The sequence below is a fragment of the Notolepis coatsorum genome (assembly GCF_963971535.1).
Source record: "Notolepis coatsorum genome assembly, chromosome: 9".
NCBI lineage: Eukaryota > Metazoa > Chordata > Actinopteri > Aulopiformes > Paralepididae > Notolepis > Notolepis coatsorum.
In genome coordinates this window covers 84,224,535-84,368,713 of record NC_140173.1, presented here as the reverse complement: position 1 = coordinate 84,368,713, position 144,179 = coordinate 84,224,535, and the positions used below count along the sequence as shown (strand labels likewise).

Sequence of the window (144,179 nt, the reverse complement as noted above, 5' to 3'; positions counted from 1 at the left end):
AGCGGATCGAGGGACATCGCGCGACGGTTAGCAGTCGAAACATCGCGCAAGGTTTTGAGGTTATTAGCTTTTGACCTAGCCGCAAGCTGTAACCGCAGGGAGGGCTAGGATGCTGTCAACGCTTGTTTACAGACATCTTTGGTTGGATCAGTCTCCCTTTGAGGAGGAGAAAAGGTTTTTTCCTCCTCAGGGCTCCCCTCTCCGCAGAGGGACTTTTGGTCTTTCCGCAGGAGCGCGGGCAGTATTTGACCTAGGCCCCACACTGCCTCACACCGCGCAGCCAGAGGTGAGGGCGCGGCCTCGCCAGCTCCTGTGGCGAGGCCCCCAACCAGCGGCCATGTTTCCCCCGCCTGAGGTACCCTGGACACAAAGACAACAGGTTATCACAAGGCCGACAACCTTGGCGGCCGAGGGATCGGCTACATTAGATGAGCATGCCCTAAAAAAACGTTGCCATCTAGCTGTGTCTAGCTCGCTCTCCGGTCACTCCCCCCCCCAACACCACAAGCGGCCCCACATTTCGCCTTTCATGGGGACAGGGGCTGACACCCAGTTGCTGGCTAGGCCTCGGTCTGTCCGTGAGAATGCTGTGCTGTCAAGCGGCTCCCACGCCACACGTTCTGCGTCTGTGTTTGGTGAGCCTGGTGTTGTGTCTGTCAACGACGAAGGTTGTCAGCGGGGGAACTCGAGGCCCAGGGGGTCACAGCGTGTGTTCCCCCAGCCCCGCCCTCGCCACGCCGGGTATCACGTTAGTGCCTCCCACGGCCGGAAGACCGGCGGTGGTCAGTCAGGCGCGTGTGATTTGGGTGGTAGTAATATCACTGCAGGGCTACGGTGTGTAGGAACCCACCCTATCGGGCAGTGTGGGGACCTCACGCCTTGCATGTCCAGCTGTGGAACAGTTCCTCAGCAATCCATGCCGGGTAGGTGTTCAGTGGGGGAGTTTGTCACCCAGTGTGATGTCAGCTTCCCCTGTATCAAACCGGCCCTTTCTGTCGGGGTCCCCCCTTGGGTGCGATTGCTTCATTGGTAGTGTCAGGGTGCAATATCCCAGCTCCACGAGATGCCCTGCTTGCGCGGTTGGCGAGTCCAGGGTTGGCAACGCACAGCGGGTGGGACCAGCGCCAAGTGGTGGCGGGTGCGCTTGGGATTATCATCACATATGGCTACAGCAGTGCCATATGTCGAGGTGGATGGAGAGAACGCTGAGGCGGGGACTTTTGCAGTTTGCACAACCCCACCCTCCGTTTTCAGGTTTGGTACAGACCCTATTGTCAGGGTCAACAGCAGTGACAGCTCTGGCCGACGAGATCCAATCTCTGTTGGCGAAGCAAGCCATCGTCGTGGTCCCAAAGGAGGATGCGACGCGTGGCGTTTCCTCCCGGTATTCTCTGGTGCCCGAGAAATCGGGGGGGGGGGGGGGGGGGGGGGGGGTGTCAGACCCATACTGGACCTGTCCCATGGAAGGTTCAGAATGTTGACCGTCTCCCACCTGTTAGACGCTGTCAGGTGGGCGACTGGTTAACCTCCATAGACCTGTAGGATGCGTATTCGCATCCCGATCTTCCATCCTAGGGCTTACCTACACTTCCTTTGCAGGGCTTAGCGTACGGGTACCAGAGGCTGCCGTTCGGCTACTCTCTGGCTCCCCGCATCTTCACCAAGTGCGTGGAGACCGCACTGGGGCCTCTGCGTCGTCGGGGGTTACGAATTGTATTCTGCCCTGGACGACGTTCTGGTCCTTGGCCGGTCAGGGTAGATCACCAGGTCTCATACCAGGCAGGTGGTGTCTCACCAGCCTGGGTTTTGCTGTAGACTGGAAGTAGAGTTCTCCTCTTCCCAGTCAACAGGTGGAGTACTTGGGCTTTTTCTAAGCTCAATGTCTATATGGGCATCCCTCTCGGAGCGGCGGCGAGTGGTTGGTTCTCGGCGCGCTCGGGAGGTTCCGTCCTAGGACGGTTACGGCGCTGTCCATGATGCGCCTGCTGCTGGGGTCCCTCTTGGCCTCCTCTTCATGAGGAGGATACAGAGGTGGTTTTTTCCAGTATGGAAATGGACCCGGTGTGAGACATGTGGAAGCGGCTGAAGGTTCCCATGTCAGTACTGGGGGACCTCGTCTTCTGGGGAGGGTCTGGTGCCCTCACCTGCGGGGTCCCCGTGGGCAGCAGGCTGTCACACGTCACGGTCTTCACCGACGCCTCCCTCATGAGATGGGGGGGGACGTGTCGGGCCAACGCAGTAGGGGGCAGCTGGCAAGACTGTTACGATGGCACCAGGTAAGAGTGTAGAGTTCCAATAGTTGTTGGCAATAAGGAGACGGAGTGTAGGTTCGTTCTTCGCAATTCGGGTATCCTCTTTATTAGGAACAACCGTAGAGCAGTTTAGGTAAATGAGTACTGATCAACAGAGAACAAAAGGATAGAATGCTAGTTACTGCAGCACTTGTCTCTTGGTACCGCCGCGTACTGGTTCTGGAGATTGTGTGAAGAGCCGACGAGGAACAGAGAAGACAGGAGTTATTTGAGGGCAACATACCAGACATTCCACACGTTCCACAGAGTGACAGTCAATACCAGGTGACAACCAATAATACAATCAAGGGAAAGGAAAGTGACAGGTGACAGGATGGTAGCCGGGATCTCAGGTCCACCAGACCCGAGAACCCAGAACGTTACACAAGACCATGCTGCCCGGTCTGCGCTACATTCAATGTGTTGGAATTGAAGGCAGTCCTTCTGGTCCTCAAACGGCTCGACCACCTTGTGGTGGGCAAGCATGTTTTGGTCAGGACGGACAACACGACGTCAGCGTCGTATATTGTCAGACAGGGAGGAGTGCGCTTTCCCCGTCTGCACCGGGCGGCGGTCGGGCTCTGGCTATGGTTCTCCATCTGCTCTGCCTGAGGGCTCTCCACATCCCCGGCAGGGAGAATGTGGGTACAGGTGGATGTCGTGGGGCGGTCCTCACCCTGACGAGTGGGGACTACGTCCAGACATAGTCGGGCAGGTCTGGGACCGATTCCGTGGCCGTCCGGGATTCTGTACGCATTCCCCCCCTTACACCTGATAGCTCAGCTGTTGGGGCAGGTACGTTGGGAGCGCGGGACTTGGTCCTGGTCGCACCGGGCCGGGGCTCAGCTGTGTGGTTCCCGGCCCTGATTCAGCTCTTGGTGGCCCCGCCGTGGCCTGTTCCGCGGTCACCGCGGGCCCTCTCTGTTCTGCCTCCTGTTCTGGGGCAGCCTCTAGGCTTGGCTGCTGACAGTGTGAATCTGGTGGGGATGCGTCTTGACTATTCTGTGGTTAACGCTATCCGGTACGCGCGCGCTCCGTCCTCTACCTCGGCTTACACTGGGGAGTGGCGTATGGTCGAGTGTGGGGGCGGAACATTGTTCATTCCTGCTTGGCGCTCGGCGTCTCAAGCCTGTGGAACGTTCTTTGTCTCCGAGTGGGACCTCCAACTGGTCCTGGGCTGGTTGTCGGAGACCCCGTTTGAGCCTCTTGACCAGGCGCCATTGGATCTGCCGTGGGTGAGATGTGGTGCGACTCTGAGGCCTAATCCAGTCTTCGTGCCGAAGATTTTCTGGAGCTCTTTCGCTCCAGGGATATTGTGGTTCAGGCGTTCACCCGCCTCCTCACGCTAGTGAGTTGGAGGAGGGCCTTCACCTGTCGTGTCCTGTCCGTGCACTGGGGGTTTACCTCAGGACTCTGGCTCTCAGGGCTTCCGTTCAACTGTTTGTTTGTTACGGTGGCCCTTGCACGGGTGAGGCGCTGTCCAAGCAGCACCTGTCACATTGGTTGTGCGGGGCCGTTGCCTTTTGCTGCATGTTGGCTGGACGTCCCTCGGGCTGCTGCCCTGTTAGGGGGGGCCTCGGTGGAGGACATCTGTGCTGCGGCCTCCTGGTCCTCCCCGGGTCCCTTCGTTAAGTTTTACCTCGTGGATATGACTGGGGGTTCTGTCTCCCAGGCGGTTCTGAGGTCTGGGACCTCTCCTGCGTCCCGCCATTTGGTGGGGTGATGTGTCACACGTGGTCCCGCCTGTGCTGTGCATTTTTCAGGGGTCTCTGGTTCCCCCTTTTTCGCACTTTGGTGGAGTTGACTGCCTCCCCCCCTTCGTTAGGACGGGCGGGTGGATGGGACTCCCCTCCTCCCTGGTTTTGGGCTTACGGGCCCTCAGGGGGTACACTTGTCGGGCCACGCGTCTGCTCTGCCCCATATCTCATAATGGCAGGAGCGAGACGCGATTGGCCAGTATGATAATATAACGAAAGGTTATCCTATAACCTAGTTATATGAATACTGGCTGAGCGTCTCGCTCTTAGCGCCCTGAGGTCCCTTGGTTGGGTTTTCAGTGTTGGAAACTTTTTTCTGAGGAAGGTAGAGTGTGACCATGTCCGGCGTCATATAGTAGACCGCGGGGCGTGGCCTGGTCACGTGCATGTGAGTGCAATTGTTTGTTCGTGAGCACAGTAGGTGCTAGAAGATAAGAGATATCTCATAATGATTGATTGATTGATTGATTGATTGATTGATTGATTGAAAACTTTATTAACAGATTGCAGAATGGGTACAATACAGTACAGCTCAATACACACAATTGTTAAGGGGATGCAGACCAGAGAAAGACTTTCGTCTTGTTTACATCAGGGTCCCCCATTTTCAATTCATCAGGACATATATGACATACATGACATACATACATAATGGCGAAAAGCGAGACGCTCAGCCAGTATTCATATAACTAGGTTATAGGATAACCTTTCGTTCTTTTTTTACGACAAATTAAAGACCTTATAACTACCTTTATTTCAACAAAAAATGCTTGAACAATAATGTTCGTGGTCGAAGGGAACTCATTTTGTGCAAAGAAGCTTGTTAATTTCCATGCAGCAGAATTGTTACAATAGCCGATAATCCATTTTGACTAGCTAACGTTAATTCCAGCTTGATTGTCCATTTCTATCATTGCAATCCATCTGATCAACGTATGCAGTTGTACTAATGAATGCCGTTATTGACAATCAATTAATCATAAACAACCCCCCCCCCCCCCCCCCGCCCCATTTCATGCATGCATGATGGAACATAATATACACCGATGATATGCATTCGAATTTTTTATTGTAGCGTGTATAGGGACGGAATGCCAACCGATTAAGTATAATATGCATCGCTGCCCATAACTAGCGTTCCAGGAATTACTTTCCCACATCTTGAACAATAGATACCCGATGTCAAATGGGCCATAGTATTGCAGATATAGCTATAATATTTAAATAGTTATAGCCCTGCAAACAAGGTGAGCGACTCCCACCGTTTTCAGCGTTGGCGGTAGAGCTATAAGATGCTGATAATTGCGTGGCAGATATTGTGTTAAGTGGTTAATACATCATATAAAATACATAATATTTACAGTCATTAATTCATCTTTAAAACATACTGCTCAGCTATGTGTGTGTGCATGTTTGGTTTGTTAACCAGCCATTCCATTAGTTGTGTTTTAAAGGTGCTGAGCGTATCTGTAGGGGATCACGCAGTCTCCGCCAGCAGAGGCCCTGGGGTTGTAACACTGCTGCTATAGCTGCTGCATATACCTTACTTAACCCAACATATCTACTGAATATCATGAGGATTATTTTGCATACTGATGACTTATGGACAATTTTGTGCTGAGAGACGCGCTTTGTCGAAGTTCCAAGAAGTTTGCCATTTGACAGCAGCCATACCGTTCATTAATATACATTTTCCTTGTTTCAGTTTGTCTGCCTCAAGCTCCGTATGCTGTCTGACAACGTATGTGTTGACGGGAGAACAATTGAAAAGGTGAAACGTTTTCTTTTTGCATAAAACGCAATATGGCTGTAATTCAGTATGGCAGACATGAGTGGTCCCAGTGGCAAAGTTGTAGAGCACTTAAGTAAGTACATGTTATCATAATATACAGACTACAGAATACTAATGGCAGAGGCCAGTAGAAACCCCCAGGAATAAACTGTTACCATCCCAGAGTCTTGTACTACAGCATTTTTTATTATTATTATAAGAAAAATAAATATAGCGTGATATATACCGCCATCGTACTAAATTCTCTATATACTGTGATATACATACCGCCCCTAGCACATATTATTGATCTGTAGTACATTTTTAAAGATTTTAACTTTTGTCTGATTGTTACTGTCCAGCTCTCTCTCTCGGTCTCTCTCCCTCTCTTTCTTTCTCTCTCTCTGGTCTCTCTCAATATTTCTCTCTTGCTCTCTCTCTTTGTCTCTCTCTCTTTCTTTCTCTCTCTGTCTCTCTCTCTTTCTTTCTCTCTCTCTCTCTGTCTCTTTTTCTTTCTTTCTCTTTCTCTCATGTTCAGCTGAATATGTGTGTTAGGTTTCATGTCAGTGGGATGAAAGGTGTGGGAGTTATGGCCTTTAAAGTGTGATTTGTTGATTATAGCGCCACCATCTGGTCGACATGGGTGCATGGCATTGCCTGAGTAGTTACAATAGGAACCCATCTGCCAACAGCGGTCGCTCTGGGACTTTTTAGGATGGTTTATAGACAGGTGTCTGGTCCACATCAGACTCAGTGTGTGTGCGCATCAATGAGGCAAAACGGAATGTAATCCTGGTCAGAACAATGGGGCAGACTAAAATATATTTGTGTTTGTTTGCCATGCTAGTGACCTAAACAATGAATCCATGCCAAAGCTAGATATGGCTAAATTACATTCAGCCGTTTTTGTTTGAAACAACTTTTAGTCAGAGGAGTGTCATGGTTTCTCCATAGAGCCCTGTTATACTTTTAGTCAGGGGAGTGCCATGGTTTCTCCACAGTGCTCCATTATACTTTTAGTCAGGAGAGTGTCATTGTTTCTCCATAGAGCTCCATTATACGTTTCGTCAGGGGAGTGCCATGGTTTCTAAACAGAGCTCCATTATACTTTTAGTCAGGGGAGTGCCAAGAACACATTTGTGTTTACAAACCAGAAACCTGTCTATGAGCTGCACGCACCTTTAGCGAGGGGAGAAAAATAATAATCCTCAATACAAATATAATAGGGTTCCAGCAGCTTTGCCGCTTGGACCCCTGATAGATAAAAGAAAATACCTGAGAAGACTCTGTAGAGAAGTGAGCACAGTCACCGACAGGAAAGGTTGAGAGAGAAATGCACTTCCTCCTCTGAAGTAAAAGATATTCCTCATTAAAAACGTTTACCGGAGGCACCCTATAGGCGCTCGGAAGCAATCCTACGACATCTTCATCTTTAACAATGAAGAGAAGTGAAAATGTTAATAATTGGAGGACGAGGAATGACAGCTCCTATCGCACCCAGGTATGTCTCCAACAGACACAATTATGGAGATACCGAGGACTATAGGGATGGCAAGTCTAACGTCATTTTGTTCCCGCCATTGATTTCCGTGTCCATCTGCTTCGAGACGGGATATCAAAAGGCATTAAAATGGTGCAGTGCTGTGCTGTGTTCCGTGTTGGCTTTTTACGGAACCATGTCAACAAAACAGTATAGTATTATCGCTTTCCTCCCGACGACAAAGAGAAGAGAAGGTGGCTGAAGTTGGTAGGCTAAATAGGTAGGCTAAATCATTTTAAATCACCGGGCTGTAGTAATTTTTTTACCCAGCGTTAGAGGAGCCTGACTGGGCATCCAGCATTTGCTCTGCCACCCACCCACGCTAATGAAGGCTAATGCTGGTGTCGGGTTCAGTTAATTTGACCTTGGAGAGACGGTAAGGAGAAGGTTTTAGGTTCAAAGATTTATTACAGAGTGAATAAAACAATATTACAGAGAATACACATCACAGCTGTGGAGTGGACACAAAATCAGTACTTAGCTCAAAGCTTCGCAGAGACGTGTGTCCAAATGCTTCCTCCCTTGTCAATTTATACTCCATGCAACACGTCTAAACAAGGAGACAGACTGTAAACCGAGAACATCACTATTTTAGCTTTGTCACAGGTGGTTCATTTGTGAAGGACATACTGTGGGTCGAATTAGTGCATTTCTATATGACCATGGCCTGCTTTAATACAGTAAACAGCACATTTTGTAATAGTATACATATTTGTAGATGGTTGTCTATACATTCTTACAATGGATAACTGGAACAGTAGATTGATTCTTATATCATATATTTATGCATACTGTAACTAGTTTATCTTAGTAGGCCAAATCCTGCCTTCTCTGTCTGTGCTTCCTACCAACAGCTGCATGGCCTGGTCAGAAATAGCTGTTGGTATTGCCACTGACTAGAGGAGATTACAACACATAAGAATGATAGAAGAATAATTGTATTAATGTTGACAATCCCTCCTTTCACACCAATTTTATGGTGTGAACAACTGAAAACCACAAACCTACCATAATAATTACCAAACCATAACAGAAGTTAATATGATATGCCAAATCCTCCAACCCTATTGTGTGAGAGCGAAAACCCCTGCGGGACAGTACGATTTGGTCAAGGGGAAACTCTACTCACCATCTCTCTGTCCAGACGAAGGTATTTTTTAATACACAATGGGTGAGACCGCATAGGCAGTAAAATATAAGGCATAAGCTTCTGACGTTGGCGTATGGTTGGCAATTATACATGGTGTAATAACTAATGAAAACATCCATATAACAACCGTATATTACATCTGCAGTATAAAGAAATAAATATGTGGTGTTCCACACAGAAAACACATCTGCAGCATGCCAACAATGCATTAGTCACATCTAGTAATACCACCAAAAACCGCGGAAAAATGTGAAGAAGGGATGTCATGCCTGGAAGGTCACACTCCATCCCTCCTTTGCGTAGGGCGCAAAAATATAGCAATAAACGTACGAAAAAATCTTCTTATCGCTGGACCCATCTTCTTCACGTGAGTGATCTCGGAATTATTCTGATAATAATTAGATTATTTGCATTTTATCATTATCACCTTCCATCCATTCCATGTCATTCACTCAACTCGTCTTTCATTTTACCAGTAGGGCAAGCTTGATTTGGAAACAATGGCCCCGATTTATTCACTTCCCATCTGGTGTTCTTTCATACTGGTGTTCTTTCATACTGTTTCAACAGGTTCTAGTCATGTTATTAATAATAATAATACATTTGATTTATAAAGCACTTTTCAAGAACCCAAAAACGCTGACCGCGAGTAAAAACAAATAAACAAAGAAACAGAGAATCACAGGGAATGAGCAACAGTATGAGGACAGAGGACCTTTAACCACGGGTAAACAAGTAACAGATGCAGAGTCCAGTAGGGGAACAGTCAGGGAAGTAAGGAAGCCGAGGGGAAGGGGCAGGTGAGGGAGAGGAAGTAGGGAAGGGGAAAGGGAGGTGGTAGGTTGGAGGAGGGTGGTTATGGGTAGGGAAGGTTCTATGCGAACCGGTAGGTTTTGAGTCTGGCTTTAAAGGTGGAGAGTGAGGGAGAGTCACGGACAGTCTGAGGGAGGGTGGTCCACAGTCTGGGTGCAGCTCATGAAAAAGACTGGTCACCAAAACCTTTAAGTTTGGATGATGGGAAAGAGTGGAAGAGGACCGGAGGGAAACGGGTGGGGCGGTAGGGGAGAAGGAGATCACATTATCAGTCAGGTAGGGGGCCAGGCTATGGAGGGCTATGTTACGTGAACATGCTGATAAACAGGGGTCTTTCCTGGTGATACATGAATACTTTCCTGAATACGGAATGAACGGTGGAGGTTGCTGAGCCCTTTTGACAGGCGGAAATAACAAACTGAGTGAGGTATAATTGTTGGTCGTGTTTTGTTTGGGGAGGGGTGAGAATTGTGGATTGAGTTATGTCTAAGGTATCTACAGACTCAATATCGTCCGTTTGCGCCGTTTCTGTTAGTTCTTGATCAAGTAGCCAAATTGTCATTACTTTGATTGTTCCAGCGCAGCCAAATCGGTTCTAATCTCTCCGACTGTTCGAGAGGGTGCCTGTGCAGGTACACAATGTGTGAGGTGGTGCCAATGAGCTCCTGTTTTTCCTCTAACTTTCAGGGCGTGGGATGTGTGTTCAACCACTTCCCAAGGCCCTGTCCACCTGGGTTCAGTCCACTTTCTTTTGTGAACTTTAACCCGTACCCAATCTCCAGGCTTAACAGGAGTCTTATCTGCTTCCTCCTGATCCTCCTCGGATCTCTGAACCTGTGTAGACAAGACTTGAGTGATGTTAGTGAGGGCCTTTAGGTAATCTTCCACCTCTATCTCCCATATGTTCAAAGTGGGTTCACACACTCCCTCTCTAGGTGGGCCTGGCATTGGTCTCCCTGTCATTAACTCATGAGGGGAGAGATGAGTTTTCTCATTTTGAGAGGATCTCATAGACATCAATGCAAGAGGCAGGGCATCCACCCACTTCAGCTTTGTCCCATGACAAGCTTTTGCTATCTTCCTTTTCAAGGTCTGATTTGCTCGCTCGACCAAACCTTGCGAGGCAGGATGGTAAACGCTGCCATATTTGTGTTCTATTCCTAAGTATTTTTCCACCTCACCTAGCTTTTGGCTGGTGAAATGAGTCCCATTGTCGGACCTTATGAGCCGGGGGACACCGTGCCGTGGAATTAGTTCATTTTTTAGCCACTTAATGACCGATCCAGCATCCTCTTTTTTACAGGGGATTGCTTCAACCCACCTGGTGAATCTATCCACCATCACCAGTATGTATATGTAGCCCCTTACAACGTTTTCAGCCCCCATGTCAGTGTAGTCAATACAAATTTCCTTAAATGGTGCATCAGGGACAGGGAACCTTCCCATGGGGAGCTTGTATGTTCTTTTGTTGTTGTATGCATTACAAGTGTCGCAATCTGTAATGTAGTTTTCTATCATGTCCTTCATGTAAGGGTGCCACCATTGTAGTTCTACTTCCTTGGTGGTTCTCCGTCTGCTGACGTGGGTGGGGCCATGGGCCTGTTTTATGAGTAGCTGGCATAGTTTTGCGGGAGCTACTAGGCGGCCGTCATGTGCCCTCCAGATTCCTTTTTCACATTGGGCTCCTTTCCTTGCCCATTGATTTTGTTCATAAGGTCCTGCTTCTTTTTGCATTTCTCTAATGCTGTCTTCAGTTAGCTCTGGTCTGTTTTCTTCCTGGAGGCTCACCATCTGTCCTGTGTAACCTCCTGCTTTTTTGGCCGCTTTGTCTGCTGCATCGTTTCCCCGGGCTATGGGTGAGGTCGAATTCTGATGTCCTTTGCACTTTATAACGGCTACCTCCCGGGGGAGCAGTACAGCCGCTAACAGTTTTCTGAGTGCTTCTGCATGTTTGACAGGTGCTTTCTGGGAGGTGATGAAACCTCTTCTTATCCACTGGGGTCCATTGACATGAACGGCTCCATGGCCATACGCTGAGTCTGTGTAGATGTTTACTCTGGCACCTTCACTTAATTCCAGTGCTCTGGTTAAGGCTTTGATCTCCGCCAGTTGTGCTGAGGCTGGTTGTGGTATGATGGCTGCTTCCAGAGTTATTGTTTGGGAACCTTTTTGTTGTACCACTGCGTAGGAGGCAACGTTTCCTGTTTCACCCTTGTAGCAGCATCCATCACTGTACATGACCTTTTCTGGGTTTGGTAGTGGTTCCTCTTGTAGATCTGTTCTGATTCTCAGATCTTTCTGGGCGATGTAACTACAGTCATGTGGTTCCAGGTCTTTTGATGTTAGTCCGGTGGCTATGTTCACTCTTCCTGATTCATAGCTGATGTGTGGTTGTGTGAGGGTCTCAGAAACCTTGATTCTTCTGATTGGCGAGAAGGTGAAGGCTTTGGAGCTCAGGAATGCGACTACTCCATGAGTTGTGTTTATTTTGAGGGGGTGGCACATGACCACGTGAGCTGTCTTCTCAATGGCTCTGGCGAGTGCCGCCAGGTGTCTTGTACATCCTGCTTGACCTTTTTCGATGTTGTCGAGTTTTGAACTATGATATGTTAGTATCCTTCGTTCCCCCTCCTTTTTCTGAAACAGAACTCCGTTTACCACCCCTTCTGTTTCAGAAACATCCAAGTAGAATGGTTGTGAGTAGTCTGGAGTGCACAGGTGAGCAGCCTGTGCCAGGGATTGTTTGGTCTGGGTGAATGCTTCTTCTCCTTCCAGTGTCCAATCCAGTACCGCTGTGAGGTTCCTGTTGCCAGCTTCTGTAATCATGTCCCTCAAGGCCTGAGTTAGGGACACATAGTCAGGTATATGGGATCTGCTGTAACCGGTCAAGCCCAAGAAAGCCAACATCTGTTGCACTGTTCTTGGTTTCCCATGGGTGAGGATGGAGGTTCGTTGAGATGAGGACAGCGTCAGGCTGTTTGCTGAGATGAGCCTTCCAAGGAAAGTAACGGTTCGTCTTGCTATCTGGGTTTTCTCCTTTTTAACCTTGTAGCCAATTTTGGCTAGGAATATCAACAGATCGGAGGTGGCTTTTAGACAGGTCTCACCAGAGGGGGCAGCCAAGAGCAGATCATCCACATACATAATCAGAATGACTCCTTCCGGCAGTGCCAGGGTGTCTAGGTCCTTCTTCAGTGCTTGGTTGAATAGTCCAGGGCTACCCTTGTAGCCTTGCGGCATCCTATTGTAGGTGAGTTGAAGTCCTTTATAGGTAAAGGCAAACATATCTTGAACTTCTGGATCGAGGGGCAGGCAGAAGAATGCATTTGCCAAGTCGATGACGGAGAAGTGGGTATGTGACGGATCAATGTTCTGCAGCGCCACATAGGGGTCAGGCACAGGAAGGTTTTCTGTTACTGTTGCATTGTTGACTTCTCGCAGGTCATGGACCATTCTCCATCCATTGTTTCCTGCTTTGGGTACTGGCAGTATGGGGGTGTTCCAGGGAGATGTGGTGTGTCTTAAGACTCCAACTTCTAGGAGTCCTCGGATGGTGTCATCAATTCCATTGATCTGTTCTGGTTTGAGTTTGTACTGGGGCCTCCAACAGGGGGTTTGGTCTGGCTTGAGGGTGACTGAAACTTCTCTATAGGCCACTAGTCCCACATCATAGGGGCCGGTGGTCCATAACGTATGTGGGACGTTCTGCAGCCATTCTTCCGTGTCTGGATGGTTAGTATGTTCTCTTCCATGGTCCCGTTCTAATTCCTGTTTTTCCAACTGGCCTTGATCAGTGCCGTTGTGAAGGATTCTCCACATGGTGCCTTCAGGATTGACGAAGAGCTTGGGTGACCTGGTGGGTAACCATGTGCTGGCCAGGGCTTTTCTCATAATATGGCCCAGTGACCTTGCTTCTTGTCCCACTGCTACCGCTAGGGTGATGTGTGGGGTGGCTTCTTCATCCAGGACATACCACTGTTGTTGTTCTGGGGTGAGTAGGCATTGTGCAGCGACTCCTTGTTGTCCCACATAGAGGTCTGATATCTGTATCTTCTCAGTATTATTTTCTTTGTCCTCTTCCCAGGCTTGTTGATACTCCTCATCAGGTCGTCTGAGGTAGTTGTAGGTAAGATGAAGGGGGTCTATCGGGGGCCCAAATGCTCCCAGGGTGTTTATCCAAGGTTTCCATAACATGTAACATCTTTGTATTTCTGGGGTGTCAATACCAGTAGTGAGTAGCCTACTCCAGTAGACTTGAGTGGTTTCTTGTGGGGTGTCTGGAGTTCCCAACATTAATATCCTTTCTCCACTGCTGTATGTGGTAAGGTTTTCAGCACTTCCAGGGAGGCGCAGGATAAGGCCATCTGGAGAGCAGAGGATTACAGCTCCTATTTTGACCAAAAGGTCTCTTCCTAATAGGTTGACGGGGCATTTGGGTGCGTGGAGGAAGGAATGGAGGAGAGTTTGACAGCCTACTGTGGTGACCAATGGCGTGGTATATTTCTGCATTTCAGATTTTCCCGAGTATCCAACTGTGTTGAGAGTCTTTGTGGAAAGTGGTGGGGACTTTCCCTTGAGGCTGGTGATAACCGATACTGCGGCTCCGGTGTCCACCATGAGCTGTATTATTTCACCCTCAATTTCACAGGTAACCATTGGTTCTTGGTGGGCCGGTACCGCTATACCTGTGGTTGGATCCTTTGGGCATCTTCATTGTGGTCCCCACTCTTCAGTCTCCCATGCTGACATAGGCAATTGGGAGGCATTCGGCGGGTAACCTCTGGATCCTTCCTGTTGCGGAGGTCCTCCTCTTCCTCTGGGGCTGTATCCTCCTCTAGGGTTGCCCCTCTGTCCGCCTCTGTTCTGTATGTTCTGATAACAGTCGCGGGCCCAGTGGCCACCATGTCTACAGATGTAGCATCCAGTTGGTTGTGGCGGTGGATTGAACCTCCCCTTTCCTCTTCCTCCTGGTGGCCCTCTGTTCATTGGAGGCCTGTATGCCTGGTATTGGTATGGGGGTGGGTACGCATAGGGAGCCATGGGAGTGGGGTAAGCGGGCCACTGTTGCTGTGGTGGTGGCATGGGTGAGGGTACAGTGGCTGGAGCTTCCACAGCTTCTTGTTGCATGGGTGGCCCCATGTGACCCATCAACATTTGTTTTTTCCCTCTCTTTGCCCTGTTGGCCTCATCGTCTTTCTCACTCACTTGCATTTTCAACAGTCTCTTTCCCAATGTCTTTATCTCTTCATCATTGTCGTTTTGAATTTTCTTGTGCTTGTTGTCATAATGGATGAGGTGGGCTTTCCATTCCTCGTCGTCTTTCGTATCCAGACCCACAATGTCCTCCAATCGGTCTTGCACTGCCTGGGGAAGGGCATGTACCACTGCGTTTCTCCACAACATGGTGGTGGCATTGGAGCTATCATGTCTTTCTCCTGTGCTTTCCAACCACACCTCTTCACACTTTTTCAGGAAGGCATGTATCTCCTCACCCTGTTCCTTCTTCAGACTGGCTAGGGAGGAGAGAGTCCTTGTAGTGGGGTATACATCTCGGACCCCAGCCCAATATAACTGTCTGTGTTGATTGAAATTATCTTCATCTGGGGAGTTAGTGCAATTTGCCTGGGTATCTATGGTTCTTGCCTTTAGTCTTCCTTCCAATCTTCCCATCAGGGCCCTGAGATCTCCCAGACATAGAGTATCTCCGGCGGTAAATTTCTCAACCTCCATTATCCATCGCTGCCCTCCTTTGGCCAGCGGGGGTAGCTTCGCCACTAAGGCCTCCAGGTCCCTGTGGCACCAGGCCTGGTATATAGTAAGTCCATGATGAGTGGCCACCAGAGGGCACATGTTGTGACCGGCTGCTCCCTGTCCATGATGAGAGGTCACGAGGGGGCACATGTTGTGACCGGCTGCTCCTTCCTCCCTCTCTCTGGCTCTTTCTCTTGCTCTTGTGTGGTGTCCCACTGGAGTGTGTTGTAATAGCATTTCTCCACCGGCTATCTCCAGGGATTTTCCTCTGGGGCTCTTCTCATCACCTCGTAGTTTCAGTCGTCCTTCTAGCACTATGACTTTGTCCACCCCCTCTACTTCTTTGACGTCATTGTTTCTGTCCCATGGCTCTGCATCGGCCGCGTATCCATTCTCTTCTCCCCCACTTTCTCCAGATGAGAGCTCCTTTGAAGCTTGACTAGTACCTGCGCTGGTCCTGTATGTGTCGCTGCTCGGACTGTAGCATGTCCTAGCTTCCACCTTTTTCCTCCTCCTTGCATCTACATTCTTTGGTGTCATGTTTCCTTTTGGGCCTGACAGTCCCTCCTTATCGCTGGAGCTTGCTTGCCCTTCCCTGCAGGCCTCTATTATTTCAGTGGTGTTATGTTTGAGGGCTCGGATATCATGGATCAGCTGTGTCAGCTCCCTGTCTTTACTGGTCTCGTCTACTTCCAGGATCCCGTTTGTAATATGGATTATGGGGGCCTGTGTTTGTTGAGGGAAAAGGCATGCATTGGTGGGGGGTGTATACTCTGGGGGTGTTGTGTCTAATAGGTTGGCTGGGTTAGGGTATAGTGGAGGGGCAGAGGAATTTGAGCTTGGAGTGGAGCAAAATTGAGGCTGTAACGGGGTGAAAATGTCTGACCTGTCTTCTATAGAGACTGGACAGACAGAGACTGCTGATATTGGGGTCACATTTTTAATGTGCATTAGGAGACAGGTCACTTTTGCCATCTGCTTCAGGGATTTGTCCAATGCTGTTTTGGTTGGTCCCATTCTGTGCCTTCCCCCTTTCTCCCATGCAATAGTCCTCAAGGAAAGCTCCCCTTGCTCATGGTTAAACACATTTAGTCTGTCTGCCCCTGAAGGAGCCGGCGCTTCGTTCTGGGGGAAGAGGTTCCTCATCTGCCAATTCTTTATCAATTTCTCCATAGTCTTCCTTGTCTTACTTCTGTCTTGGGGCTCTGTGGTCACATCGAGCCGTAGATACACTTTCTGTAGTACAGATTGGGTGGTTTCTTCAACATCCGCCATCTTGGTTTGATTGAGACTAATGTTGTATACTGCAAATGAGCGTGTGTGGGATATATTATAAGTAAGACTGTGTGTGTGTGTGTGTGTGTGTGTGTGTGTGTGTGTGTGTGTGTGTGTGTGTGTGTGTGTGTGTGTGTGTGTGTGTGTGCGGGGGTGTGTGTGTGTGGGTGTGTGTGTGTGTGTCCTAAATAGCACGTTGTGTGTGTGTGTGTGTGTCCTAAATAGCACGTGCTAGACAGCAGGGGGTCTCCTCCTACGTGTGTGTGTGTGTTTTATAAATAGGATTTGTGAGACTACAGATGCCTGTTATGTTTAGATAAAAGTTCTCTGTGTATGTTTTTGTAAAAAAGAAAACTTGTTGAATATCATAAGTAGTAGGGTGTAGTTTGTCAAATATATAGGTCTCAATTAGTTAGTTAGAAATACTATTTATACACAGCCTATGACCGTTGTAGGTCAAATACTTTTTTCCTTGCCAACCCTCTCTGTTTATTCAATTTTAAACTTCCGCGCCAGTCAGCTAATTCTAAAGATTCCCACCCCGTCCACAGTGTAATCTTAAAATTCTTGGATGCTTTTGACTTCTTCCATTAATATTTGAATAGATCAAATAGATCAGGAATGTCTCATTTCATCCAAGTATTTTGTTAAGATCAGCCCAGTTTAAGCCACCCACTTTTCCCCCAGATCACTACCTAAAACGGCCAGCCAGATTGTATTGAAATTGTATTCAGTCAATCAGCCTTTTTTTGAAAAACCTTTTTTGTTAGCACCGCAAGGTTTCCATAAGGTTCTCAAAAACATGGACACCGTTTAGGTTTAAAACACACTGCTTTGAGCTATTGCTCACACAATCCAAACATAAATGAAATATAACATCACCTACCCAGTACTTTTTCCTTTATTCCCTAGTCATGCCGTTTAAATAGGTTTACAACAGTCTAAGCTTATTTTGCAGACTTGAATTGCAGTGGTCCTGAGACAATATAGGAGACTAGTACCAGGACAAGACAAAGGTAATATTAATCCATATGTCCGTAAACTGCCCGCACCTCCAAACGTAATCAGTCCTGCATTCAATGTTTGTCTGCCCAATATCTCTGTCTTTACAGGCAGGCCTATATCCTTTTAGGTCTTTGTTTACACTATGTCATATATCTGTCTTTTCAGGCAGGCCTATCTTTTGTAGGACTTTGGTTTACACTATGGCATTTAACATATAATACTATTCAGGTATAATCCCCGGCCTTACGAAAGGTCTTCTGGTACTGTCCCACGAAAATACATCTCAGCACATCACAGGGTTATACAGTATCAGAATATAATATTGGTTATTCACTCTTTTAGGAAAATGTCAATCTGACTTTAACCAAATTGTTATCCAATTGTTTTGTAAATATAATGGAGAGAACACTCACGGTTTCAGGCACTGGGAGACACTCATACTATTGTTAACCTATGCAGATTTCGATATAACAGGCTATGCTTACCTTTTCTGACGGATCCGTTTAATGAGTGCCGCCCAGTCCTGTCCACGAGTGCCGTCTCGTTCCAGAAGCCAAATACCCGTAGTGGCCACCAATTTGTCGGGTTCAGTTAATTTGACCTTGGAGAGACGGTAAGGAGAAGGTTTTAGGTTCAAAGATTTATTACAGAGTGAATAAAACAATATTACAGAGAATACACATCACAGCTGTGGAGTGGACACAAAATCAGTACTTAGCTCAAAGCTTCGCAGAGACGTGTGTCCAAATGCTTCCTCCCTTGTCAATTTATACTCCATGCAACACGTCTAAACAAGGAGACAGACTGTAAACCGAGAACATCACTATTTTAGCTTTGTCACAGGTGGTTCATTTGTGAAGGACATACTGTGGGTCGAATTAGTGCATTTCTATATGACCATGGCCTGCTTTAATACAGTAAACAGCACATTTTGTAATAGTATACATATTTGTAGATGGTTGTCTATACATTCTTACAATGGATAACTGGAACAGTAGATTGATTCTTATATCATATATTTATGCATACTGTAACTAGTTTATCTTAGTAGGCCAAATCCTGCCTTCTCTGTCTGTGCTTCCTACCAACAGCTGCATGGCCTGGTCAGAAATAGCTGTTGGTATTGCCACTGACTAGAGGAGATTACAACACATAAGAATGATAGAAGAATAATTGTATTAATGTTGACACTGGCTAACAGAAGCGAGCGCAAGAAGCGACGCCGCAAAGTATTGTTTATAGTGCATTTCTTGCCACCTTATAGCATTTGCACATTTGTATGACAGTCTATAATGCTCCCGTGAGGTTTTTCCGGACGTTTTGGTAATGATTTTCACTATAAAAACATATTTCTAAAAGACCGGAAGTCGATGAAAACGGGCCGGATTAGCTTTGAGCTAATGATCTTTGCCGACGCATACTTGATGTATTCATTCCATTCTAAACGTAACGTTAGTTTACAAAACATTACCTGTCTATATATAACGTTGAGGAACAAATTATAAAGTGTGTGAGTGTGTGTTTGTGAACATTGGAGCGCAAAGCAGAAAATGCATTGCAGTTACAGACAGTAGCTAAATAGTAATAGAAGACAATAGGTTGGTTATTGTTATCCTACCTTTAAAATGGATATGGTGATCCTTATTATTTTTTTCTCTCTATATACTCCTGAACTGGTTTTCTCAAGCAGCTCTTGCCCAAATGTATCTAGCTGTGAGACTAACCCTGATTCTGAATATTATGACATTTATAGAAATTAGATTATGTTTTGCCAACAAGTTGATAATGATTTTTTTTTTGTGAAGCGCATATTATGACTTGTTTAGGACTCGAAACTCAAAGGTTAGGACTTGGGACTCGACTTGGGACTTGTCAGTCTTGACTTGGGACTTGACTCGGGACTTGCCTGTCTTGACTTGGGACTTGACTCGGGACTTGAGTACCAAGACTTGAGACTGACTTGAGACTTGCAAAACAATGACTTGGTCCCACCTCTGGTAATAAGATACCGTTTTGTTGACATGGTAAAAAGCCAACACAGCACAGCACTGCACCATTTTAATGCCTTTTGCCAATGCCGTCTGGAAGCAACCGGACACGGAAATCAGTGGCGGGAAAAAAATTACGTACACACCCTTACCATCCCATATAGTCGTGGAGAAAGACAGACAATTAGGTGGAGTGAAATGTAGCAGCATAATGCAACCGGAGGCAAGAACCCGGTGTCACACAGTCGCATGTGATATTATGCCCATTAGGCAAACGAGCCGTTGTGTGGCTTCCCCCCCCCCCCCGTTGAAGCGACATTACTAAAGCATTTAAAGTAAGCAGGCATACAATGTAAAAGCAAGCATTTCCAATTGGTTGTCCAAACGTGCGCACGTGTGAGAGTGCGAGTGTGTGAGTGTGTGTGTCCCTCCTAGTTAACACCTCTGCATCTTCTCTCTCCATGCTGATCATTAAAGTGTTCCCTGCTCAGCACAGTGACACCGGCCAACAAGGGAAGGCTGTGTACAGGCTGTGTGTGTGTGTGTGTGTGTGTGTGTGTGTGTGTGTGTGTGTGTGCGCACGCACGTGTGTCTGTGCATGTGTGTGTGTGTGTGTATATGTATGCAAGATGGAAAGACACACACACCACTTGAGTAACCTGCGTTGACTTTAGACAATTTCATGTGCGTTATGATCAATCTCTCTCTCTCTCACTCACACCAACCGATTGCTGGAGAGCTGGTGAACTTGACTGTAACGACTATCTTGTAGTGCCGGAGGAAAAAGGAATAATCGTAGGCAACATAATGCTTGTTTAATATACAAAGCAACGTCAGTCAATACAGAACAAGAGCACATGTAATTGCCAGAACAGTAATGATCACAACAGCGAGTGTAACCGCAATAAACGTCCCCTCTGGCCGCGGTGTCAGATCAGTAGTTCCCTCCCACTACACAACACAGTAAGAGGAGAACACAAACCAATACTGTAGTCACTACAATCTGACACTTAATAAAAAAAAACACTGCATGGACTCTGTTTGAACCATGTGTATACCATCGTCGCTATTACTACTGTCTGATTGAATCCTGCCACTGTGCACTACTGTTATCACCATTATCACTATTATCATTATTACTTTGTACTTTGTTCTATGTTCTATACGCTCTAATAATTATTATTAGATTCGATTACAATACAAGGAAAAGACGTTTGGCATGCAACCAGAGTGCAAATGTAACAGTAAAGTGCAATAGTAATATGCAATGTACAGGTGATTAAACTGGGTATTAAATATATACATTTGTACTACTGAGTGTAGTGCTAATGAGATGTACTGTATGTACACAGGGCCAGAAAATTAGAGCCGGGAAGATTTTACATTTGGCGAGTGACACTGAGAGGTCTGTCCGCCACGTGGCGGCGGGTAACAGCCATGTAAAATTATTAAAACTGCCGTGTGTTTTGGTCTTATGACAGTCGCGCTTTTGCAGCGCCCAGTCTCTCCTTGCACGTGTCGTATATTTCTAAATGAAAACATGAACATAGCAACTGAAATGTACAAGGTAATGATTAGAAAGACAAAATGCTGATTGATAGAAAGGCCATTTAGATATCCCCATGTGAGTTATTTCTGTGACCCTAGGCTTGAGAGGGAGATAGGGCAAAAGACTGTTTATGACGTTAATGCACATTCCACTGGTTGGTTAGCAGCTGTGGTTTAGGCCACCTCCAACTGACAAGAGAGCAGATCATTATCTTTGAAGGAAGGAACTAAAACAAACGGAAATAACAGTTGAGATACACGGCAGCTGCTCAGAAAACCTAAGGCCCAGAGGTCAGAAAGGAAACACCAGACGGTTGGAATCTCCCCTTACACATCAGATTTGATTGACTTAAGACATACCACACAGGCTCCAGGATATTGGAATTTAAGTAGAATGCCACCAGTTACACATTAACTCTAATAGTTAGACTAGACGGTTTTTAGACCTTAAGGATATAGAGAAAACTAATGGCTTTGTCAGAGAGATTAGTTAGATGGCCTTAGAAAACATTGCAACACATATGTAAAGCAAGGACCATTATGTTAAAAGTGAGCTGTCATACCAAATCACCTTAGATAAATAGGTTTGGCAGGCATGAAAAGTTGACAATAAGTGAACCAAATACAAAGACATTGTTTGTAAATTAATGTTAATACTGAACAAAATACTTAGTGATCAAATAGAGCTACAAACTAGATTACAGATTACTTTAGAATAGGAAATACAAACAGTAGGATGTAACATTAAATAGTTCAATCAAATAAAGTAAAATGTGGACAGAACTGAAGAAAAGACTGTTAGTCACTGTTTAGACAATAAACTAATAAAGAATAAAAACTCTTAATGCTAAAAAGATAAACAACTATACAATATTGGTAATATGATTTAATCAGGAAACAAAGTATTCTATTAAAGGTTCCTAGTTACACTATGTAAACATTTTGTCACAAGCATGAGGATGTGTTACTCAGTGAAAAACTAATCCTCTCATCAAGTAATGATTAAACAGGCCGACAGCCACATGGTGAACGTTTGTGTCAGCAGACAACAGACAAGCCGGCTACAAGGAATATGGCCAAATAAGGAAGGCAGATTATGGACGTGAATAGGCAGGCAGGGACGCTCTCTCTCTCCCCCTCCCCCTCTCTCTCTCTCTCTCTCGCTCTGATAAAAAGGGCTGATGGCGACACACAAAAAGACAGACACACCAGAAAGGACCTGGAGAGACACACAGACCCGGGGACACACCCGGAGAGAGGACAGAACTCGAGAGCCGAGCCTGAGACACAGCGAGAAGGATCCTGAGAGCATGGAGACACAGAGCCATGGACACAGACGATGACAGAGATCGAGGCTCATAGCAGACTCCGCCGATACGAAAGCAAGCGCTCCCTGCCTGATCGGCGAGGAGACGACCAGCAAACCACTAAGAGAGGACTCGTTGTTGCCATGGACAACCTGAGACAGCGAACAGCACCGAGAAGAAAACTCTGATCACCCTAGCTGATCCGAGCATGGACCCAACAAGCCACATGAAAGAGACGATTAGATTGAACCCAAGAGACGATTAGATTGAACCAAAGAGACGATGTACTTGTTTTAATTCCTAAGCTGTGGTATTAATAAACACCGCAGTTGTTTTTGACCACGTTGTCAGCTCCTCTCTTTACTTGAACCGAACATCTAAAATACCTAACCAATGCAGAGGCAAGGGTAATAGAAAACTATACGATCAATGAACTTAGATATAGGTAAATGAAGAACAGAGAGATACTTCAATTGGTGCGGTGACCCGTGCTGCATTCGACCGGAACCGGTTGGAGACGACTGAAAGCTACTTCTGGAAGATGGACCTCGTCGACGCCTCTACGACTGAATAATCGTCACCGTTTCGACCGAGGCCAGCGGGACTAGGTAAGTAGTAATGGCGTTTAAGATTGGTAATGGTCGAAGCTGTCTCGCATTTTGGGGTTGCTAGTTGCTTTAGGTAGAAATAAGATGGAACAGGTTATGTTGGTGTTGGAGGAGTACCGGGGTCCAGGGTTCACGACCTGGCTCTGGTCTCAGCCATACACCGGCGCTGCACTTAGGAAGCGTAGGGGATAGGGGATGTCTATAGTTGGTACAATGCCAAGTGAGGAGAAGCGATAGATGTCTGTATTTAGTTAGCTTAGGAGGATAGGCTAGGGATAGGTAAAATATTTGAGGGGACCGGCGTGGAAGCGGTAGAACGGGGATTAGTCACAGATAGCGGGACGAGGGACTGTGAGTGACGGAATGGTTCATTAAAGGATAATGCGGGGTAGTCAGATCTTAGAGGGGAGATTATAGGGTAAGGTAAAGTGTTAAATGAGAGAACCGTGGTGTAGTACAGGGATAGCCTGGTTCCACGAAGAGAACAGAGAACGGAGTGTAGAGTACTGAGAACCGTGGTGTAGTACAGGGATAGCCTGGTTCCACGAAGAGAACAGAGAACGGAGTGTAGAGTACTGTGAACAGAGTACAGGGTACGGATAGCATAGAAACAGAGAACAGAGTGATGAGAAGAGGATAGGGTTCGGGCTAGGGTTGCTTAACGAGATAGAAGCCACACTTAGAATCGGTACGACGGAGTAATGGACTTTGGAAGACGTTCCATAAGCGAATTACCAATTCTAATCCGAGGTCATTTAGGCTCAGATTGGCTAAGGTCGATATCTGAAGAACATCAGCCGCGTGGAGGAATGAGGGAATGTAGAAGAAATCAAGCCGACAAGGGGCGCTACTAAAACTCTTCACGGGCTACTATACATGAATGGAGTGGGTTTCTCAGGGGTATAGCAACGCGGACTCAGTAGATATATGAAGCACTTTGGAAGTAGATACTGGACAGGTGATTAGAACATAGGAGGATATTGTGTGAAAGAAGCGAGGAAATGCGTTTGGAATGAATGTGTACAAATGAATGGTATGCTTATGAATGGGACATTGTTTTGCTAAGTATATGTGTTTGAATGGATGAATGTTAGGAGCTCTGAGTGACTGCCAAGGTATTTTTTGTGTTATTATGGAACAGGGGTGGTCAAAACGGCAGCGGGTGAAACCATGACACTGTCCAGGGATTAGGTTAGCTGCCGGCGTTGGCTGAGGGCATCGAGACTAACGTGTGGACGCTGTGTTGCGTTGTCGAGTGAATTGAATGTATGGCAAGTGTGATGGAACCTAGATGATGTGTAATGTTCGTTGAAATTTTTCGAAACGATGCTGTGGGGGTCTAGAAATAATCTAGTAACGGTCAACAGAAACGGAGATTTTGGAGCTGATGACGTCACTGGGAGCGTCGGAGCTTGGGGAGCGTTGGGTATAAAATACTGTGTATTTCGGTCAGGCGGGGCCAATCGGGCGAGCATACTAGAATAAGGATGATGATATATGTTCTGTGAACGGGGGCTAAATAGGATTAAAGTTGTGTTACGGGGTATAGCTGGGGTTGTGTAAACGTCGCGATGTGTTGTGCCGCTCGAATCAACAGGATACTGGGCCGTTTAGGAGGAGTGATGTTGGATGCTGAGCTAAGCTAATAGGAGCTAGCGGCACTGAGCTAACGAAGCTGAGATGCTAAGCTACCTGTGCTAACAATATAGCATGATTGAACTCTCGGAGAATATCGCGTGTTGCTACTCTTTGGTGGCTGGCGCGGGATCTTGGAGAGGCGGAGGACAGGGACTTCCGGTGTAAGGGGATTCTGGGAATTGTAGTTTTGTGGTTGAGATGGGACGTCAAGTTGACGTCTTGGTGTGGTACGGCGTGAATGACGCACTTGCGGGGGAGGCGTGGGCGCCTCCTGCAGGTCGTGGTGAGAACTGTGGTGCAATAAGGGTGATGAGCGAACGTTCCAGTGGAGGGCAGTGTTGCCTCTTTGATAGTTACACCTCTCCTTTACAGGTGAATCGAGGTGCAGTAGGCAATGGCAGAACGTTTGTGATTATAATAGGTTTTGAGTAGCGACCATCTGTGGGGATTTGTAAATTCTTTATATTCGGTTTTTTCAGTTGTTGATGATGGATGTGTATACTTGTTTGATTATAAATCTGTATTTGTTATGGGCCGAGTATGATGGCGTTTTGTGATGGGATTTTGCGTGAACCCCCCCCCCTTTTTCCTCTGTCTCTTCCTCCCTCGTTCACACTCCCTCCCTCCCTCCCTCCCTCCCTCCCTCCCTCCCTCCCTCCCTCTCTCCCTCCTTCCCTCCCTCCCTCTCTCCCTCCCCCCCCCCCCCCCCCCCGCCCCCCTCCGCTCCATCCCTATCTCCCAGCTTGACTTTGTGAGATGACGGGTGCGCAAAGGGAGTTTTGTTGTTGCCTTTATGGTGGGTTTGGAGTATTGGTTATATTAAAATAGTGTTACTTGCTAAATTGGGATTACATAAGGATAAATAGAATATTCATGGTCGTTTTGGAGCCCTCCCCCCCTCCCTATATGTCTCTCCTCCCTATATATAAGGGGCTCCATGCGGACTCTTTTAGTCTGATTAAATTATTAAGGTTGATTTAAGTTAAAGTTGGCAGCAGATGATGGTGATAGTGTTTGGAGTCCTGTGGGTAAACGGGACCAGGCGATACGGGGTAATCTGCTGATTGAGTGTAGACGGTTTTGGTAATAGTTAATGTTGCATTGTGTGCACCCCCCCCCCTTCCTCCCCTCCGTCCCTGGATCCCTGTATCCCTCCCTCCTTTTTCTTTTCCCTCCGCCCCCCTCTGTCTCTCCTTGTATTTCTCCCTGTGGTTCTCCATCCCTAGATTTGCGGCGTATTGTGGGTTATGGGGTTGTAGGTTTATTTGAACTGCGTTGTTATTGTGTATGTGAAGTAGGTACCGGATGGGCGCTGGCCTGTCTAGGTGCGGGTGATGGTAGGTTGAGTTTGTGATATTCCTTGGTGGGAAGCTTGGGGTGTTTTCGTTCGGATTCGCGACTGGAGGAAAACGCTTTGGGCTGAGGACGGACGGTTCTTTGTGTATTCAGGGAACTGGGTGAATATTGCGGTGGCATGGTGCGGGTGTCCATGAATTTATTAACATGGCCAGCTGTACTATGTGTCGGTCAGGGTTTTAGTGATCTAAGTTGCTAAAAGTTTATTGTTTTCCCTGATTGGTGGTTGGTAGCAGTAACAACACTAATTGATTTTTAGTGTTGTGAGGGGGTAATGGTTGTGTGTAAGGATGAATGAAATTGATGTTGTATGAGGAGTGTGAAGCGAAAGCGAATAATACATTTAGTCGATACGCTAATCGGGCATTTAAAGTAAGAAATAAGGTTAGGATGAACAGATTCATCAAGCAAAGAGAGATTGGAACGGATGAAGGGCCAGGTTTACAAAGGATTATTAGACAATTGATAGGCATGGGACTAATGATTATATTTCCCAGAAAATCAGGTGGAGAGAACACACAGGGGATTGGAAAACCTCCAGTGTTCCTGTTGGAGGAAACGGACAAACACAAGATAAGCTGTATCGTTATTATTCAAACAGATCACACTGTGTCTCTCTAAATATTTTAGTATAGTGTTGCCCGACATTTCCAATGCATAACGAATAGTGGAAATAATAGGGAAATGCCACTGTATTAAGTCTGGATGTTTTTGCTTTCTTTCTGTACAGGTGCTCGGCTGGACAGGAGCTCTGAACGATTTCCATAACCATCTAGGGAAACGGCTGTAATGAGCCTTGGTATAAGTATGAATGATAAGCCAATTATCAATCCTTGTCTGCACAGTAAAATTTGACAGTGTGAGTGTTTTAACTCAAGTAAGTAGAAATAGTGAAAGACAGAGAAACTTGTTTTTTCAAACGGTGATTACAGGAGTGTTTGAAAGTGGAATGAATGACAGTAACATAGGAAGTTCATCTTAGTGGAATATTGATAGGAACAACTGAAGCGTTAGATGCAATAACAAGGGTAAACAATCAGTCTGTTTCAGTAAACTCTATATTTTTGTAGGAACTGGCTGGCTGGGAGGGATCTCTCGCCGGTCAGGGATAGCAGGTGGTGGTGACACAGCGAGACTGGTAGGAGGTCTGAGATAATGGGCTGGAAACTGAGAATGGACGGGAGCTGGTTCATGGGTTGTTTTCCGCTCATTTAAGAGTCCAGATGTAGAATCTGGGGGGTTGTGTCACTTTTTGGGTTATGGTAAGGGTTGGGGAAACATATTTCTCTGTCTATAGAAAGCTCTGTAGGTTTTTGGTCGCAAATTGGCCGAAATAGTGTTCATGTAGGGTGCAGACATGTGAATTTGATGATTGACTTATGGAAGACTCTGTACCGGCTTGTTGAAAGCTGGCGGAGTGTGTGTGATGTGTGTTTAAAGGGACTGTGGTTTGTTGACCATGCACATAGGTTCTGTTGGTGATTGGCCTCGTCTAGAGCTGACTGTCCGGACCGAGGAGCTGTCGGGAAACAAGGTATTTGATAGTGAAATAATGGATATTCCACTTTCAAGGGTGGAAGTGGTAGTTGTGTTGATCTTGAGATATTTGATCTAGTAAAACAGTACAGCACAAAAAGAAATGAGACAAAGGTGATTTGATTGAATAAATAACTTAAGAAGCTGTGAAATACATAGATAATTAATTTGGAGAAAAATGTATTGTCAAAATGCAGAACAGTAAAGATCTGCGAAAATAAAAGTTTCCAATCTATTGTGTGTTTTGTAAATAATAATCCAAAATGCAAAAAGGACAGAGGGAAAATCGTTTCCTTCTGTGGAGAATCGGAGCAGTACCGAGACCTGCATACAACGAAGAAGAGGCGGTGATTAGCACAAAATACAACAAGAAGAAAACGGTCAAAAACGAGTTAGCAGTAAAGGCCTCAGGAGGTTGAAATAGGGATAACTGACAGGGAGGTAATTGAGGCCTCAGTGGTCTTTTTAAGGAGAAAAAATGATTTATGTCGCTTGTTTGAATTTCCCTCAAATGTTTAGAACTGTTAGTCTTATATTGGTGTGAGGTAAATCTTTTCTTGCAGAGTCCATTACACAAATAGACACAGGTGGTAATTACATGGATAAATATAGTCTTAAACGAAAAGAAGCTGAGAATGGTACGATCATCTCTTTGCATAGAGAGACGGACCTAGACTGGATGTCATAATAATAACTGATAAATGTGTATAACTGTGCAAGAAGAAGAGGTAGGTGAAATGATGGTTTTGTAACTGTACAGATGGAAAGGGGTTTTGTAGTTCGATTTGTGTAAATTTTGGATTTTTTTGAAAATTTTCGAAAATATTAGCAAAAATTATGAAATGATTTTAACATGTTTAATTTAGAATATTGATGCTGTATAGGAGGTTATTAAACCCCCTAAGGGTGGATTGTCGTATATTTCTAAATGAAAACATGAACATAGCAACTGAAATGTACAAGGTAATGATTAGAAAGACAAAATGCTGATTGATAGAAAGGCCATTTAGATATCCCCATGTGAGTTATTTCTGTGACCCTAGGCTTGAGAGGGAGATAGGGCAAAAGACTGTTTATGACGTTAATGCACATTCCACTGGTTGGTTAGCAGCTGTGGTTTAGGCCACCTCCAACTGACAAGAGAGGAGATCATTATCTTTGAAGGAAGGAACTAAAACAAACGGAAATAACAGTTGAGATACACGGCAGCTGCTCAGAAAACCTAAGGCCCAGAGGTCAGAAAGGAAACACCAGACGGTTGGAATCTCCCCTTACACATCAGATTTGATTGACTTAAGACATACCACACAGGCTCCAGGATATTGGAATTTAAGTAGAATGCCACCAGTTACACATTAACTCTAATAGTTAGACTAGACGGTTTTTAGACCTTAAGGATATAGAGAAAACTAATGGCTTTGTCAGAGAGATTAGTTAGATGGCCTTAGAAAACATTGCAACACATATGTAAAGCAAGGACCATTATGTTAAAAGTGAGCTGTCATACCAAATCACCTTAGATAAATAGGTTTGGCAGGCATGAAAAGTTGACAATAAGTGAACCAAATACAAAGACATTGTTTGTAAATTAATGTTAATACTGAACAAAATACTTAGTGATCAAATAGAGCTACAAACTAGATTACAGATTACTTTAGAATAGGAAATACAAACAGTAGGATGTAACATTAAATAGTTCAATCAAATAAAGTAAAATGTGGACAGAACTGAAGAAAAGACTGTTAGTCACTGTTTAGACAATAAAGAATAAAAACTCTTAATGCTAAAAAGATAAACAACTATACAATATTGGTAATATGATTTAATCAGGAAACAAAGTATTCTATTAAAGGTTCCTAGTTACACTATGTAAACATTTTGTCACAAGCATGAGGATGTGTTACTCAGTGAAAAACGAATCCTCTCATCAAGTAATGATTAAACAGGCCGACAGCCACATGGTGAACGTTTGTGTCAGCAGAATAAATTGTGTAACTTGTCACAAGAGACAACAGACAAGCCGGCTACAAGGAATATGGCCAAATAAGGAAGGCAGATTATGGACGTGAATAGGCAGGCAGGGACGCTCTCTCTCTCCCCCTCCCCCTCTCTCTCTCTCTCTCTCGCTCTGATAAAAAGGGCTGATGGCGACACACAAAAAGACAGACACACCAGAAAGGACCTGGAGAGACACACAGACCCGGGGACACACCCGGAGAGAGGACAGAACTCGAGAGCCGAGCCTGAGACACAGCGAGAAGGATCCTGAGAGCATGGAGACACAGAGCCATGGACACAGACGATGACAGAGATCGAGGCTCATAGCAGACTCCGCCGATACGAAAGCAAGCGCTCCCTGCCTGATCGGCGAGGAGACGACCAGCAAACCACTAAGAGAGGACTCGTTGTTGCCATGGACAACCTGAGACAGCGAACAGCACCGAGAAGAAAACTCTGATCACCCTAGCTGATCCGAGCATGGACCCAACAAGCCACATGAAAGAGACGATTAGATTGAACCCAAGAGACGATTAGATTGAACCAAAGAGACGATGTACTTGTTTTAATTCCTAAGCTGTGGTATTAATAAACACCGCAGTTGTTTTTGACCACGTTGTCAGCTCCTCTCTTTACTTGAACCGAACATCTAAAATACCTAACCAATGCAGAGGCAAGGGTAATAGAAAACTATACGATCAATGAACTTAGATATAGGTAAATGAAGAACAGAGAGATACTTCACACGTCATCTCGTTGGCTTGTTTACCAACATCACATCCACGACTCTTCTTGCACTGTAGGGAGCTAACGTTACATCCGCCTAGCTAACGAATCCCACAACCACAGAACTAGAGCAAGCATAGCAAACCTGAAGCCTGCTTCTTTCCGATTCAAACTGGGCCAGTGCTCCCTTACTTTCTCTGGAGCCCAGGGTTGGAACAAGCTGCCTCTCCCCATCAAGCAGAGCTCGAGCCTCCACAGCTTCAAGAGAAGCGACAGGAAGTGGCTCATGGACAAAATAGAGGAATAGTTTGAATGGGTTTCCAATCAGTTTTTAGTTATTGTGGGGTATACAATTTTAACTATAGGTTAGTCTTCTAATGTTTTAAATGTATGTGTTTTGTGTTATTGTCGTGTTTTTGTTGTGGCCTAACAGCCCTGGGACCATGACGGAAATAAGGGTTTTACTCTTTCTCATGTTATCCTTTGGATCCTTGTTGTGTGTTTTTAATCCATCAATAAAATAAAATCAAACGCCGATTAGCTAACGTTAGCGTAATAACGTTAAATGGGATACAAATAATATGTGGAACCATATGGAAGGAGTAAGCCGGCCAGTAAAAAATAAACAGCCAATTTGTCACATTGGCTGCATGTCTGTGTCCCAGATTCAATCGGAGCCTCTGCTCTCAAGACCCTCTGTGGCTAACAGCCATGTCAGAACAGACCAGCACGAAAAGTTTAAGTTAGGTTCACATTTTATTATGTTCTGTTCAATCCTGTAAAGAGAGAGAGTGAGGAGTCTGATGATGTTTAACATTAGCTTACAATTTAAGCTTAAGATTGACTTGACATGTATTGATTAATCAATCATCATCATCATTAGGTGGCTTCTTCGTTCCGAAGGTTGCCTATCACTCTCCAACCCATTCTGTCCCCACTTCTTCTCTCCAACTCCGTGACTCCGCCTCTCACTCTGCTCCAATCACAGACGTCGTCTACCCAGCCTCTTCTTGGTCTTCCACTTCCTCTCCTTCCATCCACCTTCCCCATCACCACCTTCTTGAACATCTCCCCGCTGGATCCTCTCAGAACGTGCCTGCACAACTCCATCTTTCTCTTTTTCAACCTCTCCAGCAGCTGTCCTCCTTGCATATCCGCTCTTCTCAGTACTTCTAAAAAAAAAAGCGACATACTATTATTTTGTGTCATGTTTCCAAATAAGATTGGCCACAACGAAATGCTTTCTACTTCAATTTGTTGGTTAGAATAGATTACCTAGTCGCTCCGTTGAAACTTCACTGAGACACTAACAGTAAAAGACAGTATTTTTTTTTGCACCGAGTGAATCCACAGTCACTTGCTCCTCAATGGGAAACCAACCTAGATTTACCCTGAAGGACTGGTTCTGGCCGAACCGTTCGTTATACAAGAATCACAGAGACGTTTCAAAGGTACTCACAGTTGCACGAGGGTTTCGGACACAAATACGGGATGGTTTGAAAGCTCGGCGTTGCTAATAAACATTTTAAATATTTTTTATAAACTGGTCAACACTGCATTATTTCCGGCGTTGGGTGCATGATGCGCATGCGCTGTGATCACAACCAGGCAGCCAATGCCGAAAATAATGCCGTTTTGAGCAGTTTATACAAAATATTTAAATGTTTATTAGCAACGCCGAGCTTTCAAACCATCCCGTATCTGTTCGAAACCCTTGTGCAACTCTGAGTACCTTTGAAATGTCTCTGTGATACTTGTATAACGAACGGTTCGGTTAGAACCAGTCCTTCAGGGTAAATCTAGGTTGGTTTCCTATTGAGGAGCAAGTGACTGTGGATTCACTCCGTGTATCACAGTCACGAAACGGGCAAGGGATTCAAGTTCGCGTTTTTATTGATCACATAGGCAGGCTATACATGGCGTATAGGCTACATCATACATGGCAGTGAGATTCATTGTTCTTGTATATGCTCTCGTATTATTGTTTATATAGGCTACCCAATACTGACATCTAGAAATCATATGCAGCAGGTAGAAAAAATACGGGAAATCCGTCGCGATTTGGAATAAAATTGAGGAGAACTTTAATCCCTGGGTATTAATCGAACAAAACGGGAAAAGGCAGTCATATTCCAGCACCGTCTTTATTAGTGTTTGCGCTACCCAGGCAGCAAAGTTTAATAGATATCATATCCGACATCACTGTACGTGTACATATCTGTCAACCTGTCTCGTATTTCTCCATAACACCCTTCCCTCGGGTCACTTTTCCACATTTCATGGGGGTGTTCCATTACCGTATATGGTTAATCGGGGCGGTTCTGGTATGCAAATACGTGAAAGTGTGCACGAGCCTCAGCGTATGAGCAAGGTGATATTTATCATGACAGGTGTGCGTAGGACCTGTGTACGCACGTGTGATAAATCCAGTTTTTTTTTTGGAAATAAAAAATGTTCTAAGAAAACTTGATAAATGAGGGCCCTGGTCTTCGTTTTCCAACTTATGTTTCTTCTCAATAATTCTTTATGGTTCCAGAATGCGCCCTTTGCAATTCCGGTTCTTCTCTTAATGTCCATGTTAGCTCTTCCACCTTCACTGATCCAGCTTCCAAGGTACATGTACTCCTTCACTTGTTCAAGTTTTTCTCCATCCACCTGTATTTTACAAACAGTTCCTGGTGTTTTTTCAATGATCATTACTTTAGTTTTCTTTGTGTTTAGCGACATTCCATAGTTTTTGCATTCGACATTCAGCTTATTCATCATGTCCTGTAGATCTTCTTGACAGTTACAGATTATAGCAGTCAATATAGCATCAATCAATATATTAAAATCATTTGCTTAAAATTGTACCCCTGACCTCTTATTTAAGTGTGTATTCTTCAACGTAATACCATATCTACTTGAAATGTACTGAAGAAATTTTATATATATGTGACACAAAAATGCTTTTCTTTTTTGGCCGGTAATAAATATGCTTGGCAGGTAGATGTTTCCCACTGGCCGGTGAGTCAAAAAGTTAATTTCGGGCCCTGTATGTACAGAGTTGTAGTATAATATGTACAGTGATACAGGAATAAGGACAGTATGGTAGTAGTCATACTGACCAGCAGCGTAACTAGTAAGAGTAGGATATGCACAGATATAGATAATAATGTGCAGTTAAGTACAGACAGGTGTGGATAGATATGCAGTGATTATATATATATATATATATGGTATATACAGCATTATTGTACATGCTACCATACAGAGCTATGGTTTATATGGTTGTATGGTTTATTATTATTACCTGTACCTATGCTGCTATGACACCTGAATAATAATAAAAGGAACACTTGACTTACAGTTTTTCTCAATTGCTTTGGTGCATTTCTCTGATCAGAATGAAAGTTCTTATAACTGTTAGTGCATTTCTCAAAACAATTAGTACAAACTGCAAAACCTAGTTGATAACCTGCAGAAGCGTGTCACTTGCTTAAAATGGATAGTTCCTTCTTCAAAAGCAAGTATTCATGTCAATGAAAGTGTCACTCTCATCAAAATGAAAAGTCCTGACACCATTGTTTATGAACAAGATAGTCAAATGGCTTTGTCATGTTTTCATTATGACAGATCACTCTGTAAGTGTTTTCCAATGCAAAAAAGTCAGATATTGGTGACACTACCTGAAAATGCTCAAGACAGCACTATACACTATTTGCACAGCCATTCAAAATCTACAGTTACACATTACTGTACACATTGTAATATTCCCTCCTTGTTGGTCTGGAACATCAATGGTTGCTCTCTGTCCAATGTGATTTCTTCCACGCCGTCTACCTTTTGCCAGATTGAAACCCGCCTCATCAACGTATAATGTGTGCAGCGGTTCCCTGGTACGCGCTTTATCCCAGAAGAGAGAGAGATCAAAACTATAAACTTTTCCTGTGTAACATAATGCATTTTGGACAACATATTGTACAGTATGAACTGTCATTTAAGTGTACTGCATGCCACTACACAAATTAACCAGTTTACAGCACTGAACATTAGAGTATGCATAGAACACATAAATGTTTTACTTGTGCATACTGGTGGCGGATCTCCTTCACTCTGTTCCAGTCAAATGGCTACTCATTTGTCAATTGTACTACAATTGTTTCATGCACATTTAATTTCCACTGAGCACTCTGTCAATTGTAGCGATTGAAACGGATTCAATATTCCCAAAGATATTGTCATCCTCTATAACAGCGCTTTGTATCTCTCTCAACCTTATGGCATTGTTTTCAATCACCATTGCACAAATGGCTTCCTCTTGTTGCGGAGTAAAAAGGGGCCCTCTTCCACCTCTGCGAGGTTGTCTTGCAATCCTATGTGGTGCAGAGTAAAATTACAGTATTGTACAGCAAACATGAGATATACTGCTTTACAGTAACCCATATTACTGTAGTGTACAATAACAGTGCTTCCCACTTGTAAAATAATGCAGTACAGTACCATACTGTAAATATGGCAAATATTTACTGTAACACTACTGTACACTACAATACAGTAAATCTGTGCTGCAGTAAAGCTGTCTAAATGTAAAATGTAAAAAGTGACAAGTTCTTGTCCCACTGCAAGCTTCATGTATGACACAATGGCAGTAGTGCAGTGCAGATTGTTTAGTGCTGAATTACTGTCCAATATACACACCTGCTCTCCCGACGAAATGTTTGAATACAGTAATATAATTTACAGTGGTTCTCTCAACATTTGGCTCTACCCTTCGACCAGTCTCAGCCATTGTGAGGCCGTGATTGATAGATTTTGACAACTAGTTCAACATTTTTGTATGTAATGACTCAATCAATGAAATGAGGACTATTAGTTTTATAGGGAATGACTATTCAGCAGTCATAGGTATAGTTAATTTTGACTGACATGACATAAGCAAATGATAATGTTATAAAACAGCAGAGAATTGTATGAAAGCAATTGATGCATGTCCAAAAGCATTTGCAATTTGTTCGGAGGAATGAGAAACTGCTACTATGATGTGCACAAATGACTAAATGTTGTGGAGGTTGAACTAACAGTTATATTTCGTATTGCATCGCGTCCCGCTCTGAGCCTTACGAGATACTCCTATCTCCTGTGATACCTAATGTATCTCCCACGAACAAAAACACATGCACCCCACCTGTATGGGGCCCCGCCCCTTATGGTGGCACCGCCCATATAACCATGACCCTGGTCATGAAACACCCTTCCTCTATTTTCGTCCCAGCGTATTGGATGCGTGCACCATACGAGCTAGCGGAATGAAAAGATTAAGGAAGATTAATAATGTTGGAAGCTTACCGGAGGTTGCTGGCCCCTGGCATCTTCGACGCATGTTTTCGGCGACACGACGGGCCTGTGATGTTCCTCGTTTGATGACTGCACATCGAGGTTCAGCTGTACAAGGCTGGCTGTCGGGCCAGCTTGTACTCAGGTAGGCCCTGTGTCTTCAGGCATGGGTATTAGTGTTAGTAATGCTGGTTTGTTTTGTTAACACAACCATGTTGTGTGTTGGCGCCGGGGGCAGGATGGTTTGGTGAACGTTCTCTGCAGGGAACGGTTTCCAAGCTGTCTTGGGCGTGCTGCTAAAACATCTAAAGCTATGCTAACATGCTATCGCTACTGCCGCATGCTATTACTACTGCTAATTGCTATGCTGTTTTAATGTCTCCGCCGTGAGATGTTGTCACTCTCCCGCCTCTTGCCCGGTTCATCAATGAAGGTCAGTCGGTAGCTGTTGTGGGGTTTTTGAGTTCTATTTACCTTTTTCGGGTAAATGGGTTGACAACGGGGTAGGTCGTGGCTAGGTTCCTAGCCAGGTATTTTACCTTGTGTTCCGGCGGGGTTTGTTGAACGGTGTTCCCATCTGGGTTGGCGTCGGGTAGTGGGGCTATGGGTCCAGCCGACATGATAGACATTTTGCTTGTCTGTACACAGGCAATTGTTGTCTTGGGTCCCACATTGCCTGGCGTTAGGCTGCAGTAGTATAAGGGCAGGGCCGCCTGGGAGAAATGTGAGGCCCTGTGCGTTTTTAGACGCGAGGCCCCCCATCTCCTGGGGCGGCCCTGTGTAGGGGGCTATTGTTTCGTTTTGTCACTCTGCTATGAGAAGGTCTGTCTTGCTACAGCTTTCTCTCCTCTCAAACCATTCATACTGACGGTCAATCGGTATACTGGGGGAGTAGTGCGGGGGGGGGCTTTGTTTACCTTTTTTGGTAAATGGGCTAAACTAGGGCTGGTGTTCTGTTGTGAATATTTTGAATGAAGACGGGTCTGGTCCGTCTCCCCTTAACTTTGTGTGTATGGGTTTGCTCATTCTACAGTTTTTGTGGTTTAGCTCTTTTATTCATTTAACCTTTTCATGGTGCACACCACAGTGGAGGGTGCTGTTTGCAATCACCACTGGTGCTCCATGTTAACGTCAGTCCTTTGTTTTTGATATATTGAAACAATGCCCCGCCCGGCCGACACCTTGGGTGGGTCGGCCTGGCGAGTGGCTGGTGGGCTGTTAAGGCTTGTACCGCCACGGTATGGAATTGGCAACGATTAGAACTGTGTTCGAATTGGTGTTTTTTCTATTAAAAGAAAATGGTGTCTGGTGGAGGGGCCTTGGGGCCAGCCGACGTCGACACATCGCGCGAGGTTGTTGACGTTATTAGCTTTGACCCAGCCGCAAGCTATAACCGCTCAGGGTTCCCCTCTCCGCAGGGGATTTTGGTCTTCTGCTGGAGCGCGGGCGGTATTGTCCTAGGCCCTACACCGCCTCACACCGCGCAGCCAGAAGAAGAGAGAGCACGGCCTCGTCAGCGGCGATGACGGGGCCCTCGACAGGCGGCCATGTTTTTCCCCCGCCAGAGGTATCCTGGGCGTTGATTCGACAGGTGTCCACAAGGCCGACAGCCTTGGTGGCCGAGGGATCGGCCATGTAGGATGGGTTCGGCTTGAACAAACAAGCCGTCACCGTCCTGCCGCGAGCAGCCCGCTCTCCGATCACTCCCTTCCCCAACACCAGCGGAAGAAGTGGGCTCTAAAAAAGTGTGATTGTTTCCTTTGGCTGCGGGCCGCGTGCCTTCGTTGATGCGCGGGCGGCCCCCCCTTTTCGCTTCTCATGGGGACAGGGGCTGACACCCAGTTGATGGCTGAGACTGGGTCTGTCCGTGAGAATGTTGTGCTGTCAAGCGGCTCCCACACCTTGAACTGTGTTGTTTGAGCCTGGTGTTACGTCTGTCAACTTAAGTGTTGTCAGCAGGGGGGCTCGAAACCTTTTGAGGCACACAGTGCAGGCTTCCCCGGCCTTGCCTTCGCCAGGCCAGGTATCATGTTGGTGCCTCCCACTCCTGAAATATTGGCAAGTGGTCGCAGCTCACATGGTTTGGGGTGGTAGTAATATCACTGCAGGGCTACGGTGTGTAGGAACCCATGGGGGCCTTACACCTTGCATGTCCGGCTGCAGAACAACTCCTTCAGCATGTTCTGGAGGGGTGTTCAGTGGGGGGGCTTTTTTGATCGGAAGCCCCCCGTATCAGACAGGCCCTTTCTGTCGGGGTTCCCCCTTGGGTGCGATTGCCTCGTGGGTGGTGTCAGGGCAGGTGTTCCGACACGGAACGCGCTCCTCGCACGGTTCCAGGGTTGTCTTCGCACAGCGGGGGGACCGGGCCAACTATCTACAGTTCCTGGCGGACCTGCGCCACGTGACGGCGGGTGCGTTGGGAGTGTCGTCACATATGACTACGGCAGTACCATATGTCGAGGTAGATGGAGAGAATGGTGAGGCGGGGACTTGTGTTTACACAACCCCACCCGTTTTCAGGTTTGGTACAGACCCTGTTGTCGGGGTCTCCAGCAGGGACAGCTCTGGTCGACGAGATCCAATCTCTGTGGACGAAGCAAGCCATCGTCGTGGCGTTCTCCTCCCGGTGTTCTCTGCCCGAGAAGTCGGGAGGGAGGGGTGTAAGACCCAGGCTGGACCTGTCCCATGGGAAGGTTCAGCATTTTTTGGATCGTCTCCTACCTGTTGAACACTGTCAGGTGGGGGTCTGGTTCTCCTCCATAGACCTGTAGGATGCGTATGCGCATCCCCGATCTTCCATCCTAGGGCTTACCTACGCTTCCTTTGCAGGGTTAGCGTATGAGTACCAGAGGCTGCCGTTCGGTTTTCTCTGGCTCCCCGCATCTTCACCAAGTGCGTGGAGGCCGCACTGGGGCCTCTGCGTCATCCGGGGTTACGGAGTGTTCTGCCCTGATGACGTTCTGGTCCTTCGCGGTCAAGGTGGATCGTCAGGTCTCGTACCAGGCAGGTCTCTACCAGCCTGGGGTTGCTGTAGACTGGATGTAGAGTATTCCTCTTCCCAGTCAACGGTTGGAGGGCTATGGGCATCCATCTCAGAGCGTGTTGTCAACACGCTCGGGAGGTTCCGTCCTAGGACGGTTACGGCGCTGTCTCACGTCGCGTTTTCACCGACGCCTCCCTCGCTGGTGATGCGTCGGGCCAACGCAGTAGGGGGCAGCTGGCAAACCATGCTGCCCGGTCTGCGCTACGTTCAATGTGTTGGTGTTGAAAGCGGTCCTTCTGGTCCACAAATGGTGTTGATCAGGACGGACGATACGACGTCAGTGTCGTGTATCGACAGACAGGGAGGAGTACGCTCCCCCTGTCTGCACCAGGCGGCGGGCGGCTGGCTATGGGCGTCCTCCATCTGCGCGGCCTAAGGGCTCCCCACATCCCCGGCAGGGAGAATGTGGGTGCAGGTGTACTGTCGCGGGGCGGCCCTCATCTTGACGGGTGAGGATTGCGTCTGGACATGGCCAGGCAGGTCTGGGACCGATGCCGTGCCGCCAGGGATTCTTCCCCATACATCTGTTAGGTCAGTTGTTGGGACGGGTACGTTGAGGGGCGCAGGTTCTTGATCCTGATGGTGTTACCATCTGGAATGCGCATGCTCCCTCCACTGTCGCGCTTACGCGGGCAGATGACGTATGTTCCAAGTGTGGTGTAAGGCGGGGGGCCAGGACTCAGTCTCCTGCCCCCTGGATGCTGTCCTTAGTTACCTCCAGTCTCTCCTTGATAGACTGTCGGCTTCGACGGTGAGGGTATATGCAGCAGCTATATCCTCCTATCATGAGGGGTTTGAGGGGATGTCTTGTTCAGCCACCCTCTTGTGAAGCGTTTCCTGCTTGGCGCTCGACGCGTTAAGCCGGTGCAACGCTCCTTGGCTCCGACTTGGGATCTTCAATTGGTCCTCGGTCGGTTGTCCTTGGCCCCGTTTGAGCCGCTCGAGCGGGCGCCGTTGGGACAGCTGTCCTTCAGGACCGCGTTCCTTCTGGCTGTCACTTCCGCTAAACGCGTAGGTGAGCTCTGTGCTCTCTCGGTACGTCCAGAGTGCCTGTCTTTTCGGACCGATTGCGGTGTCACTCTGCGACCTAATCCTGCTTTCGTGCCTAAGAATATCCGGAGTTTCTTCCGCTCCCGGGATATTGTGGTTCAGGCGTTTCGTCCTCCTCCTCACACTGGTGAGTTAGATGCGGGCCTTCACCTGTCATGTCCAGTCCGTGCTTGGGGATTTACCTCAGCCGTACTCAGGATTTCAGGGTTACCGACCAGCTTTTTGTCTGTTACGGTGGGGCTTGTGCTGGTAAGGCACTGTCGGAGCAGCGCCTGTCCCATTGGTTGTGCGAGGGTGTTACCCTCTGCTACACGCTGGCTGGGCAGGATCCCCCTGGGGGCGTCAGGGCGCACTCCACTCGTGGGGTGGCTGCCTCTGCCGCTCTCCTGGGTGGGGCCTCGGTGGAGGCCATCTGTGCTGCAGCTTCATGGTCCTCCCCGGGCTCCTTTGTAAGGTTTTTCCTCATGGACATGACCGGGGGTTCTGTCTCCCAGGCGGTTCTGGGGTCTGTGGCCTTTCCTGCTTCCCGTCCTTTGGTCGGGTAGCAGGAGTGTATGGGTATGGGCCGCAGTGTGTTGAGTCACACGTGGTTCCGCCTGTACGGTGTGTTCAAGGGGTTCTGGCTCCCTCTTGTTCGCATTCAGGTGGAGTTGACTGCGCCCCCCCCTTCGTTAGGAAGGATGGGGCGACAGGGCTCCCCGCACCCCTTGATGTGGGCTTACGGGTCCTCAGGGGGTACATCTGTCGGGTCTCGCGCCCGCTCTTCCCCATTATCTCGTAAGGCTCAGAGCGGGACGCGATGCAATACGAAATATAACGATAGGTTATGTAGATAACCTAGTTATATTAGTATTGGCTAAGCGTCCCGCTCTGCGCGCCCTGAGTTCCCTCTTGAGGGATCTTTTCCTGGGACGGGTTTTGGCGAGGAAGGGTGTTTCATGACCAGGGTCATGGTTATATGGGCGGTGCCACCATAAGGGGCGGGGCCCCATACAGGTGGGGTGCATGTGTTTTTGTTCGTGGGAGATACATTAGGTATCACAGGAGATAGGAGTATCTCGTAAGGCTCAGAGCGGGACGCTTAGCCAATACTAATATAACTAGGTTATCTACATAACCTATCGTTATGAGAACTTTAATTCTGATCAGAGAAATGCACCAAAGCAATTGAGAAAAACTGTAAAATACACACATACTCATGTATATGCACACACCAACACATACCAGTAGATAGATAGATAGATAGATAGATAGATAGATAGATAGATAGATAGATAGATAGATAGATAGATAGATAGATAGATAGATAGATAGATAGATAGATCATTTGTTCATCCCCTTGGGGAAATTCAGGTAGCCAGTGGCTCAGTGCAGTTGACAGACAATAAAAAGCGATAAAAAGGACAACTAATACAACAAACAAACAATGAAGGTCAGCGCTGAAGTTTAAAAGGTTCCAATGAATAAATTAATAAACGGTGAGCACTATTGCACAGTGTTAAGTAAAAAACAACAAATGAGAGAGAGATAAAGAGAGAGAGACAGAGAGAGAGAGAGGGGGGGGTCATATGGTGTTGAACAGTCTGATGGCTGGGGACAAAGGACACCCTGAACGGCTCAGTCCACGAGCGCAACAATATGAGCCGTCCACTGCGACTGCTCCTCTGTCCTGCCAGGGTGTGGTGGACTGTCAGTGTTCATGATGGCCTGCAGCCTCTCCACCACGACCCCCAGTGGGTCCACACTCCTGCCAAGAACTGAACCAGCCTTCTTTACCAGCCTGTCCAGCCGCCCGGTGTTCTTGGCTGACATGTTGCCTCCCCAGCAGACTGCAGCATAAAAGACAAATGCCACCACTGATTGATAGAACATGTACAGCATGTCACTGCACACATCAAATTACCTGAGCCTTCTCAGAAAAAACAACCGGCTCTGTCTCTTCCTGTAGAGGACATCCGTATTCAGAGACCAGTCTAGTTTGTTATCCAGGTGCACACCCAGGTATTTATAGGACTCCACCATCCCCATGTCTTTCCCTCCGATGTTGACTGGATGAAGGGGGGGCTTGGAGGTGTTCAGAAGGAGGCCATTTTCCTCACTCCAGGCACCGAAGGCTCCCGCCAGGTCCCTTTACTCCCTCTCCTGCCCACTCCTCACCAGTGATGGGAATAACGGCACTATAAGTAACTTCGTTACTAACGGCGTTAGTTTTTTCAGTAACGGATTACTCTTCCAATCTTAATAACGTCGTTACCGTTACTACAAAAAAATGCGGCGCGTTACTATGAATGAACCTGTTTCTTTCATCAGACATATCTCTGCGCCGAGAGGCAATAATATGTTCTTCCTTGTTTAGTGGACAGTGCGCGAGCCAAGCATACATGCTGACGATTGGCTGAGGTTGAATACAATGTCATGGTAAGCCAATCAGAGGTGGAGGTGGGCGGGTGTCTAAACATCCAGAGTCTGACACACAGCGCGACAAGACAAGCGATCACTGATCAGTCAGCATGAGACCGCGGTCCGTCAGTGGAGGTTTCTCTATGACAACACGTGAAACACAAATTCACTCATAATTCATAATTATTATTAATTTACATATATATATACATTTATTTTATTTATATATATATAAAAAAAAAATTTGTTAATTATTATTATTTTATATTTTTTTATTAGAAAAGTTTTCCTCTGTAAAAAAAATGTCAGTGAATTTTTTCTTTTTAAAAAATTGCCAAAATTGCCAGCTCTGAGCAGGCCTGCACTGCAGTAATGACTGCAGTAATTATTCATGAAGAAAACTTCACAGGTGTGACCCAATGTTATATAAATAATAAATAACAGCCAATCGAAATAGGCTATTAACTTCGTCTAAGCACGGTCTGTGCAGTTAAACTCTTGCCATTGAATGGAGGATTGAATGATTGACAGCCCTTGCCATCCAATACATGGAGGTTGAATATGATTGGCAGCCTTGCAAATCCAATCAGAGATTCCTGCATTGCAAAGTCAAAACGGGTCCATCTGCAGGGTAGGTTTAGCTCTGGCCAATCTCAAGTTTCTCAAGTTTCTTTATTAGTTGTCATACAGAAGTACAGAATACTTTTATACAAAATGTAACTGAAATAAGCATTTTGTATAAAAGTATTCTGTACTTCTGTATGACAACTAATAAAGAAACTTGAGAAACTTGAGATTGGCCAGAGCTAAACCTAACCTCCGACCCTGCAGATGGACCCATTTTGACTGTTTGAAAGAGCAAGGAAGTAGTTTAGTTGTTGTTTAGTAGAAGTAAGCTGTACAGCTATAACAAGTAAAGTCAGGCTAAATTAAACTTTGCGCCAACATTAGGACCGAAGTATAAACCAGCAACTGAGCAACATGAAGAAGTGGATCAGAAAAAACGTTGTGGATGAAAAAGTAAGTAGGCTAGTGTTTGTAAAAGCTTGTATGCTAACAGTAGCTAGCCATCTTCTTAGCCTACATCACAATGATAATCACCAAGCTAACTTACTGTACACACTGTAGGGCTGGGCAATTAATCAAAACAGAATCGCGATATCGATTCATAGACCTATGCAATCTCATTTCTAAGTTATGACTATTTTTTTTTAATTAAAAAAAACGTTTTTTTTTTTTTTTTTTTACTTTTTAAATTATTTTATCTGGGTTGAACATGATTTGTGGAACTCCCTCTGGTGTTGTGGTCGTGGTATTCACTGACCTTTGGGAAGTATTCCGACATGCACATGGGTATCTTAGTGGTGTAGTGTATCTTGTAGACCAGGCCCATTGCAAGTTGCTGTACTCTGTCGTCTACTCTCTAAGCCATCCTAGGTTGTCAAAGTGGGCAGGGGTGAGGTGGGTTCTAGGAGTAAGGTCAAGCAGTAGTCTGACCAGTTTGTTTTGTGATGTTTGTAATCTTGTTTTTAGTGCCTTTGAGGTGCTTTGGTACCATGAGGTGCAAGCATAGTCGTAGTACCCTTGAATGAGTGCTCCTGTTAGAGTCTTCAAGGTATTCTTGTTTACCAGAGAGGAGATCCGGTACAGGAATCTAGTTCGTTGGTTGACTTAGTTTTATTACATTGGATCCCATTTTGTCACAGGAATGATTTGCCTCTATAGGATGGAACCCAGGTAGAGAATTTCATCTTTCCTTTTAAGATAAGATAAGATATTCCTTTATTGATCCCCTTGGGGAAATTCAGGCATCATAGCAGCATGGGGGAAGGGGGGGGGGGTACAGGTAGTGAAAACAACACAAGCAGTGTAAACAAATAGGTCAATATAATTTACTATCTAACTAACTGAAATATATTTTCACAGTGTCACATAAGGTGCAGTATGCATAAGGTAGTGTTATAATTTACTATCTAACTAACTGAAATATACATTATTCATTATTCACAGTATCACAGTATCCACATAAGGTGCAGTATGCCTAAGGTAGTGTAAGTTGTCCTCCTTGGGTTCCTATAAGTCCCAGGTCGATGTCTGGCAGCAGTTGCTGCCCACTGTTGTGGAGCCTGATGGCCACTGGTATGAAGGACTGTCCGAGGCGGTTAGTTGAGTGTCGGGGGGGTATGAGTCTGTGGCTTCCTTGTCACCTTCACCTAATATGTTTTGATCTGGTCAGGTGCGCTGTCACCTAAAATGTTTTGATCTGATCAGGTGCGCTGTCACCTAAAATGTTTTGATCTGATCAGGTGCGCTGTCACTTAATATGTTTTGATCTGGTCAGGTGGGCTGTCACCTAATATGATTTCATCTGGTCAGGTGCGCTGTCGCCTAATATGATTTCATCTGGTCAGGTGCGCTGTCACCTAATGTTAATATGTTTTCATCTGTGTCCACTGACCACTGACACACAGTGGGGGATGTTTTAAAAATATAATTTAATATATAATATAATATAATAATTTGTGCTTCACCTAAAAATTTGGTCAGCAGCACCCACTGCGGTCCGTGTAGTGTACGTTTTGAGCTCAAAAACGAATCCAACGAACAACACAATGTCAACATGAGACCGCGGGTCCATGAGCGTTTTGTGTTCACTCTTTGCAGCGCAGGGCACTGAGTGGCTCTACTGCAGTGCTGACAGCCTTATCAACAGTGCTGCACTTCCTGGTTTAATAGCACAGGCTTCAGCTGCTCAGAGATATATCTCTGTATGTCATGCATGTCTTAAATGTAATGATTAGATTAGTTTAGATGATTCGATTAGATTCTTATATCTGTATGTTGTGTATGTCATTGATTGATTGATTGAAAAGTGTATTAACAGATTGCAGAATGGGTACAGTACAGTACAGCTCAATACATACAATTGTTAAGGGGATGCAGACCAGAGAAAGACTTTCGTCATAAATGTCATGAATTGAAAATGGGGGACCCTGATGTAAACAAGACGAAACTCTTTCTCTGGTCTGCAGTCCCTTAACAATTGTATGTATTGAGCCGTACTGTATTGTACCCATTCTGAAATCTGTTAATTAAAATGTTCAATCAATCAGTATATATTTGTTATTTATTTTTGGTATAGTGCTTAACAAGCATAATTTAATGTTGCCCAGTTGTGGCCTGTTGAGGGGCAATACATATCAAAAGTTCCAAAACATCTATTCTGTTTGTATTTGTATGATCCACTATATAAACATAGTAATTATAATATCTACATAGCCTACATGGCATTTGATTGGAGGCTAGTCTCACTTTGTCCCACAGCAACATTCAAATAGTTTAGATTTGTGTATGTTGTTTATGTAAAAAAAAATCTTGAAAGTAACGCAATAGTTACTTTCTGAAGTAACTAGTTACTTTTATAATTTGTAACTGAGTAAGTAATTTAGTTACTTTTTGGAAGAAGTAACTAGTAACTGTAACTAGTTACTTTTTTAAAGTAACTTGCCCAACACTGCTCCTCACACACGCCACAATAGCTGTGTCATCTGAGTACTTCTGGGTGTGGCAGGACTCACTGTTGTAGCTAATGTCCAATGTGTAAAGAGTGAACAGGAAAGGAGCCAAGACGGTCCCCTGCGGAGCCCCGGTGCTGCTCACCACTGTCCCAGAGACGCCTTTCCCCAGCCTGACGAACTGTGGCCGTCCTGTCAGGTGGTCCGTGATCCAGGAAGTGAAGGCAGGATCCACCCCCACATTTCTGAGCTTGTCTTCCAGTATGGGAGGTTGGCTGGTGTTAAAAGCGCTTGGAAAGTCGAAGAACATAATCCTCACATATCCACCCGGCTCATCCAGGTGAGAGTAAGCGCGGTAGAGCATGTACAGGGTAGCGGCATCCACACCCACATGCTCCTGGTACCCGAACTGTAGGGACAGTGTGGTCTCAATAGGCGGAGAAGCAGCAGCCGCTCCAGGGTCTTCACGATGTGTGATGTAAAGGCCACCGGTCTGTAGTCGTTGAGCTCGGCCGGGCGCCCAGCTTTCGGTACCGGAACACAAGACGGGATGTTTTCCACAGAACCGCATGACCACCCGCATTTCACTGTATGCTTGTATGCCGTGACAAATAAAACTCTTGACTTGACTTGACTTGACTTGACTCCCTGTCTGCAGGCTCAGATTGAAGATCCTCTGGAGTGGCTCAGCCAGTTGGGCTGCACAGACCTTAAGCAGCCTCGGGCACACACTGTCCGGGCCAGCTGCTGTTCCTGGACGCAGCCTCACAAGCTCCGCCCTCACCTCATCTACTGTAAGGCAGGGGTTCCCAAACTTTTCAGGCCGGGACCCAGAAAATAAGGCGTCAGAGAGCCGCGGCCCAATGCACATCGTCAGGCTTTATTTAAAAAGAATGTGGGAGAGGAGGTGCAGCCGCAGTGACAGAAGGGAGGAGATGGCGGTGGAGGGGAAACTGACGCCGAAGTGATGGAAGAGGGGATGGGTGAGGAGATGTGCCGGCAGTTGGGCAGACACAGGCCGCCGTGTCAAACCTGTTGTAGAACCGGTTGAGCTCATTGGCCCTGTCCACATCGCCCGCATCACACACACACACACCTGTTGCTGCATGGTCCGATATCACCATGGCAATGGGAGCTCTCTCTCTCTCTGCTTTCCATGCACATGCATCTTGTCAAAGCGCTGAAGACGAGAGGAATCTGTGCATCAGAGTCTATTTGTGAACCATCATGTGAGGAATATGGATAATGAGCTGAAGCAGAGCGATAATGAGAAAAGAAGTCGTTCAAGTGTTTCAACTCTGATCTCCTGAGAGGATCATTAATTCATTTAAGAGAGAGAGAGAGGGGGAGAGAGAGAGAGAGAGAGAGAGAGAGAGAGAGAGAGAGAGAGAGAGAGAGAGAGAGAGAAAGAGAGAGTGAGAGAGAGAGAGAGAGAGAGAGTTATTTTAGTTAGTTACAGTTATTTTCTATTATGGAAACTGATCCGCCATTTTGAATCGGTTTGCAACGCGGATTCTTGCTAAACATTCACAGAAGGTAGACAAACTAGCGCTCCAATCTATGCCAATAACGTTCAGTTTTGTGGCAGATAATCCCCAAAAATAACATAAATAAAAAAGGTTATTCCACAAGTAATTTGATTGACAGAAGCTGGCATGAGCTGGGTAATGTCGTTTTTCGAAATTCCGATGCTCATTGAAAGTCCTATCTTAACACATTGGGCGCCATGGGTTATATCCATCAATATAGCCAGTCTGCCACCGTTGAAAGCCTATGGAGATGTTTACCTTCTTTGCAGGGCTATAACTTTTTAAATTGTATTGCTATATTGACATTACTATGGCCCATTCAACATCGATTATCTATCGTTCAGGATGTGGGAACGTTATATTTTTTCATTCATACATTGTTGTGTTACTAGCGTCGAGAATATAAGTATGTTTTTAATCTTTTCTGCTGTAATTCCAAAAACAGTAGTATGCCCTGAAGCATATATAGATTATAGTACTATACACGCTATATTAATAAATTCAAATGTATATGATCGGTATACATTATGCTTCATCATGCGTGAAGGAAAGGGGGGGGGGGTCATTTATAATTCCGTGATCGTCAGTAACGGCTTTATTTAGTATGGGTTGATATATTGAGTAGATGGTTTGCAGTGAAATGAATAAACAATCGGGCTGAAAATAACGTTAGTGTCCTCTTACCGTTCGCCGATGAGACTGGAGGAGAAAGATCCCAATTATTTGACGCCGATCTCCTAGATCCATTTCCGGTTTGTATGGCGCAATAAACGCCGAAATCATATCGATTATTAAGTTTAGAAAGCGATCCAAATGCACTATAGTGTTTGTCTGGATCCACGTAACAAGATATCACTGCCGGAGGGATTTCTTCGACGCACCGATCGGCACTTCCGGTTTTGGCGAGAGTGTAACTCGCCCGACCATCCACCAGGCGGCGGTATTGAGGCGTTGCAATATCATACAGGGTCCCACTGCAGTCCGGAGGTTGGCTGGATGAATTATGAATGCCATGGCGAATTTTTTTTATATTGATCCCAAAAACGATTTACGCCGTTGTTGGCGTTCAACGCATGGCGGGCAATAACGACTTACGCCGTTTTGGCGACCAATGTGTTAATCATAATGACTACAACAAGATGGCCGCTCGCATTTATTTCCGGTCGAAATTCGCTAGCATAACAATACCTAAACTGAAAAACGTACCTCTTCACCATAGCCTTCTAATGCTGTTGATTGTACTGTAGCACTATTTTACTCTGTCCATTCTATTGCATACTTTTACTGTCTATTCTATTCTACTATTTTATTGCACTGTATTATTTTACTCTGTCTATTACTTTTTATTACAGGTTCAAAACTGTCAGGTATTAAACCCTTACTCGATCATTGATAAGGTTAGCGATCAATTTATCAATGAATTGTGAATTTTACAATTCACTTGTAAATGCGGCCAGAATGATAAAGAAAATGGCAAGTTTCATCAATGCTCGTGTTTGTATCACGAAATTTGACTGTGATGACATCTATCGACAACGATACACGATTGCCGCAATGACAGAACCGAATAAAGAAATGTTTATAATGGCCCAGCTTTACGCTGTAGGGAGATTCGCAGAGATAACATCTGGGAACAAACATTTGACAAAGAAGAGACAACGCTCATGGACGTAATACTTTATTGGCGGTGTAAGTATGCCGTCCAACCTTTCTCTTCATCCATGGGTAAGTTATTGTGTTATGATCACTGTATGAGTCAATGAATGAATCACGTTAGAAATATAAATAACACCTACATGCTGGCTGTGTGTGACTGTGTATCTATCACCGTATGAGTCAATGAAATAATAACGTTAGAAATATAAATAACACCTACATGCTGGCTGTGTGTGACTGTGTATCTATCACCGTATGAGTCAATGAAAGAATCATGTTAGAAATATAAATGTCAGTAGAAAGCTATCTGGCTGCACGTTAGCCTAGCTAACCGGCACTGTCCGCGTCCATTCATTGTGCTAAGCTAGGCTAACATGCAGCCAACTTTCTACTGAACGCACAGAGAGGAAACTGCAGCTTTGATTACACGGAACCTGGTGTGGTTGTGGCAAAGATGTCTATTGATGGCGAGTGCGTCAGACCCGGGTTCGAAACTCCCCCGGGGCATCCAAGTTTAACACAACGCAAAAAGGTGACGATATCAGCTCTGTTACATAATGTTTACTATGTAAAACCAATTATTTTATTGTATCACTATGTAGGCTACATATTGTAAAACAAATTAAAAAAATTATGCAATTATGAAAATGAGAGTGACCTCAATTGTCCTTTTCGAGAATAAATAAAGGTTTGTATTGAATATACAAATTAGTACTGCTGAGTGTATGTATGTACAGAGTTGTAAGTGGTACAGGTGTAAAGACAGTATGGTAGTAGTCACACTGGCCAGCAGTGTAACTAGTAAGAGTAGGATATGTACAGATATATAGATATAGTATCTACAGATATGTAAAAGGACTATGTGCAGGTTTATTTTTATTATGATTTGTTTGTTGCTTTGTAAAGCATCCTTGGGTTTAGGAATAACATGTTCCTCGGGTATAAAGACAAACGGTCTGTTGATACAGATCCAGCTCTTAAAGGGTGCATGTGGTGTGAACAGAAATTACCAACGTACTGTCGCATGAAGAATAGCTACAGTGCAGAAACGTACTGTATGTGAAGTATAATTTAAACAAAAGACAAAGATCCCCATGTGCACAGACTCAGTCAGGGATCATCAGGGACCATCACCACTAGCCCAGAGACTGTAGATGTAATGCCACCTCAGAGGAGGACAGACTTTGTTTATATGTGAGAATGAGGTAATTGAGAATGAGGTTAATTTGTTGTGTTACTGTCCTGTTTACGAGGACGTAAGGGAAGTACTACTACTACTACTAATCCTACTTTAGTAAAATGTCCTCCATTTGCGTAGATTTTCTTGAGCTGGATGAATATAAAAAACTTGAGTTGTGCTTCAGGAAGGGAACCTTTTTTGTAGTAGATTTATTTGTCAAGCTTGGGCCAATCCAGCCTTCTCCAACCCAATCACCACCCAGCAGAACCAGCCTTCTCCAACCAAGCCACCACCCAGCAGAACCAGCCTTCTCCAACCCAATCACCACCCAGCAGAACCAGCCTTCTCCAACCCAATCACCACCCAGCAGAACCAGCCTTCTCCAACCCAATCACCACCCAGCAGAACCAGCCTTCTCCAACCCAATCACCACCCAGCAGAACCAGCCTTCTCCAACCCAACCACCACCCAGCAGAACCAGCCTTCTCCAACCCAGCCACCACCCAGCAGAACCAGCCTTCTCCAACCCAACCACCACCCAGCAGAACCAGCCTTCTCCAACCCAGCCACCACCCAGCAGAACCAGCCTTCTCCAACCCAGCCACCACCCAGCAGAACCAGCCTTCTCCAACCCAGCCACCACCCAGCAGAACCAGCCTTCTCCAACCCAACCACCACCCAGCAGAACCAGCCTTCTCCAACCCAGCCACCACCCAGCAGAACCAGCCTTCTCCAACCCAGCCACCACCCAGCAGAACCAGACCTTCTCCAACCCAATCACCACCCAGCAGAACCAGCCTTATCCAACCCAGCCACCACCCAGCAGAACCAGCCTTCTCCAACCCAGCCACCAACCAGCAGAACCAGCCTTCTCCAACCCAGCCACCACCCAGCAGAACCAACCTTCTCCAACCCAATCACCACCACCCAGCAGAACCAGCCTTCTCCAACCAAACCGCCACCCAGCAGAACCAGCCTTCTCCAACCCAGCCACCAACCAGCAGAACCAGCCTTCTCCAACCAAACCGCCACCCAGCAGAACCAGCCTTCTCCAACCCAACCACCACCACCCAGCAGAACCAGCCTTCTCCAACCCAGCCACCACCCAGCAGAACCAGCAGAACCAGCCTTCTCCAACCCAGCCACCACCCAGCAGAATCAGCCTTCTCCAACCCAGCCACCACCCAGCAGAACCAGCCGTCTCCAACCCAGCCACCACCCAGCAGAATCAGCCTTCTCCAACCCAATCACCACCCAGCAGAACCAGCCTTCTCCAACCCAGCCACCACCCAGCAGAACCAGCCTTCTCCAACCCAACCACCACCCAGCAGAATCAGCCTTCTCCAACCCAATCACCACCCAGCAGAACCAGCCTTCTCCAACCCAGCCACCACCCAGCAGAACCAGCCTTCTCCAACCCAATCACCACCAGCAGAACCAGCCTTCTCCAACCCAATCACCACCAGCAGAACCAGCCTTCTCCAACCCAATCACCACCCAGCAGAACCAGCCTTCTCCAACCCAACCACCACCCAGCAGAACCAGCCTTCTCCAACCCAGCCACCACCCAGCAGAACCAGCCTTCTCCAACCCAACCACCACCACCCAGCAGAACCAGCCTTCTCCAACCCAGCCACCACCACCCAGCAGAACCAGCCTTCTCCAACCCAACCACCACCCAGCAGAACCAGCCTTCTCCAACCCAACCACCACCCAGCAGAACCAGCCTTCTCCAACCCAGCCACCACCCAGCAGAACCAGCCTTCTCCAACCCAGCCACCACCCAGCAGAACCAGCCTTCTCCAACCCAATCACCACCCAGCAGAACCAGCCTTCTCCAACCCAGCCACCACCCAGCAGAACCAGCCTTCTCCAACCCAACCACCACCCAACAGAACCAGCCTTCTCCAACCCAGCCACCAACCAGCAGAACCAGCCTTCTCCAACCCACCCAGCAGAACCAGCCTTCTCCAACCCAGCCACCACCCAGCAGAACCAGCCTTCTCCAACCCAGCCACCACCCAGCAGAACCAGCCTTCTCCAACCCACCCAGCAGAACCAGCCATCTCCAACCCAGCCACCACCCAGCAGAACCAGCCTTCTCCAACCCAGCCACCACCAGCAGAACCAGCCTTCTCCAACCCAACCACCACCCAGCAGAACCAGCCTTCTCCAACCCAGCCACCACCCAGCAGAACCAGCCTTCTCCAACCCAGCCACCACCCAGCAGAATCAGCCTTCTCCAACCCAGCCACCACCCAGCAGAACCAGCCTTCTCCAACCCAACCACCACCCAGCAGAACCAGCCTTCTCCAACCCAGCCACCACCCAGCAGAACCAGCCTTCTCCAACCAAACCACCACCCAGCAGAACCAGCCTTCTCCAACCCAATCACCACCAGCAGAACCAGCCTTCTCCAACCCAATCACCACCAGCAGAACCAGCCTTCTCCAACCCAATCACCACCCAGCAGAACCAGCCTTCTCCAACCCAACCACCACCCAGCAGAACCAGCCTTCTCCAACCCAGCCACCACCCAGCAGAACCAGCCTTATCCAACCCAGCCACCACCAGCAGAACCAGCCTTCTCCAACCCAACCACCACCCAGCAGAACCAGCCTTCTCCAACCCAGCCACCACCCAGCAGAACCAGCCTTCTCCAACCCAATCACCACCCAGCAGAACCAGCCTTCTCCAACCCAGCCACCACCCAGCAGAACCAGCCTTCTCCAACCAAACCACCACCCAGCAGAACCAGCCGTCTCCAACCAAACCGCCACCCAGCAGAACCAGCCTTCTCCAACCCAGCCACCACCCAGCAGAACCAGCCTTCTCCAACCCAATCACCACCAGCAGAACCAGCCTTCTCCAACCCAATCACCACCAGCAGAACCAGCCTTCTCCAACCCAATCACCACCCAGCAGAACCAGCCTTCTCCAACCCAATCACCACCCAGCAGAACCAGCCTTCTCCAACCCAATCACCACCCAGCAGAACCAGCCTTCTCCAACCCAATCACCACCCAGCAGAACCAGCCTTCTCCAACCCAACCACCACCCAGCAGAACCAGCCTTCTCCAACCCAATCACCACCCAGCAGAACCAGCCTTCTCCAACCCAGCAGAACCAGCCTTCTCCAACCCAGCCACCACCCAGCAGAACCAGCTAAAGGACTTAACTTGGGGACCTTTCCACTTCAAGAATTGGATGTTGGTGGCGGCTGGGTAGCGGAGCGGACTAAGCACCTGCCTACCACCGCAGAGACACTGGTATCGAATCCAGCTGTCAGCGGTACCTCCGGCTTGGTCGGTCGTCCATACTAACACAATTGGCAGTGTTAGAGGGTGGGAAGCCGGCGGGGTGTGTATCCTGGTCGTTGTAAACAGCGACTCCTACAGGTCGGTCGGGGCGCCTGCTCAACAAGGAAGGGAACTGGGGAAAGTAGTGTGATCCTCCCACACGTTACCCTCCCTAGACCGACAAGTGGGGGGCAAATGCGCACAACGACCAGGAAGGGGGGGGGGGGGGGGGGATTGGCATAACGACTACATTGGGATGGGAGAAAAATACAGAAAAAAGGAGGAGAAAAGGTAGATAAAAAAAAGAATTGTATGTTGGATATTGAACTGATACACCTGGTCTTGACAGGTGGACTGAATTTTGACTACAACCAAAGTATTGTGTGTTATATACCCTGCTCCCATTAGTCCTGTCTCCCCCCTGTCTGTATATGTCCTTCCTTTAGTGATAGGGTAAGCGTACTGACAGGCAGGTGTTTTTAGCTTTCCAACTTGTGTTTCCCCTTGTTCCCCCTGTTGGTAGAGTGAGCAGCCAAGGCCATCTGCTAGCGTGGGTGAAGGGATCATCCTTGTTGTGGTGGTGGTGACCAGATGCAAAAAGTCCAAAAGCAGGACAACAGTAAGATTTTGGTGGGACAAAGTGGGACAGATAGATAATGTAAATTTTTGTATTAGAATAACTCGTCTTCACCGAATAGATAAAGGTTAAATCAAAATAAATACAAATTAAATACAGAATTATATATCTCCACATTCATCTTGGCACTGGCAGCCGGCGTGTTACCACCTAACATCTGTTTTAAATATTCAAACTTTATCACTTGACAGGAATGTCTTGTGTTCGATATATCTTTTTTTGCTTCGAAAAGAGGGACATCCTCTCAATATGTGGGATGCGGTCTCAAATGGTGGGACAGTACAACCAAAAGGGGGACACCTGGTCACCCTAGCACACACATAGACTGTATGTGGTCACAGTGTTTTTATTAGTGTTTTTATTTGTTTTCGTGACAGATGTCTGTAGATGAGGAAAATGTGGATGCTGGCTAGCAGTCACCTAGCTAGCTGCTAACAGTGGAACACGTCAGTCACCTAGCTAGCTGCTAACAGTGGAACACGTCAGTCACCTAGCTAGCTGCTAACAGTGGAACACGTCAGTCACCTAGCTAGCTGCTAACAGTGGAACACGTCAGTCACCTAGCTAGCTGCTAACAGTGGAACACGTCAGTCACCTAGCTAGCTGCTAACAGTGGAACACGTCAGTCACCTAGCTAGCTGCTAACAGTGGAACACGTCAGTCGCCTAGCTAGCTGCTAACAGTGGAACACGTCAGTCACCTAGCTAGCTGCTAACAGTGGAACACGTCAGTCACCTAGCTAGCTGCTAACAGTGGAACCTGTCAGTCACCTAGCTAGCTGCTAACAGTGGAACACGTCAGTCACCTAGCTAGCTGCTAACAGTGGAACACGTCAGTCACCTAGCTAGCTGCTAACAGTGGAACACGTCAGTCGCCTAGCTAGCTGCTAACAGTGGAACATGTCAGTCACCTAGCTAGCTGCTAACAGTGGAACACGTCAGTCACCTAGCTAGCTGCTAACAGTGGAACACGTCAGTCACCTAGCTAGCTGCTAACAGTGGAACACATCAGTCACCTAGCTAGCTGCTAACAGTGGAACACGTCAGTCGCCTAGCTAGCTGCTAACAGTGGAACACGTCAGTCGCCTAGCTAGCTGCTAACAGTGGAACACGTCAGTCACCTAGCTAGCTGCTAACAGTGGAACACGTCAGTTGGTTATTGTGCACGCAGGACAGGTGTAAACGAACGTCATAGCTGCTCGTTTTGTACAGTTAGAGGAATATTATTTTCTATACTGTTTATTCATTTGCCTCATTCATTTACAATGAGTTATATGATTATATATATGTTATATATATTTACTGTTTCTTCATTTGCCTCATTCATTTACAATGAGTTATAAGGTTAAATATATATATGTTATATATATTTACAAATGATTATTGGGGTATAATTACCTGATGCCTCTATTGTTTGCTATACTGTTTCTTCATTTAATTGAGATATATATACCAAAAGAGTTGGATTCAGATGTATTTTAATAAATGCATTCTGTGACAGGAAGCCATTGGGAAACAATAACAATCTTCTGTCTCCTTATTTTGTCTGTTTACAAACAGAATCCTATCTGTTCTTATTCCCCGTACCTGGCTAACTGAGTTAGCCGGATAATTTTCAGCATAGCTTGACTTAAGCCAGACATTTCCGTTCCCCGACGTCGGATTGTCTAAATCGCCATGGTAACAGATCAGAAAGTTTGAACCTGCTCCAGAGCAGGGTTTAGTTCAGTTAGCTGGATAACCTGCATGGCCACACCCTCGCAAAGAAATGCCAGCTCCCTTCCTGAAATATTTCTCACAGTCTAGATCCCATTATGTCATTCTGAATTATGTTTTTGTGCTTCGTTTGAAATGTAAAATAATAGGTCTACCTAAAATGCTGATAATAAATCATATTCAGCCTATGAATTTACTTTGTCCTATATAATGCACGTCATATTTATACGGATACGGCGCTCGCGACACACACAGTTATTTTAATAACGGACTAAACAGATAATTGCAAATGTGAATCCCGCAGGGATATTTTTAATGAATGAAACCTATCGGGTGTTTGGCTCTGATTAGTTTAATATTCTTTGCTGTGTATTTGCTTAACGGAGCGCCCGGATTGTGTTTCATTCAAGCTGAAGCGTCTATGCGCGGATTGTGGATATGAATTATGAGGAATCTGAATCTGTGGAGTATTTAATTGTATCACTGTCACTGTGACAGTGTCACATGTTATTGTGATATTGTAACTGGGATTAAAATATATGAGGAGATGCGCTGTTTGATGGATTTGATGACGTGACGTGACGTGACTTGATAAATTGAATGAGCCTTTGACGTTTTTGATGAATGAATTTGAGAAAATGCATTTATCTTTTCAAGCACTGTTATCTGATGATGAACATGAGGTGTCACTGGTATAAACCAAAGGGTAATTCAATGCATGTATGGATTAGGTCCGAAACAGATTAAAACCTGATTAATAGTGTAACTGCAAGCCTCCCTCCAAGCCTCTCTTTGGAAACCATGTATTTATATAGTACATAATACCTAAGCACATACAGTACAGATATCCTCATAATATAATTCGTATCAATTAGATATACTATTTGGGCTTGTTTTTATCCTTATTCTGAAAGAGTTGAACTAATTATTTTCGCTAGCAAGATCTCATTTGATTATTCATTCCATAAGCCTACTGCCAGCAGGCACGTTTAAAGAAATATAATCTGATTGATTGGGGTAATGAGGGACTTAAAATTTGCCTATAGATTATGCATTTAACTTGTCGGCGAGGCTATTGAGCCGTACTGCATTGTACCCATTCTGTGATCTGTTAATAAAGTTTTAAATCAATCAATCAATCAATGCCGTTAGAAAATCAGGATTTCTGCGATCGACACCTGCTGTCTTTTCAGCTGAGGCGGCCGCGCGCAATTATCCTGAGTCTCAAGTCTGGTTCAAATGAACGAGACTGAATCCACCTTCGAGGAACAGGAAAATCCCGGATTCAAACATCGGGTTAATTGAATCTGGATAATGGGACTTTTGATCGACTTAGTTGAACCAGGTACGGGGAATAGGGCCCTAGGTCTCACACCTGAGACCTGTAACATAGGCGTTATAGGCCATTGATTGTTTACATTTTGGGAGTTAAATTATGGAATAGCCTTAGTGACGGGTTGAAGTTGTGTACTTCTCAGGGGAGATTTAAAAAAAGCCTTAAAGGATAAAATAATTCATAATAATTCAGTTTTGAGTAAAACATCAAACATTTGTTTTTTTCTTTCAAAAAAGTATATCTTGCAGCATATTTAAAGTTTTTCTTTCTTATATTAAAATATATTTAGTTTTTAAGAATTTGTAAGGGATAGGCAAAAATAAGCATGTACTTCAGCCTATTCCTTTTTTTAAGTTTTTCTAGTTTTCTCCAAAAATAGGATAAGAGGTTTGTATCTGACACATAACGGCATGTTGGAAGGTTGTTCAGAGTCTCCCCAGTCTCATTCTTAATGCAGGGACCATCAGTCGCCAAGGACATTGGACAAAAATGGAACCTAAAATAATATTTCCAGAACACATGATATACCGTGGTCAGGGACCAGAGTGGACCGGCCTGCGCCGTCGATCCCAAGTCAGAATGAGAAGCCATGGCGATTTTAGAGGCCCAATTTTAACACGGTACTTGGCACACTGCGGTTTTGCATTCGGTAATTGAAAACAATAGAGGTGCTCGTAAAGCTCACACATAGATGCTTTTTACTGTGTTTCTCGTGTTGGCTTGTGAAGTTTCCATTAGGTGGTAATTGCTATGTTACGGCCCGTAAAAAATGACAGGCCAGAAGGAGGGGGGGGGGGGGGGGGGGGGGTGAGTGACAGAGTACTCATCGTTTATAGGCTCGGGGTCTATAGGCGGACTCTGCCTCTTGAAATAACACTCAGACACTCATCACTGGGATGACGACGGAGCGAGAGAAGAACGGCGGCAGTTAATCTTCAGCTGACAGATGATACAGACCAGAACAACATCTCCCTCCCTATAAACCTGCAGGTGAAGCACAGCTGAGCGAACGTGAGAAAGGCACGTTGGTTATAGCGCTCCGTCTCCCCGTCAATTACGGTCCGGGGTGTTATTTTCACTCCTGAGCCTGATTTGCATTTTGGGGAAAACAACGTCGCTTTTCACAAAGGAACGTTTTACTTCAATTATACAGTTTGACTGTTCCTCGTCAAACGGATACGCCAGGAACTTTTGCGCATTGAAGGTGGAAAATTAAGTGAGACTGGATCTCACAAAGCCTGACACAAAGGTGTCAAAAAGCATCTTTGTTTGAAAGGACGTGACTAACATTCGACATATGTTTACTGCCCTGGCAGGCACCCAGACTTTGGAACAATCTCCCCCTGTCCATTAGATCTGCTGAGTCCGTAGAATGTTTTAAACAACATATCTACTGCTGTATGCCGTCTGTGTGCAATGCATTATGTCTCTTTGTTTGTGGATTCAGTCTGTGTACATACCTTAGTTTGTGGATTCTGTCTGTGCGCATTATGCCTCTTTGTTCGTGGTTATTTTTGTTGTTGTTGTTATGCCGGTGTGGATGTAAAGCACTTCGTGACCTGTGGTGCTATACAAATAAAGTTGTACTTACTTATTTACTTACTAATATCCCTGACAGTACAGTATAAGCACAATTCTCAGAGTGCCATTCACTCTACCCATTGAGCTACACATGACCACTGTCATGTCAGCGGACTGAGAGCAGGGGACACAAACAGGCTGGATAAGCTGGTCAAGAAGGCCAGTAGCGTGGTTGGGGTGGAGCTGGACTCCCTAGCGAGGGTGGCGGAGAGGAGGAACCTTCCTAAGCTCCAGACCATCAGGGAAAACCCCTCCCACCCACTATACACAGACTTGGCTGACAGGAGGAGCATGTTCAGTGCTAGGCTCACACTACCTAAATGCAGCACTCAACGGCACAGGAAGTCCTTCATTCCGACAGCCATCAGACTATACAATGCATCACTGTGCCTCACTGCATCACTGAGCACAGAGTGGCAGTTACCGTCTTCCTGGACTCTTACTTTTGAAACAGCACTGTGCAATATTACACCTACTGTAGACTTCAGTATATTTTTACTGTATTTATTTACTGTATATTTTATTTCATTTTTATTCTATTTTATTCTATTCTTAACCTAGGCTATTCGTGACCTGTTCTGTCTAAATGAATAATGTTGAGCGATTTGCACTGTCAAATTTCCCTCGGGATAATACAAGTATATATATACGGTTGGCACGGTGGCTCAGTGGTTAGCACTGTTTCCTCACAGCAGGAAGGTCCTGGGTACACAGCAGGGGGCCTTTCTGTGTGGAGTTGGCATGTTCTCCCCGTGTTTGCGTAGGTTTCCTCCCACACCATGGGACCAACCAAGACATGCACACTAGATTTCCTGCCATCGTCTTCTGTCTTTTCCCTTGTCTGTCTGTGTGTGTATTTGGGCATCTCTCGGCGGAAGAAGCAGCTTCCATATTTGGGCGTCTTCCAGCCTCCTTCAACTTGGCTTCGACAGCCGGTCTTGGCTCATGCAACTCACATGCTCATTCTGCACAGCTGCCTTCCCTCTTCTCATCAGCCAATAGTAGATCAACCCTGGCTTCCCATCTCCTGCTCTGCCAGCAGCAACTACCTGGGATGTATACAAATAAAAAATAAAATATTTCTTGTAAGATCAAAAACAGAATTTTAAGCAACCAACGTTGTAATCACTGATTGGTGTTAGGATGAAGATCTGTGGGTATATGTTACAATGAAGCTCTCATTCGCTTAAATCGCTTCCATTCATTCTGAGGACCAAGTCTAGATATACTGCTTCTGAATTATAAACATACAGGATTATAAACGTTACATGCAAGACAAAGATACACGGCACATTCAAACCTACAACAAGATGACGAGACCTGCTTTTACTTTTCAAAGGTAACGAATCTGTAAAGACGCATCAAATGCCAAAACAAACACGTATACCATTGACTCAAGAGTTGTCTGCTTGATTGAAATCATTACAGCAGTAGTCTGTTTATACTTCAGAAGTATGATATGTAGACTATAGGTCCTCAATATATCATAACGGCATAACAGAGATGTGTGCGCAGCCGGCTCTATTACAGCTGTGCAAACTGTTCGGGCTGAGTGAGTCAGAGTGAGAGGGAGTGATTCAGGTTGAGTCACATTCAGTTTATTCTGTAGAGATGAGCCACAGTTTCTGTCCTCCCGATGATTCAGTAGCTCCCAACTCAACTGAACCGCTAACTCTCCCTCCTGCTCGCTCGCTCGCTCGTTCACCTGCAGAAATAACCTGGCAGGCTATCAGGCTGCTCAGTGTGGACTCACTGTAACATTAACCCTTTCACTACCCCACTACAGAAGGTTAACCGTCTGTAGTGCGGTAGTGAAAGGGTTAACCGTCTGTATTGTTGCAGTGAAAGTGAAAGATGAGGGCGCAGCGGTCTAAGTGTCTGCCCACCACCACAGAGACAGTGGGATCGAATCCAGCTGTGGTGCTTCCGGGGTTGGCCGACCGTCCATACTGACACAATTGGCAGTGTTAGAGGGTGGGAAACCCGGCGAGGGTGGGTCCTGGTTGTTGTAAAACAGCGACTCCTACAGTTCGGTCGGGGCGCCTGCACAGCGAGGTCGGATCCTGGGGGAGGTAGTGTCCTCCACACGTTACACTCCCCCAGTGAGAGTCCGCACTGCCAGGTGAAAAGAAGCGGTGGGCTGGCTACACATGTGTCGGAGGAAGCATGTGATTGTCGCCGCCCTCCCAGACCGACGGTAGGGGGCAGAGCACGCAGCAACCAGGTAGGGGATTGGGAATTGGCATAACGACTAACATTGGGATGGGAGAAAAACGGAAAAAGAAAGGGGGAAAAAGAGAAAGTAAAAAAATAAAAAGTGAAAGATGAAAGTGAAAATTTGGGAGACACAAAATGGCTGCCGTGACAGCTGTGTGAAATGACAGCTCTTGAAATGTTTGTTGGATTTTATTGGATTTTAATGGATTTTTAGCATCACATTCTCCTGTCTGACAAGGAATTTTACTACCAGTTGTAAAGGTCTGTAGTATCTAACCTGTTAAGCTGTAGCCCTATTTTCAGAAATTTCGCCTAAGAAATTTCGCCTTCTACAAGGTCAATTTGCATGTTCTTGGTATCTAGGAACATCTAGGGACCTGGGGGTATGAATTCCCAGTGTCAGAAATATAGTCTCTGTTACTAGGCTTGAGTAAATTGTAATGAAAAAAAGGAGAATATAAATGATGATATTTTTTTGCATCTGTGCCGGTGAATAACACTATGTTACAATTGTGCGCAAACCGAGCTTGCTCACTGAGCTCCTTATTGAGATCAAGTGTACAAAAAAAATCTAAGCAAATGAATAAAGGGAAGATGATTAAACAGAAGGATTTGTAGATACAGTAATAAATGATAATCGATTTTAATTATAAATTCATATTTGACCTTGAAAGGACCTTATTATAGCCAAATCATACATCTATGGATAGGGGAAAGGCTCCTCTTTCCAATGGCAGGGTTAAATCTGGATTTAGTCATTTCCTCCTGGTTTTACGATAAAATAGATATAATTAGCATTTTTTTGATAAATTCTTATTTTCGGTAAATCTTACAAAACACATAATACATATGTGGGCCCTCATGAGGACGATTCGCGATGCGCCACTTTGCTGACCTCTAGCGGCTCGGGTGTGTATTTCTTTTAATACAATATATAGATAGAATTATAGCCCTATTTGTTACCTGTCAATTGCCCTTTCACGTGAGAAAATCCGCTCAGCGGTTCTCGAGTTACATGCCGATATGTGAGGCGTGCGCCAAAGTACACATTACCACCCCCAACCTCCGGGGGCTCTAGCTCCGTCAATCATTTGGTGATCTTGAAAATGTTTGGACAGGGTTGTAGCCAATGAGTGTGGCTCTCCAATGATACCCATGATATGATAATTGGGGATCTAATACGGTCTCTATTGATCGATCTATGATAAAGACTAATCTGCTTTAAAAACAGTGGACTACTTATCCTGTTTTGGGAACTTTTCTAAATGTATGCTCTGCTTTGTTAGCAGTAACCTAGCCTAGCTGGCTCTGTTAGCAATTAGCCAAGAGCTGGAAGACCTGCAGTAGCCTAGCTGGCTCTGTTAGCAATTAGCCAAGAGCTGGAAGACCTGCAGTAGCCTAGCTGGCTCTGTTAGCAATTAGCCAAGAGCTGGAAGACCTGCTGTAGCCTAGCTGACTCTGCTAGCCCTGCTATCAATCCAGTCCAGAGTTGGAAGACTAATCGCCTGCTTACCTGCCCATCACAACCATCTTACTGCTGCAGTGTGGCTCGTCTATAGCCTAGATCTGCAGCAGGGCTTATTGCCCTGTGGACTGAGAGAGATATGTTTTACTTTGGCCTGACTTGGGCCTCCAGCCTGCTACACCTGGGCCTCCAGCTCTACTGGACCTCCAGCTCTACTGGGCCTCCAGCTTTACTGGGCCACTAGCTGCACCTGGGCCTCCAGCTCTACTGGGCCACTAGCTGCACCTGGGCCTCCAGCTCTACTGGACCTCCATCTCTACTGGGCCACTAGCTGCACCTGGGCCTCCAGCTCTACTGGGCCACTAGCTACACCTGGGCCTCCAGCTCTACTGGGCCTCCAGCTCTACTGGGCCACTAGCTGCACCTGGACCTCCAGCTCTACTGGGCCACTAGCTACACCTGGGCCTCCAGCTCTACTGGGCCTCCAGCTCTACTGGGCCACTAGCTGCACCTGGACCTCCAGCTCTACTGGGCCTCCAGCTCTACTGGGCCTCCAGCTCTACTGGGCCACTAGCTACACCTGGGCCTCCAGCTCTACTGGGCCTCCAGCTCTACTGGGCCACTAGCTACACCTGGACCTCCAGCTCTACTGGGCCTCCAGCTCTACTGGGCCACTAGCTGCACCTGGGCCTTCAAGCTCTACTGGACCTCCATCTCTACTGGGCCTCCAGCTCTACTGGACCTCCAGCTCTACTGGACCTCCAGCTCTACTGGGCCACTAGCTGCACCTGGGCCTTCAAGCTCTACTGAACCTCCATCTCTACTGGGCCTCCAGCTCTACTGGACCTCCAGCTCTACTGGACCTCCAGCTCTACTGGACCTCCAGCTCTACTGGGCCTCCAGCTCTACTGGGCCACTAGCTGCACCTGGGCCTCCAGCTCTACTGGGCCACTAGCTGCACCTGGGCCTTCAAGCTCTACTGGACCTCCAGCTCTACTGGGCCACTAGCTGCACCTGGGCCTCCAGCTCTACTGGGCCTCCAGCTCTACTGGGCCTCCAGCTCTACTGGACCTCCAGCTCTACTGGACCTCCAGCTCTACTGGACCTCCAGCTCTACTGGACCTCCAGCTCTACTGGGCCTCCAGCTCTACTGGGCCACTAGCTGCACCTGGGCCTTCAAGCTCTACTGGACCTCCAGCTCTACTGGGCCACTAGCTGCACCTGGGCCTCCAGCTCTACTGGGCCTCCAGCTCTACTGGGCCACTAGCTGCACCTGGGCCTCCAGCTCTACTGGGCCTCCAGCTCTACTGGGCCTCCAGCTACACCTGGGCCTCCAGCTCTACTGGGCCACTAGCTACACCTGGGCCTCCAGCTCTACTGGGCCTCCAGCTCTACTGGGCCACTAGCTGCACCTGGGCCTCCAGCTCTACTGGGCCTCCAGCTCCACTGGGCCTCCAGCTACACCTGTGCCTCCAGCTCTACTGGGCCTCCATCTCTACTGGGCCTCCAGCTCTACTGGGCCTCCATCTCTACTGGGCCTCCATCTCTACTGGGCCTCCAGCCTCCAGCTCTACTGGGCCTCCAGCTCTACTGGGCCTCCAGCTCTACTGGGCCTCCAGCCTCCAGCTCTACTGGGCCTCCAGCTCTACTGGGCCTCCAGCTCTACTGGACCTCCAGCTCTACTGGGCCTACAGCTCCACTGGGCCTCCAGCTCTACTGGGCCTCCAGCTCCACTGGGCCTCCAGCTCTACTGGGCCTCCAGCTCTACTGGACCTCCAGCTCTACTGGACCTCCAGCTCTACTGGGCCTCCAGCTCTACTGGGCCTCCAGCTCTACTGGACCTCCAGCTCTACTGGGCCTACAGCTCCACTGGGCCTCCAGCTCTACTGGGCCTCCAGCTCCACTGGGCCTCCAGCTCTACTGGGCCTCCAGCTCTACTGGGCCTACAGCTCCACTGGGCCTCCAGCTCTACTGGGCCTACAGCTCCACTGGGCATTGAAGTCTGTCGACATCTGAGTGAGTGACACTCACTTAGCTATCTTGCTCAGTTGCTGAGGTATTTCCTTACTCTACCGGACCAACCATGGCTAAAGCCCGTCTTTTCATTGCACTTTTTATTGCGCTCTCCCCTCTTGTGCGTGAACACTGTGCAATGTTACCAACGTGCTTAAGCGCTCTGGTACCCAGCAGGGAAACAGAATACCTATGCACAGAATAGAGACAATGACGCACTAATGATAACCAGAACTTTTGGACTGACTCATAACAATATGAACTACTTTACCCTGCCACTGCTGTCATGCCATATCATGAAATTGTTACATGCAATGATTTTGCTACCATCTGATAAAAATGTGCATGCTATGAGCAAACATCACAATTATCAGTTAACTCCCTGCCGTACTTTGATCCTACTATTATTAATGATGTCTGGTAATATTCATGTTCATCCTGGTCCATGTCCTGTGTCTAGCCCCACAATCTCTGTTTCATGTGCTGCTGCTGTTAACCAATGTCCTGATACCAACACTGGTTTGAACGATCTGACCTTTTCAGATTTTTGCTCTCGCAAAGCTATGGGTTTCCTACATGTAAATGCTAGAAGCCTACGGCTCAAAATGGATCAGATAAAGGTATGGGTACACAGTTCCGAACCTTAGGTATTGGTAATTTCTAAATCTTGGTTGAAGAAAAGCGTGCCAGATTCTGCCATTGCCATTGCAGGGTATAATGTCTTTAGACAATATAGGTCATCTAGATCTGGTGGAGTTGCTATCTTCACCAAAGAACACCTCCAATGCTCCATCGCCACCAGGACATCTAATCCTAAACAGTTCGATCTTCTTATTCTCACCATCCAGCTGACCCAAAATTGCTGGCTGCTACCGCCCCCCCTCTGCCCATGCTAGTGCGCTACCTGCTATCAGCGCCCTCCTGGTCCCTTATACCAAGTCGGAGCTTGTGCTAATGGGTGACCTAAACTGGGACATGTTCAAACCCCCTGCCCAAGTCCTCCGTCAATGCGACTCCCTCAATCTCACGCAAATGATCACCAAGCCCACAAGATACACCAAAAACCCAGAAATAATAGAAAAGGCCACACTTATTGATGTCATTCTGACAAATAACCCTGATAGATACACATCTGGTGTTTTCTGTAGCGATATGAGTGACCACTGTTTCACTGCCTGCATCCGAAATGGTGGTACAGCTAAACTTAATTACCCACAGACGACTACTGAAAAAGTTTGATGAGCAAGCTTTCCTCCATGACCTAGCTAATGTTAAATGGGACAGAATAAATCTAATCCCTGATGTTGACAATGCATGGTCCCTTTTTAATGACTCGTTCAGCAAAATAGTCAACAAACATGCCCCTATGAAGAGAATGAGGATCAAAAACAGATGCAGCCCATGGTTTGACCACAACCTAGCAGAACAACTTCGCCTCAAAAACACCATCTGGCGTAGAGCTCGTCAGTCAAAATCTCATGAAGACTGGTTATCCTTTCGACAAATAAGAAATAAATTCACCCAGGCCATCCGCAAAACCAAGACTGGTTACTTTCAAGAGCAGTTTAGTCTCAGTAGCTCAAACCCAAGCAGGTTTTGGAAAACAGTTAAAGAGATGGAGAACAAACCCTCATCCTCCAAGCTGCCCACCTCCCTAGTAACTGGGGATATGGTAATTACTGGAAATGAGCGTGTGGCAGAGGCCTTTAATAATCACTTTATTAAAGCTGGGAGCCTGTTTGAGTCCATGACACCCCCTGCCCCACCATCCAACCCCTTGCCCCTCAGCCCTACAGCGCCACCTGCCTCACCATCCAACCTTAGTGCCCCTAGTCCAGCCACGCATCAGTTTTGCACTGCAGGAATTTACTGAGAAAGAGGTTTTAGAAGTACTCAGCAAACTTGACCCCAAGAAACCTCCTGGCCTTGACGGGTTAGACCCCTTTTTCTACAGAACTGCAGCCCCCATCATTGCTGAACCTATTTCCCATCTATGTAACCTGTCCCTGCATACAGCAGAACTGCCCTCCGCTTGGAAAGCAGCCTTGGTACGGCCCCTGTTCAAAGGAGGAAACAATACTGACCCCAACTGCTACCGCCCAATCTCAATTTTACCCTGTATAGTAAAAGTGCTAGAGAGACTAGTTTGCAAACAACTCACAAGCTTTCTAGAAACCTACAACATACTTTCGGAAAACCAATCTGGCTTCCGCTCAGGGCATGGATGTGAGACTGCTACAATGAAAGTCCTCAATGATGTCCTCAACGCCCTTGACTCCAAACTCTACTGTGCTGCCGCCTTTATAGATCTGGCTAAAGCCTTTGACACTGTAGATCATGAACAGCTTTTGGAGCGGCTGAGAGACATTGGTGTCACTAATCACAGTGTAGCATGGTTCGAGAACTACCTCTCTGATCGCACTCAGTCAGTAAAATCCGACAACCTATTAACCCAGTCCCTATCCATCTTTAAGGGGGACCCCCAAGGCTCCTTACTAGCTCCAATCCTCTTCTCCATCTATATAAACAACATAGGCCAGTTCGCTGGAAACTCCCTAATTCACCTCTATGCTGATGACACAGTCCTGTACACCTCTGGTCCCTCCCCAGATGCTGTCCTAAAAACTCTCCAGGAGAGCTTTCTAAAAATCCAAGCTGGTTTCTCCGCCCTTTGCCTGGTCCTAAACACCAGCAAGACCAAAGTTATGTGGTTCGGCCACAAGGGTGCCTCCCAGACTGGCACCATTGTAGCTGCCGATGGCAAAAAGCTTGAACTGATCACCTCCTATAAATACCTGGGAGTGTGGATCGACACCAAACTCTCCTTCTCTGAACACCTAACTAAACTGCAGGCCAAAGTCAAAGCAAGGCTTAGCTTTCTGTATAGGAACCGTTCCTCCTTCACTACATCTGCTAAACTCACCCTGGTCCAGATAACTGTTCTGCCGCTATTTGATTTTAGCGATGTAATCTACCGCTTGGCCCGTAAAGGTGATCTAGAGCGCTTAGATATCCTATATCACTCCGCCATTCGCTTCGCTACCAATGCCCCCTACAGGACCCACCACTGCGAGCTATACTCCCTAGTAAACTGGCCCTCCCTGGAAATTAGACGCAACATCCACTGGCTGGCCTTTGTATATAAAACACTTCTAGGCCATGATACTCCCCCTTACCTTACTCGCCTAGTCCACCCTCGTCCACTCCCGAACTACCACACCCGGTCAGCCACACATATCCTGGTAAACGCCCCCCATGCCAACTCCTCACAAGGCCGTTCCTCCTTTCAGTACGCAGCAGCTGATAGCTGGAACACACTACAAAAAACTAGGGGTGCACCGATATATCGGTCGGGTATCGGTATCGGCCGATAAGTGCCTTGTTGACTGCTATCGGCCTATCGGCCGATAAGCTCAAATGTGCCGATAGCAGTCGCCGATAACTAACCATCCATTTGTGTAGCGTCAAAAGGCAAAAAAAAAAAAAGTTCACTCGCGACCCACCTGCACAACGCCCGCCGTCCCCCCCACACACACACAAGCTACTGCATCAAAGTTACTATTTATGATTAACAAGGCATTCGTTTTGTGGCATTTACGTTATATAGTTAGTGTTACACGGACAATAACATCAGCATATTATTATTACCCATAGCAGCAAGGCATTACTCCGAGTCCGTTCATAGCCGGGAGGCAGAAGACTAACGTTACTGGTGAAAATGTGATTTACGTTGGAATACTCCTTTGCCAACTTGCTGTACTTTGCTTGCAGGTCTGCAGCCATTATTACTGGATTAAGAATAGCCCCAACTTTAGCCAACGTAACGTTATGGCTAAACCTTTAACATTAGTTAACCCTAGCTTTCGGTTAGCTGTTCAATGCATAGTAATAACACAACCAAGCGAATCCATCAGAGCTCCCCATCAACACCGCTCTGTCGGGAGGATGGCATTTAAGAAAGTATCTGCTGTTAAAATGACACAAACATTCGTTTTGTGGCATTAACGTTATTATAGTTAGTTACACGTTCAATTACATCAGCATAGTATTTACCCGAAGATAGCAAGCAAGCCGTGCATAGCTCGGTTACATTCCGTTGCTCATTCCGTACACAACTACACATTCTGCAATCTGTTAATAAAGTTTTCAACCAGACAAATGTATAAAAAGGCTTTGTTTTATTATAACATTTGTTGCAGTAAAATCATTGTGTCTCGTTTGGCCATCCTGTGGAGCGCGCTGGTCGGCGGGCACTGCCGGGCAGCTAACGTATTAGCTTGTTGTGGTTCTGAGTTTGACTCGCATTCTCGCAAGCAGATCATCAATGGCGGCATGCCCCGAAGTAGAAAAATGAATAAACGCTTGGTGGTAAGCAGGAGGTGGGTGCTAGCGGTGTGGCGTAATTGGCCGAATCGACTGTCAATCAAAATGGTTCCATTGCATTGGTTGAAAGCTCTGGTTGAGAGAATAGTATCCCGCTGCAGGCCGCCAGAATGGTTCCATTGCATTGGTTGAAAGCTCTGGTTGAGAAAATAGTATCCCTCTGCAGGCCGCCAGACGATACTGGGAGAGGGATCAGTGATACCATAAACATATTTCTTGATGTTTCCTTTTTTAAGTAAGTAAAGAGGCCTACAAATACAAACACACATACAAATATACAGTAGTTTCATTAAAAAAAAAAAAAATATTAAAAAAAATATAAAAAAAAATTAAAAATATCGGTATCGGCCGATTGTGTTAGTTGAACAATCGGTATCGGTATCGGTGGCCAATTTTCATATCGGTGCACCCCTACAAAAAACCTTAAATATGGAAACATTTATTTAAATTAGATTGTTAAAGGAAACTTTAACAACATCCTAGAGCACTCATGTAGCTGCTTCTCCGTGTGCTAACACCATGCTGCCACTATTGTTCTGTTGTCCGTCAGTTGTTGTTGTTCAGTTCAGTTGTTGCTCTGTATGTATGTCCTGCCTTTTTAATAATGTTCCTTTGTGTTATATTTTTATTCATTTTATTGGATCCCCCATTCCCTTTCCCCTAGGGGGCTTTTTACCCCCAAATAGGCCGTTATTGAAAATAAGAACTTGTTCTTAATTAACCTGCCTATTCAAATAAAGGTTTGATGATGATGAAAGGGTTAACCATTTGGTAGTGTGAGGATTCGCCTGTCCCTGGACCTTTTTTCCCTGTCTACTCTCCTCAACAGCCCCCACCCTTGCGAGGACTTTTCCCTGTCTCCTACTCTTCACCAGCCCCCACCCTTGCGAGGACTTTTCCCTGTCTCCTACTCTTCACCAGCCCCCACCTTTGGACATTCTTGTTCCTCTACCTTCACGCACCTGTTGGGAGTTTGCGATCAGCTCGGGAGAGTACTTAGGTTGCAGACTCCCCTCCAGTCCTGGGCGGGTCGTTCTGTGTTCTGTACGTCGGTTCTGTACGCTGTACGCGTCTTTACGCTGTACGCTTCTGTATGCTGGTTCTGTACGCTGTACGCTTCTGTCGCTACCATCACCTGCCGCGTCTTCGCCCTCGGACCCCGGCTCGCCATCGCTCCCTATTCCACGGGGGGATGGCGTGTTCTCCCTCGGACCCCGGCTCGCCATCGCTCCCTATTCCACGGGGGGGTGGCGTGTTCTCCCTCGGACCCCGGCTCGCCATCGCTTCCTATTCCACGGGGGGATGGCGTGTTCTCCCTCGGACCCCGGCTCGCCATCGCTCCCTATTCCACGGGGGGATGGCGTGTTCTCGCCCCGGTCCCCTGGGACCCCCTTTGTTCTGCGCTGCCCGTCTGCAGCATCCGAGGAGGAGGAGGAGGATTCCTTTCTGAGCAGCAGAGCCCTACTCGGTGTAGGGACGGAAGAGGATTCCCGTGCCCGGCCTCCGCCGTCGGGCCCCCGGTCCCCGTGCCAGGCCTCCGCCGTCGGGCCCCTGTGCCCGGCCTCCGCCGTTGGATTCCTGTCCCCGTCCCCAGCCCCTCTCTCCGGGCCTCTGTCCCAGTCTCTAGCCCGCCTCTCCGGGCCTCTGTCCCTGTCCCCCTCTCCAGTGCCCCTAGTCCCTTAGCCTGTTCGCCTGTTAAAGGCACAGTGCCGCAGTTTTCATATTTCATGGACTCTAGTGTTTTTTGTGTTCTCCCTTAAGGGGACTGTGCCGCTTTTTGTTATATAATAAATATTGCCCTGTTTTGGCTTACTCTCATACCTGTCTTGTGTTGTGCTATTGGGGTCGGTGTCAAACCATAACAGTACGACCCGACCAGTCGACGACCCCAGCCAGCACAGACAGTGTATGTGAGTTCCCCTGTTAGCTCCCCTGTTAGCCTCTTTAGTTCCCCTGTTAGCTCCCCTGGTAGCCTTGTTAGCTCCCCTGTTAGCTCCCCTGTTAGCCTCGTTAGCTCCCCTGATAGCTACCCTGTTCCCCACAGCTAGGACTGTCCTTTCAGCTAGCTTGTTCTCCTCTGCTAGTCCAGCCGTCTGCTAGCTTAGCCCCTGCAGCTAACCGGCTTCCTCAGCTAGTCCAGCCTGTCTGCTAGCTTAGCCCCTGCAGCTAACCGGCTTCCTCAGCTAGTCCAGCCTGTCTGCTAGCTTAGCCCCTGCAGCTAACCGGCTTCCTCAGCTAGTCCAGCCGTCGATTTTAATATTCTATACACTCTCATGGACCTCTGTGTTATCATTGGAACTCATTTTGAGAACTCGAGAGTGCAATGCCGGCCGAATCCTGCTAGGTGGCAGTATTGCCTACCCTTTGAAACCTTATTTCACACTGGACCCTGGCTTCAATTGACCAACTTGGAACGCGTCCAGCACACTTGATGCATATTTTGTGCCATTTCACGTCAGGGACCCGATGGAAATCGCGATCAGACAATTGGAATATTCATTTTGGAATAACTCCTAGCAAAGGTAAGGACTTTATGAAATCAATCCTACTTTGATCCAACAATGATTTCACATCGATGGCAATAATCAATGTATATAGTATTCAAAACATATGCCGTTGCTGACTATCAGAGCATCACAAAACGACCCCCCCCCCCCTTGATGCCTTCATGATGCAACATAATACCTATTATATACCTTTGATTTGGAAATAATATCGTGTCCAGGCGAGCAACGCGAACGACTTTAGCAAAATGCACATAGCGCTCCATAACTCAGCTTCCAGGAATTAGCCCGGATCACTCTGAAACTATACAATATTCTCCACGGGATAACACGCAAATTAACTCTTTTTTACATGTTGTACGAGAGATAGTGACTGTCAAATGAGCCATAGTATTGTCTCCATAGCTATAATATAGATATAGCTCTGCAAACATTGTGACGCACAGTGAAAATGCCTATCTTTTAATGCGTGGCCCACTACAGGGATGAGGATAATCGCTGGTGCTGAATGAGTTAAGCCAGAGCGGTCCAGTACAAGATTAATTTCAGGCCATAAATAGATAATACAGTCCGTATTAATTGTGCATTAAATGTTGAGTTTTCTTTTCAAATGTAGCAAAGAGTGATGACCCTAACCCTATCAAAACAGCAGTCAAATTGTATATTTTCAGCACTATGTTTGTTTACCAACGATTTTAAGTGTTATTAGCGAAATATGAGTTCATAAATATATCAGCGCATCCTGGAGGAAACCAGATGAATTAGATGTGAGTGAATAACGTGTCATGAAAGTGCTGTAGTCCTAAAACAGAGGAGACCCCGGGCTTTCAATGGACATTGAACAAACAGGTAGAACAAACCTGAATGTTATTGCCATATAATAGAACATATTTAGTTTCTTTACCTTTCTGTGTCTGTACCTTTACCTTTCTGTACGTTTCATAGTCGAGCAACGTTCAAGACAGGGGAGGGAAGAATTGGAAACACGAAATTGGGATTGGAGAAAAATGGAAAATAAGGAGAAAAAGTGGATAAAAATTATTTAAAAAAGCACAATCTCAGGAGGGTTATACAGAACTAAGCATTTCATTATAATGTACCTTATATGTGACAATTTATTTTTTTCTTTACTTGAATCAAGACAGTTAGAAGATTGGAATACTTTGACTGTTAAATAAATAAATACAATACATGAATCAGTGGGTCCAAGGACCAATCTTCCATTTACTTGGGCATGTACTTTTAGGCGAATTAAACACTTTTTAAACATTACACCATATGTTATCTATTTATTCTTACAGATTATCACTACCTCTTCTACCTCATTTTAGCATTTTGTATATTTTAGTTTTTTATATTGTATATTTTGTATAGTGTTTGGTATTTTACTCTTTTACTGTAAGAAGCACAATCTCAGGAGGGTCATACAGAACTAAGCATTTCATTATAATTGTACTTGAATTAAGACAGTTAGAAGATTGGAATACTTTGGAGTGTTAAATAAATAAATACAATAGATGAATCAGTTTGGAGGAATTAGTCAATGATTACCACTTGTTTACTGGAAAACAGCCAGCTTGAATCAGTGCCAAGGCAGACATGCTGGTTTGTTCTCTCATTAGTGCAAGGCGCTTCCTCGGCAGGTGGTCACTGAGTGAGTTGTCGCACGCAGTTGTGATTCTCGTTTGGTCGGTTCGAGTACTTTTCTTGTATTTAAACTATCGTGTGAGAATTTGTTAGTGAGTGATTACACTGTTACAAATTGGTCGACAGTTTGATTCGGTCACGTCTCGTGAGTTGTCAAAAGTTGTCAAAAGAGCTGTTAGTTTTGAAGGATTAGTTCACGAGTCGCACGTTGATGTGTGTGTTTATCGGTTGGAGCGGCTCCATCACGGACTTCGAACAGCATGCATACACGCACGCACACACACATACACACTCCAAACATTCATCATTTCCCTTCAGATTGTACTGAGAACTGAAAAACCACCCTGATCATTTATTTCATATTATCATTACATATTATCATACATTCATTACATACATACATTCATTCATATTATCATACATACCTTCATATACATTATCAAACATACATATTAATTAATCTTGTCATGCATGCATTCATGCATATTGTCATACATTCATGCATAATATACATTCATGCATTTGTTTGTTGGGTTGTGTTTATATTAAGGCTGTCAAAGTTAACACGGTATTAACGCGTTATCGCCCGATTCTATTAACGGCACTATTTCTTTTAACTCACGATTAACTTTTAAGAATTTTTTTTAACATTTTTTATTTTTTACTAGACTTCACTCAGGTGTATTGATGCTCTCATTGATACTATGTTTGTTTCTGAAGTGTGTGTGTGTGTGTGTGTGTGTGTGTGTGTGTGTGTGTGTGTGTGTGTGTGTGTGTGTGTGTGTGTGTGTGTGTGTGTGTGTGTGTGTGTGTGTGTGTGTGTGTGTGTGTGTGTGTGTAGGAACATGAACGCGATATCTGCCATGCGAGACTAGGCGAGCAGGCTATAAGGCTTGTTGTCAACTATGAAGTGTTCGACTTTCTGACTCCTCCCCTGGCTGCAATCGTCTACTCTCGCTTGTTCGATACGAGAAGGCATGCGACGTAATAATGTTACCCTGAGATTTTGTGTAGAGGGAAAAGAGGAGGGGTCCAAGGACCGAGCCCTGGGGGACACCTGTCCGAAGGGGGTCCCTCTCCGTGACACTTGGTAGGAGCGGTCGTCGAGGTAGGATGTCAGAGCCAGCCACTCCCATTCCTGTGAGGGACGTGAGGAGGATCTGATGGTTGACTGTGTGGAAGGCTGCCGACAGGTCCAGGAGAATCAGGACAAAGGAGAGGCCCTTCACTTTTGCTAAGTGAAGAGCATCTGTGACCGCTATGAGGGCTGTCTCTGTGGAGTGACCAGTCCTGAAGCCTGACTGATAAGGATCTAGGAGGTCATTCTGTAAGAGATAATCACTAAGTTGGTTGGATACAGCACGTTCAAGTGTTTTAGAAAGAAAGGAGAGAAGAGAGACAGGACGATAGTTGTCTATTTAGTAATAATATGTTTTTGGCTAAAACTGACACATTTACAGAAATGTTTATTAATGTGTACTGTCCTTTTTAAATAAACTGAAACTGAAACTGAATAATAATAATAACTTTATTTTTATAGCACCTTTCATGCAGGGGATTGCAGTTCAACGTGCTTTACATCAGTAAGAAATAAGACATAAAATCAGTGTAAAACAAGCAGCAAGAGCAAAGCATAAAGTGGGATAAATGCAGATATATTAATCAAATCATATCAGAACCTCACGTACAGTAGGCTTCTTGAATTTCTGTAATCTGTTACAAAACATGATAAAGGTTATAGTATGGACCCAGCGGATAGTGGGGCGTAAAGACAAAAGTAAAAATAAGTAAAATAATAGCAAGAGTAAAATGAGCAGACATATAAAATCACAGTTTTTCACATTAGGATCTATAAAAAAGAAGCAGTGAAGCTAGACCAGCACTCTCAGGTTCAAGAATTTAATGGCAGCCTGAAACAAACATGTTTCGGAATTACATATTCCTTCTTCAGTGTTATAGCTTGCAATGCACATGCAGTCAAGATGGTGGTTATATACACAGGTGGTTAATGACTTGGCAGGTAATGGCATCACGGCGCAGGTGTGCCTGAGTCTATTGGTCCTCAATGACCAAAGGAAAGACCTATCAAAATAGAGTATGTTAGTAAATACAAATTATACAAATATACAACCTATATGAAAACAAAAGCAAAAGCAAAAATACATTACAATTACCAGAAACTTTATATGTAACATGCCCGTAGTTTATAGGGCTAATTGAGCCCCTTTACTTATTTACATACATGTTTCTATATATTTTTCTATTGAGCATCATAGGATAAACATACCTCTTGCATGAAACAACCGCATGGATTAAACCAAAATCTTATAGGTAAAAGGTACTTAAAGGAAACAGGTTAACACGTTCTCTTCATTCATTCCTCTAGGTTCTATGCAATTAAACAGGTGAATATAATAACATTCCCGTTGCAATAGTAACTTGTGTCTGTCTCCCCCACTCGCGGGCCTGTGGACTAGCTCGAGTCCCATGTATCTGAGATCGTTAACGGTATGTTTACACCTGGAAAAATGTCTAGCTACTGACGACTTTATATCTGAATTTCTCACTGAACACTTATGTTCACTGATTCTTGTTTTAAAGGCTCTGGTTGTCTTCCCCACATAATAAAAATTACACAGGCATTTTAGCAGATACACAAGATTGGATGAATTACACGTGATACGCCCTTTAACAGGTATTTTTTTGTTCGTTTTCGGGTGCGTGTAAAATTTCTCTTTGATCAATTTGTACACAGGCTTGACAAGGAAAATTTCCATCAGGGATATTCTACAAAAAATTTGTAGGTTTCCTTACGGGCAAGTCGGTTTTAACTAATAGGTTAGATAAATTCGCTTGTCTTTTATAAAAGTAATTAGGTGAATGTTGAAACGCTGTCCCTATTATTGGATCCGACTGTAGAATATGCCAATATTTATTGACTATGCTCCGTATGCCTCTCGTAATGGGGCTAAAAGTAGACACAAAGGATACTTTGTCTGTGTTTTCTTTTTTCTTTTTGGGGATAAACAACGTGGCCCTATCGATCAGATTGGTTTTATTCAGGGCTTTATGTGTCAAGTCGACACTATAGCCTCTCTCATGAAAGCTGCCACGTAGAACTTCTGCTTGTGCAGTAAATCTATCTTCAGTGTCACAAATTCTCCTATAACGGAGTATTTGGCTGAAAGGTAGACTATTCTTCAAGGCAGGAGTGTGGTAACTGGAATAATGTAAGAACGAGTTACGGTCTGTCTCCTTTTTGAAGACCTCTGTATGTAATGAGATGCCATCAGGGGCTTTCTTGATCAAAACATCTAGGAAAGGTAGAATATGCATATCAAACTTTAATGTAAACTTTATAGTTTCTCTGCAGGTGTTCAGGTACTCAAGGAAGGCATCAAGATCAGACGATGTACCAGACCAAATAAAAAACATATCATCAATATATCGCATATAGGATTTGACGAATTTCTCAAACGGGTTATTATTAAAAATTTGATCAGACTCATACTTGGACATGTACAGGTTGGCTAGGTTCACAGCGGCTGGGGAGCCCATGCTGAGGCCTCTGTTTTGCAAGTAGTATTTATCTTGGAATCACATTAGGATCTAACATTCCAACAGGCCACCTTGTTTATGGTTTGATTCAGTTTTATTAGAATAGAAAAGACATGGGGCGGTCACGTGGCGTAGCGGAGATTGCGTTCGTCACCAACACCGGAGACGCTGGATTCGCCTGTTCGAATCCAGCTCACAGCTCCGGGGTTGTCACCAGCTTGGCTGGCCGTTCACACTAATACAATTGGCAGTATTAGAGGGTGGGAACGCTGGCGGGGTGGGTCCGGGTCGTTGTAAACAGCGACTCCTAGAGTTCGGTCGGGGCGCCTGCTCAGCGCGGATAGGATCTAAGGGGGGTAGTGTGATCCTTCCACACGTTACACCCTCTCAGTGAAAGTCTGCGCTGCCAGGTGAAAAAGAAGCGGTTGATTGGCTAGACGTGTGTCGGAGGAAGCACGTGATAGCCTCCACTCTCCCAGACTGACTGTGGGGGGTAAGTGCGCAGCGACCAGGAAGGGGATTGGGAATTGGCATAACGAGTAACATTGGGATGGGAGAAAATCTGAGGAAAAAGGAGGGGGAAAAGATCAATAAAAAAAAGAAAAAAATAGAAAAGACATGAATGATGAAATGAGCACATACACATTTATCTCAGGTAACTAACATTGCATTCCTCTTGTCGTGGAATTAACACAACATTATGCATACTTTTGACAATAAAAGTATGCATTGGTGGGTTAATTTCACTGGATGTATTCAACAAGGCTTTCTAAATGTAAACATTATCTGTGCATCTCCCCTTTTCTTCTCTCCCTCTGGTTCTCACTCTCCCTTTTCCCCTCTCTCTCTTTCCTTCTCTCTCCCTTATTTATTGTAATTTTCCTAGTATACTATTGCTACTGTCATTTTGTATTTAATTTACTTGTACAGTATGCATGTAAAGTACACATAACCTTGTTTTTTGTTGCAGCCCCCCCCCCCCCCCCCCCACCCCATTCCCTCTAAAGGATTTAGGATTTTGGTCAGGCTGCTTTTGTATAATAAGAATTTGTTCTTACTTGGTTGCCTAGGTAAATAAAGGTTACATAAAAAAGAAAAAAGATTTAAAAAGAAATTAAAATCAAATCCGATATTACATTTGAATGCCAATATCGGCCAATAATATCGGTAGGCCGAAAATATCGGACATCTCTAATTGGTATCAATTATATTTCAAAATAGATACGATGATCTCAGGCTCTACCATATGTTCATTAATTCTGCTGTTGCATCATAGTCAACACATATCCCTGGATAGAGGGCCTGTGTGAACGTGGTGTGAACTGTATGGAGGAGGGTCATGGTGTAAGAGACACTGTAGAAGGACAGAGTACCTGCCTTGTGATCCAGGTACACTCCTATCCTGGAGGACCGAGGGCCTGAGACTCTAGTCTGAACACTATTGTGACTGAACCAGTAGTCTCCTCCCCTGTAGCTCTGTAAACACCAGGGCCCTCATGCATCAACGTGTTCTACGCACAGATCTGTGCGTAACCCGTGCGTACGATCATTTCTAAGCAAAGAGTGGGATTCATCAACTTCAACTTGAACTTGACTTCGTGCTTACATCTACGCACATTTCGGACCTGGCGTACCTCGCGCCCAGTGGTAGAATATATTATTACAACAAGGAAATGAGCTTCTGTGCATAATAACACTGGATGTTCTATGAACCGTAGTTCATTATAGTTCATTGTAAAATAGCAACAGTAGTGTAATTATGGTCAAAACCCTATAAATAGCATTTGGAATAATAGATCTTTCTCTCAGAATGAATGCAGCATGTCATATATGTTACGATGAATTGAAAATGGGGGACCCTGATGTAAACAAGACGAAAGTCTTTCTCTGGTCTGCATCCCCTTAACAATTGTATGTATTGAGCTGTACTGTACTGTACCCATTCTGCAATCTGTTAATAAAGTTCTCATTCATTCATTCATGGTTTATATAGCGTTATCGGAATATACGGGGTGTAGGCTACTGACTGACTGCGCTCCGCGTAGCTTGATTGATTGATTGATTGAAAAGTTTATTAACAGATTGCAGAATGGGTACAGTACAGTACAGCTCAGTACATACAATTGTTAATTGGGGATGCAGACCAACTTTCGTCCTGTTTACATCAGGGTCCCCCATTTTCAATTCATCATAAATCATAAAGCTCAACTCGTTATTATTTTGCGCACAGACCGCCGAAACACGGGAACGTTTTGATTATATTTAAAAGGCTTTACGTTAAACGAAACAACTTTTTTGCGGTTTCACCCCGTAAAAACGCCGTTTCCGTATAAACGAAAGGCACATCTGTAAAAATATTTTTGCGGATTCACCTGCTAGCGTTTCCGTCTAAACGGGGCCTCAGTGACATGGCTTACTGGTCTCTCGTCTCTCTCTCAGTGACATGGCTTACTGGTCTCCTGTCTCTCTCTCAGTGACATGGCTTACTGGTCTCTTCTCTCTCTCTCTCTCTCTCAGTGACATGGCTTATTGGTCTCTTGTCTCTCTCTCTCTCAGTGACATGGCTTACTGGTCTCTTGTCTCTCTCTCTCTCAGTGACATGGCTTATTGGTCTCTTGTCTCTCTCTCTCTCTCTCTCTCTCTCTCTCTCTCTCTCTCTCTCAGTGACATGACTTATTGGTCTCTTTTCTCTCTCTCTCTCTCTCTCTCTCTCTCTCTCTCTCTCTCTCTCTCTCTCTCTCTCTCTCTCTCTCTCTCTCTCTCTCAGTGACATGGCTTATTTGTCTCTTGTCTCTTGTCTCTCTCTCAGTGACATGGCTTACTGGTCTCCTGTCTCTCTCTCTCTCAGTGACATGGCTTACTGGTCTCTTGTCTCTCTCTCTCTCAGTGACATGGCTTACTGGTCTCTTGTCTCTCTCTCTCTCAGTGACATGGCGTATTGGTCTCTTGTCTCTCTCTCTCTCTCAGTGACATGGCTTATTGGTCTCTTGTCTCTCTCTCTCTCTCTCAGTGACATGGCTTACTGGTCTCTTGTCTCTCTCTCTCTCTCTCTCAGTGACATGGCGTATTGGTCTCTTGTCTCTCTCTCTCAGTGACATGGCTTATTGGTCTCTTGTCTCTCTCTCTCTCAGTGACATGGCTTACTGGTCTCTTGTCTCTCTCTCTCAGTGACATGGCTTATTGGTCTCTTGTCTCTCTCTCTCTCAGTGACATGGCGTATTGGTCTCTTGTCTCTCTCTCTCAGTGACATGGCTTATTGGTCTCCTGTCTCTCTCTCTCAGTGACATGGCTTACTGGTCTCTTGTCTCTCTCTCAGTGACATGGCTTATTGGTCTCTTGTCTCTCTCTCTCAGTGACATGGCTTACTGGTCTCTTGTCTCTCTCTCAGTGACATGGCTTATTGGTCTCTTGTCTCTCTCTCTCAGTGACATGGCTTACTGGTATCTTGTCTCTCTCTCTCTCAGTGACATGGCTTACTGGTCTCTTGTCTCTCTCTCTCTCTCTCTCTCAGTGACATGGCTTATTGGTCTCTTGTCTCTCTCTCAGTGACATGGCTTATTGGTCTCCTGTCTCTCTCTCTCTCTCTCTCTCTCTCTCTCTCAGTGACATGGCTTATTGGTCTCTTGTCTCTCTCTCTCTCTCTCTCTCTCAGTGACATGGCTTATTGGTCTCTTGTCTCTCTCTCAGTGACATGGCTTACTGGTCTCTTGTCTCTCTCTCTCAGTGACATGGCTTATTGGTCTCTTGTCTCTCTCTCTATCTCTCTCTCTCTCTCAGTGACATGGCGTATTGGTCTCTTGTCTCTCTCTCTTGTCTCTCTTTCTCTCAGTGACATGGCGTATTGGTCTCTTGTCTCTCTATCTCCCTCTCTCTCTCTCTGTGCGCATGCGTGTGTATGGTGGAGCGGAGCGTGGTTGAGCGAGGGGTGGAGGAGCGTTTGCGGTGTGAGTGAAACTCTAACTTTTTCTCTAACTTGTTGTGTTTAATGTTATGAATTAGACTGTTGCTTATTTATTGTGTGCTTTTATGAGAGTGTTGGCTTTAGCTGTTTCGGTTGAGTTTAGCCGTAGTATAGAGTGACAATTGTTTGGTGAGTGCTGCGTCGTGCCTTTACACAGGCATGGCGGAGCACGGAGGAGCACCCTCCGGTTTGGAACATGGTTTGCGACTCTCTCCAGGCTTTTGACCGAGTTGAACATCAGTACCTGTGGAAAGCAATGCAGGCTTTTGGTTTCAGCTCTGGGCTTATAGCTATGATCCAGGTCTTGTACAGAGACATTGAGTGTACTTAACGGTGGTTTAAGTGCGCCTTTTGAGGTTCAGAGGGGAGTCCGACAGGGCTGTTCTTTATCAGGAATGTTGTACTGTCTGGCCATAGAGCCGCTGTTACACAGATTAAGGACTCATTTGTCAGGTTTTTCTTTTCCGGGTTGTGACATAAAATTCAAACTGTCTGCATATGCTGATGATGTCATGATTATGGTAAAGTCCCAGCACGACATTAACATTGTACAATCAACTGTGATGGCTTTTGGTACTCTCTCCTCTGCTAGGGTGAACTGGCAGAAGAGTGAGGCCTTAGCAGTGGGTAAAGGGCCAATTGATGGACTTGTGCTAACTGGAGGCCTGACATGGAAGAGGGGAGGCCTAAAGTACTTGGGGATTTATCTTGGGGATGAGGTATTTTCTTCCAAGAATTGGGACGGTGTGGTAGATCAAGTGGAGGGCCGGCTGAAGCGATGGAAATGGATTCTTCCAAAACTGTCGCTGAAAGGTCGGGTCCCTATTATCAACAATCTTGTGTCCTCCATGCTGTGGCATCGGCTAGCGTGTACGGACCCGCCGCTGAACCTGCTGTCTAAGGTGCAGGGGTTGATGGTGGACTTCTTCTGGAATCGGTTGCACTGGGTCCCACAGAGTGTCCTTTTCCTGCCCAAGGAGGAAGGGGGACAGGGGCTTGTCAACTTGGCAAGTAGGGGAGCTGCGTTCAGGCTCCGTTTCATTCAGAGACTCCTGACAGGACCGGCTGATCTGGTCTGGAGACCTGTGGCCCGAGCCATACTGGAGCGGTGTGGTGGGCTAAGTCTGGCTGAGCCAATGTTCCTTATGGATTTAAAAGGATGTACAATGAAAAACCTGCCCCGTTTCTACAAGGGACTGTTAACAGTGTGGGGCTTGTTTACGAAAGAGAGACTGAAGGACGGTGGCTCTTAGTACTGGCTTCTGAGGGAGCCTGTGGTTCATGGGACTCGTTTTCAGAGTGGGGCCGAGCCAGCGCTGAGGCAAAGGCTGTGTGAGGCGAAGATGTTCACGTTGGGCAATGTGCTGGAGGTGTGCGTCCCCTTTTTGATAATGCTGCCGGTCTGGCCTCACAGCTGGGCACAAGGTCTGTCAGGGTGATGGGCCGCCTATTGGGAGGCTGGAAACAGCAGCTGACTGATAATGAACTGGAAATGTGTGTTGATTATTGTAATGGTCAGTTATTGCCTGCTGTAAATGATTATTTTCCTGATGTGAAACTCAGCCCTATTTTTAAATGTGATTGTTGTCTGTTAGAGGTGAGCAGTGCTGCTGATTGCAGGCTGAGCACCATGGTGGGCAAAGCTATGTATTACCTGTGTGTTAAAGTGTTGAACCAAAACAGGCTGAAGGATAGGGTTGACACTCCATGGAGAGCTCATCTGGGCCTGCAGGAGGCTCAGAGGCCTGAGTGGAGAGCACTATACAAACCACCGTTAACTAAAAGAGTTGGGGATTTACAGTGGAGAATTTTACATGGTGCAGTTGCTGTGAACGCTTTTGTCTCTGTGATTAATTCTGATGTTGAAGACACCTGTCCTTTCTGCACAGAGAGGGAAACAGTTTTTCACTGTTTTTTAAAGTGTGACAGGCTCCTAGTTTTTTTTCAGTTCCTGACCCGCATGTTTGTGATGTTTGATGAACATCTTACTCCAGATATGTTTATTTTGGGGTACAGGTACAGCAGGAAGAGGAGGTTAAAGTGTCAGCTCTTCAACTTCCTGCTGGGTCAGGCAAAAATGGCCATTTATCTAAGCAGGAGGAAAAAGATTGAGGATTCGGTGCTGGTAGATACCACTATCTTGTTTAGAGGTATGGTACAGGCAAGGTTGCGAACAGATTTTCATTTTTACCAGTTGACCAGCAATGTAGCAGAGTTTGAGATGATATGGTGTTACAAGTGGGTGTTGTGTACAGTTGTGGAGGGGTTGGAGTTGGTTTTTGGCTTTGTTCTGATGTGAAGTTTGTCTTTTATTTTTCTTGATTTGATTTGCTGTTCTGTGTTTTGTGTTATACATTCTGATGTATTGTTGATTGCTGAGTGAGAAAATAAAGTTGTATTTAAAAATCTAAAAATCTCTCTCTCTCTCTCTCCCTCTCTCTCTCAGTGACATGGCTTATTGGTCTCTTGTCTCTCTCAGTGATGTGGCTTACTGGTCTCCTGTCTCTCTCAGTGAAATGGCTTATTGGTCTCTCGTCTCTCTCTCTCTCTCAGTGACATGGCTTACTGGTCTCCTGTCTCTCTCAGTGACATGGCTTACTGGTCTCCTGTCTCTCTCAGTGACATGGCTTATTGGTCTCTTGTCTCTTTCTCTCTCTCTCTCTCAGTGACATGGCTTACTGGTCTCCTGTCTCTCTCAGTGATGTGGCTTACTGGTTAATCTCTCTCTATTATATATCTAAACCTCGGTCTATGTGTGTACATGGCATCAAAGTGTGTGTCGCTGTAGGCCTGCCTGTATTGATCACACCCCATTCAGCCCTAATTGTTCCCTGCTGGGCCTTTGTTCCACGTGTGAATTTGTCTAGTGACATTGACATTGAAATCACATTGCATTCTGGGAAGGAGTGTAGTTCTCTTTTCATTTTACTGAATTCACTGAATTCTTTTAGATCCTCCTGCTGCAAATTGGTAAGGATTGTACCAGAATGTTTCATAGGACATTGATTAAATCGGCTCGAATTCTACAATTGATGGCTTATTTTGAAGGTATGAACCTGTAGTTGTATATTATGTAACCAAAAAAAAGGGGGAAATTCTGAGGAGGAGGAGCTCCATAGCTCAGACTCCTAAGGTAAACGAGACGATTTAGAAATGGGCAATGGGCAAATACATTGTGTTTTCAAGATGGTGGACCGGCCGAAAACAGCAATGATGTAACCACTACACCTCCCTATTATGTCAGAGTCTGTCCATCAGCCGATACACGACAACACAAGTGACAGAAAGAGGTCATCGTGGAACTCACGTTGTAAAAAGTACTCTCTCGTCCCAGGCTTTGGTGGTAGTAGAACAGCCACTGGAGAAACTAGAGACACAAAATATCAGTCACAGCATGTTATCAACATGGATGAAACAATAGAACGCATCACTTATTTCTGATTTGCTCCTTGAGCTGTTCCAGAGGTCCTGACGAGTGGGTTCATAGGGAGGCTCATTCTGGGTTTCTATTGTGATGTCACTTGTCTTTATTTATTTGTCTTTAGTTCTGTTATCTGTTGCTATTTGATTGGATTGATTGATTGATGTATCGGTTGATTCATTGATTGATTAATTGGTTGATTGGTTAATTGAATCATTCATACATTGATTACAATTTCTATTGATTAAAATGTTTAACAAGTTCCATTTCACACAAACAAAACATTCTGCCCCCCCAAACTTTACAAAAACATTTTCCAAAATGAAAATGCCTTTCCTAAAACATACTTTCATGATCATCTAAAGTAAACAAAATAAATGAGCAGAAATAGATAACATCTTACTGAAATGGTTTTTATATATATATATATATATATATATATATATATATATATATATATATATATATATATATATATATATATATATATATATATATGTATGTTATTATAGAACCTGCTGGAGGGTAGCCAGCATTGAGTCATGTTTTACAACAGTCTATACAGGTGCAGCTCAATAAATTTGAATATTGTGGGAAAGTCCATTTATTTCGCAGCATTGATGCAGTAATTTGTGCAAAAGGAGCCCAAACCAAGTACTGAGTGAACATACTTTTCAGTAGGCTGACATTTCTATATTAAATATATATATATATATATCTTTTGATTGGTCTTATGTAATATAAAATTTTTTGAGATACTGAATTTGGGATTTTCCTGAGCTGTAAGCCATTACTTACTTTTACTTAGGTCTTTAAATCCCGGTCTTGTGCCCTCCGTTCCAGATGTTGCCAGGACAGCCCTTCTTTCTTCATCTCCTGTTCTGTGGTTCTTCTCCAGGTGGCTTTCGGTCTGCCTCTCTTCCTCCTGCCCTGTGGGTTCCAACTCAGCGCCCGCTTTGTGATTGTAAGCCATACTCATCAAAATTAAAACAAATAAAGGCTTGAAATATTTCACTTTATGTGTAATGAATCTATAATCTATGAGTGTTTCGCTTTTTGAATTTAATCACTGAAATAAATAAACTTTTCCACAATATTCTAATTTATTGAGCTGCACCTGTATATTCATCTCACCTTCTCCTGATATCTTCATGTTTTACAACAGTGTATATATTCATCTCACCTTCTCCTGATATCTTCATGTTTTACAACAGTGTATATATTCATCTCACCTTCTGCTGATATCTTCGGCCACGTATCCTTCAGGATGTTCGTCAGTTCGTCTCTCAGCTCAGAAACAGCATCACTCACATTCCTGAAGTCACGTAGAGGATGGACAGCGATACTGGGTAAGTCTGGAGATACACTGGGACTGGAGAAGGACTGGAAACCCTGGATTGAGAGAAATTATATTAAACAAAGAGTCAGAATCATACGAAAATCATCTACAGTAAAACTGTAGTATTTAAAAATATATATATATATTTATGTACAAATGGCTGTAGAAATACTATAGATAATCACTATAGAAATAACTATATACATAGTATTTCTTTGGTAAAACCACAGGGATACTAGTGATTCACCATACATTTCTATTGACTTTACTACTGCAAATAGTACATGGGCAGAAACAGAAATTTTAAAGTAGATCTATATGGTTTAAATATAAAAGGAATAGAATATATTAACATCTAGTGAACCTGAATGAAATGGATGTGGTCGTCAGTGTGCTCCAGCTGCTCCAGCTCCACCCCTCTCCTCCTCAGCTCCTCTAGCTCCTGTTCCAGTTGCTTCAGGACCCCTTCAGCCTGACTGACTGCAGTCTTCTCCTGGGCTCCGATCAGGGCCTTCACCTCCTTGCGCCTCGTCTGTATGGAGCGGATCATCTCAGAGAAGATCTTATCACTGGCCTTCACTGCTGTCTGGGCTGAACTCTGTTAAGACACAAAGACATGAATGGACTGCATTTGTATAGCACTTTCTTCTAAAGAGCTTTACAACTATGTGTCAATGGAAAGATGTACTGTAAAGATGCCAAGAACAAATGCAATGAAAAGGACTGATGTATAGAGCCATGACTGCATGGAATTCCTTACCACCTGCATTAACTAGGGTTGAAGAAAAACAGACATTTAAAAAACACAAATCATATAAGAAAGAATCGTACTGTCAGTTAAGTAAACATAGTGGGTGATTGAGAAGATGGGTATGTGTGATTGTTGAACTTAGATTTTAATTAGGGATGCTCGATATTGGCTTTTTTACCAATACCAATATACCGATATTGTCCAACTCTTAATTTCCGATACCGATATCAACCGATATCGACCGATACCGATATATGCAGAGTTTCCCCCCTGTTATGTGGGGGTATGTTTGTGCCCTGATCAGGCGCTCCTAATGTGAGTTGTCATGTCTAGATGTAGTCCTCTGTCATGGTGTGTAGTCCCTATTGTTTTCCCCCCAGGTGTACCCAATTACCATTACCCCAGGTGTGTGTTGTCTCGTCATTCCCTTGTGTATAAGTAGTCTGTCATCCCTTCCGTCTGGTGCTGATCCTGTCTGTATAGTTCTGTGTTTGTCTGTTTATTATTTGATGTTCATTTTCTATTACAAAACCATGGTAATTATAAATTAAATATTCTTTATTTAGATACTTTGGCTGCCATCTCTTTACTATGTAGCATTGACCAGATAACGAGCCTTCCTGTAGTCAATGGTTACGTAATATGGGGGCTCGGCCAAACGACTCGGAGCAAACATTTGGTGGTGGCCGCTGGGCTGGATCCACACTGTGAGGTATGGTTGACATTGTCGTGTGTGTGACCCATGTTTTAGACCCCCTTGGCAAATACTTCTCCAATAGGGAGCGTTCTCAACCAGCTAGGGCAGTCGGACCATTTTATATATGGTGCCTTCCATCGCCTGGGGACACACCACATGCGGTCGGGGTATTAGAAGGACCCTGTCAGGCTCCTCCTAGGCCGGCGTGTGTATAGTGTTTACTTATATAGGGGTGCTATAGTGAGGGTTGAGAACGTTTGGGGATGGGTTGGTTTTTTTTTGACACATGACAGTGGTTGATCTGCGAATATCTCTAGGTGTGGAGGCGTTAGGCGGTCATGCCAGTGCTGGCTTATATTCTTTACATACAGTACCAGTGTTTTGGTAGTGGAGCGGTGGCCGAAGTAGGTAGGGACCAGGACTATACAGACACATAGGGTGAAGCCGTTTTTTTTTTTTTTTTTTTTTATGGGTTGATTGTTTCGTTTTTTATATATGGTGGTTATAGATATCTCTCTTTCTCCTCCCCTGTTCCTCCCCTGTTCAAAAATGCCAGTGACAGTGACAGACTTTGTGCATAGGCCGACAGTGGGGTTGTTAGGCGTGTGCACGAAAGATGAGCTGGCGGGGATAGCAGAGCATTATGGGGTTAAGCTGGCCCCGGGTAGGAAGGCACAGCAGCGGGGGATATTGGTAGAGGCTCTGACCACCCAAGAGGTGTTGCATGACGATGACGATGAGGAGTCAGACCGAGCCTCTGATGGCTCTCTGGGGCTGCGAAAGTTGGAGTTAGAACTTAAGTTTGAACAGCTAAAGCATGCGGAGGTGGCACGGGTGCATGCGCGCGAGTTGGAGCGTGCTGACCGTGACCAAGCTGAGGCGGAGCGCACTCACGCGCGCACGCTCGAACTCAGGAGGCTTGGGGCAGAGGTGCGCCCACACCTTGAGGATAGGTTCGATGTGACCAAATATCTACGTCTCGTACCGCAGTTTTTAGAGAAGGATGTGGATAAATATTTCTCCATGTTTGAAAATGTAGCCACGACACTGAGGTGGCCGGCCGAACACTGGACGTTGCTGCTCCAGAGTGCTCTTACGGGAAAAGCCCAACATGTATATGCGTCACTGTGCCCGAATACCCAAAACTACGAGGCGGTCAAAGCTGCGATTCTCAGGGCGTATGAGCTGGTGCCTGAGGCGTACAGACAGCGGTTCAGGGCTCTGAGAAAGGGCAGCTCGCAGACTTATGTGGAGTTTGCATATGAGAAAGAGCTGTTGTTTGACCGGTGGTGCGCGTCGGAAAAGGTGGACACCCTGCTTAAGATGCGGGAGCTCGTGCTTCTTGAGGAGTTCAAATCGTATTGTTTGCCCGATAATGTTGCTATGTACATGAATTAGCATAAGGTGACTGAGTGTTCGGTGGCTGCGAGCCTGGCGGACGAGTTTGTGCTGACGCACAAGACACTCTTTGACAGGCCAAGTTACCCTGTACGCAATGTGGAGAGTAGGCCGAGGTGGGGTTTCGGCGACAAGACTGTGGGCACTGGTGGTATCAGTGGGGGCGAGACGGTTGAGCGGGGCGCAAGGTCTGAAACACGCAAGTGCTTTAACTGCAGGAAAAGAGGCCATATAAAGGAAAATTGTTTTGCCCTTACTCGTCCCAGTAAGCAGATTTTGTTGGTGATGGCACCCACATGCACATCGGTTGAGTACGACAAAAGGGGTGAGGATATTAAAGCTTACCTACCGTTTATCAGCGGGGGTTTTGTATCCTTGGCTAGTGATGGGGTGAGGGTTCCTGTGACCATATTAAGGGACACGGCTGCATCCCAGTCATTTATCCGGGGGGATGTGTTGCCCTTTGACAGTAGTTCAGAGGTGGATGCTGGGATAACAGTTAGGTCTTTTGGGATGCATGTGATGAAAGTCCCGCTTCACATTGTCCACCTGACATCTGAATTGGTGTCGGGCCCGGTCGTCATTGGGGTAGAAAGTTGTTTCCCGGTTGCGGGGGTATCATTAATCCTCGGGAACGATTTGGCAGGGGGTAGGGTCCTCGTGAAGGCAGATGTGACTTATGTGCCAGCACAGTCTGGTGCTGTAGACACCCTGGCAGAGGTGTATCCGAGGGTGTTCCCTTCATGTGCGGTGACGCGAGCCATGGTTGTTAGAGCTCGGGCCGAGGAAGAGGGCGATGTGGACTTGTTCGATACCATAGTAGCGGCTGACGGCGAGGAGCCTGAGAGGGAGGGGGCGCTCCAGGGGCAGCCTGGCTCGTTGTTATTGTCTCAGCTTGCCCCTACAGTTAGCCAACTCGAGTCTGATGATGATGTTTCTTCTGTTTCAGCCGGTTCGTTGCTGCCCACTATTTCCTCGGCTGAAGTTGCCAGTAGCCCGGCTGGGTTCTCTTTCGCTCGTGAGGAACTTATTGCAGAACAGGGTAGGGATTCAAGCCTGTCGGGGCTTTTTGCGTCCGCTGTGGGGGAAGGAGAGAGTAAGGGCCTTAAAAGCTGTTATGTCCTGGGAGACGGGGTGTTGCTGCGTAAATGGTCCCCTGATCCGGATGCGTCATTGGGGAATGATTGGAATGTGGTGACGCAAGTTGTGGTTCCGTTTAAGTACCGTCATGATATCCTTTGTTTGGCTCACGATCATAGGCTCGCAGGGCATTTGGGGGTCAACAAGACATTTGATAGGGTGCTGGGTATATTTTTTTGGCCAGGGTTAAAACAGGATGTGGCGCAGCACTGCAGGGGGTGTTCTACGTGTCAAATGGTGGGGAAACCCAATGACGTCATTCCACGGGCGCCGCTCTATCCTATCCCGGCAATGGGGGAACCCTTTGAGAGGGTTATTATTGATTGTGTGGGGCCGCTCCCTAGAACTAAGGCAGGTAATAGTTTTCTTTTGACCATTATGTGTGCCAACACACGTTTCCCTGAAGCGATTCCGTTGAAGCGGATAACGGCCAAGACAGTGTCACAGGCCTTGGTGAGGTTTTTCTCTGTGTTCGGTTTACCTCGCGTGGTCCAATCCGATCAAGGGACGAATTTCTTATCTCGTATCTTCTTGCAGGTTTTGAAACGGCTGGATATATCACATAGCTTCTCTAGTCCATACCACCCGGAGTCACAGGGGGCGTTAGAAAGATTCCACTCCACGTTAAAGACTATGCTTCGGGCGTTCTGTCGTGATACAGAGGATGATTGGGATGAGGGGGTTCATTTGATGTTGTAATCATATATTAATATGATTAAGCCGTTTCATACAAGGGGTCCTGTGGCCAGTACTGTGGTGGCCGCTATGCCGGTGTCGGCTTGTGTGTTGGCCCCATCTAGTGTCGATATGAGTAATGACAGTCTTTCTCTTTCAGACGGCGGTGGTGGGCTGGAGGATGACGTGATTATCCCGTCTAAAGCGGTTGTGGAGGGCCGTCTTACAAACACGGAGTCTTTGGTCACTCTTGGCTGTCGTCTGGGCCATTTATCAGAGCTACAGCAAGCTGATATCATGGGCCTGGTTAGGACTCATGGCGAACTTTTCTCTGATATCCCTTCGCGCACGAGTGTCTTGTACCATGACATTGATGTGGGGGAGGCAGTGCCCATTAAACAGCACGCGTATCGCGTGAATCCACACAAACGCGCACGGTTGCAAAAAGAGGTGGAATATATGCTCGCTAATGGCATCGCGGAGCCCAGCTTCAGCCCGTGGAGTTCGCTTATTGGTGGATAAATCTGATAAGACAGATAGATTTTGCACTGATTTTCGTCGGGTAAATAATGTGACTAGGCCAGATAGTTTCCCGTTGCCCAGGATGGAGGACTGTGTCGACAGGGTGGGGGGCGCGTCTTTTGTAACTAAGTTGGATTTGCTAAAAGGGTACTGGCAGGTGCCACTTACGAACCGGGCTAAACTCATTTCTGCGTTCGTGACACCTGACAGTTTCCTGCAATACACGGTGATGCCGTTTGGGATGCGCAACGCGCCTGCGACCTTCCAGAGGTTGGTCAATCATGTGCTGTCGGGCGTGGCTTGTTGTGAGGCCTACCTCGATGACCTCGTCATTTACTCTGACGATTGGGAGGGGCACATAGCTAGTTTGCGGGAGGTGTTTGGACCGCTTGTTGGGGCGAACTTGACACTGAACCTGGCCAAGTGCGAGTTTGGCAGGGCGACCGTCACCTATCTTGGCAAGGTAGTGGGGCGGGGGGAGGTCCGCCCTGTCCATTCTAAGGTGGAGGCTATACTTGGTTTCCCAGAGCCAGCTACACGTCGGGATCTCCGGTGCTTTCTGGGGATGACGGGGTATTATAGGGGGTTTTGTAGGAACTTTTCGGCGGTAGCCTCTCCCCTTACAGATCTGCTGATCCCGAAGATCCTGTTTCAGTGGACGCCTAGGTGTTCCTTCGCGTTTCAACAGTTGAAGTCCATTCTGGTCAGTGCCCCTGTCCTTGCGGCGCCTGTGTTCACGAGGCCTTTTAAATTGGCGGTGGATGCTAGCGAGTTGGGCGCTGGCGCAGTGCTCTTGCAGGATGATGACGGGGGTATTGAGCACCCGGTGTCGTACTTCTCCAGGAAGTTTAATATACACCAGAGGCGCTACTCGACCATCGAGAAGGAGGCATTGGCTTTGATTCTGGCCCTCTCCCATTTTGAGGTGTATGTTGGCTCCTCTCAATCACCTATTAGAATTTACACGGACCACAACCTATTGGTCTTTATAGGCAGGATGCAGAATTCGAACCAGCGGCTGATGCGCTGGAGCCTCTTCCTGCAAGCCTTTGATGTGGAGGTGGTACATGTCAAGGGCAAGGACAATGTGTTGGCCGACGCGTTGTCACGACTGTAGTCAGTGGTGGGGTGTGGGGTTTGTGCTGTGTTTCGGGGGGGTTGTGTGAGAGGTGTTGTTGTTTTGCTTTTGCTTTTTGTTGATTTTGCTCTGTGTTCCAGGAGTCGGGAGTGATGAGGAGTAAGGCTGAGGCTGCCCATTCTCCTTACCTGGTTGACTTTATTGACGGATTGCAGGGTGCAGTGCGGTGCAGCTCAATATGCACGGTTGTTGGGGGGATGCGGACCGGAGGGCGACTTTCGTCTTGTTTGCATCAGGGTTCCCCATTTATCGACCGCTATCTTTTTTTTCCCCCTTTATTTATTTATGTACGGTTTTCCTTGTTTATGTCCATTTCCCCATTTCACTTTGGGGTTATGGCCATAAATTTGAGGGGGGGGGGGTGTTATGTGGGGGTATGTTTGTGCCCTGATCAGGCGCTCCTAATGTGAGTTGTCATGTCTAGATGTAGTCCTGTCATGGTGTGTAGTCCCTATTGTTTTCCCCCCAGGTGTACCCAATTACCATTACCCCAGGTGTGTGTTGTCTCGTCATTCCCTTGTGTATAAGTAGTCTGTCATCCCTTCCGTCTGGTGCTGATCCTGTCTGTATAGTTCAGTGTTTGTCTGTTTATTATTTGATGTTCATTTTCTATTACAAAACCATGGTAATTATAAATTAAATATTCTTTATTTAGATACTTTGGCTGCCGTCTCTTTATTATGTAGCATTGACCAGATAACAAGCCTTCCTGTAGTCAATGGTTACGTAATACCCCCCCAAAAAAACTGAATAATTTCAGGTAATTAAGTAAGGGATAATGCATAGCTACGAGGTCATTGTTGCAAAATAATTGACCGACACGGAGTTTAAAATACCGAGCCGCCTCGGCGAGGTGTTTTAAACGTCAGTGAAGGTCAATTATTTTGCGATGATGACCGAGTATAGCTATACATTATCCCGCTTATTACATGGCTAACTTACTATAATAAGTTGTTCTGTGGCTCTGTCAGCCCAAATAAAGTGATTATTATTATCGCCGGCAGCCCGGCAGGTGTGTCTAATTGCACTGAAACAGTGTGTGTCAGTGGGGCTTGATTGCGAACAGCTGCGCACAGCGGTCATTATTGTTCCACTAGTGCGGTGGCTTAGCACCAGATTTGAGAAGGATGTGGACGCGCCGGACAAAAGCACCATATTTTTCCCACGTGTTCCTCATCATCATAGCTTTCATTTTGGGGTAGGGGCCACGTCATCATGATGGATTTCAAGATGGCCGCCATGTAAAATCAAGGTTCTGCCCATTAATAAATATCTTGGTCCATAGCGCGCTCAATATTTGAGCGAACACAAAGGTATTGGTATCCCTGTAAACTAGAGAAGCTAAGCTTTCCATTGGTATCATTTTCATTAAGCCCAACTGTTGGGAAGGGGGTTTTAATAGTTCAAGTTTCTTTAATAGTTGTCATACAGAAGTACAGAATACTTTTATACAAAATGCTTCTTACTGTTACGCTCCAGAGACTGTGCAAGACAAGATAAGTATGAAATAAAATAACATAGTATAGCATGTGAATTAGAAGTAAAAAAAATGAGGTCACAGTGTTCAGTATAGACATATGTACAATGTTCGATGCAGAATAGACGTAACTGAGTTACCATATAATTAGTGCTGTCAAACGATTAAAATATTTAACTCGATTAATCGCATGATTGTCCATAGTTAACTCGCGATTAATCGCAAATTAATCGCATTTTTATTTTTTACACCTTAAACAGATCTTTTTCAAGTTCCAAGTTTTAATACTCTTATCAACATGCGAGTCAACAAATGCTTGCTTTATGCAGCCATTTAACACAAAGGGATGACCCTCATGCATTGCAAATTTGCATCAAATTCAAAACAGAGTGATGCACAAAATAACTTAAAAGAAAATAATAATTTAAAACAATGAATAAAGTGTGCATGAAATAATAGGGGAAAGAAAACGTTAGGAACTTGTTACATTCACACACACAAGGGCTGATTAATCACACACCCCCCTCTCTCCCTCACACACACACTCTCCCAGCTCTCTTTCTCTTTTGCCCCTTCCTCATCTCTCTCACCCCCCTCTCTCTCTATATCTCACACACACACACACACACACACACACACTTCAGAAACAAACATAGTATCAATGAGAGCATCAATAATACACCTGAGTGAAGTCTAGTAAAAAAAAAAAAAAAAAAAAAATTTAGTTAATCTTGAGTTAAAAAAATTTGTGGCATTAATAGAATCGGGAGTTAACGCGATATTAACGCGATATATTTGACAGCCTTACATATAATATACAATACTATGCAGTGTACTAATATACAATACTATATAGTGCAAGGCAGAAATGGGATGAGGTGCAATTTAGGTACAATTTACAGTAGGTGTACGAGTTGTAGTGCAAATCCTTTATCAATAAATATGAAGTGTGTTTGTGTGATCTAAAGTGTGGAGAGTGGGTGCTGCAGTGTGTTGTTTGTTTAAGTGAGTGTGTGCGTGTGGGTGTGTGTGCTGTGTGCATTTGATGGTTGTTGCATAGTGTTTATTGTTCGTTTAGCAGCCTGATGGCCTGGGGATAGAAGCTTCTTCTGAGTCTTTCTGTGCTCGCTTTAAGACTCCGGTATCGCTTGCCTGACCGCAGCAGTTCAAAGAGGCAGTTGTTCGGGTGGCTGGAGTCCTTGATGATTCTCTTAGCCTTCCCCCTGCACCGCTTGTTGTAAATGTTCTGGAGGGTGGGAAGCCCCCCTCTAATTGTGCGTTCGGCTGAACGTGTCACTCTTTGTAGTCTGCTACGGTCTTGTGCAGTGCTATTCCCAAACCAGGAGGTGATGTTGCCAGTCAGGATGCTCTCTATTGTACATGAGTAGAAGTTCCTAAGGATCTTCTGACTGACTTGGAACTTCCTTAGGCGCCTGAGGAAATAGAGGCGTTGTCGTGCCTTCTTCACAACACTGTCAATGTGTGTGGTCCATGTCAAGTCCTCGGATATGTGGGCTCCGAGGTACTTGAAACTGTTCACTCTCTCAACCGGTGCCCCGTCGATGCTGAGGGGGCTGTAGTCCTTGACCCCCGACCTCCTGAAGTCCACAATCATCTCTTTTGTTTTGCTGACGTTCAGGGAGAGGCATTTCTCCTGACACCACTGTGACATATTCTCTACCTCTTCCAGGTAGGCCCTCTCGTCGTTGGCAGAGATCAGGCCCACCACTACTGTGTCATCAGCAAATTTGATGATTGTGTTGTTGTTCCGCTGTGCCACGCAGTCATGTGTGTACAGGGAGTAGAGGAGGGGGCTCAGAACACACCTATGTTGAGCGTGATGGATGAGGAGGTGCAGTTGCCTGCTCTTACCACCTGGAGTCTGCCTGTCAGGAAGTCCAAGACCCACTGGCCATAGGCAATGATTAAAAATTATGTTCAATTTTCGCCTAGAAAAAACTGCCATGCTCATCTTCCCAAAGGTCCCTTGGCCGTTCACATGAATATATCAGAGTGAACATTGGTTTTACCCACAAGCCTCTTCTTTCCAGACATACACACTTTGTCCAACTTGCATGCTATTTGGGACAATAATCAAGCAGGTTTGTGCATGTGGTACAAATGTGTCGAACATTCTAACAACTGCCAAAAATGTGAATGTTGGGTTAGGGTTTGTTGTTAGAATGTTGAACATAGAAGATCAATTTTGGTGTCAAACTACACATTTTCTGGGTCAATAAATGTATTAATGCTATGAAGAATGTCATCAGATGAATATTTGTAGCATTCTAACAACATATTTACATCATTTTGTACTTGTTTAACAGTCAGACATGCATGAATCGAATAGACATTTTATTAGGATCACTCGTTACTATAAGAACAAATTATCTCGTAAAGTTATGGCGGAGGGAGGTGGCACAGACACATAGGAACTTCAATAAATTACATGTATTATTATTATCATAACTCTATAGCCCGTATAGGCATATTTAACTGTTATGGTGTGTCGAACTAAGTATATGGTGCAAAGACTATGTGGGAATGATGTTGCGTATGACCAATATGCATAGGTGTGTGCAAGAGTCACACACACAAGAGTGTGTGCAAGAGTCCAGCATGTGTGCATGTGTGTGAGCAAGAGTCCAGAGGTAGGAAGGCTGGGGTCTGTGAAGCACAAGGGAGTGGTCCAGGGAAAGTTGGTTGGAGGTGTCACTGGGGAGCGAGAGGAAACATGAGTAAGTACGAGCTTGTAGCGAATGCGAGGCACCACAAAATACAAAACACGGGAAAAGCTTAATAGAATCAAGACTGTACCGTATATATGTGTCTAGGTTCTGGCACTGAGACCCATGGCATGCTGGCCATGATCCTGGTCAGCATCCTCATCAGGGGGCAGGCAGTAGGAAGGCTGGAGGTCCAGGGGACGTCTGGGGGAACGTGAGGCTTGAGAGGGGTCACAAGGTGTCTTGACAGGTCCAGGGGAATCACTGAGGAGCAAAAGCAAACACTGGTAAGCGCGGGTTGTAGGTTGTAAGGCAGCACAAAATACAAAACAATAAAATAAGCTTAATAGAATAGACTAGAGAACTAGACTGTAGCCTACCCTATGTGGCCACGGTCTGGCACTGGGAACCATGGCACGCTGGCTTTGATCCTGGTCGGAATCTTCCTCAGCGGGTGGGAAGGCTGGAGTCCAGGAAGCACGAGAGAGAGGTCCAGGGAATCTCCGGGTGAGTGCACAGAAGCTGTGACATATCTGTCACAATGGCAGCTGCAAAGATCTGTGCATTTCCAATGTGCCTTCTTGCATGAGCACCTTGCACCACAACCACTTCAATTGCACTTCACAAGTTCATTGCAGGCTTTTCATGCCATGGGTAGAGTGCTCCACACAGGAAGCCAGACCTCTCCATCCAAGGTCCATCCCCATCCTTCAGGACTGGGTGCCGGCTGTTGGGCCAGGTCAGACATCGCCCAGATCCCAGACTGGTAAGCAATTCGCTTTACATGTTGCAGAAGTGCATCTTGGGTAGGTGGAATGTGTTCCATGGATCTGTTTCTTTGACAGAACAACACTCGCCGTGCTTCATCGACAGGTTTCAATGCACTAGTCTTGTCATAGAGGATGATGGTGTGAGGTTTTGTCCGCTGCCCACCCACTCGCTCCGTTCCTTTAAGGTATTTTGTTAAATTAATTGCATTCCGCGCCTCACGCTTCTTTCCTGTAAGATGCCGTTTGATTGGTGCTCTCCCACCCACACGCTTCTGGAGCAATGATCAATTTCATCCCGCAGCTGTCACAGCTTGTCATTAAGCGCCCCGTGGCTTTAAATACCCGGATCTCCCTATTATCGATGTTGGATCGTCTTGAATATTCCCTGCATCTGCCTTTCTTTCCCGTTCGCTGTCTGTTGCTCTCCAGGACTCTCGTGAAGTATCCCTTGGAGAACCTGATTTCCCCGTACGAAGCTACGCCTCGTTTATCTGCCCGCTTTACGCGTTGCGCTTTGGTGAGTTTTTTAAACAGTCTTTTTGGATCACCAGTTTTTTGTGTGTTTGTGAAACACCGAAGAGATCCCGTTTTGTTATACTGTTCTCACCTATTTTTTGTTGTTGGATTTACTCTTTGGATTACCGTATTGTTTTTTCTCTGGACTCTGCTAACTGTGTGTATCACACCGAAGATCAAGTCACTTGGATATTAATTTGGATCAGTCACCTCTCTGTATTCTGTTGTGCGCTGAGCTAACTGGGACTCTCTCTCTCCCTCCGTGTTCCGTCTGGAGTGTATGCTGGGGGGATCTGCAGAGCGGCTCAGACGTCACAAGCAAATTCCTCACCTACACCGTCTGGGAGAATCTGCAGAGCCGCAAGACATTCTTCACATGCCAGATTCCCTGTTTGTCCTGTTTTCCACCTAATTCAATCTTGTGACTCTGAGAATAAACACGCCCTAGTTTTTGGCTTACTCTGAAAACAACTCTCTCTGTGCCGTTGCGTTTGGGGTCGGTTACAAACCTTAACAGATGTTATACAACGGCATGCAAATTTCTCGATTCTGATTGGCCATTCACACGTCTTTATTGGCAACAATCCACGGTCCTGGGCTCAGGACCCGCCCACAACCGAATCACATAACCCTCCCCGGCTCACTCCGGGAGAAAACAAGATCGCGGACAACAAATGGTTATGTTGAAAGCACCATAACGACTAAATATGAAGCGATTCTGTCAAGGGGAATGTGTTAGTCCTTTAAACAATGTTGGATGATGTAATTGATGGGTCTTGACTCAATCTAGAACAAAAGAAAAATCGCGGATTGATTGATAGATTAATTGATTGATTTAAATGTCTTCCTTCCTACTTTCTACTGACTGCAGCGTTCTCTCTCTCACACTGTCCGACGCTGGCGTACCCACAAACACACACACACACATACACACACACACACACACACACACACACACACACATACACACACACACGCACACACACACTGTGACACACACACACACACACACACACACTCCTGTCTGCAACAGCGGGGGAGTCAGACTGAGAGAGAAGCAGCGCTGTTTTAAGTGAGCATGGTCTATTGAATTGATTGATTGGTTGATTGCTAATTTTATTACTGTACCCCTGGTTTCCAACTGGTTAAGTTTAGGCTAAAAGAAATAAATAAAAAAATAGGGCGAAGAAAACGTTCTTTTCCTATAGGGCAAAGAAAACGTTTTAATTTGTTTTACCTACTTTATATAGAAGGAGCCGTATTGTATTGTACCCATTCTGCATCTGGTAATAAAATTTTCAATCAATCATTCCAATAATACACAGTTGGATGTGTTAGTTGGTTGGATGCACTTCAAGCTGCTTCCACATGAGGCAACTTCTCTCAATCATTCCAATAATACACAGTTGGATGTGTTAGTTTGGTTGGATGCACTTCAAGCTGCTTCCACATGGAGTTGTGGGAACTACTTTTTCTGGCGGATGGTTTTTTCAATAAATCTTCGATTAATGTGTGTTTATTGTATAGAAATAAGGTTGGATGAATCTGGCAGTTGTATAAAAGCTTTACACCACGTGCAGTCGTGATTTGTGACCAATAAACCATGCCTAGGGGGGTCTAACGACCCTCGGCTGCGCCTCGGGCCTAACAATGATCAATTTCATCCCGCAGCTGTCACAGCTTGTCATTAAGCGCCCCGTGGCTTTAAATACCCGGATCTCCCTATTATCGATGTTGGATCGTCTTGAATATTCCCTGCATCTGCCTTTCTTTCCCGTTCGCTGTCTGTTGCTCTCCAGGACTCTCGTGAAGTATCCCTTGGAGAACCTGATTTCCCCGTACGAAGCTACGCCTCGTTTATCTGCCCGCTTTACGCGTTGCGCTTTGGTGAGTTTTTTAAACAGTCTTTTTGGATCACCAGTTTTTTGTGTGTTTGTGAAACACCGAAGAGATCCCGTTTTGTTATACTGTTCTCACCTATTTTTTGTTGTTGGATTTACTCTTTGGATTACCGTATTGTTTTTTCTCTGGACTCTGCTAACTGTGTGTATCACACCGAAGATCAAGTCACTTGGATATTAATTTGGATCAGTCACCTCTCTGTATTCTGTTGTGCACTGAGCTAACTGGGACTCTCTCTCTCCCTCCGTGTTCCGTCTGGAGTGTATGCTGGGGGGATCTGCAGAGCGGCTCAGACGTCACAAGCAAATTCCTCACCTACACCGTCTGGGAGAATCTGCAGAGCCGCAAGACATTCTTCACATGCCAGATTCCCCGTTTGTCCTGTTTTCCACCTAATTCAATCTTGTGACTCTGAGAATAAACACGCCCTAGTTTTTGGCTAACTCTGAAAACAACTCTCTCTGTGCCGTTGCGTTTGGGGTCGGTTACAAACCTTAACAGATGTTATACAACGGCATGCACATTTCTCGATTCTGATTGGCCATTCACACGTCTTTATTGGCAACAATCCACGGTCCTGGGCTCAGGACCCGCCCACAACCGAATCACATAACCCTCCCCGGCTCACTCCGGGAGAAAACAAGATCGCGGACAACAAATGGTTATGTTGAAAGCACCATAACGACTAAATATGAAGCGATTCTGTCAAGGGGAATGTGTTAGTCCTTTAAACAATGTTGGATGATGTAATTGATGGGTCTTGACTCAATCTAGAACAAAAGAAAAATCGCGGATTGATTGATAGATTAATTGATTGATTTAAATTTCTTCCTTCCTACTTTCTACTGACTGCAGCGTTCTCTCTCTCACACTGTCCGACGCTGGCGTACCCACAAACACACACACACACATACACACACACACACACACACACACACACATACACACACACACGCACACACACACTGTGACACACACACACACACACACACACACACACTCCTGTCTGCAACAGCGGGGGAGTCAGACTGAGAGAGAAGCAGCGCTGTTTTAAGTGAGCATGGTCTATTGAATTGATTGATTGGTTGATTGCTAATTTTATTACTGTACCCCTGGTTTCCAACTGGTTAAGTTTAGGCTAAAAGAAATAAATAAAAAAATAGGGCGAAGAAAACGTTTTTTTCCTATAGGGCAAAGAAAACGTTTTAATTTGTTTTACCTACTTTATATAGAAGGAGCCGTATTGTATTGTACCCATTCTGCATCTGGTAATAAAATTTTCAATCAATCATTCCAATAATACACAGTTGGATGTGTTAGTTGGTTGGATGCACTTCAAGCTGCTTCCACATGAGGCAACTTCTCTCAATCATTCCAATAATACACAGTTGGATGTGTTAGTTTGGTTGGATGCACTTCAAGCTGCTTCCACATGGAGTTGTGGGAACTACTTTTTCTGGCGGATGGTTTTTTCAATAAATCTTCGATTAATGTGTGTTTATTGTATAGAAATAAGGTTGGATGAATCTGGCAGTTGTATAAAAGCTTTACACCACGTGCAGTCGTGATTTGTGACCAATAAACCATGCCTAGGGGGGTCTAACGACCCTCGGCTGCGCCTCGGGCCTAACAACCACCCCTAGGCATGGTTTATTGGTCACAAACCACTCCTGCGTGTGATGTAATGCTTAAGTAAAGCGCTCCAGAAGGTGAAAGTGCTGGGCTTCTATGGTCACAGGAGTAAATGCATTTTCTGCCATGAAGTTGACTTGAGGGTAGGCATTCCAAGCCACCCATGCAGACTTCTTCCCCTTCCCGCAAAATGTTGAAGTTGTGTCACAGCCCGTGTATGAATGGAAGATGGGAAGTGCTGTGGACTTGTCTTTCCCAAGAGCATGGCAGATGGTGGAGGAGCTAAAGCTATATTTAGGTTATTGTATTATATGAATGTGTATATGTTTATTTTTATAACCTTACATTGAAACGGCATTAGGAATATTGATTGGATTTAGATAAAGTCATTGAACCGTCTTATTTGTCATAATAGAACATTCTAGAACATTTGTGATGTCACAGTATGATGTCATGACTGAACGTTCTAGAACATTTGTGATGTCACAGTATGATGTCATGATCGAATGTTCTGGAACATTTGTGATGTCACTGTATGATGTCATAACCGAACATTCTAGAACATTTGTGTCTCTATATATAGTCCACAATTCTCTCAGAGGAAGACACAGACGGAGAGGAAGAAAGTGAGGGACGATAGCTCAAGTGGGCCAGGAGGCGAGGGTGCTGGAGATGATGATTCATATGGTGATTAGGCTTGAGAGGGGAGAGGGGAGTATAGGTGGGCTCAGGTTGCCCAAACTCCAAACTCATTGACGAGGAATTAGGGGAGGTGAAGTACTCGAGAGTTTTGTGGGATGGGAACCTGGCCGTAGGGTGTGGTAGTGAGGAGCAGGTGGGGAGGGCTAGGAGGTTGAGGAGCATTGGTGGGGTGGGTATACGGGAGGTGGTGAGAGTAGGGGAGAAGAGGAGATGTAAGGGGGTGATAGCTGGGGTGCCGGTCAGGATGGACGTAGGGCAGCTGGTGGACGAGTTAAGGGAGGACAGGCGTAATGGCACAGTAGACTGCGGGAAAAGAAGAAGAAGAAGAAGAGCCCATCAAAAGAATTGCGGAGGGCAGTAATACGCCACGATGCGTCTACACTGCCGGAAATTCAAAAAAGAAGAAGAAGAAGAACAGGCAGTGTGTAGCTTGAAACAGGACTGAACAGATAGACTAAACAACATAGACTGAAGCCGGCATTTCTCAACCAAGGTGCCAAGCCTACCGTTTTGCTGTGGAAAGAGCCGGCAAGTTGATTTACGGCTTTCCAGTGTGGAGGAATTTTCATGTGTCGAGTCGGCGGTGATTTTGGAGACTGGGAAAAGACAGTTTTCTTACCTTGTAGTAGTGACGTGAATATTTAGGAAGATAGCTTTAGGGCCACTTCTGTAAAGAAAGACTTCGCTGTGGAAGAGAAATAAACCATTTGGTTATCTTTGTTTTACACTGGAGCGGCTGTGGACATTATTTTTCTTTATCAACGAACGTACTACTCATGAGTAAGCAACTTTAACCAGTAGAGTGGAACGTCTGCCCTCATATTAGTAAGAAAACTCTGTCCGTCGAGAGCTAAGTTAGGTCAGCTAACTGGTCACATGAATAAGATGAATCAATTAATGGATGAGGATGACGACGGTAACTTGGAAGGTGTACAAGATTGGTAGAATTCAACAATCTATTTGGAGAGTTCGGTGAGCTTAAACTTCAGTCCAGGTGGTACTAAGCAAGACATCAGAAGAGGAGAAGAAGAAAGATCAGGATGGATGGTTCACGCGGAAGGCTGACACATTTTACAACTTCACAGTAAAGGCTGACACATGGATGAAAGAGGTGCATCAGCGTATAGCGGAGTCTAGGAAGCACCAAGATGAGGTCAGGCCTGAAGACAGTGCATCCGGCGTCGTAGAGGGGAAAGGGTCTAGAGCACCATCCACTACATTTTCCAGAACATCATCTGCAAGCGTGCGTCTGAAAGTTGAATTAGAGAGGGCTGAGTTGCTAGCCCAGGCTTCCGCTCTAAAGCAAAAACGACAACTCGATGAACAGGAGGCTCTGATCTTAGCTACCTCATCTAAGCTAAGAGCAGAGAGGGAGGAACAGGAGGGTCTGCTCTTAGCTAAGTTAAGAGCAGAGAGAGAGGATTTACAGGTCAAGATTGCTTTAGCTGCCTCACAGGCTAAGTTCAAAGTACTGGAAGAGTACGAGGGCCAGCGAGCCTCATCCAGAGTGTCCCGTAGGGATGGAATGAACTCTTACATAGAGAAAAAGAAGCCCTTCGAATCACAAGCTCACGGGCAGGCTATGCCTACTCCTCAGGCCGTAGCGATAAAAGGAGAATCTGCTTACAGTAGCAGCTCCAGAGCACCTGGCGGTGCTACACAGAAGGAACAAGAGTCTCCGCAACAAGAGTCCACACGGGCCATGGTGGATTTCCTAGTGAAGCAACAAAACCATGCTACTCTGCCCCCTCAACAGATTCCTATATTCAAGGGAGACCCTATGGAGTACAGGCTATTCATCAGGGCCTTTGAACACGGAGTGGAGGACAAGACAGATAGTAACAGAGACCGGCTGTACTTCATGGAGCAGTACACGGATGGACAGCCAACAGAGATGATAAGAAGTTGTCTTCACATGGAACCAGAGCGAGGCTATCGCGAGGCAAGGAGGCTCTTGAAAGAACATTTTGGAAATGGATACAAGATCTCAATGGCGTATATACAAGGCACTGAACTGGCCTACTATCAAGTCCAATGACGGAGAGGCGCTCCACTCCTTTGGCCTCTATCTCACTGGATGCCTCAACGCTATGGCTGACGTGGAGTACATGCAGGAGCTTGACAGCATATCAAATGCATTCATGCATGTCTGACTGTTAAACAAGTAAAAAATGATGTAAATATGTTGTTAGAATGGTACAAATATTCATCTGGTGACATTCTTCATAGCATTAATACATTTATTGACCCAGAAAATGTGTAGTTTGACACCAAAATATATCTTCTATGTTCAACATTCTAACAACAAACCCTAACCCAACATTCACATTTTTGGCAGTTGTTAGAATATTCGACACATTTGTACCACATGCACAAACCTGCTTGATTATTGCCCCAATTAACATGCAAGTTGGACAAAGTGGGTATGTCTGGAAAGAAGAGGCTTGTGGGTACCTATAAAACCAATGTTCACTCTGATATATTCATGTGAACGGCCAAGGGACCTTTTGGAAGATGAGCATGGCAGTTTTTTCTAGGCGAAAATTGAACATAATTTTGAATCATTGCCTATTAAAACCCCCTTCCCAACAGTTGGGCTTAATGATACCAATGGAAAGCTTAGCTTCTCTAGTTTACAGGGATACCAATACCTTTGTGTTCGCTCAAATATTGAGTGCGCTATGGACCAAGATATTTATTAATGGGCAGAACCTTGATTTTACATGGCGGCCATCTTGAAATCCATCATGATGACGTGGCCCCTACCCCAAAATGAAAGCTATGATGATGAGGAACACGTGGGAAAAAGTTGGTGCTTTTGTCCGGCGCGTCCAATTTTTTTTGCTAAGCCACCGCACTACACAGAGGTCCGTTATCGAATAATATCGGACCTCTGACGAGCGCTATTGACCAATCACAAGCAAGCATTTCGGCGAATGTGAAAACGCCATGTAATAACATTACACATCTCTTGTCGTGTAATTAACACAACATTATGCATACTTTGACAATAAATAAAATAATAATTTGTTCGTACTTGCTTGCCTGGGTAAATAAAGGTTAAATACATGTAAAAAAAAATATATATATATATATATGAAAACCGATACCGATATTTTCCGATATCACATTTTTATGCCAATATCGGCCGATAATATCGGTAGGCCGATAATATTGGACATCCCTAATTTTTATATATTTGTATGTTGTATTGAGATGTATTGTTGTACTTTAAGTGAACATATATTCCTTGAAAAATTTGAGTAGATTAGGTAGATAGGTATGTGTGATTGGTGAACTTAGATATTTTATTATATAATATTTGTATGTTATTGAGGTGTATTGTATTCTTTTATTGTATTGTATTGATTGTATTGTATTGAGTATTGTATTGATTTGTGTGGACCCCAGTAATAGTAGCCTATGCCTGTGTCAATGGCTAATGGGGATCCGAATAAACTAAACTAAACTAAACAAAACAACTTATGCCTCACATTCAAAGAGATTTGCACTAATTCATACCTCATTGCACCTTACCCTAAGTTTTGTACCTCGTTCCATTTCTGCGTTGTACCTCACTGTTACTAATTTGACTCTGTATTGTATATTGTATATTGTATATTGACTGAACACTACTTTATTCTGCATACTTTTTACTTATTTTCTTTTATCTATTACAGTATGAAGCACACTCTCAGGGGCTCATACAGAAAAAAGCCAATAATTTTTTTTCTTTTTCTTTTTAATTTTTTTTTTTATCTCATTCATTCCATAAGAACGTGGAATACACATTTACAGATTTTTTTTTTATATGGTCCATTTGCATGTTCTTGGTATCTGATTCTAGGGACATCTATGGATCTCAGGGAATGTATTCCCAGTGTCAGAAATACTGTGTCTGTTACTAGGCTTGAGTAAATTGTAATGAACCAAATGAGAATATCAATAAAAAACAAATGTATCTTTGACTGTGAATAACATCATGCTAAAATTGACCAGACCTGAAAAATCTAAGCAAATGAATAAATGGAAGATGATACAGTACTGAATTCTGCCATCCGGACACATGCAATTTGAAATATGATTATAGAATATAGAATATCAGGCCTAAAATGGTTATGCGATTAAAATGCGATTAATTAGATTAATTAATTACAAATCCTGTAATTAATTAGATAACATTTTTTAATCGCCTGACAGCACTAGTTTTTATCATGAGTTGCTTTTAAGTGTTTGCGTTTTCTTTTTATTTCTTTTAAAATTAGTTAGATGAGTTTTCAGGTTAGGTGTTTTTGTACTTACCTTTAGGGTGTCCTGTCTGTGTACATGTCCTTTCGTGTTTTTGTGCCTTTTTATGTTCCATGTAAATGGACCACAATGGAAACAAGCCACGGCTTTATTGTGTTTTATCCATTTGACCAGCGTTATGACACTGTTATTGTTAAAATGTTGTCCTACTGTTGCGTCAATAAAGTATTCAATCAAACACACACACACACACCGAAGGCTGAGGTTAACATGCAAGGCACTAACCTGCTTGTTGGTTCCGTCAGTGTCTTTTTCTTTATTAAAACCATTATTTATTATTATTAAGAGAGTATTTTTTCTTTATTTAGACAGTAAGATGTTGGAGAGGGATGCAGAATAGGGCAGATACAGGAAAGAAGGCTCTGGCAGGATTGGATCGCAGGCTAACAGGGATTTTAAAGTCGTATTTGGGAGCAATTGACCAATGGTAGGCTTTTAAAGAAATGTTTTATCTGGGTACGAGTTTCTTATCTCAGTAAGAGTGCTCTCGAACACTCTTAGAATTTGGTCTTGCCTAAGAGAAAAGCAAAAATAGAAAACATTGCTGAATCCCAGGTAAGAACAAAATAAGGACTTCCGGTTTGCAACGTTCTGGTGAGCAGCCACATGAAAGAGCTCCCGGTCGGTGAATATCAAGAAAAGAAGTAAAACAATTCAAAGCTAAATAAAAAGTGAATGATTCAGACTAGCATGACGCAGTGGGCAGCTAGCATGCAGCCTGACATCCAAGTTAAAATGCAGGTCGCCCAGGACATGCGGGCTAGCACATGGGATATTAAGTTAGCTAACCAAGCTATCCAAGCTAACACACGGGCTATCCGGGCTATCCAAGCTAGCACGCAGGCCTGGCTGGAGGAACTGCAAGCTAACATGGAGGTTAACACGATGAATGCGACGTAGCAAGTGATACAAGCTAGTTTGGGAGAGGGGAAACGGACGGACCCCGGGGGAGGGACGGGGAGACGCTGGATACAACCGGATCAACCAGGACTCGGGCACCGAGGTCGGCCGGACCATCCGCACACGAGATGCAGGCGCGGAGGTCGCCCGGGCCGGCCAAGATGCGAACACGGAGGCCACACACACCAACCGAGATCCGAGCACCGAGATCAACCGGACCAGCCAGAACTCGAATAACGAGGTCTCACACACCAAGCAGCACTGAGGTCATACACACCGACCAAGATTCAATACCACATATGCATATAATTAGATAGTGAATGGAGGTTATGATTCGAGACACACTGCAGACAACACACAGACCACTGGGAATACAGACAGGTAAACACATTAGATGGGGAAATTGGGACTTGATTCGGGACATATAATACAAATAACACGTACTAGACTAAACGGTAGACACTAGCACACATGACACACAAACAAGATGACAGGGAACATGGGGAATCACATTCGGAGACCGGACCGGGAGCTCTGGAAATGTACTAACATATGAAAGATAAAAATTCAAATAAAATGTTGGATAATAATAGGGACATTGGAGAATCCCCATTGGGGATATCTATGTCGTTATAGGAGGGGCCCTCTCCAGGAGAGCCTTACCCCTCCAACCCGCCAACGGGGGTTAAACGGGGTTAAAAATTATTACCTGGGAAGCGCCAATTGTCTTTAGTCTTCTTTTATATTATTTTCTTCTGAGTTATGTTAGAATAGCAGTTGCTTTAAATGTGCACATGGACAAATATGAAGAACAAGAATTCAAAATGTTGGACATGAAGAGAGGCTTGGAGAATCTCCTTTGGGGGGTATCTCCATCTCTGGGGGGGGGGGGGGCTTCTCCAGTGGGAGGGCTGATCCCCCCCCAAACCGCCAATCGGGGAAAGAGTGCTAACCATATAACCATTTATGTTCACTTCAATATAAGCAGTGATGTCGGTGACATGGGAGGTACAGAGGTGGGCAGGCGGGGTTCAGTGGGGGGGGGGGGGGGGTGTGTCGGGGGGAGGGGCCATCGTTCCGGCGGTTCGACCCGGGGGAGGGGGGGCCTTGCGTGTTATGGGATTGGTGTGGGGGGGTGGGGTTTCCAGGGGCCCTCGGACGCCGTGGCCTGGGCGGTCTGGTCACCGGTCCGGGGGGGCACTGGGCTTGGGGTCGGGGGATCATTGAGGCGTGGTGCTTTGGCCTTCTGCAGGCCTGGGCTTGGGGTTCTGGTGGGCCGGGGGCCTGGCAGTCGGGCGGGCGGGTGGGAGCTCTGGGTGCTCGGCTCCGCGCATGGTGGACCAGGATATGGGGGTGTTCTGTTTCTCGGGGAGGAGGGCGGGAGGGAGGGGTTTCTCTCAGGGGGATCAGAGCGGCTGGGCTTTGCCCGGCGGGGTCCTGTGTGTTGGGGGGTCGGTGGGCGTGGGGTGGGGCTCTCGGTGGCATAGGAAATAGCGGGCTTGGCTCGGTGGGGGGGAGTCCCCTATCCTTTCCTCTACTGGGCCTGGCCCAATTGATTCAAGGGACTTGTGTCGCTGGGGGCCCGGCGGCGCGTGCATCGGCCTGGGATATGGGGGGCTCCAATGGGCTTAACTCAGGGGGGGGGGGTCCATCGTTTCCGCGGTTTGGCCCGGGAGAGTGGGGTCTTGGATGTTGTGGGGTCATCGGCCGTGGGGTGGGGTGCTGGGTGGCATGGGAGGTAGCGGGCTTGGCTCGGTGGGGGGGGGGGGGAGTACAACCCCTCGCCCCTCTACTGGGCCTGGCCCAATCAAATTCAAGGTACCCTTGTCGCTGAATACTCTGCCACACGTGAGACGGCCCTGGGATGTGGGGGAGCCCTGTTTCTGGGGGTGGATGGCGGGAGGGGGGGATCCCCTCTCATGGAGGTCTGGGAGGCTGAGCGCGGCCGAATTCAAGGGGCCCATGTGGATGTACTGTTGTGTTGTTGATGTCATTGTAGATATGGTGTAAGTGTTGTTTGTCTATAAATGTTAATAAAAAATTTAAGTAAAAAAAATAAAAAAAATAATGAGAAGAAATGCTAGTTAAGAACTAAATATGTTCTTATATCGCTTCGTAAATGAGGCCCATTGTGTCTTGCTGAAGGACACTTCGGCATGCGTCCAGGAAGAGCTGGGATCGAACCGGGAACCTTCAGATTACCAGACGACTGAATGCCAAAAAATGCATGCGTGTCCTATGTGTCACCCATCTTGCATGTGTGTGTTCACTGCATGACGATGTAGCAATGTGCTACAAATAAAGACTTCTTCTTCAAAGTCCAGTTTCATATGACCTCACCTTCAGTGTCTCCACAGCCAGTCTGAGTGCTTTCAGCTCCTTCTCTCTCTCCTGGACTCTCTCCTGGACTTTGAAAATACTCTCCCCCAGCTGTTTCTGTAACAAATCAACATAGGAAGAAGAGTTTTAGTTAGGGACTTCATTTAAAGCTACACTAGAGACAGCTTTATCTATAGTGTAAGATTGGCACCCTGTGGCCATGAGAGGTAATTGCATCTTGTTTAAACATGGCGGATGAGAGAAAACATTAACAAACTAGAATGGGTGCTCGTTGGAGCACATATGTCCGCGACATGCTATATAATTGGGAATAAATATAATAATAATATAATAATAATAATGCAGGACCTGTTGCGGAGGTCTTTATTCGGCATGCAACGACACTCAATGTTTTAGCGGTACACACAGCGGTTAGTTTTTTTAGCACACACACCGGAACACACACGCATGCATTGTCTCTTTAGAATCGCCGATGCGATTCGTCTCTGCGATTAACCCATCCCGTCGTCCTTCCCCCCCAAGTGCAGCCAGGAGCAGACAGGCGTCAACGTGAGCCGCGCCAGGGGACCAATCCAAGTGCTCCTGTCCGTCTTCGTCAAGGACGCCACAGCGTTAGCGATCTGTTGTTGTGCATGTTTTTCCATTGGGTTTATCTTATCGGGGGGAAACCCTTGCGAGCACGGGGAGAACATGCAAACTCCACACAGAAAGGCCTGGGAGATACCCCACCTGGGTACCTGGCATCATGGAAACCTGGTCCCCAAGCGGGAATCGAACCCTGGACCTTCTTGCTGTGAGGCGACAGTGTTAACCACTACATATGTCCCCCCAATGAGTGAAGGAGGTATGGCATGTATACATATGTTTTATATTGTCTCTTGTGGTCTGTTCAGGAGGTGTGCGAGTCACAAGTGCTTTCTTGCAGTTTGTAGCTTTCATTGGGATTTTTAATTTTTTTTTTTTTTTTTTTTTTTAATTGAATAGTTTATTGGTTTAGAATGGAAAAATCACACATATACATTGGATCACAATATGAAAACAGGTATACATTTTCTCCATTTACCAATAGGATTTCATAAAAAACACAATAAAGCCATAGGCTTGTTTCCATTGTGGTCCTTCATCATTGGTGTCAGTGGATTTATGTACTGGTGTGTGGACGTGGGTGTTTGTAGTGTCTGTATGTCAGGATGTGTGGTATAAAAACAAAAAAATACATACAATAATATTCCATTTTATAGACAATAAAAGAATAAAAAAGGAACAACACATATTAAAACCCTTTTTTCACTACTCCCAGCTTCTGCTACTTATGATCCACCTCTTTATAGCTAATTTAAAAGTGGAGAAGGGGCTTATGGTCTTCAACTCCATTGGTAGGCTATTCCATTGTACTGCTGCTGAATATAGGAATGCGTTTTGGCCAATTTTCCTATTGCATCTCACTGGGACGATGTCTGTAGGGCTCCCCCTGGTGGCGTGTCCGTGTACATCCCTTACCATGTTAAAATATCCACTGAGGTACTGAGGGACAGTATTCCCGAGTATCCTATGTGTTATGTTAAGTTTTATTTGAGAGACCCTCTCCTCAACCCTGAGCCATTTGAGGCTGTTAAAATGTGTCTGTGTAAGGTGAGTCCTGGGATGGAGTTTTAAAATCATTCTAACTAATTTGTTCTGAGCTGTCTGTAGCCTACCTTTCAGTGCTACTGTGATGCCAGTGTACCAGGAGGAGCATGCATAGTCATAATGACATTGGATCAGTGCCCCTGCCAGGACTTCCATTGCTGACCTGTTAATATAGGTGGACACTCTACCGAGAAATTTTATTCTCTGATTGATCTTTGTGACCACCTTTTGTGCCATGCTCACCCCTGATAAGGTGTTGTCCAAAATACATCCTAAGTATGTGACTTCCTCCTTTGCTGTTAACTCGATATCTCCTACCACTACCTTGAACCCAGGAGACCTCTTAAGTCGTATGGCCGAGCCAAAAAGGATAGCTTCGGTTTTACCCAGGTGTAGGGATAACCTGTTTTCGACCAGCCAATGACTGATCTTGACAAGCTCTAGACTGAGTGACCTCTCTACTTCTCTTTTGTCCTGATGGGAGACCATGAGTGCAGCATCGTCCGCAAATAAAAACAGTTTACAATCACATGCAGTTTTCATGTCATTGATATATAAAAGAAATAAAAGTGGTCCTAAAATACTTCCTTGCGGCACCCCGCACGTCTGTTGGAGTGAGGAGGATATGGTCCCATTCATTTCCACTACTTGTTTCCTGCCTCTCAGATAAGACTCCATCCACCTTAAGGATATACTGTTAAAACCCATAGCCTTCAGTTTATATAAAAGTATGTCGTGGTTAACAGTGTCGAAGGCTTTTTGTAAGTCTATTAAAACCATCCCACAGAATTGACCTTTGTCCACCTCTGTTCTAATTTGGTCTGTCAGATATAATAAACATGTGTCTGTGGAATATGATGTTCTAAATCCAGACTGGAGCTCGTACAACAGGTTGTTTGTAGAGAGGTATTCGTTTATTTGATCATTAATGATCCTTTCTATGACTTTGGATATTGCACTAAGAATCGACACAGGCCTATAGTTCCCTGGGTCTAATTTATTGCCTTTTTTGTAAAGCGGAATGACTCTGGCTTGTTTGAGATCATAGGGAAACTGTCCTTGACCGATAGATAGATTTACAATGTGTGTTAAGCCGGAGGTGATGGACTCTGCTGCATCCCTAAGAAATCTAGCAGGTATCTTGTCCTGTCCTGTTGCCTTGTTAGGATTGAGCGCCCTCAGTTTTTTCAAAACTGTGTCCTCAGTCACACTCGCAAAGGAGAAGGAATCTGTCTGGATACCTTTCTGTTTGTAGTACTCCCCTACCTGTTTTTCCCCATACATGTCAGTTGTACTTGGCAGTCTCTTAACTAGGGTATTCGCTATGGTGTTAAAAAACGTATTTAGACAATTAGCTATGTTCTTATTGCCTGTAATCACTGTGCCTCCTATGTCTAGAATCATATTTTTAGCTTTTGTCCTGAGCTTGTTTCCATACCCTGTTTGCTTTAAGCACTTCCATAATTTTTGTGGATTTGATTTATTCTCGATAATTTTGTCATTAAAATATTCAGCCTTGGCTTTCTTGATCATTCCCGTGACCTAATTTCTTTTCTTCTTGAACTCCTCATAATCCTGTTCAACCCTGTTTTTACTGAATTTCGAAAATGTGTCATGTCTGGACTTTATAGCTGCCAGGATCTCTGGGTTCATCCAGGGCTCTTGTCTGATTTTCGTTCTCATTGTTTTTTCTGGTGCACTTTCATTAATTGCCGTCAGAAACAAAGATTTAAAATGACCCCAGGCTTTATCTACGTTCATACTATGATATACTGGTGTCCAATCCATGGAATTGAGTCTGCTTTTTAGAGCTTCGCTGTTGTAATTTTTCATTGACCTTATCTTGACAGTGTTGTGGTGGCCAATAGCTGCCTTCACCATCTTTCGTGTACAGAATGTAATTGAGTGATCACTGATTCCACAATGTATTACCCCACTGTTGGCTATCTTAGGTTTGTCAGTCACTAATATCAGGTCAATGGTGGAACTGGAAGAGTTTGTTATTCGTGTGGGTCTATCAATTAGTTGTTTAAAATTGTGGTTGGAGCAAAGGTCCTGAAAGGCTTTGTTCAAGGGGTGGCCACGCCTTGATACATCAATATTAAAATCCCCAGTAATTATGGCTTCACCAGACACAAAGTCGTTGTGTTTGGAGCACAGATTTTCCAGTTTGGTTACAAAATCATTCTGCTCTGGTGGTCGATAGCACACTCCTACCAATATTGGCTTGCTTTTGGGAAATAAAATATCTGCCCACACTGCTTCAAGATCATCCTCGTTGAGATCAGCTCTTAAATTAAAAACAATATCTGCCCTAATAAACATACACACACCCCCTCCCCTCCTGTTTCTATCCTTTCTAATTACTGAATAGTTCTCTATTTCTATCTCCCCGTCTGATATGGAAGAGTCCAGCCAGGACTCTGATATGCAGAGTATTCCTGCCTTGCTGCCCAGTACCAGCTGCCTGACTTGATGGATTTTGTTGATTAGACTTCTTACATTTATATGAATGACATGTAGTCCCTTTGATTTACAAATGTCTAGAATGTCTGCTTTAGTGTTCTGTCTTGCCCTTTCCTCTGTTGTTGTTACTGGTGTTGTTGGTGGCGGTGGAACGTTAATCCCCCCTGCCATCCGTTCCGACGCCGCTGATGATCTGTTGCGCTGTCTGGTCTGTACTGTTGGGCCCCGCTGCTCCTCCCTGCCCCAGCCCCGTCTTTCTTCCCTGCGCGCGTCAGGTAACGATTTGACGGTAGCTCCAGCTTCCTCAATCCGCTCGAAGTCGCCTCTCCTCCCATTGTTGTTCCCTGCTTCACCGTCTCCTCCGCACTCGGATCGCCCGGCGTCATCTCCTATGGCCCTCGGAACATCTCCCAGGCAGAGAAGTGGAGACGGATCAGTGAAGATGTCACAGGTAACGCTCGCAGATTCCCCGAACCCCGAGCTTACCTGAGAGGAGGTGTAGTCGCTCCTCGGCAGATCCGTTAAGTTGATTCCTTCCCCATTTGAGGTTGAATTTCCCGGGCCAGGACACTGATGAATATCCCCGGATAATAGCAGGCAAATTGCGATAATAAGCCTCCCAGCGTTTATGTTCCGCTTGTTTGATTTGGATTTGACGCGGTGTTGCCCCAGGTGACAGACAAACGTAGTCAACACCGCCGCTTTACCGAAGCCAAAATGTTTGGCGTTCATTCCGTTCGAAGGAGTATCATCAATTTGTGATTTACATTCCTTTAAGAATCTGCAATTAAAATCATGAGGGGTATAGCCAATAAACCCCGCAATGTTTAAGAACAAGATAAAAGTTAGGAGAGCTGTTGTCGCTCCGGCCACACCCGACGCCATGGTGACTGATGTGGCTTTAGCATACACAAGTTGCTTCCAATAGAAAAGGCTAGCGTTTACTCTGACTGCCCAACCAGTCATGTCATGATTTCTCAAAACACAACTGAGTAACACTAGCTGGTTACTGGAAGACAAGAGATGTGCTGGCGGCCTTTGGCCACGCTGTTCACATCACAAAATGAACTCCTCACTCCCTCACACATTCACTGACCTGGTTAAATTCAAAACAGCGCAAATTATGTTTAAAGTAATCAATAATACAGTGCCTAGTAACATTCAGTACATGTTCACAGGCAGAGATGGTATCTACGGGTTAAGAGGGAAACTGCTCCTAAAACACCCTAGCTTAACCGTACGACCTTGAATCTAATGGGCATCTCGGTCTGTGGGGTGTCACTTTGGAGCAGCCTGCATGAGACGTTAAAATTGTGTACAAATATTAGAACATTTAAAAGCTGTTATAAACAAGCATTCTTAAACAAATACATGGAAGAGGAAAATCTAGAGTAGTACTGTTACTTACGATTATGATGACATATTCTATTCCTTGCAAATACTGCTTTCTTTTCTTCTCAGTTTTTTTCGTTTTTTTATCATTTACTATATGTTCACACCGAAACGTCATGATATGATTTATTTCAGGCTGCCAATAAATTTGAAAAACCTGGAGTGCGTGCCTGGACATTGTTTCCCTATTGTTATGTATGATATCAGAGGTTACAGCACCCAGTGTCAAGTCTAGTGAGGTGAGCGCGTTCTACTACTTTTTTCACTATAGATAGAGAGCAAGAATCTGTCAATTGTGTGATGTAAGGAAGGGGCAGGACTAGATAAGCACTAATTCTTTCTACCCTTCTCAAACCAAATTCTATGTTTTGGTTTCTTTCTTTTTATTTGTATGTGTGAGTGTGTTTGTGTGTATATGTATGTGTTTGTGTGTATGTGTGTATGTAGATATATGTATGTATGTATATTGTTTTTGCTTTTATCAAATTTGTTGTGATAGTTATGTGTGTTGGTTCGAGATAAATAAAAATCAATCAATCAAAATGTCTAATTTATATTATATATACATTTTCTAAATGATAATCATTCCCCAAAGCTGTTGCCAAGTGAAACAATTGGGCTGTTGATGAGATCGCACTGGGTGAGGCTTGGCCATTGCACTTTGTTTGTGCTGACTCCTGTGAATGCCGAGCAAAAGGGAATGTTTTATTGTATAACTGCGTTAGAAGTAGGTCAACATGAAGATCAGGCTGATCTTTGGACCGGAAGGGAGGAGGCCTGCACTGAGAGCATATTGCAACATCCTGCATCTCTTGTTAGGTTATGCAGTATGATGCCGCAGGCCTCTTTGTCCCCCTCCCGTCGGGCAGACGCTACCGCTCTATCACATATCACCTAACCTATCTGTCTATCTATCACCTAACCCAACCCCCTCCAATGTACAGTAAATGACCAAGTATGGTTTCATCAATATTCCAATGTACAGTTTTGCTTGTACAGTTGTACAGTGTCCCCCACCCACCCCACCCACCCAACCACCTCCAATGTACAGTCCCCCCCCCCACCCCACCTACCCAACCTCCTCCAATGTACAGTTTCTACGTCAAATGTATATACTCTCTTTTCTAGACTATTTTTGTATGACAAACAGTACTGTATTTGCAAATCTGGTATGTCATAAATGTATAGATGTAGCAGTACTGTCTATCTGTATGTCGTGTGTGTCATATATGTTATGATGAATTGAAAATGGGGGACCCTGATGTAAACAAGACGAAAGGATTTATCTGGTCTGCATCCCCTTAACAATTGTATGTATTGAGCTGTACTGTACTGTACCCATTCTGGAATATGTTAATAAAGTTTTCAATCAATCAATCAATGCTCTACCTCTCGGTTTACTAAGAGTTTCTTCCCCAGTGTTGTGCGCAGCCTGAATAACTCCAAAGGCTAGATTTGTATATTATCCTATTTTATTTTGGTGTGTTATTAGTCAGGTTGTGGAAGTGCTGTTTCTGTGTGTCTGTGTATCACGCACTTTGATTATATGCACTTTTACTGTAAATTGTGCCCCTATGCATTATGCACTTTACTATGATATGCACTTTTAGGGGATGTTGATATCAACCTTAGCATTTGTCCTTTTATACTGTCTATGTTTTTTTCTTTTTTTTTCTGTACCGTTTCTACTCTGCTCCTGTATTGCATTAGTCGTAGACAAACAGTGTTTGCTCTGTACCTGTATTCCAATGTGGATTTGTCCATACATGGCAAATACAATCTCTGACTCTCTGACTCTGATGTTCTATTTTCCTCAGTAATCATTACCTTGTTTCACTTCTGTTTCGTGATGATCTAATTAAACACCTTTGTTCATTGTGGACCTTCCTCATTCTTTAAATGTGATCTTCGTCATGAAGTAGATTTTCTGGTCCTACCTGTTCCTCAGTCCTCTCTGCTGCAGCCGACACCGTGTTGTGGCCTTTATGTTCCTCCATGGTGCACAGCAGACAGATACACTGCTGGTCCGTACGACAGTAGACCTGCAGCAGCATGTTGTGACTAGAACACATCTTGTCCTGCAGTCGGGCCGCGGCTTTGACCAGCTTGTGCTTCTTCAACACGGGGATACTGTGGTGAGGTTGGAGGTGGGTCTCGCAGAAAGAAGCCAGACACACCAGGCAAGACATGAGGGCCTTGTGGCGTCTGGTTCCAGTGCAGAAATCACAGGCCACGTCTCCTGGTCCGGCGTAGGTCAGAGCAGCAGAGGCAGAAGCCTGTTGGCCCCCTGTCCTCTTCAGCTGCTCCACCACCTAGGAGGACAGAAGGAGGACGGCTCAGTCACTGATGACCACAAAACAAGGAAAACAATACATCTGCAATGAGAAATTACATGTGTTTCTGTCTCTCTTCATGTACATGGGGGGGGGGGGGGGGTTCAATACCGATACGCAAAACTGACCATCAGAGATATTTGTTGTTATTGAGTCTACTATTAGCATAAGTTAATTCATATTGCACACTGACCAAAAACTTTAAATTCAATCAAAGAAATGTAGGCCTGGATAAAAGTTCTGAAATGTGTAGGAACACTGTATGTATACAGGGGCATAGCAAAACCTTTCTGTGCCTTGTAAATTAATTCATTGATGATTGACACATCCATAGTAGAAATTAGTTTTTTTTTTGTTTTGATCCACTTTTTCTCCCATTTTTCTATATTTTTCTCCCATCCCAATTTCGTATCATCCAATTCAACCCTCCCCTGTCACGAACACTGTTTCTTGCCTCCCACAAGCCGGCTGCAATGTGGACTAAGTCATACATAGCACAAGTCCCCTCCGGTACTTGAGGTAACAGCAGTCGCATCTTTTCACCTGCGCAGCTCGATCTCTCAGTGGCGAGGAGTAACGCGTGGGAGGCTCACGCTGCCCCCGACACTTCCTGATTCTACTGCGCAGGCGCACCAACCGACCTGTAGGAGTCGCTGTCCACAGCGCCCGATCCCCACCCATCAGTTTCCCACCCCCTAATACGGCCAATGTGTATTAGTACGGACGACCAGCTAAACTGAAAGCAATGTGGAGCGCTGGGCTCAAACAGGCGAGCTCAGCGTCTCCCGTATTCGTGGCGAGCACCTTGCCCACTACGCCACGTAGCCGCCCCAGAAATGAGGATTTTTTTTTTTGTATTTTATTTTTTTATTATTTTTTAAACAAACACATAAACAAACATGACAACACACAATAGGATATACAAATACACATATGCTCCAGCTCGTACCCCCCTCTCCCGGACCCCCCATTGGATAATCCAACCATTATAATTTGTTCCTAACCAGACACTACCATTATATGCTGGCTTTTATTCTCTCCACCACTTCTAACCACATTGCCATTTTGGATTCATTGAGACCCAAAATTCTAGCTGTTGATATTTCTTGATAAATCACATCGAGATATGTAAGAATCCAGACCTTACGGCACATTTTTTCCGGTTGAAACCATCGTGATGCTATCAGCTTTTTAGCCACTGTGATACCGGATAAAACCAATCTCTTTAGCTGTGGAGGTACTGCATGCTCAAAGACATCATTCAGCAGTAATACAGAGGGGTGTACAGGTATATCCAGAGTTAAGAGATTTGACAATTGCTGGGTCACTTCTTTCCAAAATATCTTAACTGGTGGGCAGTCCCAGTACATGTGCATAAATGTTCCTTCGTCCCCATTTGTACATAAGGAGCATTTGGAGTCTTGTTTAAGACCCATTTTGTTCAGTCTTATAGGAGTTAAGTATGTCCTGTGAATATAGTTAAGATTGATTTGTTGATGGTCCGGGTTCCTTGATGCAAGGCGTACATTTGCCCAGGCTTCTTGCCAGTCAAAGTCTATCTCCAGGTCTGGTATATCCCTCCTCCAGACTGAGTCTAGATGTAGGGTTTCATACGAGGCCGTTAGTAATTGATGATAAAAATCTGAAACAAAACCTCTCGATGTCTCTCTTTCATAGAAGAATTTGTGGTATCTGTGGTGTACAATTGGTATCCTTAATGGAACACCGTGAGCCTTCAAACATGCCAATAACTGTGCGTAAAAATAATATGAGGACTTGGTGAGATTAAAATTTTTGCATATCTCATCAAAACTACAAAAACCCTGTTTGTTGAAAACGTCTCCTAATGTGTGTATGCCTTGCTTTTCCCATCTAGGGAATCGTATAGGTTGTTTTCCAATCAAGAGTGCATTGTTATTGAATAAGGGAGTATGATTATGCCATTTATGTGGGATAGAGTCTTTTTTTTGTGTTTCACGCCATATCCGGATTGCATGAGTGATTATGGGGCCAAATTTCCGTTCGCATTGCTTAATTGATAATTTGGTGTACACTATGTCCTTCAGCCTATGTGGAGCTACTATATTTTCTTCTAAATTTCTCCAGGATACTGATGCTTGGGGATCAAACCATGTTGTCAGTGGTCTTAAAGTGTATGCCTTAAAATAGTGGTGGAAATCTGGAAATGCCATACCACCGTCTGCTTTGTTTCTCTGTGCGGTGGATCTTTTTATATGTGGTGGTTTGTTATTCCAAATAAATTTGTATGTGGAGGAGTGTAATTCTTTCCAGTAACCCTTTGGAGGGGGTAACGGTAGCATTGAGCTGAAGAAGTTGATTCTAGGTAGGACGTCCATCTTAATTATTGATATCCGTGCTTGTACTGAGTTTTTAAGTTTTGACCACCTGACAAGGTCGTATTTGATTTTGTTTTGGATTTTTATGTAATTGTGCTTCACCGTTTGGCTTATGGTAGGGAATATTTCAACTCCCAAACATCTAAAGTGTTTTACCATCGGTATCTCTTCTGGGAGGGTTATATTTCTTTTTGCAGGGGCGTTAAGTGGGAGGAAGGCCGACTTCGGCCAATTTATCCTAAATCCCGATAAATCTCCAAAGTCCTCAATCAACTTGAGAAGATGAGGCAATGCGGTGTTGGGGTTTTGCATGAACAGTATTACGTCGTCCGCATATAAACTAATTTTGTGTTGTGTGCCCTTGATTACGATTGGTTCTATGGATTGGGATTGTCTTATATATTGTGCTAAAGGCTCTAATGATAGATCGAATAGTCCGGGACTAAGGGGGCAACCCTGTCTGGAAGACCGTGATACTGGAAAGATTTCGGAGGTGATTGTACCTGTTGTAATCATGGCCGATGGGTCTTTGTATAATACTTTAATCATATCAATGAATCCTTTTCCTAACCCCATCCTTTCTAACACTGCCCATAGATACGACCATTCCAACCTGTCAAAAGCTTTCATTGCATCCAGGGACAGCATCGCCTTAGGTGTGTTATCTTCCTTGTTAGCATCTAGTACGTGTAGTAATCGTCTTATGTTATCAGTGATCAGGCGGCCTCTTATGAAGCCTGTTTGGTCCGGATGAATTAAAGACGTCATATGCTTTTGTAGTCTAATGGCTAATACCTTGGAGTACAGTTTGATATCGGTTCCGAGGAGGCTTAAAGGTCTGTAACTACCGCACTCGGTGGGGTCTTTGTCTTTTTTGAGGAGGACTGTTATGAGTGCAATATTGTCATTCTTATGGAAGTTCCCCTCCTTGACTGAGTATAAAATCATATTTAGTAATAAGGGTCCAATTATGTCCCAACAAGAGAGGTACATTTCTGGTGGGATACCGTCTCTTCCAGGGGCCCTTCCACTTTGCATTTCAGATATGGCCTCCCTAAGTTCATCTAGTGTGATCGGTGTTTCTAACTGTTTAGCGTCATCCTCTGAAAGTTTAGGGAGGTTAATTTGATTAAGATATGTGTCCATCTTGTTTTGATCGAAGGTCGTTTCTGATTTGTATAAGTTGGAGTAGAATTCTTTGAATGTCGTGTTTATTTCTTTGGGTTCTGTAACAAGTCCTTGTTGTGCTCTAATGGTAGTTATATCTGCAAATTTTGCATTGACTCTTAGTCGCATAGCTAATAGGTGACTTGGTTTGGAACCTTGGGAGTACTGCTGTTGTCTTGTGCTACGTATTTGCAATTCAGATTGTTGTCTGTATATGGCGTTAATCTCTTTTTTTAGTATATTGACTTGATTTTCCAGTTGAACCGAGTTGTTGTATTGCAAAGAATTAAATAACGTTGAGTAAAGTGTTTCCAGTTCAGCCAGTTTTGAGCATCGATTCTTGCGTATTTGGGAGGAAAAGCTATCAGTGAAATCCTTGATCATTCCCTTTGTCGACATCCATAATATTCTGGGGTCCTGCACCGAATTCACATTTATCCGTAGGAATACCGTAAGAGCTTCTTTGATTTGTGTAATGAATTCCTTGTTATTAAGCAGCATCGTGTTAAATCGCCATCTTGGGGCTCGGGATGATAGTATACCAAATGTTCCTTTTAAGAGTAAATAACAGTGATCAGACAATGCATTGGGTATCATTTCCTCATCGTAGTTATCAAATAGTCTCGGGGTTGTGAAAACGTAATCTATTCTGGATAATGTATTATGTCTCACAGATCGACAAGAGTACTTCCGGGTCATGGGGTTGAGTGAACGCCATAAGTCATTTACACCTGTAATCTTCGACCAATCCTTTAATGCATTAGATGCATTTTTTTGTTCATTGGAAAAGGAGGGGTTTGATTTGTCCATCCTTGGGTTCCAAATGGCATTAAAATCCGCACCGATTATAAATGAGTATTCGGGAAGGTCTAACATTGCTCTGGTAAGTGTAGTGAAGAAACTAACTTCGTATAAATTTGGGGCGTATACCGCTACCAACGCTATTTTTCTGTTCTTATGTAAAATCTTAGCTATAGTTATCCGACCATCTGCATCAGACCATACTCCCTTCAATTCAATATTCAACTTCCGTCTAACGACTATGGCTACTCCCCGAGTTCTCGTTCCAAAGGAAGAGTGACTGATGTTATGATATGTGTTGTCCGCTAACATATCTATGTCATATCTACATTAGCAGAGCTATGTCCACCTGTTCTTTTTTCATCAGTGTGAGCACGCTTTTTCGTTTGTGTTGTTTATTTATTCCACCAGTGTTCCATATCATTATGTTCAAACTAGCCATAATCTATACATGTTGTTGTATGGTTGTTGGTAATGCAATATTTTTTTTGACGCTTCTATTGAGGCTAATGTGGGCAGGTCTCTAAATGGCTGGAATAAGGGGGGGGTGAACGGAGGGGGGAGGGGGTGAAGTACATAAAACAAAATAACCCTAACGTCTTGCACAGACGGGTTACACATAAAACACATATGGCCCATCCCTAATGGATGGGCTAAAATGATTAACAGAGCATACAAACAATAACCCAAGGCCACTCCATTCAAACCCATTAGCCCAAGGGTCTGGGTGAGTAGCCCAACGTTAACCGCATTTCCCTAGCCAAAGATGAGGGAAAATATAATATAATAATATGAGAGAGAGAGAGAGAGAGAGAGAGAGAGAGAGAGAGAGAGAGAGAGAAAGAGAGAGAGAGAGAGAGAGAGAGAGAGAGAGAGAGAGAGGATTTTTATAGTTAGCATTGTTATTATCACACATTCAAACATTTTAAATAAAAAATGCCCTTATGTTTAAAATGTTCATAGAACAGGGGCGGCTAGGTGGTGTAGTGGGCAAGGCGCTCGCCACCAATGCAGGAGACGCTGGGTTTGAGCCCAGCTCTCGGCATTGCTATCAGCTTGGCTGGTCGTTCATACTAACACAATTGGCAGTGTTAGTGGTGGGAAAGCTGGTGGGTGGGTCCTGGTCGTTGTAAACAGCGACTCCTACAGGTTGGTCGGGGCGCCTGCTCAGCGAGGAAAGGATCTAATGGGGGTAGTGTGATCCTTCCACACGTTACACCCTCTCAGTGAGAGTCCGCGCTGCCAGGTGAAAAGAAGCGGTTGATTGGCTACACGTGTCCCAGACCGACTGTGGGGGGTAAGTGCGCAGCGACCAGGAAGGGGATTGGGAATTACATAACGACTAACATTGGGATGGGAGAAAAACTGAGGAAAAAGGAGGGGGGGAAATATAAATTTAAAAAAAAGTTCATAGAACAAAAAGCTCAATATCCTGCACAGGAAGAAAACACCTTTTTTGAACTTTTAAAACAACATTTTAAAACAAACCTTTTAGTAAATACACTGAGAGCCCTTCCCCAGTTTTGGGCCATAGGTCATCTGTTCCCCTCTTAAACTGGTAAATGGTGCATTTATATAGTGCTTTTATCCAAAGCGCTTTACAATTTGTTCCTCACATTTGACCATTCACTCACACTTTCACACACCAACGGCAGAGCCATGCAAGGTGCCAACCTGCTCATTGAGCCACCCACCTCCGCCAGCATGGTGTTTTTCTTCAGTGCAGGCCTTGTATTGAAGCGCTGTCTGCACTGGGGACAGCTGTATACTCCCTTCTTCTCATCCTGGTCCCATCTATCTCCAATACAGCTGCTGCAGTAACTGTGTCCACAGGGGACCGTGACTGGTTCCGTCAGAAGGTCCAGACAGATAGAACAGCAGAACTGGTCATTGTCCAACACAACACCCTCCTGCTGTTCGGCCATTTTACCCACGTCGCTCTCTCTCTCTCAGTCAAGAGACTGTCGTAGGTATTTTAGGCAGAAAGATGCTTCTGGTCCAAAGCGCAAAGAAGACTGGACAACTGGTTTCAAGCAAATGGCTCCTTGTTTCTTGTTGGTTTATTTCAGGCAGGCAAAACGAGCTACAGCATTCAAGTCACGGTCCTCTCTTCAAGCTGACAACCTACGTTACTGTGTCTATCCTGTTACAACAGACATGCTTTATAGTGTTTTTCCATAACCAAATATGTCTGGACACGCCCACAGTTCAAGACAGCTCGTCAAACTGGTGTTTGTGAGACAATGCTCACAGGGTAGAGTGAGTGAGTTTGAAATGTGTTTCTTGTTTGAAACCCAGTCTGGTGAGTCTCTTGGTGTGTGTGTGTGTGTGTGTGTGTGTGTGTGTGTGTGTGTGTGTGTGTGTGAGTGTGTGTGTGTGCGTATGTAAGTGGGTGTGTGCGTGCGTTTGAGGGTGTGTTTGTGTGTGTGTGAGTTTGTGTGTGAATTTGTGTGTGTGTGTTCTGTGTGTCTGTGTGTGTGTGTGTGTGTGTGTGTGTGTGTGTGTGTGTGTGTGTGTGTGTGTGTGTGTGTGTGAGATATAGAGAGAGGGGGGTGAGAGAGATGAGGAAGGGGCAAGAGAGAAAGAGAGCTGGGAGAGTGTGTGAGAGAGAGAGGGGGGGTGTGATTAATCAGCCCTTGTGTGGGTGAATGTAACAAGTTCCTAACGTTTTCTTTCCCCTATTATTTCATGCACACTTTATTCATTGTTTTAAATTATTATTTTCTTTTAAGTTATTTTGTGCATCACTGTTTTGAATTTGATGCAAATTTGCAATGCATGAGGGTCATCCTTTTGCGTTAACACTTTGAGAGCCAGCCGTGTTTTCCTTTTTACCCCCTTGAATGCCCAAACCCACTCCAATGTTAACTTAATATCGCCTAATCTATGTTTTAAATTATGGCCTAATTATGTGTCTAATCTGCCCGTCGCTTATCAAAGACTCATTTTCTAGTCAACATTGTCAAGGCAGATTGTTTTTTTATCGCTTCATTTCCGTTTGATAGAATTTTGAAAATCACTTGTTTTCGCGGAAAAAACAACCCATTCTATGATAATCGTCTTTTACTGGAATATTCCAGAACGTTGTCATTTGTCAGCCTATTTATGAATCGTTTTCAAATAAACACTAGATGATCGATAGTATATGTGTGCGCACACACGCTCGTGCCGTGCGCTGATAATCGCTGCTCTTATTTCCTGATGGCTTTTACAGTCAAAACAGCTATATCACATATAGGGGAAACGCTTATATATCCGTGAAAACGAGTCTGATTATCCTAAGACTTATAACATAGATTCCTTACCTGAGGTCAGATGGTATCCAAATGGTTTATTCCAATTTCCGATCGCCATTCGAAAAAATCGCTCATTTGATTGATCCATCGTGTATACAGTAAAACACATATTCGCTGTGGCTCAGAGGCTCCAGAATGAACTCTGGTAGACCCCGGTTACATCAGTGAGAAGTAAAATGTGGAGTCAGAAATCCTTTCTCCCATTCACTTTCATTGAGTCCAATCCAAAAAGGGTGATTTACCATCTGGGAGACGATAGGGGGCGCTTTTTTCACATCTGAGCGCCGGCGGTGCCTGGATCTCCAACGGTAGGCTCGTGTGATGCAATATGATTTCAGATCGCTAATAAAAAAGGAAAAAAAAAAACGAGAATACTCGTGATGGGCATTCAACGGTCGGGGGGTAAACCAGAGAAAAGCCGTGAGTGGCATTCAAAGTGTTAAATGGCTGCATAAAGCAAGCATTTGTTGACTCGCATGTTGATAAGAGTATTAAAACTTGGAACTTGAAAAAGATCTGTTTAAGGTAGAAAAAAAATGCGATTAATTTGTGATTAATCGCGAGTTAACTATGGACAATCATGCGATTAATCGAGTTAAATATTTTAATCGATTGACAGCACTAGTTTATATATTTATTTATTGGGTTGTTGTGGGGGTATTTGTCTTGCAGGTTTGGTATAAGGCCATGTCCACACAGAGACGAGTTTGGGTGTATCCGCCAAAGTATTATTTTATCATATGCACGTTTCGTCCACACGGAACCGCGTTCTGGGAGCCTGAATACGCTATTTTCTGAAAACAGGTCCCAGAGTGTCTGAAAATGCCACCCTTGCGTTTCTGTCTTTACAAGCCAGTATGCATCTTTCCTGAATCGATGACGCAATAGCCCACCTCTCCCATAACCCGCATGCGCAAACCCAGCCAACAATCTCAACATTTGTATTCTAGACATTTTCAACAAGTCAAAGGAAGACAAATATTAGCTAGCTTAACTAGCGTTAGCTCAAAAGCACAGAACCGGATGACACAAGTTGTTCCGATAGATATAACAACAATAATACTTCCGGTCGTGGGGGTTCAAAATAAAAGAGCGAAGTCTAAAACACTGAAGCTATTAAAAGACGTTTATTTTGTACAGTACATTTGTGGCAGCATTACAGCATTTTCAGTGGTTTCGTTTGGACGCACATATTTCTTGAGACTATTTCGTGTTTAAGGAAAACTTTTTTTTAATGAAAACGAAAAAGATCGGTTCCGTCTCCGTGTGGATGTGGCCTAATGTGTGTAGTGTGTAGAAAACGGTTAATTAATTGATGTGTAGCACCTGTTTAGTTTAGTTAATTAATTATGTGTGGCAGGAGGAGGAGTCCAGATGTTCATGAGGGCTGCATGGCCCAATGAAGTGGTTGCTTGCCCTGCAAACAGTGAAGGTGACTGAGGGAAGCGCTGTGAGTGTCTTGTTAGTCTGTTTGTCTCCCTGTCGGGCTTCACCAGATAAAAGGTTACAGTGTAAGTAACTGAGGGAAGCACCTCACAGTAAGTGTTGGAATGTCATTGTGACGTTATTGTGGAACGCACCTGATATTCGAGGTAGTATAGTATTTTTGTTATTTTGATTATGTCACTGTTTTTGAAATGTCACCTAGGAGGGATATTGAAATGTATGGCTGGGCAATAAAGCAACACCAACACCTTTTATTCCGACTATGCCATAATTTGTGGGAGTTTGGAGGGGAGCGAAAAAGGACCCCGTCACAGTAAAGAACCCTGTCTTTTCTTTGGCTGTGAATCATTGGTGGAGATTTTCAGGTTCCTCTATTGCAGTGATACCCAAACCACAGGTCTTTGATGGCTGTGTTTCTGTGCCTGTAACAAGTAAGCTGCTTTTATAAAAAAAATATATAATAATAATTTGTATGGCATTTTCTGCTTTTTATTTTGGATAGGACAGTTTGGAAATTGGGAGCGAGAGAGATGGGGAGGATATGCAGCACATGTCCTGGGCCGGATTCGAACCTAGGACGCTGCGGTTACGCTGAGCGTATATGGGTGATTATTTGATTTGGGGCATTTTCATGTCCCTGGGATATATTTTAAAGAAAAAAAAATATTTCCAGATTCTTTATGCTATCATTGATTAGTATAATTAATTACTTACCTAGACTTAATTATTCAATTTGAAACATACATTTTTTATCTTATTTTTTGTTGTTTAATGTTGGAATTTTACCATTTCCACCTTGTCCCAATCCAGAGTTTTAACGTTTGGTCTTGTATTTCTCTAGAAAAAAACGATTAAAAAACAATATTTTTAGGTATATATTACTATAACTACATTTGAATCAATGATTTTCTGCCAAATATTTAACTTAAGTACAATTTGTGAAAAAAAAAAATCAAAATAGGTTTGTCCCTTAAAGGGGAACTCCAACATTTTGGGAAATTAGCTTATTTAACATCTTCCCTGGAGTTAGACAAGAAGATACATACCTTTTTTGTCTCTGTGCGTGCATTTTAGCTTTGGGAATAGACGCTCCGTTAGCATAGCTTAGCTTCATCACTGGAAGTGAGGCAGGACAGTAGCCTTACAGTGCCTTACAGTGTATTGCAAGGTCTGACATTGACCAAATTTGATATGCATGACCTTGGTGGGCTCTAGGTCAACTCCTGAAAAGGGGGTCAATGTCAGACCTTGCAATCAAAAGTTAGGGGGCGCACTGAAATTATGGCAAGGGTTATTAGCCCCCTAACTTTTGATTGCAAAGTCTGACATTGACCCCCTTTTCAGGAGTTGACCTAGAGCCCACCAAGGTCATGCATATCAAGTTTGGTCAATGTCAGACCTTGCAATACACTGTAAGGCACTGTAAGGCTACTGTCCTGCCTCACTTCCAGTGATGAAGCTAAGCTATGCTAACGGAGAGTCTATTCCCAAAGCTAAAATGCACACACAGAGACAAAAAAGGTATGTATCTTATTGTCTAACTCCAGGGAAGATGTTAAATAAGCTAATTTCCCAAAATGTTGGAGTTCCCCTTTAAGATCTGTGTCATTACCATCACGTTGAACAATTTGCAATACAATGAAGTTTTGGCCACGCCCCTTGCTTTGGTACCCATTACAACCTGTAGTGACAGTGGAGCACATGGCTGTCAGAGTGGAAGACTGACATTTTGATCATCAGGAATGTAAGATATTTTCACATTTACTTACTCATACTACATAATATGTTTATTGTGTGTCATTACCAAACACACTATAATTTGATAATGCTTTTGAATGTTAGTCAAACGTCTTCATATTTGTAGGTACATTGAGTACATTTCTAGCTAGCTAAGAATTTATAAGCAAGTTTGATGTTATGCTAGCTGTTAGCTTAAAAGTAAGAAAATGTCATTACCATCACGGTCATTACCGCCACACAATGAAGTGTGGTGGTAATGACAATGTGTGGTGGTAATGACAAATATATATGTTTATAGCTTTTTTTTTTTGATAACATTACTTGTATGTATATGTATAATGTATATGTAAATATATGTTGTGTCTTATTTATTACTGATATTTATTGTTATTTATTTATTTATTGGTTTTTGTATTTGTTTATGCTAGTGTCTTCACCATGGCACCCAAATCAACAGGCCAAAGGTAAAAATCATACAGAGACAGACTTAAAGATGATCCAGAACAATATCAAAGATACTTACAAAAAGAAAAAGAGCGGTATAAAAAGAGAAAAGAGACGGGTAAGCTGCAATGCATATCTCAGCTGCCCAAATGCACACAAAGATATAAAAGGCGTCAATGGCGAATCAATCAACAAAACAAAAGAACAAATGATAAGCAAATACGAAATATGGATGACTACCTAACAGTGAATAGCCCACCAGTGTCACCAACACAACAGCCTGAGCAACACAATGCTGTCCCTGTCCCTATTGTCAGATGTGAAAGTCCCAATCAGCCTACACCACAAGAAACCCCACAACAAAGAGGATGAAAAAAGGTGAACAGAAACAGAAGTAAAGTCTACAGAGATCTGTGTGAAGCCAACCTGAAGCAAAACGAAATATGGAGAAATATAAAAAAAACGATATGAAAGACTGTCAAAGCTCAAACCACAAGAATCGCCACGATCAAAATCAAAACAACAAATGAAGTCAAAGAAATGTGATCTCAGGAAGACACTATTGTTCCACAATACTCTAGTGTCAGAGCTGCGAGGGGCGGCGTGGCTCAGGGGTAGAGCGGGGCGTCCAATGATCGAAGGGTTGGTGGTTCGAATCCCGCTCAAGCCCATGTCCATCCCATTGCCGTTGTGTCCTTGGGCAAGACACTTAACCTACTTGCCTCGTATGAATGTGTATGCATGTGAATGAATGTTGGTGGTGGTCGGAGGGGCCGTAGGCGTTGATTATTCGCCACGCTTCCGTGAGTCTGCCTCAGGGCAGCTCTGGCTGCAATTGTAGCTTACCACCACCGGTATGACTGTGTATGAACGAATAATGGACTATGTGAAGCGCTCTGAGTCAGAGCAACAGTCAGTCAGAGAAGAGCGCTATATAAATCTAATCCATTATTATTATTATTATTAAAGAGAAGCAAGTAATTTCAAAGATTCTAAGGGGAAATTCTGAAAAAGTACAAGTTGGTGTATCTGGCTCAAAAGGAACTTGGATTCTCTGCAAAGATGATGCGGAAATACAGAAGAGGAACTGGACTTCAGAAGAAACATGCAAATGCATTGCCTCTCTCTACCAGAACAAAAGTCAAAGAGTTTCTGGAACGTGATGACAACTCACGGGGAACAACAGGAAAGAGAGACACATTGGAAGAAAGTGAAAATGCAAAAGCGCTTTCTGAATGAAACGTTGTACAGTCTTTGGCGGAAATTCAAGAATGAACATCCACAGCTCAAGATTTCCTATAGTACGTTATGCAAAACCTGCCCATTTTGGATAGTGAGGCCAACAGTCCGTGATAGGGACACATGCTTGTGTAAAACACATGCAAACACTCAACTGATGGCTGACAAACTGCTCCATCACAAAGTGCTACTAGCAACATTAAGTGTTTGATGGAGTCTTTATGTTGCCAGAACCCGACTAAAGAGTGCATGTACAGGGAGTGTCCACACTGTCGAGCAAAAGAGCTTGAAACCGGTACATTTGATCCTGGTGAACAGACACACTGGATGGAATGGAAAAGTAAAGTTGAGGAACGAGAGAAAAAAAAAGAGATGGAACAAGAATGAAGTTCACTGCTCATTTAACAGTGAAGGACCGTGTCTATGGTACCATTCAAGAATTGTTGGAAGACTTCACAACAATGCTGAAAGTTAAGTTTGGAAGACATGTCTTCAACATCCAACATCAGTATTCAGTGCTGAGACGTCTGAAGCAAGATTGTGGAGAAGATGACATCATCCTTCATATAGATTTTGCAGAGAATTATCTTTGCAAATATGCCTCTGAAATTCAGGCAGTACATTTTGGAGACTCTCATAAACAAGTCTCCCTGCACACTGCAGTTGCCTACACAGTTAATGGGATCACCTCACTCTGCTCCATTTCATCTTCAATGCAACATGATCCTCCTGCCATATGGGCACACCTCAGCCCTGTGCTTAACTACTTGAGAGAGGTTACTCCATCTGCACGTACCCTTCATGTTGTAAGTGATGGTCCAACAACCCAATACCGTTCAAAGAAAAACTTCTTCTTCTTTGCACTGTCCCCTTTGAACTTGGATTCAATAAGGTGACATGGAACTTCTTGGAGGCTGGACATGGGAAGGGGCCAGCAGATGGGGTTGGTGCAGCCATCAAACACAGAGCTGATCACATTGTTTCCAAAGGAATGGATCTCCCAAATGGAAAGGTGGTCTATGAAACACTCTCAAAAGAGTAGTCCAAAGTCAAGATGTTCTACATCTCTGAGAATGAGATTGAAAACAATGACACCTTGCTACCAGAGAAACTGGAAACAGTACAGGGTACAATGGAAATACACCAGGTATTTAAGCTATTACATTTTAATAAATACATTTAAATAAATACATGATGATAAATAATTTAATTGTATTGGTTTTATTTAGTATTACATCATGAATTAAATTATGATAGTCTCTTCTGTTCCAAGATATTCACTGACAAGCCAGGCAACATCAAATGGAGGACCCTGAGCTGCTTCTGTTCAGCTCCAGGTGACGGTGAGTGCTACGACCCACAGACGGTGGACTTTAAAGCAACACCAGGTAACCTTGAAATAACATTTTGATGGTACATTGACTTGTCATAAGGAGTTTCACTGTTCTTGGACTATATAATGTGGGTTATGGTTGGTGTACCAGTCTGCTATTTGAGAAATCATTAGGTTATAAAACCAACAGGACACAATAGAAATGTGTAATGGTTTCAAATTGTTGCCCCTTTAATCAAGATGACCACAGTTGATGAAGGGCAACCAACCATGACCCGTACATCAGACCAAAGCCAAGGTCCATCTCTTCAAGTGGAAGACATCACTGGAGGACAGAAAGGACACTGGTGTGTGGTGCTGTACGATGACATCACTGGAGGACAGAAAGGACACTGGTGTGTGGTGCTGTACGATGACATCACTGGAGGACAGAAAGGACACTGGTGTGTGGTGCTGTACGATGACATCACTGGAGGACAGAAAGGACACTGGTGTGTGGTGCTGTACGATGACATCACTGGAGGACAGAGAGGACACTGGTGTGTGGTGCTGTACGATGACATCACTGGAGGACAGAAAGGACACTGGTGTGTGGTGCTGTACGATGACATCACTGGAGGACAGAAAGGACACTGGTGTGTGGTGCTGTACGATGACATCACTGGAGGACAGAAAGGACACTGGTGTGTGGTGCTGTACGGTGACATCACTGGAGGACAGAAAGGACACTGGTGTGTGGTGCTGTACGATGACATCACTGGAGGACAGAAAGGACACTGGTGTGTGGTGCTGTACGATGACATCACTGGAGGACAGAGAGGACACTGGTGTGTGGTGCTGTACGATGACATAACTGGAGGACAGAAAGGACACTGGTGTGTGGTGCTGTACGATGACATCACTGGAGGACAGAAAGGACACTGGTGTGTGGTGCTGTACGATGACATCACTGGAGGACAGAAAGGACACTGGTGTGTGGTGCTGTACGATGACATCACTGGAGGACAGAAAGGACACTGGTGTGTGGTGCTGTACGATGACATCACTGGAGGACAGAAAGGACACTGGTGTGTGGTGCTGTACGGTGACATCACTGGAGGACAGAAAGGACACTGGTGTGTGGTGCTGTACGATGACATCACTGGAGGACAGAAAGGACACTGGTGTGTGGTGCTGTACGATGACATCACTGGAGGACAGAAAGGACACTGGTGTGTGGTGCTGTACGATGACATCACTGGAGGACAGAGAGGACACTGGTGTGTGGTGCTGTACGATGACATCACTGGAGGACAGAGAGGACACTGGTGTGTGGTGCTGTACGATGACATCACTGGAGGACAGAAAGGACACTGGTGTGTGGTGCTGTACGATGACATCACTGGAGGACAGAAAGGACACTGGTGTGTGGTGCTGTACGATGGAGATGCTTATCCCGGTGTTATCCAAGATGTGGATTCAGACAGTTCTGTTCTGGTCAAAACAATGAGGCTGATTGGAGAAAACCGTTTCTTCTGGCCACAGAGAGACGACATAATATGGTATAGAATGGAAAATGTGCTGGGCCTTGTCCCAGAGCCCCAACCGATTACTAAAAGACATATGATGCTCAATGCCTCTGTCTGGAAACAAGTATGCTCCCTCATGGAGAAGAAGATGTAGGCATGTTAAAAGAACAAACCTCTTCTACTGTTTAAGTATGTTGTTTGAAACCATAAAGGTTGTCAGTGTTTTTTAGGTGGTTTCTTAGATGTTCCTATCCTGCTGTAACAGTTGTTGATGATACAATACCTATGATTCTGATGTTGTGTTACTGTATCCATGAATGAATTCAATAAATCTATCTAAATGTCATTCCCATCACATTTCGTCATTACCACAACAGTACGTCATTACCAACACATGACATATTTCTTAACAAATTTGTAACAAATAGTTTAAATCTGACATTTTCCTACATGTTTTCCTATATTACAAGCCCTCCCTTAACATGTATCTTTCTTGACAGGATCTAGCAATATATTTAAAAGGCTGCATATCTAAAGATCTAAAGCATGTTTAAATTCAAGTAAAATATTTCAAACCACTAATACATCAGAAGTAAGGTATACTGTTACATAAATGCCTTAGAAGAAGCCAGGGAAGTCCTCTGTTTTGACTAGAGCCTCTGAATCAATGGAAGCGGACAGTCATTTTGGATAATCATGCCGAATTAACACCGGTACACACATTACAAAAACCTTTGATTATCATTATAATTATTTAATTCTGTGGATGTCTGTACGATGGCAATCCCCAAGGACTTCTCCCACAGACACGGGCACACACCGGTCTGTCCCATTTACGTCCAATTTACGACTGCCTTTTCGAGTTCGTAAATCCTACATAAATCCTACAAATAATTGTATTTTATCAATGAATTTACAATACGAAGCCGTTTGAGAATGCCAAATAAGTACGTAAATCGAGTTACGAAGGAATTCCTTGGTAACTTTCACGTACCTGTATGTCCGTTCAAGAATGAGGACCATTCAACGCCAGTCACAAGTATAGTCGGGTTAACTAGCCAACCGTTCAGCGCCACTCACGAGTATAGTCTGGTTTTAATCGTTATTTCGTTTATTAACGATATCCATTCATTTTCATCCATCCAACCTGATGTTATCGTTGGGAATGGGTCTGAGCTCGCAAAATGGCAAATACCGCCGCCTATCATCTCCCGGATGATATTGCACATCATTGGATTGGATTGGCTGGGACTGTGCATCAAAAAACTAAAAAGTCTGGTCCGGGTTTTGCTTCTCGGGCATGCAGTATCGTTGTACCATGTTGACTGGGGGGACTGGGAGCAGCGTGGATTATGTGTTTTGGACTATAACGTTGGATCAATGGACGCGATCGATATTTGGAATGGCAATCAGGAATTGGATTAATCTTTTTGCAGAACATCTGATAAGGACTCTTATGTTGGGTTAATCAGATGTTTTTTTCATAGCGATCATGACATGTCTGTGTGTGTGCGTGCCGTTGGCGCTGAGCAAGGCACGGATAAGCGTTTTTTCAGCCCGCTTTTGTATCGTGCATAAGGACACATATATACTATCGATAATCTAGCGTTTATTTGAAAACTATTCGTAAATCAGCCGAAGATTTCTCTGGAATTATTAGAAATCTCCAAAACTATACTCGTATTCAAAACGGTATAAAACGTAAATGTACCGATGAAAAAACAATCCGTTTCATACATGTTGACTGGAAGCGACGGGTGTATTAGACCCATAGCCATAATTTAAGATATATTTTAAGCACTCGCCAATTTCCCCGTCCTCCCATTGATTAAAGCGGTGGCGTGGTAGCCCTAATTTGGTCATATGGGCGTGGTGGTCAATGAGTTAAGAACATACACCTTGATGCAACTGGTGGAGGGGTGTGTTTTTCTGAGGGACATGGTGGAGAGCTTGTTCCTGGGCTGCTAATAGTGATGGGAATTATGTCTCTTTGAAGGGAGCCAGATCTTTTGGCTCCGTTCCTTTCCAAGAGTCGTTCAAAATAACGGCTCATCGTTCTTTTTTATTATTTCTTTTATTTATTAAGTCTAGTCAGCGGAATAATGACTAGGATAATGATAGGATACGATTTGGATGAGATTCAAACTTATACTAATTTCGTATTAAAATAGTATTTTTCCACCCTCTGTATGGAATGTGTTACGGCTCCCACCAAGTATCACTCGGTTCCCTCCGGTCCTACCAAAGAGCCATTCAAAAGAATCAAGTATCACTCGGTTCCCTCCGGTCCTACCAAAGAGCCATTCAAAAGAATCAAGTATCACTCGGTTCCCTCCGGTCCTACCAAAAAGCCATTCAAAAGAATCAAGTATCACTCGGTTCCCTCCGGTCCTACCAAAGAGCCGTTCAAAAGAATCAAGTATCACTCGGTTCCCTCCGGTCCTACCAAAGAGCCGTTCAAAAGAATCAAGTATGACTCGGTTCCCTCCGGTCCTACCAAAGAGCCGTTCAAAAGAATCAAGTATGACTCGGTTCCCTCCGGTCCTACCAAAGAGCCGTTCAAAAGAATCAAGTATGACTCGGTTCCCTCCGGTCCTACCAAAGAGCCGGTCAAAAGAATCTAATCGTCCGCGAACGTCACATCACTAGGCTGCTACCGTGTTCGGTTCAGGGGGTTTGCTGCATTGTTGGGATCGGGATTCACTTTCAATTCAGTGAACGCAGGAAGTGGATTTTCTTTCAAATACCGACAAACCTTTGGGATGGAAAAGTAAATGGGAATGGATGTTCTATCAGCATCAGGTAAACGGCAATTTCCGTTTAAAATGTAATTGATTGAATTGAAAGTGACCCCAACCCTGGGTTAGCGGGGGTGGGGGGGGGGGGGGGGGTTGTAGGGCCAACCTGCTGTCCAGGCAGCACTTTCTCCAGTCAGCTTTACACCACAGGCCACAGCGTCAGCTAATCGTTATATTATCTTTCTTTTTTCGCAGGCCAAGGTCCAACTTGGAAGAGCATGAAGACTAAGAGGCTATGATCAGGGGGGCTAGAGAGAGGATTATGCTGCAGGACTCCGGGGGTGGACGTTTATTTTTATAAACTGGTTCAAAATGTACCCCTGCGTATCACAGTTTAGTGTGTGCTTTAAAAGCCAGACGAGGAGGGATATTAAGGACTTTATCTTTCCCAAGTGTGATGGTTGTTGTATGCTTTTGGAAAGGTAGAGCATGCTCATCCACTCTGGTGGTCAGGCACAGGACAAGCAAAAGATCAGCATAAAAAATTATAATAGAATCGTTAATTATTGTGGTCTCTATTGTTAATAGGGATGGGTACCGAACTCGGTACTTAAGGGTATCGACTGAATTATGTCGGTACTACCGAGTATCGATTCACGTTAGATTAATCGGTGCCACATTTCGATACCTAACACCTGCCCAGTTAGAAATGTATCCAAATTCCAATGATGCGCAATTGTCATTTGATTATAGACGCAGACCAGCGTGGACATTCAATGACAAGTAATTGTCATTTCATAATACACAGACCAGCGTAGACCTTAAATGACACGCAATTGTCATTTCATAATAGTATTAGACACAGACCAGCGTGAGCAATGTCCAATGTGTCTAATATGCTTTGCATCCTTGCCATGTCCACAATAGCCGCTAAGCTAACTAGCATTAGCCGCTAACTAAGCTAAGCTAACTAGAGTGACTCCACGACACAGTTCCATTAGTGAGGAAAGGGGGGTCTGGTGTTATATTGACGAGGCTTGACAACCAAGGTTCAAGGATAACTTCACATTTATTGGCTGTGCATTTATATATATCGTTTTGTGCATCGCACTCCATACAACTCCGTGTGTTGACTTCCTAGTGACTGTGATACCACTCGAGTAATCTCCAAGAGGCTCAAACTCAAACCTAATACATCACGGCGGTAGTGGCTGAGCCTCTCTCCCTTTCTCTCGCTCTCTCTCTCTACGTTCAATGATTTAAAGTAGCCAAAGGCTACAATATAAATACTAACTGGATAGTTCATGATATAAACATTTAATTTCGTTATCTGAAATATTCTAAAATCATTAAGGTCATGTAAACATGAATCCGGACATTTTCTTCTACGTTTGGGCCTTTCATCCACATGTAAAGCATTTTTGGAAAAGTAAACAGAGATTTTCGAAAATGCATTTTAAAGTGAAGATTTTTTTAAATATCCATTTCAGTGGATCCGTGTAGTCACGTTAAACGCATATCTAGAGCAGGCGTCGGCTCAACTAAAATATACGTCACACCCCGCGCCTTTCCCTGCCATCTGTAGGTGGCTAATCTTGAGTTTTGGACCCCCCAGTAAGTTAACCATAGATAAATAAATAAAAAAGAAAAGTACAGGGTTTAATTCAGTGTGGACAGATTAATTTGCTTCCACTACTAATGATGCAGGCTTGATATGTGGCGAGAAATAAGCAGACAATGAAAAAACGTCACTCACTACTTAAAAAAATCTAAAGCGTGTATTTAAAGGCCAATTTGCAGGTTGTATTTTTGTTCAATAAACAATGTGACTAGGCCAACGCTGACTTTCATGAAGAGGGAAAAGAAAATCGAAATTGACCCAGTTTTAGCGTTTTTATCAAACATTTTGTCGACCAAACCACAAGCTCCACGCACATGCATATTTTAATCCATGGATCAATAACGTGCGTGTGTCATCTTAATGCTGACGTCAGGTGCAGAGCAGCGAGGGGCTCTGAGAGTCACACACAGCTAGTGGCAGGCAGAGAGCCTTGCTACTTCTAGCCGAGGAGTGATGAATGAAAATGTATCTGTTTCACCTAACACTATTGCTCCGTGATCATAGCCATCCATCTCTAAAGGCAACCACTACATGTATTTGTAAAAGCCACAACCACGTTACCATATTTGTAATAATGTAAATCATTGTGTCGTTGTACATATTGTGTATACAACGTTAGAAGCTAACGTAGCTTAGCTTGGTAGCTATTGTGCTAACAACATACCGCAACGTCTAGCTTGTTAGCCGGCATGAATGCCCGATTTAAAATGGTTCTCTCCTCTTTGTATACCTTTGTCCTCACAAGTATTCTGCCAGGGAACTTATGGACACGACAATAGTAGTAGTTATAAGGTGTTTGATCATTGTGTCGTTGTACATATTGTGTATACAACGTTAGAAGCTAACATAGCTTAGCTTGGTAGCTATTGTGCTAACAACTACCACGATAGCTATGAGCTAACTAACGTTACAAGCTCACACACCTTATAACTACTACTATTGTCGTGTCCATAAGTTCCCTGGCAGAATACTTGTGAGGACAAAGGTATTCCAACAGTGCCCACTCAATGACATTCTGTACATGCAAGGTGATGAAGGCAGCCATTGGCCACCACAACACAAACAGTTGCATGGATTGGTCACCTGTCTATCACAGTATGAACATAGATAAAACCTGGGTAAGGCTAAGAGAATTATCAAAGACTCCAGCCACCTAAACAAATGCCTCTTTGAACTGCTGCGGTCAGGCAAGCGATACCGGAGTCTCATGGCAAGCACAGAAAGAGTCAGAAAAAGCTTTTATCCCCAGGCCAGCAGGATGCTCAACGAACAATAACACTATGTAACAACCATCAAATGCACTCACAGCACACACATCCACACGCACACACTCACTTTAAACATACAACTCACTGCAGCACCCACTTTACACACTTTAGAACACCTAAACACACTTTATATTTATTGGTAAAGAATTTGCACTACAACCCATACTGAAGTGTTATCGAGACAATGAAGATGAATGCATTGCAGACTGGACTCAAGTTTACTTGGTTGACATAGACGCTCATACATACTGGTGCACTCTTATATATCGTCCGGGTCGCACCCCGGCACTATATGGTACCTACTGCATATCACTACATCCCCCCTGTTTAGCAGCATCGCCCCATATACTTTCCCAGAATGCCGAACCTCCCTTAGCAGAACTAGAACAACACTCTATGTCAATAGTCCACTGAATCACATCACCAAGTAGTGCAAATCCTCCCCCTTATTTAGTTTTACATTCACCCTCCAAGACCATAATGATAACAAAGCAACAGAGTCCCCATGATGACCCAGCCTTGTGCTCCTGGTGTTGTTCTGGCCCTCTGTAGTGGGCATCTCTTGTGCAATATTGTGTGCTCATGTCACATATTCTTTGTAAAAATCTGGTCTGTTCACAACCCTCCCACATCTCGTGCGTCTTGGGCCTGGGATATCGGGCACCTGTGTGGTACAGGGTGACATTGTAGGTGTTTCCGGTGGGTCACTCTGCATCGTAGGTGTTTCCGGTGGGCCCTCGTGGGTGTCCTCTTGAAGCTGTGGCACAGCAAAGTGTGTCTGTGTTGGACTTTTCTGCATCTGTGGGATATATAGCTCACGCAGGTGGCTCCTGCACCGCCTGACCTGGTTGCCATTTGGTGTTTGTACAACATAGTTTCTTGGCTCATTGCATTTTTGAACAATGATAGCTGGATGCCATGTTCCTCTATCCTTGTTCAGCACAGTCACATGCTGTCCGGGGCAGAGTGGGGGTAATTCTCTGCGGCAGCTGCGGTCGTGATGCTCTTTTAGGTCCGCTGTTCTCTGTTCCATGTGACTCCTATGCTCCTCCCTGCCTGGCTCTGCCCGACTTGGCAGCAGGGTGGTGACAGGCCTCCCAAACATCAATTCTGCTGGTGATGGCAGTTTACTGTCGATGGGCATCGCTCTGACTTGTAGTAATGCCATCTGTAGATTGCCTCCTTGTTCCAGGGTTTTGGTCACAATTGATTTGATGTGTCTCACGTGCCTTTCAATGAACCCATTGCTCTTCGGGGTAATGGGGAGAGCTTGTGATGTGTTTGACTCCCCAGTCTGTTACAAATCTTTGGAAGGCCTGCCCTGTGTACTGTGGGCCATTATCTGTTAGGATCTCGTCTACTCGGCCAAACAGTGACAGGTACAGCTGCATTTTTTGTGCGACTAGACACATTAGGCATTTCATCCACCAGTGGATATTTGGAATACCTGTCCACAGTCAGAAGGAACTGGCGACCTTTGACCTCGAATAGGTCAGAAGCAATAGACTGCCATGGTTTGGATGGTATGTGGTGTGGGTGGAGAGGTTCTTTTGGGTTTGCATCTTGATGTTCCACACACACTCTGCAGGATCTGCACACCCTTTCGATGTCATCATTCATTTTGATCCAATAGACACTGTCTCTGGCAAGGCGACGTGTTTTCTCAATCCCTTGGTGGCCCACATGTAACTGTTTGAGGATGTCATCAGTCATGGAGTCTGGGATGAGTACCTGTCTACCTTTGAATATGACTCCTGATTCCATTGCGAGCTCATCTCTGAAGGACCAGTAAGCACGCAGGTCCTTCGGCAGGTCTTTGATATGCTCTGGCCATCCTAGGTGAATGACTTCTTTGAGGGCATTAAGTTTGAGATCCCTCACTGTTTCTGTACGGAGAGCATCAGGGGAGAAGTTTATTAATGCAATGGTATGTTGCTTCAGATCCTCGATCTCCATATCAACTCCATCAATGCGCTCATCTAGCTCTATGTCCCCATGGTTTTCTGGGTTTGGAAACCGGCTGAGGGTGTCTGCCAGGATCATTTGAGTACCGGGTCGGTACATGACTTCATAATTGTACCCTTGTGTCTTTATCAGCATGCGCTGGAGTCGTGGTGGTGCAGCATGCAGTGGTTTTGCACATATGGTTACGAGTGGTTTGTGGTCTGTTACCACGAGAAATGATTTCCCATACAGGTACGTGTGGTATCGCTGCATCCCATATACAATGGCTAGCATCTCTCGCTCTATATTGCTGTATCTTGACTGGCAGTCAGTCAGTGTCTTTGAGCCAAAGGCGATGGGTCTGTTGTTCTGCACCAAAGCAATGCCCAATCCCTTCTGTGATGCATCCACTTCAAGGGTTAAAGGGGTGTTTGGGTCATAGTACTTCAGACACGCATGCTCGGTGACTGTTGACTTCAGGTCCTCGAAGCATTTCTGGTGGTCAGTGTCCCATATCCATGGAGCTTCGATTTTTAGCAGCCCCCTCAAGGTGTGAGCCTTATCTGCAAATGTTGGTACATAGGGGGACAGGTATGTTAGCATTCCCATGAACCTGTGCAGATCCTCTTTGTTTTGGGGTTTTGGCATGTGTTGTATGTCCCTGATCTTATCTGGGTCTGGCATGATGCCTTTGCCTGTGTACAGGTTGCCGAAGAAGGAAATGCTGCTTTGTTTTATGGTGCACTTGTCGCTGTTGAAAACAACACCTGCCTCGGCTGCTCGTTCCATCAGGTTGGTCAGGTTCTTGTCATGCTCTTCCTCGTTTTCTCCATATACTGCTATGTCATCAGCTATGCTGACAACACCTTGGAGCCCCTCTAGGATCTGGTCCATCTTGGCCTGGAAGAGGTCTTGAGACACACTCAGACCGAAGGGTAAGCGCTTCCAGCAGTACCGGCCAAATGGAGTCCGGAATGTTGTTAGGAGTTGTGAGTCTTTGTCTAGGTGTATAGACCAATACCCTGCTTTTGCATCAAGCTTGCTAAATATTTTGGCATTAGCAAATTCTGGGTTTAATTCCTCCACAGTTGGAATTTTGTGTGGGCATCTCCTAAAGGCCTCTGCATGCTACAGAAACTTCAAAGCAACTTCAACACAACATCGACAAAGCAACGGTGTTGCAGACACATTACCTTTATGCTTCTGCAAAATCAACGCGCAGCCTATGATGCAACAAAATGTACCCCGGATGTGCGGCTCGAGCGCGCCCAGCCCGCCTGAATACTTTGGGCAGCCGAAGGTGCGCACTCTAGCAATTACAAACGGATTTCCCTTCTCAACCATACATCGTTAGTATAATAATAGCCCTGTTTATGTTTGTTTTCGCTTGTGTTCTTGTATATAGTGTAATATAGTTATATCGCCACATCAACCCAGTCCATCCCCATTGTTTCCCCAATCTCCTTCCACGGATTCATCGTCATAATGCTATCCTTGTAGTCTTTAGACCCGCTATTATATAAATGTTGGTACTTTCGGACCTCCTCTGCAATACGTTCCTGCATTTGATTCATTTTAAACAAACAATTAAACAAGTGTAATGAAACAATACACTAGCTATCGAGCTCCTGTCAGAAAGTTTTCTTTTGGTCTCGAGCTCCTGTCAGAAAGTTTTCTTTTGGTCTCGAGCCAGGAAAACACTAGAAGTGACAGACAGCCCCGCCCCCATTCACTACCAACCAATCACTGCTACGCAATACCAACGCAACGGGTCTTTAGATTAGATTTTGGAGACAGGTACGCAACGTCCTCGCAACACAGTCTACAAGACTGTCTGCAACAAGCGCGCTGAAATCGCGCCGATGTTGTGTTGAAGTTGCTTTGAATTTGCTGTAGCATGTAGAGGCCTTAAGGCTGGCATTCAGTTTTTGAGGATCTAGGCATAGCCTAAGGGAGCCGTCTTTTTTTGTGCCGTACGTCAGACCTCCAGTCTGTGTGTTCTTCCACCTTTCTTATCACCTCTTGCTCCACCATTTTATCCAGCTCTGATTTGAGCTTGTCTTTGATGTGGATACTGCATTTCCGTGGTGGGTCAATGAAAGGTTCAGCATATTTTTTCAAAAATAGCTTAGCGGTTCCACTAAAATTGCCTAATTTATCAAACTGGTCTGGGTAAGCTTTCTTTAGCTCTGCAATGTTTGATATCCTCTTCAGTGGTCTCTGGCTGTTGTTAACCTTCTTGTTTACTGTATCAACATTGACAGTTACCAGGTTTAACAGCTCACTGGTTGGCAGTCCGACTACAGCTGGACCTGGTACATCCACAACATAGAACCTGGCGTTGATCCATTGTGAGTCTTTGTACTGGCATGGAATGTCGATAGTACCCATACAGGGAATCTGATGACCACTGTATGCCGATAGCCTCCTGTAATTTTTCCTCAGCATTTCCTGCGCACACGCATCCTTGCCATACATCTGTTTGAAGGTGCGTAGTGGAAGAGTATTGCCTGATGCCCCTGTGTCTATTTTTAGACGGAGTGTATGTCTGTGGCCTGGTAGGTCAGGTGGTCTCATGTTCAGTGTTGTGTATGCCTCTTCTCTGGGTGGCTTGCTCTCAATGCTGTGCATGCACTTCTCACTGATGGTGATTGAGTAGAATTTCGTTTGGTACTCCCCTTCTTCATCAGCCTCTGTGCTGTCTATAGCATTGATATGGGACTCACCCCCGCTGTCTGTGGTAACTCCTGGAGGCCTGTTGTCTGTCCTGTCTTTGTGGTGGTGGGGGAGACTTTCCTCTTTGGCTTTGACCGAAGCGTTGTTGTCCCTGCCGCCTGCTTTTCCTGCAGCACTTCGCCCAGTGGCCTCTGGTACCACAGGCAGAGCATTCATCGTTGAATGCAGAACATTGACAGGGTTTATGGCTCCTGCCACAGTTTTGGCATATTCGCCCTCTGTCCACTGCATGGATTTTCTCACCATGTGACATACCCAGTTGGTGTAACTGTTCATTTTCTGCTGATAGGGCTTCATATTTTCGCCCCTCTTGTAGTACTTCCTGTAGAGGATGGCCTTTGGGTTTGCTGTACAGGTCATTTCTCAGAGCATCGTGGGATGTGCTGGCAATGATCAGCTCCATTAAACGTTCATTGAGCTCTTCATCAATAAACTGGCATTTTTTAGCTAATGTCCTGGCTCTGGTCACAAAATCATCAATGCTTTCATCTGTTTTTTGTCTGTATTGCATTAATTGGAGCCTATGGATTCTAAAGTTAACATTCAATTTTAACTGACCTTCATAGAATTCCCATAGTTTGGCTGGCTTTTTCTTGTCAGCCTCACTGAGTCCACTAGCATTCAGCCGTTTCAGTCTTTCATCTCCAATGCCACGACATATTTTCCGTGCCTGTTTAGCATCGCCGACTATTTCCTCATCTTCTAGGTAAAGAGACATTTTTTGTTTAAACAATGAAATAGCCTCACCCTGATCCGGGTCGGCCCAATTCATTGTTGGCAAATGTGATGCCATGACGTCTTCTCGTTCGGGTTGCGCTTCCAGCGTGTGAACTGCTGCTGTCAGTTGTCAGCTGTCAGATTGCTTCATTAGCGCCGAGTTAGCGCTGACAGAGTGACGGGTTTCCTACGTGCCGATGCAGAATTATCCTCGGACAATCTCCCGTCCTGCTTGTAGGCAATCCACTACTGTTACCGCTGTCACCATGAAGTGTTATCGAGACAATGAAGATGAATGCATTGCAGACTGGACTCAAGTTTACTTGGTTGACATAGACGCTCATACATACTAGTGCACTCTTATATATCGTCCGGGTCGCACCCCGGCACTATATGGTACCTACTGCATATCACTACACAACTCAGTTACTTCTACTCTGCATTGAACATTGTACATATGTACATACTGAACACTTGTGTCTACGTACTTGACTTCTATTTTATACTTGCTATACTTATTTAATTTTATACTTGTCTATTTTTGTCTAGCACAGTCTCTGGAGCGTAACAGAAAGAAGCATTTTGTATAAAAGTATTCTGTACTTCTGTATGACAACTAATAAAGAAACTTGAAACTTGGGGTCATTTTAAATCTTTGTTTCTGATGGCAATTGATGAAAGTGCACTAGAAAAAAGATGAGAACGAAAATCAGACGAGAGCCCTGGATGAACCCAGAGATTCTGGCAGCTATAAAGTCCAGAAATGAAACATTCTCGAAATTCTGTAAAAAAATAGGAATGAGCAGGTTTATGAGAAGTTCAAGGAGAAAACAAATAAGGTAACAGGAATGATCAAGAAAGCCAAGGCTGAATATTTCAATGACAAAATCATTGAGAATAAATCTAATCCACAACAATTATGAAAGTGATTAAAGCAGACAGGGCATGGAAACAAGCTCAGGGCAGACTGGGGTGTGTTCCGCGATAACAGATAATATTAATGACTACACGGAGACAGTGCTGAACTTTGTTTGTACTTTGGTGGAAGAAACAATCTGTTATGGTTTGTAACCGACCTCAAACGCAACGGCACAGACAGGAAGTTCAGAGTTAGCCAAAAGCTAGGGCGTATATATTTACAGAGTCACAAGATGGATGAGGTACAGTAATCAAACAAACGGGGATCTGGCATGTGACGATGTAGCGGCTCTGCAGATACTCCCAGTAGATAGTGGTGAGGAATTGGCATGTGACGTTGCAGCGGCTCTGCAGATACGCCCAGCTTTCACTCAGGGTGGAAAACGGAGAGAGAGAGAAATCAGAAACAGCCCAACGAACACACAGAGGCAGAGAGGTGACTGAGTCCAGTATTAATCCCAAGTGACTTGATCTTCGGTGTACCACACACAAGTTAGCTGAGTCCAGTGAGAAACAACACGGTATTCTTCAGTGTTATACTAACACACAAATTAGCTGAGTCCAGTGCAAAACAAAACGGAATTCTTCAGTGTTATCCTAACACACAAATTAGCTGAGTCCAGTACAAAACAAAACGGAATTCTTCAGTGTTATCCTAACATACAAATT

General features: G+C 45.0%; 1 protein-coding gene across 1 annotated transcript; it reads right to left on the bottom strand.

Annotated features, from left to right (window-relative positions):
• Window positions 1-41,084: 41,084 nt before the first annotated feature.
• LOC311234688 (E3 ubiquitin-protein ligase TRIM47-like) lies at window positions 41,085-122,591 on the bottom strand (the record flags this gene model as incomplete). The annotated part of the gene is made up of 8 exons (XM_084321932.1): window positions 122,257-122,591; window positions 115,842-116,216; window positions 108,418-108,513; window positions 85,188-85,421; window positions 84,717-84,876; window positions 81,878-81,944; window positions 45,446-45,906; window positions 41,085-41,296 (listed from the first exon to the last, which is right to left on the bottom strand). Exons 1-8 carry the CDS (start codon window positions 122,485-122,487, stop codon window positions 41,085-41,087), a joined length of 1,836 nt encoding a protein of 611 aa, XP_084178058.1. The 5' UTR covers window positions 122,488-122,591.
• Window positions 122,592-144,179: the final 21,588 nt, after the last annotated feature.